Genomic DNA, 144,179 nt, shown 5'->3' on the forward strand with positions numbered 1-144,179 from the left:
GAAATAATATTTCCCTTCCAACGTTTTTGTGAGAATAAAATAAGATCATATTATTAAAGAATTTATCATAATGGTATCTGGTACATAGTAAATATTTAATAAGTCTTTCCTTTCTTCCCTGAAATTACTAAAATTCCTAGATTCAAAGCAACTTCTATACTATCTGAGAACTTTCAGGATCAATGTGAAGGGTTTGCTAGATGTTTTACTATGAATTGTTCATTGCTTTTATTGCAGGCATGCTAAAAATAAGATTTAAAATATCCACAGTAGAATTTTTGTAAGTAATTGACAGTGTCTCTATGACTGTGACATCTGTGGAGGGAAAACTAGTCAGATGTGTTTGCTAGAAGCACCACTCTACTTTCTCTAATCCCATTGACCTCATCTGTTTTTGGAGCTACCCAGGTATGTGAAGGATGAAGAACCCAGGTGAGCCAAGTCTAGAGAGTGACATAGAACCATCATTACTCCCTGAGCTCATTGCTCCAACTGAAGTAGTCTGAAGATAATCTCCCTGGCTGCATCTTAGATTGCCTCTGTACTCAGTTATATCTTGAACTGCCCTCAACAGTAGCTTTTCTTGATCGACCCTTTCCACCCTTGGGTGTCTAATTTTTGGTTTCACAACCTTGTGTGAGTTAAATTGTGACTGTTATAAACAACAGCAACAAACTGTTGGCACTTATCACTTGATGCCAAATCCAGAGCACATTCTTCTTTGCCAAAAGTGTGTAAATAAAGAAAAACAGAATGTTGAGGATTGAACTTTGAATCTGGTCATACATTAGGTTCAAGAAGAGGGAGAGAAACTGTCAGAGGAAAGCTAGAGGGCTAGGGAAAGCAGATTCACTACTATCATGATAGCCAAGAGAAGAGAGACTTTCAAGATGGGGAGAGTGGTCAATAGTATCAAATGTAGCAAACTGGTAAAGGAGATCAGAAGAGAGTTTAAAAGCCCATGAAAATTTTAAAATCAAAAGGTCATTTGTGACTTTCAAATAAGCTTTTCTGATAATGTATCTTTAAGTCAATTGGCTGGTGATTAAAGAGGAAGTTAGTGGTGAAGAAATGAAAGCAGTGAGTGCATCATGGGTTAGTGAGAAGCTTGGCAATGAAAGGAGAGAAATAGAATATTGGATAAGAGGAACAACAGAGGAATTATCTGAAGTAGGGGAGATTTATTAAAGAGTTTTCGTCCTGGTGGCAAAAAGATGGTTCTCTTATAAACTTGGTATGTTCAGAGTTGGTTCATGTGGATTAAGAAATTATTATTTTCTCCCCTTCTCTATCATAAGCCCTGGCATAGAATCCTAGCTCAGGAAGAAAATTCATGAATGGAAAAATGGAAAGAGTCTTGAGAGTCTTTGTTTGGGAATGTGGGCTGATTGTAAACAAATAAGGAGAATTGAACTGATTGTTAATTATATTAGAACTGCATTTGTAAAGTATTATCATAACTAGGGAGGGTTATCATTAGGGCTTGTATACAGATCTTATAAATAAATAGCAAGGATGAAACAGATTATAAAAGACATCTTTAGATGAAAAAATTAAAGATCAATTATGACAACAATGTAGGGAGTTTCTGGTAGTACTTCCTTTTCATTAATCAAGGATAATTATCAATTATAAGGTATAATCATTAGTAGAGTCTTTATACTTTTCATCTTGAAAAATTGATGATAATTGGTCTCCATATTTAACTCCAAGTGTTCACTACACTGAAGGAGGAGTGATTAATTTTTTTAAAGAGTTTCCTCCTTGTCTATGACCTTGGAGGACTCACTAAACATTTGTTAATCTCAGTCTCAGACACTCAGACACAAAAGTGCATTTTGTTTACTTTCTCTGATTAAAAAAAAGGAAGAGTAATTAAGGTGTTTTAAATTTCATAAAACCATAAAAAATTTTAGACTGGAAAGGACCAAAGAGGTCATTTTTCCCCTCACTAAGAAACACACATTTACAAATAAGAAAAATGATATTTATGAAACAGGGGCAGTTCTCATCTGTTCTCATGAAATATTATTGCCTTTTTTTCTTGAGTAAATTATTTTTAATTTTTATTATTTTTATAATAGCTTTTTATTTTTCAAAATACATGATGCAAAGATAGATACTTTTCAACATCCACCCTTGAAAAACCTTGTGCTCCATATTTTTCTTTTTATTCCCACCTCTCCCTCTCTTAGATAGAAAGTAATTCAATACAGGTTAAACATATGCCATTCTTCTAAACATATTTCCACATTTATCATGATGCACAATAAAGATCAGGTGAAAAGGAAAAAAAATGAGAGGAAAAAAAACAAGCAAACAAACAACAAAAATGAAAATAATATGTTGTGATCTACACTCAATTCCAATAATCCTTTCTCTGGATGCAAATGGCTGTCTCCATTACAAATCTATTGGAAATGGCCTGTATGACCTCATTGTTTAGAGGAGCCAAGAACACCACAATTGATCATCATATAATCTTGATGCTGTGTACAATGTTCTCTTGGTTCTACTCATTTCACTTAGCATCAGTTCATGTAACTTTCTCTAGACCTTTCTGAATCATATTATTGATCATTTTGTAATGCTGGAGAAATGAGGCAGGAGAGAGATTAGAGAGTTTTTTTATATTTTATTAATGGGAGAGTATAATTGACTGGACAGGACTCTCGTCTCAAATTATCCAATCAGACAGAAAAAAAGATATACTGGGACCAAGGAATCCATGTTGGTCCCAGGGCTGGAGGAGACTGTCATCTCAAAGAATCCAGTGGACAGTATCCAGCATACAGCCTCCAGCAATGAATGGGAGAACCCCAACTTCTTAAATACCTTTTCTCTAAACAAAGGAAGGGGTAAGAAGCGCAGGAAAACTTCTGTCAGGATGGGGGAGGCCATAAGTTCTAAAAACCCAGAGACAGGATGTCTGAATACACAGAGATAAATGTTAATGAGATATCCTGGAATATTTTAGAGGGATATTGTAAATTCTTGAGGATAGAAAAGAATCAAGAGGTCTACTCTCTTGTTTGTCTTGCTAATTTATAATCTTAGAGCAAATAGTCCTCAGTCTTAATGGCCCAAAGCGGGCTTTACAACTAAGGAGACTGAGACAGAACAATTAAAGAAACTGAGACAAGGGAAACTAGTGCAGGGAAACCGAGTCAGGACAGTTAAAGAGAACTGTGGCATAACAATTTTTTATAGAACAATAATATTCCATTATATTCATTTACCATAACTTTTTCAGCCATTCCCCAACTGATGAGCATCAGGAAACTCAGTTTCCAGTTCCTTGTCACTACAAAAATGGTTGTTATAAACATTTTTGCACATGTGGCTTCTTTTCCCTTTTTTATGATGTCTTTGAGATATAGACCCAGTAGAGAGTTCTGGATCAAGGGGTATGCAGAGTTTGATAGTCCTTTGGGCATAATTTCAAATGTTCTCCAGAGTGGTTGGATCATTTCACAACTCCAGCAGCAATGAATAAATGTCCCAGTTTTCCCACATCCCATCCAATATTTATCATTATCTTTTCCTGTCATCTTAGCCAATCTGAAGTGTTACCTCAGAGTTGTCTTAATTTGCATTTCTCTAATCAATAGAGATTTAGAAGGTTTTTTCATATGATTAGAAATGGCTTTAAAATCTTCATCGGAAAATTGTTTGTTCATATTCTTTGACCATTCATCAATTGAAGAATGGCTTATATTCTTATAAATATGAATAAATTCTCTAAATATTTTAAAAATGAAGCCTTTATTAGAACCCTTGGATGTAAAATTCCCATCAACCCCTGGTTTTCTGCTTCTCTTCTAATCTTGGCTGCATTGGTTTTGTTTCAATAAGACCTTTTAAATTTAATATAATCAAAATTATTCATTCTGCATTTTGTAGTGTTCTCTGGTTCTTCTTTGGCTATAAATTCCTTCCTTTTCCACAAGTCTGAGAGGTAAACTATCCCTTATTCTCCTAATTTGCTTCTAGCATCACCCTTTATGTTTAAATCATGAACCCATTTTGACCTTATTTTGGTATAGGGGATTAGGTTTTGCTCAATGCCTAGTTTCTGCCATACTATTTTACAATTTTCTCAGAAATTTTTGTCAAATAGTTAATTCTTATTCCAGAAGCTGGAATTTTGGGGGTCATCATAGATTACAATAGTCATTGACTACTGTGTCTTATGAATCTGACCTAATCCACTGATCCACTATTCTGTTTCTTATCCAACACCCAAATGGTTTTGATGATGGATGCTTTGTAATATAGTTTTAGTTCTGGTACAGATCGACCACCTTTGTTTGCATTTTTTTTATTGATTCCTTTGAAATTCTTGAACTTTTGCTTTTCCAGATAAACTTTATTATTTTTTCTAGTTCTATAAAGTAATTTCTTAGCAGTTTGATTGGAATGGCACTGAATAAGTAGATTAATTTAGGTACAATTGTCATTTTTGTTATGTTAGCTTGGCCTACCCATGAGAACTTGACATGCTTCCATTTATTTAGTTCTAACTTTATTTGTATGCAAAGTATTTGTAATTGTGTTCATATAGTTCCTGACTTTGTCTTGACAAGTATACTCCCAAATATTTTATGTTATTTGAAATGGAATTTGTCTTTGTATCTCTTGCTGCTGGATTTTGTTCTAACATACAGAGATGCTGATGATTTATGTGGATTTATTTTGTATCCTGAAAAGTTGCTAAAGTTGTTAATTGTTTCTAGTAGCTTTTTTGTTGATTCTCTAAATAAGCCATAGTATCATCTGCAAAAAGTGATAATTTTGTTTCTTCATTATCTATTCTAATTCTTTCTATTTCTTTTTCTTTTCTGTTGCTAAAGCTAACGTTTCTGATACAATATTGAATAGTAATAGTGACTGAGTTCAAATCTGGCCTCAGACATTTAACACTTCCTAGCAGTGTGACCCTGGACAAGTCATTTGACCCCAATTGCCTCAGAAAAACAAGAATAGTATTGGTGATAGTGGGCAATCTTGTTTCATCCCTGGTCTTATTGGGAATGCTTCTAGTTTATCCCCATTACATTTGATGCTTGCTGATGGTTTTAAATATATATTAAATATCATTTTAAGGAAAACTCCATTTATTTATATGTTCTCTAGTGGTTTTTTAATAGGAATGGGTGCTATATTTTATCAAATGTTTTTTCTCCATCTATTAATATAATCATGATTTCTGTTAGTTTGATTATTGATATAATCCATTATATTAATAGTTTTCTAGAAATTGAATCAGTCCTGCATTCCTGGTATAAATTCTGTTTGTTCATAATATGTTATCCTAGCGATAAGTTGTAATTTCTATGCTGATATTCTATTTAAAATTTTTGCATCAATATTCATTGGAGAAATTGATCCGTAATTTTCTTTCTCTGTTTTGACCCTATCTGGTTTAGGTATCAGCATTATATCTGTGTCATAAAAGGAATTCATTAGAACTCCACTATTTTTCTCTTGAATAAATTCTTAATACCAAATTGATTTGTCATCATTTATCTTTTAAAATCGAGAATATGAAGCTAAAATCAGTATAACTGGCTTTTTTTTTAATAGTTAGCTGTTGAGTCAATGGTAAAAGAAACCGTTCCCAAAGTTATCTTCTTGTTCTCAATAAAATTATTACTCTTCTTGAATATACCAATATCTTTTGAATTTTATATCTATAGTTAAAGGATTATTATAATAATTATTATTACTTATATTGAAAGGAAAATGATTTAACTCTTAATAAGAAATTTAAAAACCTGAACCAGCCCTCTTTATCTTACTTGCTATAATATAATGAGGAAATATCATACAAGATTAATGAATCTTACCATTTTACTGCCAAAGAACATAATAATATAATGTATGTGTATGTTGAAACTACAAAAATGGAACTTTATACTTTTAACTCTTTGTTGATTTCTTGATTCAACATGATATGTGATGTTTGAAGATGTTGAACTTTTAAATACTAGATAATCAATTTTTGGCTGCTCCTCCTTTTTTCAAGTTAAAAATCAAAATAATTGCTTCATGCTTATTAAATGAACAAAAATGGTCAAAAGTGACAAAATACAGTATTAACTGGATTTTGCATTGTTAATGGAATTGTAATTACTTTTGTTGAATTATAAGTATATCCCTTTCAAAAATAGGAATTTTGGTAAGTATAAAGCAATTGCTATAAATAAAAATATTTTAAATAAATTTTGATAAATATGGGTGATAAATTATATTCATAAAACTTTTTCCCCTTTAAATAATGGCTCTAAATTTCACTGAAGAGACTTTGTTGTTTTCCTAGGTTCCATGCAATTAGTATAATGCCAAACTCAAATTGTATCATCTTTAGAAAAGACATTTTTGGAACCTTATACAGGATACTTTTTTGAACAACAGGAGATATTTTTGGGAGCTTATATCTTTTTGTTTAAACCTAATTTAATGTGGATACTCAGGGGACTTGAAAAAAGTAATCATTGTAGTGGTAATAGTATTTCTCTTGCATAATTCTAAGTATCTGTGAGAGATGATTTATCTGAAAATCTTCATTGCTAAATTTTGCTCTAAGTGAAATACTTTTAAAAATGAATAATAGGGGCAGCTAGGTGGAGCAGTGGATAGAGCACTAGCCCTGGAATCAGGAGAACTTGAGTTCAAACCCAAGCCCCACTTAATACTTACTAGCTGTGGGACCCTGGACAAGTGACTTAACCTCAATTGCCTAAATCTCCCTCCAAAAGAACAATAATCACAGCAGAATCTTATACTTGTGTGTGCCCTCAAGGAGTTTACAATCTAATGGAAGAAGCAACAAAGAAAAGAAAACTGAAAGGGCTGGGGTTGGGGAGGGGTAGGGATGGGAAGGTGGACTGGAGGACAGAAAAGAAGATACATGAAAGAAAAGTCGAGAGGAGTATAGCAGTATAGGAAATGATGAGATAGCTAGCCTGGGTGCTTTTTACAAGCTCCATCTTCTCCAGTCAGAATGAGTGACCCCTGGGTAAGAGATTGGGCATCTGCTACATCAAATTGCCTGTAGAAAGCTTGTGTTTTTTTCAAAGGATATCCTTTTTGCCTGAGTGTACTGTTCTCATAAGGGCCTCATTGAAATCCATAATAATCAGAAAACGATTCGATTCCTCTAAGCCTCCTCAATATTCAAAGTGTACATGTTAATTGCCATTAAATTATTCCATGAACATTTGTATATATGATATAAATATAAATATATATTATATATAATGTAGTTTTGACAAGCTCTGTAGATTTTAGTACTAGAATTGGATAGTGGAAGACCAGGCTGTAATTGTGCCTAGAAATTTTCTCAGAAATACCAATTTGCTCACTGATTATAAAAGAGAATCTCTTTTTAATTATCACTTAATCAAACATTTGTTCAGGGTTTATTATGTGCCAAACACTGGACTAGGCATTGGAGACATAAACACAAAGGTAACACTGACCCTAACACAATGGAGCTTTTATTCTACCAGGAAAGAAAATACAGGATATATACAGAATGAATAATAAATAATAAGTTAGGAAGCACTAAAAAAAAAAGAATTATTCAGAAAAGACCTTTTGAAGGAGATGGCACTTCACATGGTTCTTGAAGACAAGAGTCTTTAAGAGGCAGAAAGTAGGTAGAAGAGTATTCCAAGCATGGGAGTATTCCTAAGAAAAAGGAGATGGAAGATAGAATGCTACTTATAGAGAAAAGCCAGTAGGACAGTTTGCATACATATGTCCTACATGATGGGAACAATATGTAATCAATCTAGAAAGATAGGTTAGAATCAATTGCAAAGGACTTCATATACTAAAAATAAAGGAGCTTACATTTTGAGATAATGGGAACCCAATGAAACTTCTTGAATGTATGTGGGATCATAGGACTATAAATCTAGAGTTGCAAGGGATTTTAGAAACTATTTTATCCAACCCTCTTATTTTACAAATCAGGAAATTGAGGTAAAGAGGTCAAGAGTCTTGCCCAAGAACACATAAGGAGAGGCAAAATTAGAATTTGAACCTAGAATCCATTTGAACTCAGCCCCATAACTCCAAATTCAACTTTTGTGAGATTTTTCTATTACCAGTATCTTTCTCATGATTCCTAATGGCTGTCAATCTTGAAATCCCATGATCTCAGAAGAATTAAAGTTATGAGTAATTCAAAGGATCATATTGTGAATATGAGTAATGTTTTTTAAGCTAGGTATCCCTTATAAGGTTTTAGTTGAGGATTTGTGTAACTAGAAAAGTAGATGAGTAGATCATGTTCTTGTTGTTCAATCATGTCCAGATCTTTGCGATCTAATTTGAGGTTTTTCTCGGCAAAGATACTGGAGTGATTCATCATTTCCTTCTCCAGCTCATTATATAAGTGATAAGACTGAAGCAAATAGGATCAAGTGAGTGTTTATGCAACTATAGCAAATAAGTGTTTATGAGTTGATTCCAAGCCTAGTATTTTATCCACTGTACCACTAAGCTGTCCTCAGATCATATTGTGAGAATGAAATAACCTAAGAGGTAAATCATTAGCCTGAATATACTAAGATAAAGATATTATAGAGTAGTTAGGTGGTAAATAGAGTTCCAGGCCTAGAGTCAGGAAGACATTTTCTTGAGATCAAATCTGCCCCCAGATACTTACTAGCCGTATGATTCTGGGCAAGTCATCTAACCCTGTGTACATCAGTTTCTTCATCTGTAAAATTAGCTAGAAAAGGAAATACAAAGTCACTCCAGTATTTTTGCCAAGAAAATCCCAAATGGGGGTCATGAAAAGCAAGAAATGATTGAAAAATGATTGAACAACATCAAATGTATTAGATCCAAAAACAAAAAACAACAGGGGAAGAATTCTAACATGTTGGATATATTCTTTGTGGAGGATTTATGGAAAACCAGCGGCAAGAGTGGAGAAGTAGAGGGGGTTTTATGATTTTTATTAGCCACAGAAATAAAATAATCCATTTTTTAAAAGTATAAAAGGAAAAGTAATGACTAGCTTTATTTGAACTCTGACAAACATAATTTAATGAAAGAAGAAAAAACAATTACTTAAACCATACCTGTAGCTCTTAAATTAATTGGCAATGCAAATGTATGTGAATAGAAATATATTTCCTAAAGTATTGACATATATAATTAAGCAATTTTCTTTGCTAGGAAATTATTTTCATCATTTAAGCATGCTTTGTGTGATATTGAAAATAAATCTTGTAGGGTTAATTGGTGCCAGAAATTATAGTTACAATTTAAAGTGAGAAATGTTTGTGATATATTTCATTGTACTATATTATACTGACACTTTATTAAATCACAACTTTAGTAATTTAAATAATTTTTTTATTGTTTAGTCATTTCAGTTATCTGACTCTTTTTAGCTCCAATTAAGGATTTTCTTGGCAAAGATATTGAAACGATATTTTCTTCTTCAGCTCATTTTACACATTTAACTAGTTTTACTTATAGCAGTTGGGAAGTACCCTCTCATTCAAGAATTCCTCTCTAGATTTCCAATGTATTTGTGCTTATATTAATAGCTCACTTTATCCTGCAATTTAAGAAAACTATGCTATTTCTGATGCAATTTCAAAGGCAACTTTCCTTGGAAGTTTCCCCATTCCCTTTCCTCCACAAGAAATATCCATTTATTAATAGATAAAATACACTTGTAAACCTTTTATTTTGCATGGCACAATCCTTTATAAGTTTATTTGGCTAAAGACCAAAGAAGCATCCCACAAGCAAGGTCATGACCAATCAAAGGAAAGAAAAAATTTCAAAGTGGAGATCTAGAAGTGGGGAATACCTGTTTCTTCTCACCAATTAAAATTCTGAGTAAATCCTCCAAAGGAAAGATTGAAAAGCTTGGGAGGAGAGATAGCACCACAGAAGAAAGCCTACAAGGATCGAGATAGTTCAATTAAGTCTTGTTGTTTCCATTCATGTATATTCCATCTGCTTTAGCATGTGACTAGACAAGCCTTGAGGAGTCTTAATATTATGCAACAAGAGGCAAAAGCTTGGTTTCTTCGCTAGTTTTTCTACCAGTTGTGGAAATTGTATCCTCATATGTACCCCTAAAGAAAAATGGATATGAGGATACTAAACTGATTAGTGCTCATTGTAAAGGGCTGAAACTCTGAGTAGGTGCACTTGGACAACCAAGCACTTAAAGCTAATTACTTATTGGACAATACTCTATTAGCATATGCTTGGAAAATGGGCTGCCCCACTATTCTGTGCTGGCTCCATCTGTTGGTATATACAGAGAATTTTAGGGGGGATTAGAGGGTGGAGTAAGACAAACCAGAGTTACTTTTGGGTGGGAGACAGGTGTGGAGATTCCTGTGTCCATTCCCTTAACTTCTACCCCTAAAGACCAAGGACTTTTGCTTACCCTGACTCCAGCTGATTCTAAGGTATCTAGAGTGCTAACTAACTCTGTCTTCACAGCTTACCTGTTGCCCAGGTGCTATGTCATGTAGTTACTAGATTCCTGTTTCCCCAGAACAACATTGCATTACTGTTTCCTTAGCATTTACAAGTAGAGAAAGAGAGCATGAATTAAAGTCAGAGGACCTAGGTTTCAGTCTTTATTATTCAATTAGTGTCTTTGGGACAAGCATGACTTCTTTGCACCTGTTCATTCATCTCTAAAATGAAGGTGCTGGTTTAGATGATCTTTCATCTTGAAACTAAGGTCTTAGTCTTCAGTTCAATATTATCAAAGAAGCTAAAGAGGTAAACTTTAAAATTCTGGTAGTATCTATGAGCCTCATTTTGAGAAAAGTGTATTAAAAAACTACTCTAAATATATGTTAAAGGCATGATTATTTTCACCACAGAAGAATTAGTGTTCATTCTTCCATTTGGTTTTTGATTTTATTTCTGAGTTCATATCTACATAATTTATTTATAAATGTTTATAAGTTGTTTGATTCTTCAATGACTTTTAAAAATAGTAGAATTCCCCCACCCATACACACACACTTTTTTTTTTTTATATACTGAAGCAAATGGCATTAAATGACTTGCCCAGGGTCACACAGCTAGGAAGTATTAAGTGTCTGAGACCAGATTTGAATTCAGATCTTCCTGACTTCAAGCTAATTCTCTATCCATTTAGCTGCCCCAATTCCTTTGTTTTTTATAACCCAGTCAGTCAGTCAATAAATATTTATTAAGATTTTACTATATGCCACTTTACTGTGCTAAATAATGGAAATACACAGGAAGACAAAAGAAAGTCCCTGACTTTAAGGAACTTATATTTTAATGGAGTTAATACTGAATTTAGCTTCCCTGTTCTCACATGTTTTTTTTATTGTAAAATAAATTTGATACTGGGTCTATGACTGTATAATCATTTTGCAACATTAAAAACAACTTTTTATATTTGAAATTTTCAATTAATATCTTGCTTTGTTCATCATATTATTGATTCCCTGAGATTAGGATCCACAGAATTCTTTTTGCCCCCAATACAGTGCCTAGTCAATGCTCAAGAAAGTGTCTTTAGTTTGATTTATTCATTTTTTTGGAGCTGGCACATTTAACATTATTCTGCCAACAGCCAAGGTAGTGTAGTGGCTAGAGTATTGGATCCAGAATTAGGAGTCTTAAGTTTGGATCTTATCTCAGATATCCCTAGCAATGTGGTCATAGGCATTCCATGTAACCCTTCAGCATCCTCAGTTTCTTCATCTCTAAAATGGGAATGTAATAATACTTGTATGATCTATTTCAAAGAATCATTGCAAATAAAATGTTTTGTAAATGTTAAAGTGCTGTATAAATTTGAATTTTTGTTATCATTAATAACTTCTCCATTTTTTCTTGTAGATTTTTCCATAACAAAATTATTTTGAGGATTTGACTGATCAATTCTCCCATATAAAGAAGGGAGAGGAAATTAGTATTATATTAATTTTGAAATAATAATAGTTATATTAATTTTAAAATAATATAGTAAGTAAAATTATTTGGATTAAAACTTTTAAGTATAATTTAAAAGTAATAATAAAAATATGTTTGTTCATTAAATTGATGTAACTTTGTTTTTTGTTCATTTTTTCTTATGCTCAGATTTCTGGTTCTTTCATTGGTTGGTGTGTATATAAAGTAGATGGGAAGTCAGAGTGTTTGGTAAGGAAGGGTATTTCTGGTAGATGATATAAGGCCAGGAATTTGATTTTACATTGGTGTTTCTACTTCTTCCATTTCAAACTGGGCTGATGGGAAAAAAAAAAGAGCATTCAAGTGATCAGGTCAACAAATTGATGTCAACAGAATAAGCATTATTATTCTCTCTGGAAATGTATATTTTAACCAAAGCCCTGCAATGGCTTATAAACATATACTACCACTGAAGCTAAAAGTGCTGTCTTTGATATTGAATGAAAAACCAATATCCCTTCCACCTGTGGCCATTAAAAGTCCCATGGCACTTTAGTAAGAGTTAAAGATATTAATCTATGTTCCTGGCAAGTTTCCGAACTTGAACTAGAGGCCTTCTGAAACTCAAATTCCCTTTAAGTGGTATGCATTTTTTACATCTTACATTGTGCTTTTAAACAGTTATATTTCATTCCATTACTATTAGCTTCAGATGGTATTGAATGAAGAGAAACTTATTATGTGCGTTTTTATACATAAATATATATGCATAAACACACACATACATATGAAATTAATAACATAAATGTTTGGATATTTGGTCTGATCTATAGAAGTATTTTTTTTGAGGAGTTTAGACTGTGAAAATGGCTTCTACACCTCCAATTTATGATCTTAGAAAACTGCTTGCTTCAGTGACTTGCTCATGGATATACAGCTAGCATATGTGAGAGGCAGTACTTGAATTCATGTGTTCCCTGACTCAGCGTTACATCATACTATCAAAAAAAACCCTTTTATACCTATACATATCTATTTATCTATACACACATATAAATATATTGAATATACCTATATACATGCATATAATATATTTAGTAAATAAACTTTTTATCTCTTTTTACCTCAATTATATTCTCTTTTGAAAAGGGGGAACTTCTGTTAAGAACAAATGAGTCATAAATTGAAATAATCTAGCCAGATTTCAAAGTAAAATATGATAATTAAGGATTATTAGAAGTATGACAATTCAATTCAAGAAGTTTTTATTAAGTACTTATTAGTACCAGGCATATTGCTCAATGGTGCGATAAAAAGACAAAAAAATGAAATAGGTCATTTGACCCAAACAGCTTTCATTCTACTGGAATATACAATATGAATTAAGATGAATAAACACAGTCTATACAAAGACAACTTCCACACAATGAGTTGACAAATCATTGGATTTCTGTAAACTTTTGATTCCTCATATGTAAAATGACTTCTAAGACTCCTTCCAACTCAAAATTTGCTTCTAGAGTGTAATCTCTTCTGTTGGCTAAGTTTAAATGTCAATTTTGCCATAAACTTCTTCCCTTTCTTCCCCCCACAGATCTTAATCTGATCTCAAATTATTTTATAGTCATACATGTGATTCCATTCCATTGTCTTCTCCAGCAGTTTGTCACTTCTATCATTCCTACTTTCTTATCATTAATCTTTATCTAATGGTTGTTTTCTTACTGCCTGTAGACATGTCTATGTCTCCTCATATTCTCAAAAAAATCAACCCCAAATTCTTACTTGATTTGATTATCTCTTCTTCCCAGAGTAAACAGATCAATGAGTCAGTTGTATAGGACTTTTTCTTCCTAGGTAGAGATTGATAATTCAGTGTCTTGTCCCTGCATGAGGTGGTATTGGCAAGAGTTGGAGAAGAGAAATTATCTTCTGTCTCTTCAGGTTCTTCTATCCTTTGATGTCAAGAAAGAAAATAGTATGGTTTCCAACCTCTCTTCAGGCAAGAAAGGAGAAAGAACTCGGAAAAGAAATTGAAATGTATAACTTTAATTATATTTTTATTCTCAGCTTGCTGTAATAGAGTCTTCTGGGAATTTCTGTCTGAGAGAAATCTGAGACTTTTGGCAGAGAAGAGTTACTCTGCTCCCAATGGGAGAATTCCTTATATCTGTATTGTTTGGTAAAAATAATCTTCTATATAGACTTTCTCTTAAGATAAATAACTTTCTTTTTTATTTGCTGTATGTGTTCAATGTGGAATTGTTATTTTATGGAAAGCTAGTTAAGCTTGGGGCATCCCTTTTCCTTTAAGAAGTAAAGATTAGGAGTTTATCTTGAACCCTAAAGTTACATTCCCTAGACCAATAATATTTAAGCTACAGACAGATATAATTCTAGTTCTGCATTTCTTCCCTCTGAGAAAAGAAGAATGGTTAGCTTCTGGCCCAACCTCCTATTTCCTTTCATAACAAAAACTAAAGTCTCTATTGGGGGTGGGGTGTGGGAAGGAGATGCAAGGGAATAGACACATTTTTATCTACCAACAAATCATACACTCTTGGACATTCCACATTACACTATCAATCTATATTTTTTCCTCTTTGGGCTAAAATCTTTGAGAAGGCACCAATTAGTATCTCCACTTCATTTCTTCTCCCTCTCTTCTTAATGCTCTCCAGTCTAACTTCCGAACTCATCACTTAACTGAAACAGTTTTTAAGTTACAATTATCTATTGCTAATCTAATTTTTTGAATCTTTATCCTTCTTCACTTCTCTGCATATTCTCACTTTCCTTTCCTTAATATTCTTTTCTTCAGATCTTTGTGACAGTGTTCTCTCCTTTTACCTATCTTCTTTCTCAGTCTCCTTTGTTGGATATTTATACAGGTCATATCTGTTAATTATGGGTATCCTCTAAGACTCTATCCTGAGTCCTTTTATTTTCTCTATTATTTCTCTTGGTGTTCTCAGTAGCTTCTATGGATTCAATGATCATCTCTTTGCAAATGCTTCTCAGATCTAATTATCCAGCACTAACCTCTCTTTTGAGAGAGTCTTGCATTTTTAGTTTAAGCTGGATGCCTTATAGACATCTTAAACTCAGCATGTCCAAAGTGGAATTTATTATATTTTCTCAAATACTCTTTCTTCTTCCTAGCTTCCCTATTAGTACTATCAAGACCACCATCCTTGTAGTCACCTATATTCACAACTGATATCCACAACTGCTTATTCTTTCTCACTCATTCTCTAACATTCAATCTATTGTCAAATCCTGTCAATTCAACCTTTCCAACAAATCACCATTACACTATCATCATCTTGGTACAAGCCTTCATTAATTCACATCTGAATTATTGCTATAGCTTCTGGTTGGACTTCTTACCTCAAGTCTCTTATCCCATTCTAATTCAGTCTCCACTCAGTTGTCAAGGTGATCATTCTGAATCATGTTTGACTATGTCACCCTTCTGTGACAAAGAACTTCAGTGATTTCCTATTACTTCCAGGATTAAAAATAAAAATTCTACATTTGGCTTTTAAAGTCCTTCATAACTTACCTTTTCAGTTTTCTTATACCTTACTCTCTACTCCATGTAGTCATCCTCCTTGATGTTTTTGTTGAAAATACCTATACTGTACTTTTTCATAGGCTACTTCCAGTGCCAATTTCCTTCCTCATATCTGCCTTCTGGCTTTCTTCAAATCAAAAAAAAAATTTCACCTCCAAGAAATCTTTCCTGTTTCCACTGAATGTTAATTATACCTCTGAGATCACCTCAATATTTATACATAATTGTTTGCATGTAGGTCTCCCTCATTAGATTGTAAACTCCTTGAGGGCAGTTACTGTTTTTGCTTTTCTTTTTATCTTTGGTATGTTTTAAAAGGTCTAACACATAAGAGACTTGATAAACAAAGACATCTTGACAATTCTTATTCCACTTAAGTGTTCTTTTTTTTGGGGGGGGAGGGGGGAGTAAGGGATGGTATAAACCTGTGGTTTCATAGATGCAGGGAGTATCCAATTATTAAATTCCTTTAACCATTACAGCTCAGCAATTATTTTGCAAGTTTTAGTTTTTAATTTTAGTTGCCTGGGAGCCTAAGAGATGAAGAATGGTCACACAGATAGTAATTGTCAGAGGCTCTTGAACTCAAATCTTATCTATCGTGAAGCTAGCTTTCTTTCTTTTAAATTAGTATTATATTTACTATATTTGTGTTCATCCCATCACTCATATTGAATTGCAAGTATTTTTTAAATCAGTTTTAATTTCTTTTTTAAATTTTTAAAGAACTTTTTATTTACAAGTTATATGTATGGGTAATTTTACAGCATTAACAATTGCCAAACCTTTTGTTCCAATTTTTCCCCTCCTTTCCCCCACACCCTCCCCTAGATGATAGGCTGACCAGTAGATGTTAAATATATTAAAGTATAAATTAGATACACAATAAGTATATATGACCAAACCGTTATTTTGTTGTACAAAAGGAATCAGACTCTGAAATATTGTACAATTAGCCTATGAAGGAAATCCAAAATGCAGGCAGGCAAAAATATAGGGATTGGGAATTCAATGTAATGATTCTTAGTCATCTCCCAGAGTTCTTTTGTTGGGCGTAACTGGTTCAGTTCATTACTGCTCCATTGGAATTGATTTGGTTCATCTCAATGCTGAAGATAGCCAGGTCCATCAGAATTGATCATCATATAGTATTGTTGTTGAAATATATAATGACCTCCTGGTCCTGCTCGTTTCACTCAGCATCAGTTCATGTAAGTCTCTCCAGGACTTTCTGAAATCATCCTGTTGGTCATTTCTTACCGAACAATAATATTCCATAATATTCATATACCACAATTTATTCAGCCATTCTCCAATTGATGGGCATCTACTCAGTTTCCACTTTCTGGACACTACAAAGAGGGCTGCCACAAACACTCATGCACATACAGATCCCTTTCCCTTCTTTATGATCTCTTTGAGATATAAGCCCAGTAGTAACACTGCTGGATCAAAGGGTATGCACAGTGTGATAACTTTTTGAGTATAGTTCCAAATTGCTCTCCAGAATGGTTGGATGTATTCACAATTCCACCAACAATGTATTAGTGTCCCTGTTTTCCTACATCCCCTCCAATATTCCGCACCATCTTTCCCTGTCCTTCTAGCCAGTCTGACAGATGTGTAGTGGTATCTGAGTTGTCTTAATTTGGAATTTCAAGTATTTTGAGGACACACAGAGTTTTATTAGTTTTATGTTCCCTATAGGCACTTAAGAGACTTGTTGACTTGAGAATTCTTATTCCAGCATTATAGTCTACTTAGTGGTCTTTTTTTTCCCCATGGGGGAAGGAAATAAGGAAATATGAACTTGTGGTTTCATAGATGTGGGGAGTATTAAATTATTAAATTCCTTTAATCATTGCAACTCAGCAACTAGGTTGGTTGAAAAAATAGTTAATTATTGCCACTTTAGAAGTCTTTCAGAATACTATAACTTTTTTTTTTTAATACTGGAATTGTAGACAGTTATCTAATCCAATTTCATTATTTTACAGTTGAGGAAACTGAGCCTTAAAGGGATGGATAATATGCTCAAGGTCATACAGTGAATGTGTCTAATCCCAGCACTGGGATTAGAATCCTGGTCTTCTCATTCCAAATTCAGTGCTTTTTTGTTACATCTTCATTGAAATAGTATTCACTTCAAAGAAAAAAAAATTCCTATTATAATAGCAGTGAGTACTTTTTAAAAGTGTATTCTCATCCACCCAAACATAAAAATTATAATATATGTGATTTTAAAAATCACTAGCAAGGTACGACTATTAAGTATAAACTACTGCAGACTGTTTTCTTGGGGACAGATCCCATCACAGTAAACTTGAACTGAATTCCAATGGAACGAAAATCTTTATAAATGAAGAAAAAATCTCTTCGCTCTGGGAGCCGTGTTTGATATCTCTTTAGGAGTCTCTCTTTTGCAGATCTTTTCAATAAAATGCTTTTTTGTTCATTTGTTTCCACTGTGAGGATCCTTTTTGAGGTTTTCCCCTTGCTGGGTGGGGGGTGGGAGGTGGAGAAAGGGGCAGCTCTGACCAGACATATTATGATGTCACAGACAGGGGTGGGCTTAGATACTAAACAATATGTTGGGGTTGGGGAAGCTGGACTGGGTTGGGGGTGGGTGTTGGGTGAGTGAGAGTGAAAGGGGCGGGGTTTCTCTACCCGAAATAGGCGGGCCCGGGTTTCAGGTTTGCAGCTGGAAGCTGAGCCAGTGGCTTTAAGAGAGTGGAGGTGCAGAAGCTACGGCTGTTGCAGCTGCCGCAGCAGCGGTGACCACAGATACTCTCCCAGCCCCCAAGCAAATAAATGCAAACTCGTTTCCGCTGTGTGGTAGAGAACAGATAAAGTCCTAGCTGGCTGCTTCGGCCTCGGCAGCCATCCCAAGCAGGCAAAAGACTCTCAGGTGAAATCATTGAATGAATCTCCTTCCACCCTTCTCACGAGTTTCCTTAAAGATTCTCGGATTCCTCTTTTTCCCTATCCTAGACGTATTTTTCAGGGGCTGCACTAGGTGGGTAAAGCAGGTGAGCCCGAAAGGGTAGTGGCGGATAGTGTTCTTTTCCTGGGAAAAGCCGGGGCGCCTGCGATCTTGCTCCTGTTGCTGGAATCGCGATGGAAAGAGGACCTGTCTTGCGTCTGGACTTTCTCCTGCTCATCCTTTTGGTCCTTTCTCCCGGTGCGAGAGGCGACGATTTGCAAAGCTGCGAAGAAGTTCGGAAACTTTTCCAGTTGCGGCATCTGGGACTTGTCAAAGGATTGCCGGAAACCCCTCGGGCAGGTAAGGAGCGAGATTGGGGATGACGGTGAGTAGCCTCAAGATGCGGGAGCAGTTAGGATTGCGGGTGCAATTGGGAGCTGGCCGTGTAGGAAGATTTCGTTTGCCTGTCAAGAGGCGTCCCGGGACTGCCTCAGTAGCTGCTCAAACCCCCATCCCACTCCCTCCTCTTATAACAAGTCCTTCTTAGGAAGAGGGCTGATGCAGGTGCCCGAAATTGGAGACCCTCGTGAAACTCTGCCTAGGTTTATGTGCAAGAATCCGGAGCCAGGCTCCGATGTGCCAGGTGCTTATGCAGCTTCTTCGGACGGAATATGTATCCTTTTGCTCCCTGAACCTTGGCGACAACTACACTTGTGCCTGCTAGGTGATTATTTGGGGCTCTGTCTCCGAGTACACGGGAACTATGCCTTGGATGCTCTAACGCAGCGGATCGCAAATCGATAGGCAGGCAGCTGGCGGGAGGAAAGCACTGGATCCAGAGCGCCTGTATATTGTGCGCCCTGTTGGAGAGGCTTACTGCTTGGAATTGAGATGAAATTTCGCCTGCGTCTCCCTCCCTGCATCCTTTCTGTGTCTAAGAGGCAGGGCCAGTCTCTTCGGTGCTTTCTGTTTTAGATAGAGAAAATGAGATTCATTCTCTTTCAAACTTAAATATTTAAATCACGCCGACCCCTGCCCTGTTCTGAAGAGTCTTGTAAGAGAAAGGGTTAAGGATAACTGGCATAAACCGAAATCTGGATTCAGATTCAAGTCAGTGGAACACACTGGTCCTGGACTGTTAGTTGCCCCACTTAAGGTTGTATTGCTAGTTTAAATTCACAGTGATTGTCTGCTAGCATTACTCTGGAAGCTACCGAGTAGTTTCTAAAGGCGCGATTTTTTTTTTTTTAATGTAGTACATTATTCCATATTGAATAAGTAGTTGGGGGCGGGGGAAGTGAGAGGAGTAAACCTGAGACTATTATCAATTTCTAACATACTTGGTGTGAAGTTCCTCTGTCTTCAGGTTTATGTTTTGTGGGGGTCATTCACAGGTGGCCTAGAAACACCAGTGCAATAAGTCTTATTGGTGGTGTGAAGAACAAGCTCCTGGCATTTACATGGATCATGCATTCCTTTGGCTATGTCCAAAAGGCTAAGATAAAAAGAGTGTAAAATAATATTGAGTAAAGGACTTTTAGAAAGATGCTTCAAATCTAAAAACCCCTGTTGGAATTTTCAGATGTTTATAAATGATATCTGTGACCTTGAGTTTTACTTTGCTTATGTAGAATGGTTGATGCTTGGTTACTCTCATCTTGGGTTTGTGACACATTGTAGCCCTGAAAGCAAACTAGGTCATTTGGGGCTATATAGAGACCTAGTCAAGGTAATTTAGTTGGCTTTTTCTGGACCACCTGTCAAGTGCAAGAATCCCTACTACTTCTCTTCTCTTCTAGATCCAGCACTCAACACCATTCTTTACTGCTCCTTTGCTTTTTCAGTTTTAATATCCTCAAATTAGTCCTCAAAATAGGAAATTCTTCCAGTAACTATTTTTCTTTTGTCTTTTAGTTATTGATAAACACAGAGGTGTCATAGCTAAAGTAAACTTGTCACATCAATAGGTTTTGGGGAAAAACAAAACAAAACACCCCCAAACAAAAACAAAAACAAAAAACCCAAAACAAGACTCAAACCAGGGTGGTTCCAAGTCCTTGAGGAGGAGTGACCATTGTATACCAGCCTTTTCAAACCTCTATTCCTCCACACACTTTGGACCTCTTGTGAATCACAAGAAATTTGAAAATTAAGTTCTGGAAATAGTCTGAGAGTTCTTCTGATAAATGCACAAGAGTGTAGCTATTATCTAAAACATCTATGGTCCATTATGTGTGATACTAGGCAAGTTACTTAATCCTACTTGCTTTAGCTTCCTCATCTGTAAAATGAGCTGGAGAAGTAAATGGCAAACTACTCCAGCATCATTGTCAAGAAAACCCCAAATGGGGTCAGAAAGAATTAGACTTGACCTAACAACAGAGAACTGATACTTTACAGTAGAAGGAATGTTATCCAGTTGTGAGTACCTATGCAAATCAACTTATGAAATAAATACAAGTGAAATACTAAAATTGTGGTGTTATCACTTGAATAATCATCATTCCTTAATTTCTAAAGTTCTTGAAAATTGCCAAGAGGTCTTGCTAGTAGTATAGCAACTTTCTTTTTCACATATTGCTATGTTCCATTTCTGTATAACTGACTCATTTAGCTTTGAGTTAAGGTGAAAAAGAAGCATAGCACTCACTTAGCTAGCTGGGCAAAGTGCCACTTCACTCTTCTCAGGACTAATGGATGTTAAAGAGCAATATGGTTATGATTAAAAGAAATGCTAAACTCCTTTTGGCATTTGCCTTACAGATGAATTCTCATGAGAGTACTGTGCTGAATTAAAATCATGTAACACAAAGCCATAGATGTATGAAGATATTTCAGACATAATTCTGATGGATGATATGGCAAAAAAGCAAAAGAAACATAATTTGTTATTCATCTCAAAAGCAAATGATCAATTTTAATTACTACTATACAAAAAATCTTTTTCTTCATCATTATCTTCATATACGACCCATTTTACTGCAATATATCATTTAGCTCAGTTTGAAAATATTTACTCCTATTTTCTTCAAGAAAACTCTATTCATATTTATTTACAATAAATATATTTTCAAATCAGTTATCCCCCTGTCCACCTAGCAGCAGCTATCATTTTCTTTGCAAATCTGAATTTGCCTGGTTTAAATTAGCTCTGTGTGGTAAGCATTAGGGGTTTATTTTTCTTATTTTAAAAACAGTATAAATAACATAATTCTTAGATTTATCCTCTTGTAAATAAGAACATCTTCAATGCTTCTTAATTCTTAAATTTCTTCTTACAAATAGTTAATTTTTGAGCTATCCTGACTCAAAAAGCCCATCCAATAATCAGACAGCAGGGGGTGCGGAAGAGTTACAAAGTTAAGACTGATTTATAATTGATATGTACAGGTAGTATAAAGCATTTCTCTTATAAAATCTTCCTGAATTTCCAGAATGCTATTAAATAAATTAGGTATGCTTTAAGGGTTGTTTTATTTATTCAATAAAAACCATTGACTGCCTACTGTGTGCAAGGCAATGCATATCAATAGTAATCTATTAGAAAGTCTTTGAAATCATTAGACTGACATGGGCCTATTAGTAGTATTCCTTTCCATTTCCTGGCTCTGATTTTTAAGGCATGCAGTGTTGCTAAAGATTCTCTGTAGAAAGAAGCAATGTGTGAACGTGATTAGAACAGCAGATCTAAGTGCCTCATTTTGATTTCAGGCCTTGAAGAAGAAGTAGTCAAGGTGCCCTTTGCTATTCTATTTACTATTTCAAGAAAAAAAATGCTTATCAAAAGTTTCTTAAAGGTACTGTGGCTTTCTCCATTTTGGGGGGGGATAGAGGAGAAGTGAGATAATTTCACAATAAAATTGTTTACATATATCTATTAATGCTTTGAAAAAAATAAAAGAGGAGGAGATTGCACAGGGAAAAGGAAATTTGTAGAAACTTAAAGGTACATTTGAAGTACATAGAAAAACATATTATGACATTCTTATGTATATTAGCTATAATAGAAAAGATATATAGATACCACTATATGAGTAAAGGGAGCACTAGGTGGAGAAGTGGACAGAATGTGGAGCCTAGAATCAGAAAGAGCCCCCTTTCTGATTCAAATCTGGCCAAAGATACCTTCTAATTCTGTGACTTTGGCCAAGTCACTTAGTCCTGTTTGTTTCAGTTTCTTTATCTGTAAAATGAGCTGGAGATCTTGGAAATGACAAACCTAATCTTTTCCAAGAAAACCCCAAATGAAGTCACAGTAAGACAAGGAGTCACAGAAGTGACAACAAATGAGTGGAGTTTATTGCAGTTATTCATTCTTTAAAAGTGTGTGTGTGTGTGTGTGTGTGTGTGTGTGTGTGTGTGTGTGTGTGTCTGTATGTTCAATTCAGGCCTCTGATTCACTAGTGTGCATCTATAACTTATTGTCTTAGAGTACTGATTGGGATGTTAAGAAGTTGTGACTTGTTCGTGCTCCCAGAGCTAGTGTATATCACGATCCAGATTTGCATCTGTCTTCCTATTTCCAAGTTTGACTCAATTTTCTCTTCCAAGATGTCTTTCAGCCATTTGCCACATATAGGAAAAATACAAAATTTTCTAACTTAACTATTGTAATACCCAAAACACAAAATACTTTCAGGCATGTACAAAAACCTTTCATTCAAGAATGTCAGTCTTTTAATATGGATATGATCTCATGTAAAAAAAATGCTATAAAATGTTTAAAAAATAAACATGAATATATATATATATATATATATATATTTAAATTGGTTTTCTTTATATTTTTAAAATTTATACTGTGATTTTGCTTCTTTATCTATTGAAAAATGTCACTTAGGGATAAGGGTAAAGATTTTCTTTTCATCTTTTACTCTACAATGCCTAGTCAAAAACCTTCCTTATACTGAGTGATCAATACAACCTTGATTCAATTCACTTATGAACTGAATTTGTATTTTATTAATAAAACACTAGAGGAGAAGAGCAGGTCTCTTATGTCCTTTGACAATTAAAAAAGTACTAATTTCCCTGATTATTGACATCCTTTTCCTGGAGACAGTCCTGTTAGGCAAAGGATAATTTAAGATAGTTATAATTAAAAGTAGTTTTCTCCTTACCTTTATGATACAATGTTTACTTGATTTCTCTACTACTTTCTGCTCCTTTATTTTGAATGCCTTCTAATACTATCATAGACCCTCTTCTCTTTATTTTTTTCCCTCTCATCAGTTCCCAGGGGCTCAAGCACTATTTCTATGCAAATAATTCTCAAATCTAAATAATTTGAACTCTCCAGAATTCTAGTTCCCTGTAAAAACAAAGAATCTGCTGGACAGGAGGTTGGGGCTTCATATTTTAATGACAGAACTCCAGCTCTGTGTTCTGGAGAGTACTTTTGAGTCCTCAGGGACATTGTAGGTAATAAAAACACTTTGTGAATTGAATTTGTTGAATTTATAGTATCTTATGCTTGTATAATTAATGACACCTGTTGTTTAATTCTGAGGAAGAACAAGGTGGTATGGAAATGGTATGAGTAATGATAATCCCATATTGCCTTACTTATCATTTTTTTTTCCTGGTACCAGGTACTTAATAATACCTCTTAGAGGGAGCGAAGAAGCAGGGAATGAATGGATAGCAAATCCAAACTGTCCATGGTTTTACAAATTATAACCATTAATTACATTAATGGATAAGGTTATAAAATTAATTCTGTGCAATGATACCTAAAACTGGATAATGTCCAACGACTTGTATAAGAATATATACCTTATGACATTATCAATGGTTCTGAACATTATCCAATTGCAAATGTTAGTGCTAGCCACATAGTTATATAGAGCTATTCTGATCACAGTACCTTCTCTGACATTGTTGCCAGGATCTCTCTACTTTATGTGACAATTTTAGTCTAGGGTAAAAGCAGACGTTGGCCTTTTGATTTTTTTTTTACGTAGTTTTACAAAAACCCTCATGTCAGAATCTTTAATTTGATGAGTATCAAATATGTCTTAAATCTTTGGGAATTTCCTGTTTGACATTCTTCAGTGTGTCATTACCATCTCCACTTAAAAGCACACGATGCATAAAGTTTAGAGAATAATCAGAATTAATCATAAGTCAAAGAATAAAAATAGTTCATATTACTCATATCGGAGGGTACACAAAGTAATTGTTAAGGGAATAAGCATTTATATAGTACCTACTGTGCTCCAGATACCGTGCCAAATACCTTTATACATATTACCTCATTTAATCTTCACAGTAATTCTGTGAGGTTGTTGTTCAGCTGTTTTATTCCTATCTTGACTCTTCGTGATCCCATTTGGAGCCTTTTGGGCAAAGATGTTAGAGTGGTTTGCCATTTCTTCCTCTAGTTCATTATATAGATAAGTTAATTGAGGCAAACAAGGTTAAATGACTTGACCTGAGTCACACAGCTAGTAAATATCTGAGGTTAGATTTTACCTCAGATCTTCCTGACTCCATGCCTGGTGCTCTAACCATCAGTTATCTCTCAAATAATAACTCCTAGTGAGGAATCCTTCTGAGAGGCCTATATATAGCTCAGTCACCTATAGTGTTGCCACTTGTAGAATTCTAACTGGAATAGCTGACATCACTCTTCCACATTGATACTGACCTTCATGGTTTCTGCTCAGTCTATTTAATAATGCATTTTCTGATTTGGTCTGGCAAAAAAGAAAAAAAAAACAAACAAAAAACCTTCAAAATAGTTGAGTATTTTAGGATCATGGCATTATTTAAACCTGAAAGAGTTGGTTTAGAGATCACTTAGACTAATTTTCTCACTTTACAAATGTAGACGTCTAAAGAAGTGAGAAGGTTAGTCCTGGTTGTCAAAGAGGGTGAAAAATGTTATTTCTATTTATACTGGATAAAATTTGTATATTTTGACTCTTATGCTCCCTTTCTCATTCCTGTACCATCACTCTTCCTGACCTCATACTTCAGACTTTGATTATTTTGCTGCACCTTATTTTTCTAAAAGTTACTGAACATAACAGTAATATAACAGTAAAGAAAAGGTAATGTGGTGAATATTTGTTGAGTTTGAAATGGTAAAGGCAGAAACTTGTGGCTGAAGTTTCAGAGAAGCTCATTTTCACCCATGTTTACTATCATTTCAGCTTAACCAGTCTTTCTGTGGTTTGCATTGATTAATATAGCAATTTCTAAAACATTTTTAAGAGGTAAAACTATTAGCAAAATCAGTCATTAGCAAAAGTTTTTTTTTTCCTTAGCAGATGTCTGAGTTGAAGTCTCCCGTCACTATTATGTCCTGCTCCTATGTTAGTTTTTGATTGGAAGAATCATCTAAATTTTCCATCAGACTGAGAGTTTTGTCGTAGCCTTCTCCAGTAATACTTATGTTTCTCTCCCCTTTCTTCTTAACTCAAATTCTCTATTTCATATTTCTCCTCTCGAGTTTATAGATTATATCACACACATACACACACACACACACACACACACACACACACACACTTTTTGACACTACAGTGTGGTGCATTTATCTTTAGAATAAGATATATCCTTAAACATTATGGCAATGATAAGGACTAATTTCATTCCAAAAATATGTGATAAGACTAAGCAATATAAATATCATCTCCTCATTTTAAAATACTGACTCTTTAAAAAAATTACTCTTCCTTTATGCATTGTTATATGGCTATGTGAAGCTCTAAGTGATATTTATGATTGTCTTCCCTTTGACAAACTTTAACAATTGTACTTTTATTTCCTATAAATATAAAGACAAAGCAAAAATAGTTCCTTCCTCGAGGAGCTTATAATCCCCCTTTTTTATTGTCGTCTTTGGAGGATTATTGGACATTTCCAATATTGGTCTTTCTATGTTGTAACTGTCAACCTTCCCACTATTTAATTTTATCATTTTTAATTTTGAAATTTTCTCAGTTCTTTCAAATTTATATTCTGTCTTACAGTAAGTCTTCAGTTTGATATATTTCATTGATTTGTAATTTTATGATGTGGCAATCTCCTCTCCCAACACATTCCATTTCTTCAGTGATACAAAAGAAAGTTACATTATATCCTCCACTGTTTAAGGCTAGCTATTTGGTCAGGAATTTTTTGGACAGGGATAGCCATACAACAAAGAAACATAAAATGTTTCACAGCTTCATGTGGTCCCTTTTTCCATCTACAATGATAGTGATTGATTGGTAGAAAAGGAGACAAAGGATGCTAAGAATCACACAGTGTTTAGATTGAGAATGCCAACAACTTATTTTTTTTAGACAATGTGAAATCTTTGTCTTGTGACTAAAAAGTAGGCATGCTAATGAAGTCACTGTGATACATCCATCTTGATACTTATGCTATAAATGAAAAGAGAAGTCAAAAAGAAGTTGCAACTAATTAGAAGAATAGTTCACAGACATTTTTCCAGAGAGGCAAATCCAGGAATTCATTTTATAGAGCACTGGAAAGTAACAAGGAATATCATTTCATAGGACATTTGATCATCCAATATTTTAGCACTCATTAAGTACTGGCAAAAAAAATGGTACCATGAAAATAATTGCATTTTATGTGCCAACATATATTGCAAAGGATGGTAGATGAATTCTCTAAAGAACTTAATGTAACACTCTGAAGTAAATTAATATATGCTTTAATATTCAGTCTTCAACATAAAGGTAAACATAGGGAAAGGCTGATGAAAAATATGTTGGAAAGCATATAAGGAATAAGACAGAAATAAAAAGCTTGTATCCTATTCTGAAGCCTTACATTCCCATTAATATTGTGTTTTTAAGGAAAAAAATGAGTATATGCACTTGGAAAGTATGAAAAAAAATCTCCCAAGTTAAAATAATTATATTTGAATAATAAATAGCTGGTTACTGACAGATAAGTAATTTTTCAATTGCCAATAGATCAAAATTAATATCAATTAGAAGGAAAATAAAAAACTAAAAATATTTAGCACAACTCAATTAACTCCACTTAACTTATTTAAGAAAGTTGTTGATGTTGAAAAATGAGAATTGGATAAAAGAACTGACATTAGTGTAGACTATTACGATTTCCTAAGGAATTTTAACTTATGTAAATCAACTATCTCAATGAAGAGAATTTTTAAAAACCCTGCCTCATTGAGCCAATATTTTACTTCTTTGACAAGTGGAGCGGATGTCATAGCCAAAAATAACCCTGGATTAGAATGTAAACTTAATTTAAAAAATTTTATAGTGAAGACTGGGGGATTATGAATAAAGTCACTTCAAAATAATAACCTTAGCATTTATATATTTAAGGTTTGAAAAGCACATTACATATTTCATATTTCGTTTGATCCTCACGACCACAATATGATTAAGTGTTATTGTTGTCATCCTCATTTTACATATGAGGAAGTTGAGGGCAGAGATAGATTTAGATAACCTTTCTTTGCCATCAATGATAGTGTAGTTACACAGGCATACAGTTTAGCATTGGGAAATACCTTAGAAGATAATTTAGTCCAATCTCCTTTATTTTGAGTCGGAAAAATGAAGTTACTTGCCTAACATCACACTCTAGGAAGCAGATATTGCTGGGAGATGAACTTAGCTCTTTTGATGCCAAATCTAGTATTATTTAGTCTACAGCACATAGTATGAATCATCCAATTTTAGGAAATGAGTAGTTTCAATGAAGTTAAATGCAAAGTTTGCCCCCCCCTTTTTTTTTTACATAATTGTGCCTAAGAGCTACAATAAAAGTGCCTCAAATCTTTTAAGCTCTGTCTTTGGAAAGTTGTTTATATTACTCAGGGTTTGTGAAGTAGAGTAAATGAATCAGAGGATAAGTGAATGCCAGAGGATTTGGAGAAAAAACTATTAGGAAAGAAAGATGTCTCCATGGGATAAAAAAGCGATAAGGAATTTATAAACAAGGATTTTCCTATTTAATTTGTGAAGAACTTCAATGAATGGATTGTGGATCATGTAACTGGTCTTTATGTAAAGGGTTCCTGTTAGAACTATAATCAACTAAGAAGGAAGGAAACATGCATTTATTAAGTACCTACTATATGCCAGGCAGTGTGTTAAGGGATTTACAAAGATTGTTTCATTTAATCTTCATAATAAACCTGATAAGTAAATGCTATTATTATCATCCCATTTTATGATTGAGGCAATTTAAACCAACAGAACTTGTTGCCTCTAACTAAATACTGGTGGAGGGAAGGAGACTAGAATTGTAGCTAAAGCAATGGACCAGAAATGATTTATTTGGCTTTAAAAGGTATGTCTGTGTTTGTTTGAATGGCATGCCATAATCTCTAGATTTATGTCAAATAAAATTTGGTCTGGATCTATGATTTCACCATGGTAGAAAACTCTTTGTGGAAATTCTTTGGGTCACTGCAAGTCAAATAGTTTGTGAATGATAGTATTAGAGCATTTGTTGTCTAGGTGTCTTGTTGGATAGTGTTGGACCTGGACCCAGTGATTTCAGTCAGACCCTGCCTCAGACATTTGCTAGCTGTGTAGCTGAATAAATCAGCTAAATTCTCTGCCTCATTTCCCTCAATTGTAAGACAGGAACAATAATAGCAAATATCTTTCAGATTTAAAAATGAAATAATATTTGCAGACAGGTTAACATTGTATCTGGTACACAATGTGACTTGATAAATGCTTATTTTTTTATTATTGTTTTTGTTGTTTATTTATTTAGTCAGGTCTGCCTCTTTGTGACTCTAAGGATCATAACACATCAGGCACTTCTATCTTCTCCTATATCTTCTGAAGAATATCTAAGCTTATGTTCATTGCTTCCATGACACTATCTGGCTCAACTTCTGTTATCCTCTTCTTCTTTTGCTGCCTTCAACCTCTACCAACAAAGGACTTTTCTAAGGAGTCCTATTTTCTCATTATGTGGCAAAAGTCCTTTTCCCCTAATCTCCTGTCTTCTCTTTGTCTGTTGAATGTTTGCATATTTTTTGAATGCTGCTGCTTCTATGAAATTTATTTCCTTCTGATCGTCTCTCCTTTTACCTTCTGCCTTTTTCCCACCTCTCCTTTCCTCTGCTTCCCTTTCATCCCTTCCTCTCTCTTATTTCCTCCCTTGTATTTTTTCCTCCCTCTCTCCATCCCTCTTCTTTCCTTCTTCCATCTCTCTCTCCCTTCCTTTCCAAGGAAGTTTAAATCTGAGCATAAACTATGGAAGAGCAGTAATCTAGGTAGCTACAATTCAAAGTATTTTGGGAGAATACAGTTAGAGGTGAAATGTCAATAGACTTTTCTACTTACATAAAAACTGTATGCAAAGTAAAGATAGAGGGAAGCTGGATCAAAGTAAATCATTAGAATGGTGTTTCACATTGGAAAACAACTTTCTTCAGTTATATCTGCCACAGAGAGTCGATTTAGAGTTTGGTACAATTTTGCAGTTTTGTTATTTGTTTTCATTTGTGGCAATCTTTTTCATGATTACAATCCAAGTTTGATGACAGATCTGGAAGTTGTCATGTACATGAGTAAGTCTGTTGTCTCAAGTTGCTTTCTGAGAGGAGCCTGATTTTTAAGTGGACTGTACATTTCTAAAAAATGGACATTGGTGGTATATAGGAGACTGGGAACTGAGTGAACCCTGAGATTGATGCTGATAGATGAAGCCACAGTTTTTTGTTAAGGAAAGGAAAACAAATGCATTTTCTTTAGCCCAAGAGTCTTTTTCATCCCTGAAGATAGTATAATTCCATAAACATCTAGTAGAATATCTTTAATGTGTCCTTCCTGCTTCTTAGATGAATCCCTCACCCACTTAGATTCACTGCTTAGCTTGTCTGTGGTTTCAATTTGTTCCAGATTTTTCTTGCTCTTTTGTCTCTCTGTTCCATGCCTATTTGCTAAGAATATCTAATGTCTTCTAGTATATGCTTACATTAGGATGACTCAGTATCTCTTAGTTTAAAAATATTGAGTCTAAGTTTATACTAGCTTAGGTTTTCTCTTCAGGATGAAGTCAGGGGCTCTGAATCTGGATCTACACTAACATGTCTGTGCTTCCTAATAATCTCAAGAATTTAATTAACGTCAGTCAGGCAGATGGAATAAAAAATACCCTAAACTATAGGTTCTTAACTTGGGATCTGGGAACCTTAAACAATTTTTTTTTTGATAATTATATTTCAGTATATTTGATTTCCATGGATATCCCATACATTTTATTTTTTTAGTATTTGTAAACATCCTTCTGTGTAATTTTGATCTGGAGTTGTATATCTACATTAGATCTCTCCCTTCATTGTTATGAGAACTTTCTGATAAGGAAACTCTCTCTACCCATTGGCCACTTCTCTGCAATTTATTGCCTTAGAGAGAGATCTAGAGCACTAAGAATTTAAGTGACTTGTGTAGGGTCACATAGTGAGTATTTTTCAGATATAAGACAAAATCTAGTCTTTTTAAATTTTAGAGCAATTCTCTTTCCTTTATGATTTGCCTTTTGATCCATTAAGCAGATATTATTAAACTCCCTGGAAATTGATTTAACCAGCAACAATGTCATCTAGGAGCATCTGAAAAACTTCACTATGCATAATAAATTTTTTCAGTTTGTACTTTATATACTCTGTCATAATTAGTGGTATTGTTGGATCAAAGGATATGCATAATTTTATAACCATTATTCTCTAAGTTGTTCTCTAAAATGGTTGGCCCAATTCACAACTCCACTAACAGTTCATCACCGTACCTAGTTTTCCACATCCCCTCCAGCATTTGCCTTTTTCTTTTTTCTTTTTTTTTTGTCATATTAGACAATCTGATATGTAATAAGATAGTCCCTCAGAGTTATTTTAATGTGCATTTCTCTAATCAGTAGTGATTTAGAAAAGCTAATTATATATAGTTTGTTGTCTTTTTTGGAAAACTGCTTCTTCATATTCCCTGACAATTAATCTCCTATAGAACAGCTCTTATTTTTATAAATTTGACTCAGTTCCCTATATAATTGAGAAAATAGGATTTTAATCAGAAACTTGCTATAAAATTTTATACTACTTCATTGTCTATGATAGCTTTTATTAAAATGTAGTTTCCCTGATATTCTATTTTAATTAGATTTAGTTTTGCTTTAGTTTTGTCTGAGATCATGGTTTTGCTATCTTTATCTTTTTTTTTTAAACCATTTGAAACACAACAGATTTTACTCTTTTTATTTTTAATTCTATTCGTCTTCTTCTTTCAAGTATATCTCTTGTAAGCAGTATGTTGTGTTGGACTCTGGTTTCCAATCCATTGTGCATGCACTTGCATTTTATGACTAAATCTATCTCATTCACATTCATAATTATGATTACTATGTATGTTCTTCCATATTTTCTTCTATTTATCCTTCTTTTGCTCTCTTTATCCTGTTGCTCCTCTTAAAGTTTGTTTTGCTTTTGAGCACTGCCTCCCTTAATTTGTCTTTCCTTTTATCATCCTCTCTTTTTCTTAACCTCTCTACTTAATTTCTCTACTAAACTGAGTGTGTGTCTGTGTGTGTGTGTTCTCTGTGAACCAATTCTAATGAAAATAAGGTTCAAACACTGTCACCTTAACCTCATTTTCCTCTCCACTGTAGAAATTTTTCTTTGTATTTTTATTTTATGTGAAATAATTTCCCCCATTTTGTCTTTTCCATCTCCCTTATCCCAGTGCTTGCTTCTTCCTTACCTTCATTTTTTTTTTTGGTGGGGGGAGATTATCTTAATCTCTCCGTGCCCTCTGTCTATATAGATGGCTTCTAACTGCCCTCCTGATTATAAAGTTATTAGGAATGACTTTTTTTTATTTACCCAAATAGGAATGTAAAAAGTTTAAGTGTTATTTGGTGAATTAGGATTTTTCTTTCATGTTCATTATTTTTAAATGCTTCTTTTGAGGTTTTGTTTGAATGTCAAATTTTCTGTTCAGGTGATTTTTTTTTTTTATCAGGAATGCTTAAAAGTTTTCTATTTCATTAAATATCTACCCCGTATTCAGTTTTGCCGAGCAGGTTATTCTTCTTTGTGAGCCCTAGCTCTTTTATCGTGGGAAATATCATTTCCAAGCCTTCTAGTCCTTTAATGTGGAAGCTGACAAATCCTGTATGATTCTAAATGTGGCTTCATAATGTTTGAATTTTTTCTGACTACTTAACAATATTTTCTCCTTAACATGAGGATTTTGGAATTTGGCCACAATATTCCTGAGAATTTTTATTTTGGGATTTCTTTTAAAAATTATTTTAATAGTATTTTATTTTTCTAGTTACATGTAAAGATGTTTTTCATCTTTGTAAGATTTTGAGTTCCAAATTTTTTCCCTCGCTCTCTCCCTTACCTCCCCTTTCCCTAAGACAGCAAGCAATCTGATGTAAGTGAATACATGAACAATCATTTTTAACATATTTTCTTATGAGTCATAGTGGGAAAGAAAAATCAGAACAAAAGAGAAAAACCATGAGAGAAAAAAAAGAACAAAATAAAAAAGTGAAAATAGCATTCTTTGATCTACATTTAGTTGCCATAGTTTCCATTATAAGTCTATTGGAATTGCCATGAATGTCCTCATTGTTGTCCATCACAGTTGATCATTATGTAAACTTGTTACTGTGTATGATGTTCTATTGACTCTGCTCACTTCACTTAACATGAATTCATGTAAGTCTTTTCAAGCTTTTCTGAACTCAACCTGCTTCTTCATTTCTTGAAGAATAATATTTCATTATAGTCATATACAAAACTCATTTAGCCATTCCCCAACTGATGAGCATCCACTCAATTTTCAGTTTCTGGAAATCCTTTTCTCTTTTTTATGATATCCTTGAGATATAGATCCAGTAGAGATATTGCTAGATCAAAGGGTATTCACATTTTAGCCTGTTGGGTATAGTTCCACATTGTTTTCTAGAATAGTTAGATCATTTCACAACTCCAGAAGTTATGCATAAGTGTCCCAGTTTTCCTATATCCCCTCTAACATTTATCATTATCTGTTTCCTATCATCTTAGTCAATCTGAGAGGTACCAAGTGGGACATCAGAATTCACTTAATTAGCATTTCTCTAATCAGTAGTAATTTGGAACATTTTTTTCATATGACTAGAAATGGCTTTAATTTCTTCATCTGAAAATTGTTCATATCCTTTGAACATTTATCAATTGTGGAATGGCTTATATTCTGATAAATCATGTATATATATGAAAAACTTTTTGGCAGTTTAATATGGTACTGAATAAGTAGATTAATGTAGATAGAATTGTCATTTTTATTATATTAGCTCTGCCTATCCATGAACAATTGATATTTTTCCAGTGATTTAGATCTGATTTCATTTGTGTAATAAGTGTTTTATAATTGTAAAAAGTGGTTCATGTGGTTCTTCATATGGTTTTGCCTGGTGAACCCCCAAATATTTTATATTGCCTCCATTTATTTTAAGTAGAATTTCTCTTGCTACTGAACTTTGTTGGCTATAGAGATATGGATGATGTATGTGGGTTTATTTTATATCCTGCAACTTTTCTAAAGTTAATTGTTTCAAGTAATTGTTAGTTAATTCTATAGAATTCTCTAAATATATCATCATATCTATAAAGGTGATAGTTTTGTTTTTTCATTTCCTACTCTCATTTCTTCAATTTCCTTTTTATCCCTTATTGCTAAAGCTAACAATTCTAATACAATCTTGAATAATAGTGGCGAAAATTTCCTTGTTTTGGCCCCGATTTTATTGGGAATACTTCTAGCTTCTCCCTATTACATATAATGCTTGCTGATGTTTTTAGATAGATGCTTTTTATCATTTAAAGGAAAACTTCATTTATTCCTATGTTCTCTAGTATTTTTAATAAGAATGGGTGCTGTATTTTGTCAAAAGCTTTTTCTCCATCTATTGAGAAAAAGATATTCACATGATTTGTTTTGTTATTGATAAAGTCAATTATGCTATTGGTTTTCCTGATATTGAATGAGCCATACATTCTGGGTATAAATCCCACTTGGCCATATTATATTATCCTGGAGTGTGATACATTGCTATAATGGTTTTGATAATATTTTGTTTAAAATTTTGCATCAATTATTTATTAGAGAGATTGGTCTATAATTTTCTTACTGTGGTTTAGGTATCAACACCATATTAGTATTATAAAAGAATTTGGCAGGATTCCTCCTTTGTCTATTTTTCCAAATAATTTAGCTAGTATTGAAATTAATTATTTTTTAAATGTTTGCTAGAATCCACTTGCAAATTCAGGTGACCTAGGTGATTTTTTTTTTTCTTAGGGATTGAGGACTTGTTCAATTTCTTTTTCTAAAAATGGGGGTTTTAATGTATTTTATTTCCTTTTCTATTAATCTGGGCATTTCATATTTTTGTAAATATTCATCCACTTCAATTAAATTGTCAAGCATGTTAGCATATTGTTAGGCAAAATAGCTCCTAATTATTGATTTTATTTTTTCTTCATTAAAGATAAGTTTTCCCTCTTCATTTTTTGATACTGGTAATTTGTTTTTCTTCTTTTTCTAATCAAATTAGCCAAAGCTTTATATCTTTTTCATTGGTTACTTTATAAAACCAATTCTTATTTTATTTATTAGTTCAAGAGCTTTCTTATTATTATAAATCTCTCCTTTGGTTTTCAGAATTTATGACTACTTGCAATATTTTCTCCTTGACATGGGAGTTTTGGATTTTGGCTATAATATTTCTGAGAGTTTTCATTTTGGATCTCTTTTAGGAAATAATTGATGTTTTTCAGTTTCTATTTTGCCATCTGGTTATAAGATTTTAGGGCAATTTTCCTTCATAGTTTCTTGAGATATTGATGTCTAGACTATTTTTGATTATAGTTTTTAAGCAATTCAATAATTCTTTATCTCTCCTTGATCTCTTTCCTAGTCAGTTGTTTTTTCTAATGAGATATTTTATCTTTTCTTCTATTTTTCATTCATTTGACTCTGTTTTATTGTTTCTCAATGTCTCATGGAATTATTAACTTTCAGTTGCCTAATATTAATTTTAAGGACTTTTTTCTTCACTAGGCCTGTGTACCTGTTTTCCCAATTGGTCAATTTTGCCTTTTTATATGGAATTCTTTTCTTCAATGAATTTTTGTATTTCTCTTTTCATTTGGCCAATTTTGCTTTTAAAGCATTTCCTTTCTTTAATGATTTTTTTGGTGTGTCTCTTTTATCATTAGGCCAAATCTGTTGTTTAAATATTATTTTCTTCAATTTTTTTATACTTTTATCAAGTTACTAATTCTCTTTTCAGATTTTTCCTGTATTGCTCCCATTTCTTTTCCTAATTTTTCCTCTATCACTCTTGCTACTTTCTTTCTTTAAAAATTTTTCTTAGATTTATGTCAAAGGATTTTTCTCTTTGAAGCTTTGGTTATAGCTATTTTCTCATTGTGGTGTCCTGAGTTTGTGGCTTGATCTTTCCTTTGTATGATCAAGTTTTCTCTCTTTTTTTTTTTTTTTGCTCATTTTTTCAATTTGTTTTTGATTTTGAACTTTATGTTAATGTTAAGCTTTGGGTGGGGAGTGACTGTGCCAAACTTCAGACTTTTTCACGTTACTGTTTTCAAAGCTCTTGCGTCTCTGCAAGTTTTTAGTGTTTCTAAGGTGGTATGATCTGGGGAGAAGTATGGTTACTTTGCTCTTGGTTTGTACTCTGGTCTATACCCAGGAAGGGCCCCTGTTCTCTTGCAGCACGAATAGCAGTCTTCTTGGCCCTAGCACTGTGATCAGGTCTCCTGCTCTTCTGAAACACCAAAGGCTAGTGCTCTTCTGCCCTGGAACTGTAATTAGGGCCCTGTTCATTTGTAACTGACCACAAGATGTTTCTGTCCTGCAATTGCTACCTAAAACTGCTTATGGGCAAAAGGGTTTCCACTAAGAACCAGCTGCATCCAGTGCAAACAAAATTGTCTTACCTTACTTATGGTCATGGGCTGAGGAATCCCAAAGTTGCTGTTGTTGCAGTGTGGACTCTGAGACAGTCCCCACTCTAATGTACAGATCTTTCTTGCTGACCTTCTAAATTGTCTTGGGCTAGGGGAAAAAAAAGCATATCACCTTGCCCTTTTCTTAGTTTTGCTGCTTCAAAATTTGACTTTAGTTATTAAAGTTGTTTGAAAGAGAATATTGGAGATCTTGGCTGATTTGCTGTCTTTAAAAAATCATTTTGGTGCCACAACAGAAGGAAATTATTCTTGCTTGTATTCTAAGGAATTTGACAAGAAGCATATATAAAACATAGACAGCATAAATATCAAGTTAATAAATACAAATATTTATAAAATAGTTTAAAGGAGGCTATTTGAGACTATTTGGGAGAAAGGGAACCAGTAGTTGAGGGAGAGGGTCCTCTAAGACACATAAGGGTTGTTGTAAATCCACACACTAATGGAGAAGCAATGATCAGTACAAGCATTATTGTTCAGAACTGAGGTGCAGCTATGGAAAATATCCTAAAAGAAAAAGAAAGTAACTCTGAAACTCTTCTGCAAGGAGTGATCTGAAGACAAAGAAAACAATAGTTTTTTTAATGATATTTAAGCTCATGAAAAATGAAATGAGATTAAAAACTTCACAAAATAATCTGAAGTTGAATAAACAGCTTAGAAGAAAAGTGGTAAACCTTCCATCTAATAGATCTCTGAAAATTAGAAGAGATCAAATAAAAGTTTACAATTCTACAAGACTTCAAGAGCTACTGAAAAAAACAAATTTAAGATTAAGAAAAAGAATGTGAACAATCTGTTATTTAAAAAAATGACCTTGAAAATATATCAGGAAATTATATTTCAGAATCACTGGATTTCTTGAAAATCATGATTTGGAAAAATAAAAAGCCTAGGGACCACATTTAAGAAATAACAAATGAAAATAGCCCAGCTATTTTAGAAAAAGAATGAAAAAGAGAAGACAAAAAGAATTCACCCATCACTTCTTGAAAACAAACCCAAAAGGAAAAGTCCCAGGAAAGTAAGTTAGAGCAAAATCTAGCATCCTCATATTAATGAAAAATACAAGTTCCAAGGCACTACAGTCAGAATCACATAATATCTAGCACTCTATAGTGCAAGGTATTGGGAGTCAGTTAATCAATTATTATATAGTAGATGGAGAGGGAGACGGCAAAGGAATAACTATGCACATATCAGGGCATGTATTGATATATTGTAAATAATCTCCAAGGAAAAGTTAAAGTTCCTAAAAGTTAGGAACTGGCAAAGATTTCATATAAGGTGCGATTGATCAGGGACTTGAAGGAAGCCTAGAAGCTAAAAGGTAGAGATAAGAAATGAGAGAGTTGTAGATATTTGTGCAGCTTGGTGTGAAAATGCCCAGAACCAGAAGATGACATTTTGTGTTTCAGAAACAAAAGCAAAGGAGGTCAATGTTATTAAATTGTGGAATATGTGGAGAAAGTAATGTGTAAGAATATTAAAAAGGTAGCAAAGACAAGATCATGAAGGTCTTTTAAAGCCAAATAAAAGTTTTTTTAAAAATTTGATTCTGGAGTAAGAGGATCATTTTGATAGTTGAATATAGAGGATGCTAGAATGGATTGCTCTAGTGAAGTTATGGGAAGACATGGATAAGAATACACAAGATGGACAGGCATGAAGGCGTTGCATTCTGTATCAATGGAGGGAATAATCAAATTAATGAGATCATTAATTCTACAATTCTACATTTGACTATTAATTTTTCAATTTAATTTATCTTATGCCTCAACCTACTCTCTGGAATTTTTGGAATTTACTTTGTAACCCAAGTAGTGCTCCAGTTATTCAGATGATAGTTGAGAGCTCCAATATGAATTCCTTGGTAATTAGTTCCAATACTATTGTGTAAGATTAAGTAATAGTTCCCAGATATATAATAAGGAAAGTTTTCTTTAAATATGGTTAATATGAATTTGCAAATATTATGAAAAACAATTGTATTAAATATTTTAAAATTTATTTGATTCAGGATAGGAGAAAAATTGAAAAGTCTGGTTCAGGCAAATTTATTTATCCATACACAGAAAAAGAGAGGGGAACATTTATTTATTAAGTGCCTACTCTGTGACAGACACTATGTTCTAAGAACTTTACAAATATCTCATTAGAACCTTACAATGACCCTGGTAGTTTATCAGCATTTTTTAACTTGAAGAAATTGAGACAGGTAGAGGGTTATTAACTTGGCCAGAGTTATACAGATAGTAATTAATTGTTTAAAGCCAGATTTGAACTCTCATTTAAAAAAATAATAGCTTTTTATTTTCAAAATATATGCAAAGATAGTTTTCAACATTTACCCTTGCAAAACCTTGTATTCCAAAATTTTCTCTCTCCCTTCCCTCCACTTCATCCCCTAGACAGAAAGTAATCCAATATATTGAACTCTCATTTTCTTGACTCCAGATATTAGCTGATTTTGATTTAAGGTTTACAAAAGTTTGCTCATTTTTTTTACATTTTCTCACTTGATTCATATGATAAAACTAATGAGGTACACTCTACAAGTATTATAATTACTTTTTACAAATGAGAAAACTATAGTTCAGAGAGGTTAATTAACTTGCCTAGGGTCATATAGCTAATAAGTGTCACAAGCAGAATTTATATTCAAGCTTCTTCTGACTCTTAAAGTCCACTACTTATTTTACTCATTTCAGTATGGTCTATGAGTAGGTTAAATGACTATGTTTTTTAGTTAGTCTTGTTATTTGACATATTGCATTTTCTTCCATTTCTTTGAATTTCTATAATTAGTAATGTGGAATACCGCTGACAATAATGAAGACTAAGTATATATACCCTGTACCTCCAGCATCTTCCTCAGAATTCTCAAGAGAAATCAATATAGAACTAGAAGATAATTGCTTTTTTAACCTTAAAAGTCAAAAACTATCAAAATATGAATTTAGCTATTAGAAGTGTATGATATGAAGGAGATATCTGGCATCAGGCCTCCTCTGCAGAGACAGCAATGAATGCCAAAGTAGACCTGTTGTGGCCATGGCTAAGTGTTCATCCTTTCACTTTTCTATCTACCAAAAGTATTGGGCTAGAATTATATCTATCTATTTACACATCAACCATTTGTGTCCTAGGAATATGATGTTCTTTTGGGAGTTTAATATGAAAGTTACTTTCTTTAGCTCCTTCAAAGGGGAGGGAAGCCTCTTGACCGTATTAGCTTCTTTCCCATTAGACTCATTATACAAAGACCTATCACATACATATTTATCAAAGCAAGTAGTAAAACAATAATTTGGGTAGTTTTGGAGATGAGTAGATGGAAGAACTCACTATCAAGAAGAGAATTATCTCACTTGAGAAGAATACTCTTAGGTCTCTCAAGGTGAGCAGTGGGAGGGAGCTGGAAGTGGGGTGGGAAAGAGGTGGTGGGGATTCTAATAATTGTGGTTGTAGTGGTGCAGGTTCTGGGAATAAAGGGATCCATTGACAATGATACTTTCCTCACATCATTGCAGCTCTGGGAGCTTCTATTAGCTATTCAGAGCTCACACTTTGCCTGTTCTCGACCCATCAAACTTCACTTCTCTGCTTATTTTTCTTAAGTTTTTCTCCTTATTAGGAAAGTGTGACCCTTTAGGGAACTTCTGGCACATTTGCTGCAGGAGTGCAATATTTCTGTCTGCTAGGTTATATCTTTTTTCCTATACCTCTTCCTGAATTTTCAAAAAGTAGAGCATCCTATCCATATTCACCATAATTCTGGATGATAACACTTCATGGCCAAAGAGCTTAAAATTCAAAACAATTACTATGTATTCTTATGTATTCTTATGCTCACTTTGCCATCCTGCTCTCCTGACTCCACTTAAAAAAAAAAAAAAACCCAAACATTGACATGATTGACTGTAAGATCTTTTGTTTTAATCCTAGGATTAAAAAGATTTAAAATAGAAAGAAATTCTGAACTGTGTTAGTGATCAAAAGCTTTAAGAATTGTAGATTCTTAAAGCTGGAAGGGGCCCTAGAGATTACCTCGTCTTATTTCTATGCACAGAAAAACTGAGAAACAGAGGGGTGGACTGAGTTTTCCAGAACTATCCAGCAAGTTCATAAAAGGCTTAAGAATAGTCACACTCCAGTGTTTTCCATATGCCCTGCTGCATTTTTTTACTTGTGTGCTCTGACTTCCCCATCACTTGTCCCTTCTTCCTTTATGCTATTAACTCTCCAAACTTAAAAGAAAAAGAAAAAAAACTGATCTCCAAAGTTTAGAAAGGATTTCTCTTACTTAGAGGGCAGTATATACTGTTTTCTGGAGGTAATAGCTTCAGTTTAAGAAATATTTATATAAGATATTTCAAAAAATTTAGCGTAATTTCAAGTTGTGAAAGCTTGAAAGTTTTCAGGGTACCCTATATAGTTGATTTTCATAATAATTTTAGCATAACCTACATAATCTACATAAATTTTAGCATAATCTATAACCTACAAAATTGATCTCTTATTTTTAATATTTGATGTTTTATTTCAAATAGGTTTAGTATTGGTTGGAGACAGCTAGAGACAGGCTTGGAATCAGGAAAAGACCTAAGTTCAAATGTGATCTCAGATATTTACTGTTTGACCCTGGGCAAGTTACTAAGTCTGTTTGCCTCAATTTCCTCATCTGGAAAATGATCGGAGAAGGAAATAGCAAACTATAATCCAATATTTTTGCCAAGAAAATCCCAAAAGGGGTCATGATGTATTAGACACAATTGATAAAAGAAAACAAACACGTAAACACCAATAACAAAAGATTTTAGGTATGAAAAATCAGGTAAGTAGAATAGCTTTAAAATTCATGTCAGGAGAAATGGTATATTGGAATGATTGGATTTGTACTTAAGGAAACTTTCCTTCTCTTCCTCCCTCCCTCCCTCCCTTCCTTCCTTCCTTCTTTCCTTCATTTCCCTCCCTTCCTCCCCTCCCTCCTAACCTCCTTCCCTCCCTACCTCTTTCCCTCCCTCATAACCTTTTTTCCTCCTTCCCTCCTTCCTTCCCTCCTTCCCTCCCTTCCTTTCCTCCTTCCCTCCCTTTCTTTCTTCCTTTCTTCCCTCCAAACTTAAAAGAAAGATTTGTATTTAAGGAGACTTTCTTCCCTCCCTCCCCTCCTTCCTCCTTCCCTCCCTTCCTTTCTTCCCTCCTTCCCTACCTTCCTTTCTTCCTTCCCTCCAAATTTAAAAGAAAGATTTGTACTTAAGGAGACTTTCTTCTCTTTTTTCCTTCCCTCCCTCTCTTCCTCCCTCCCTTCCTTCTTATCTTCCTTCTTCTCTCGCCTTTCTTCCCCTCTTTCCTTCCTTTCTCTCCTCCTTCTTCCCTCCCCTCTTTCCTCTACTCTTTCTCCCCTCCTCTCTTTCCTCCCTCCTTCTTCCCTCCCCTCTTTCCTCTACTCTTTCTCCCCTCTTCCCTTCCTTCCCTTCCTTCCTTCCTTCCTTCCCTTTTTCCTCTTCCTTCCCTCCCCTCTTTCCTCCACTCTTTCTCCTTTCTTTCCTCCACTCTTTCTTCTCTCTTTCCTCCACTCTTTCTTCTCTCTTTCCTCCTTCCCTTCTTTCCCTCCTTCCTTCTCTTCTTTCCCTCCTTCCTTCCTTCCTTCCTACTTTCCTTCTTTCTCTCCTTCCTTCCTCCCTGCCTTCCTTATTTCCCTCCTTGCCTTCCTCCTTGCCTTCCTTATTTCCCTCCTTGCCTTCCTTCCTTCCCTTCCTTCTTTCCCTTCTTTCTTTCCCTTCTTTCCTTTCCTCACTTCCCTCACTTCTTTCCTTTTCTCACTTCCCTCCCTTCTTTCCCTCCCTTCATTCCCTTCTTATGATGCTTTGTTTTGGTATTATCTTGTCCTGTATAGTTCTTCCTATTTGATTATTAGGTACAGTCCAGAGATAGCAACCAACAGTAGATTACTGAGGAGTTGCTGGACTAAGGTGGAAGCTTCAGGAACTCAAGCCAGCATTAGTGGAATGTCAGTGATAGAGCAGAGGGCCAAGTCTTCTATGCCAATAGATGACTTTAGCTGACAAGGCAAGGAAAGAACTGTTATATGAAAAAGGAAACTTGAATAACTGCCATTCACTGGTATTGTGAGTAATAGGGATTATACCTATCTGGGAGAAAGGACTCTGACTTTCTAGTCACTGAAGTGCTTTATTTAGGTTATTGGAGGGTTGTCACACAGAGTAGCATTAGAAATCTGGAGGAATATTTGTTCCTGGGGAAACAGATTTATTAAAAGGGAGAATTGCTCTTGTAGTATGAGGTATGGTACCAGTCCTCACTTGGTTGGTTCCCCAAAGAGGTAGCCACATTTCTATCTCTCACTTTCAGAGTGTGGAGCTCTATGCTTACTGAGTTCTTTCTATCATACTTTGCATCTAAGTAGGTTCAAGACAACACTGTTAATTCTTACTTTACTAAATTTACTAAACAAGGAGGCAAAAAAGAATAATTGTAACATGACAATGCATTTATAAACCTGGATGATATTTTCAGGGTAATATACACCGTCCACTTGGAAAGAATGGACAAAATTTGCAGAAATCCAATAGGGAGATACATGAATAAGAAAATCCATGTGCTTGAGGTAGCTTATAACTCTAGACTCCAGCTTCTGAAACTGTATTTTGCAACTCCCTATGGAGTCTTATAACTAAATGTGGGGGTTATGCAATAGTGATTTATTAGTAGTAATATTTTTTGGGGGGTGGATCATGAGTGGAAGAAGTTTAAGAAGTCTGGTTTTAGACTGTAGACCTCAATGCCTTTGTCTCCTTTTGAAAGGTCTTCACAAGATGCTATACCTTTTCTTATTCTTTCTGCTATCCCATTAGTTGGAGCTACTTCTCAGACAGTTGCTTCTCTGGGAGAAGAGACACTAAACCTAGGGTTTTCAGAGCTGTACAAGTAATGCTTCCTTGACTGATCTCAAGGAAATTTAGCTCTATCAGCAAAATAGTTCCTCTAAATTTGAAATCTTCAGGGCTGTTTAGATGGGTTTGCTTGACTTTGAGTATTACCTTTCTCAAGCCATAAGAGGCAGTAAAAAGCAATGCAAACCTTTCCTTTCCCTAGCTAACTTCCCAAACATCATAGGATACTTTTTCTTTTAGTGAGTTCTTTAAGACAGCATTGCTTGCCTCTAGCAGCTTCAAAGCCTATGGGTTCTACTCATCAGGTCTTTGCTGTGCTTGGATTGAAGCTGCTGATCTCTTTTTATTTGTTCCTTCTTCTCTGCTCTATTTTTGTCTTTAGCCACTGATTCCAATTACTAATTCCTCCCCGAAAGTAAGGATTCCATTATCTCACTTATACTTTGTGATGTGAAATCAAAATTCATGTTTCTAATAGGCCTGCCACAGAGATGACATTATCTCAATTACCCCAAAGTTCTAATTATCTGGTTTTATTCAGCTATCCATCCATCTTGAAGTCTGCACAATGGTTATATATAAATGAAGTGCATCTTTTCATTATATTATTTTTCTCTTAGATCCTCTTATAGTAAGCTGTCCTTCTAGAAGTCCAATTACTGCCTTTCTCAATGTTTCTCACACAGTCATCCTTTTTTCCTGTCCTCTTCCAAAAATGTTCAAATAAGAAAGGGGATATATTTTAACATGTCTTTCTAATCATCCCAAGTTTTTTCTCCTTTTTGAGGGAGGTTAACCAAAATTGTGGTGCTAGAGAAGGCTTTTGAGAGTCTCCTGTACATCGAGGAGATCAATTAATACTTACAGAAATTAATTCTTACATATATTTAACATTTATTGGATTACCTGTTCTCTAGGAGAGAAGGTGGAGGGAAGGGGAGGGAAACAATTTGAAATACAAGATTTTGCAAGGATGAAAATTACACATGCATATGTTTTGAAAATAAAAAAGTTTTAATAAAAAGAAATTAATTCAGACTACTCATTGGAAAGATGAATATTGAAGTCAGAGTCAATATTTAAATACTTATGTATAGCTTAGATAGCATCATGGAAGCAATTGAACATGAGGATATACAGAATTCATGAAACAATAGAGGATAAAAGGCATGTTATAGTCCATGGAGTCAGAAGTCATGAGATACTGAATGAATAAACAACAAAATCCAAGGTAATTCAGTCTAGTGAGAACCCTATGTGTTTCTGGGGAAAGTGGATACCCACTATAAGGGTAGGAGAGTTTTCTTGACTTGCAATACACTTAAGTGTAAGTTGTTTTAATTTTAAAATTGGGTGAAAGAAAATCTGTTTTATTTAGTATTATGTTAGCCTGAGAGCTTGCCTGAGAGTTCAGAGCTCATAGCTCATTAATTTTTTTGGTATAGCCAAATTTGGTTCTTTCTGGGGAAACTCTGGGTGGGAACAAACTGAACCAACTGCTGAAATTTCCAGGGGAAAGAATCAGAGAAACAACAAGCTAAAGAAAAAATTGAGAAACCCTCGAGATTAAGCATGAAAAAACTCCGAGATTAATTCCTGGACCATGGCTTACAAATTTAAAAAAAAAACTGCTTTCAATACAACTACTTTTTTTCTATTTTAAAAATGGAAATTTTGTAATACTGAGGAGAGATTAAAAGAGGAGGTAGCTTAGGTTTGAACTGGTTGGATCTTTCTGTTGGTAGACAAGAAATTTTCTAAAATCCATTCAAATCTACTCATGGGAAAAATTTCATAATTTTTATATAAGAATGAGATGTATTTCTTATTTGGAGTTAGTTCCAAAATCTTTTTGCCTGTGGTTTAGAAACAAGGGATCTCAGTTTAACATGATCTGTTTAGGGGGCATTAAGAATAGAGAAGGGAGATCATAAAAACTGCTGGAATAGACACAAACTTATTACACCATGTGGACTCAACATAATTTCTGTTTTCCCAAGTTCACTGTGTGTGTGTGTGTGTGTGTGTATGTGTATTTCTATGGATATATATATATATATATATATATATATATATATATAACCAAAATATACAAAATTGTTGATATAGTTAGCTTGCTCATTTATAAAGATCCATTTGGTGAGCTTCAAACAATAACTTTTCTTGTATTCAATAAGGTTATCCTGTATATTACAGTTAGCTCATTTTCTTTTGATCATTGAAAGCTTCTATGTTTAATGAGCTGAAACTGAAGTAGGTCAATAAAATGTAAGGGATTAACAGTCTAAAAGTTAAAGTTGTTCTCTTGGGGTTTGGAATAAATTTCAGTCTGAAAGATGCCATTTATATTTTAAAAGATTTTTGATAAACTTTAAAAGGTTAGAGAATTCAGAATAGCACTAAAAAGTCAAAAAAAAAAAAGGAATTAGTGCTGACTTTATGGGTACTATTTTGTATCCAAGACCAAAGAATATCACACAATTTCTATAGTCAAAAGTTAAATAGTTAAAAAGAATTAATTACCATAAAAATCTTTATAATTTAAATAATTAAAAAAGTTTTCATCTATGTTTTGAAAGTATAAAAATTTCAAAATATTTGTACATAGAGGGAACTTTTCAATGCTGAAAGTTTCTTACTTGAATGTATTAAAGACAACTGTATAGAAATTATGGCATTTAGAGTGATATCAGAGAATAAAGAAATATAAGAACCTGAAATAAAATTTTCGTGCTATGGTTTACAATTTGTTAATATTATGTCATATTTTATGTTAATCGAGGACTTTCAGGTTTTAGAGGGGGAAAATCTCCTTTCTTCTTTGCCTTTATCCATTATATAGCAAGTGTGAAGTGAAACTTGTAGTCATTTGACCTAATAAAGTAATGACCCTAGGGGAAGAAGGAGAGGGAAATATGATCTATTATTAAGGTAAACATTTCATGCCACCAATTTTCCAAACGCTAATATACTTGTTACTTAATTTTATAGGACTAAAATATAGAGGCTAAGCATCGCTGCCAAAGTTTAATATTCAAATGAGCATAGAAAGAGGAAGAAAAGATGATTTTTTAGTGCTGCCTCTAGTTTTATTTCAATGAGAGTTGAGACTGAAAAGTAACAGTAAATGTTATAATGTAAATTAGCTTTTTTTTATGACCAATAACCCTTTCTATTCTCAGTTTTGATCTTGTACCAGCTATCTGTTTGAAAAGGATTAGCAATGATAGTGTATATTTGTAAATGGCTTGAGTCTCTATGAGAAAAATAAACAGATATAAAAACAACCTCAAACTCACCTTTGGGGATAGAATGATTGCTACCCTCTTAATGCTGTAATTTTAGCCTGAATGCATGTGCTAAAATATGAGATTGATGGTGCTCCTTTGTTGGCAGGTGAATGGTTTTCATCTATGAATGACTTGACTCTGAATATCATATTAGCTTTGGTAATGTGAAAAAGAAGAGAGGAAAATAAGAAAAGCATTTAGGTTGAAAGTTTATTTGTTCAACCTTCCAGCTCTAAACTGATGAAACTTGCTAGTACTATGAAGTCACAGCTTATTTTTATGATCATTGCATTCTTTTGATTTTTATTAGTATTATATAAAGTTAACAAAATAACTTGGGGCTGAAATACAATTATATTCTAATGCAAATTTACCTAATTTTAAATAAAACCCTTTCTATATTTTAGTTTTTAAAACATCTATAAACTTACAATAATGGAATTTAATAATTTGCATTGCATTCATGCAATGTAATTAAGTTGACCACTCTAATTGTGTTGGGTAGTAAGTAGGGATTAGTGTAAGTATTTTAAATCTCAGTAGTGGCCACCCATGGGGGAAAAAATAAAACTCAAAATTAGGGGTTTTGTTGTTAGTAGTTATAGCATTAAAATGATGTGAACAACAATTGGAGGCTTTCACAGCAAGGGCTGGATGATCACATGTTGAGGATGGTATGAAGGGAATTCATGACTCAAGAGAGTTCAGTCAGATACTTTCTTTGACATTTTGATGAATGTATAATTTTATACATGTACTTCATTCAGTGAGATATATATTGAAAACTAATGATGTGTTCATCTTAGGTAACATTTATCCATGGGCAACTACAATTATTCTAAAGTGAGGTTGAAAGTGTCTCTAGAACTCTTGAGGTTGGTTGGATAACAATGGAAGCATATGGGTTATCCAGGTATTTCTTATTCTGGCTCAATATCTACCCACCTTTTCTAAGTCACATATTTTTGACATCTTTTATATATCCTTTTCTCTGCAATTCCTTTTTATTAATATATAAATATTTTTCAAGCTTTTCCTATTTTTCAGACGATTTGAGAATTGATTTTTCAAGACCTTTAAAACTAACATCAGCATGGACCCTCCTCTCTGTATACTTTTATAGAGTCCAGCTGCATTTTGCCATTTGTGTTTTCTTTAGTTCCATATCTATTTCCTCCTTTGGCACATGGGAAACTATGAGTGTCCAAATGTAGTGATTATGCAGGTAGTAGTGAGGGAAAAACTATTTATAGAAATTTTGTCATATCCTTTCAATTTAAAAATGTTGTTCATTGCTCACTGTTGAGTTTTATCTTTAAATACTTTAAATCTCACTTAGTTGAATCTCTGGTTTTCTTTCAAACTTGTTTTCCCTCCACCGCTACTCAGCATTTTTATGAGGTGATACTGATCATAATGTTTTATCATTCTCCCCTGTAAGATTTTGTGAAAACATTTATATTCTAAACTGATGTTGTTGAGACGGCAAGGAGTGATAGAGCATCTTTCTCCACTTAGTAAGGTCAAGTGAATGTTGGCTGAAGCTAAGCTTTTTTGTTCCTTACATTATGGTGATTACTTTATTTTAGTTAAACTTTTTTTCAGAAAAAGGTAAGTTTATATTGACGTCTCTACTTTTATGTGTCTGAGTTTTAGTCATCAAGTACCTTTTGCTTCAATTGAATGATATATATTTTTTTTTCTTTTTTTTTTTTCTAATTTCCTATTGGTAATGATTTTTGGTCAGAGTCTCCTCTGACAGTTGATTTTTGGAATGACTTCCTGATTACTAGCTCTGTGTTTTTTTTTTTTTTTTAATGCTATAGTAACTACTTGTTAAGATATAATCATTTTCATTTTTTTGGTGAGATGTTATGTTATTTGGTACTTAGTATGCCTAATTTTTTGAAAAAAGTTTTTGTTATCTAGGGAGATAGGTTTGGTATTATTTGTAAGCATTTGGCCTCATTTATTTTTCTTAAACTTTATTTTTCAACTTGTCTCTCCTTATCATCATTTATTACAATCTTTGCACTGAAATATTTAAATATAAGTTAATTTATTTTGTAACTTTTAAGGAAATTCTTCATAGAATTTTTCACCTACTTGTGCTCTTCAACAATTATTAGCACAAAGGCTGCATTTTTTTAAACAAATGATAGCTTGAGATGTGTGCAATGTAAGACGAAGAAGTGTCCCATAAACTAATATTTCTTTCCTCTGTTTGACATATGAAAAAAATCAGTTCTCCAAATCTTTTTTTTTGTCTCTCCAAACAGAACTTGAGAGCCATTCTTCTATTTAGCTACAACTTCCTTTGGTCATCCTGTTTTATTTATAGTGAGAATATCAAGATTAATATGATTAAAATATTCCATTAGTCACCAGCCAAGCTTCTTTGATTTGGAGCACCAGCATCTAGCAAACATTTTATAGGCAATATGAAAGATGTTTGATTCTTCCAAGCTTCTGTTTTTTTTTCCACTAGGAATTACATAAGACTGAGGATTATTTTACCTTACTTTTCTTTTTTTAATAGGTTGCCATGCTACTTCTAATGGACTTTACTGTATTTAGCTCTGCTGATCCCTGAAAACATAGGTCATTTGGTTTCTAGGATGGTATTTAAATTCATTAGGGGATGGTAGAATCTTTTTTTAAATTTTATTAAAACTTTTTATTTATAAAACATATGCATGGGTAATTTTTCAACACTAACCTTGAAAAATTTTCTGTTCCAAATTTTTCTCTCCTTCCCCTATCCCCTTCCCTAGATGTAGATAATCTAATACATATTAAGTATGTTAAAATACATGTTAAATCTAATAACTGTATACATATTTATACAGTTATCTTGAAGCACAAGAAAAATCTGATCAAGAAGGGAAAAAAAGCCTGAGAAAGAAACAAAATGCAAGCAAAACACCAGAGAGTGAAAATGCTATGTTGTGATCCACACTCAATTCCCACCGTCCTCTCTCTGGATGTAGATGGCTTTCTTCATCACTGAACAATTAGAACTGGTTTGAATTATCTCATTGTTGAAGAGAGCCATATTGGAGGGTAGAATCTTAAAGATCTTTTGCTTTGATGCTAAAGCCTTAAATCTCTAATCTCAAAGATCAGACCAAATCTCCAGGACAAAATACAGCATCAGAATGAGTATTTATGAAGATGATTCTGTTGGATGTTGGTTGGGAAGTTTTTTTGAGTAAAAAATGTCATTTAAAATGATTTACTGAATTGATAAATGGTCAAAAGATATGAGCATGTTTTCAGATGAAGAAATCAAAGCTATCTACAATCATATGAAGAAATCCTCTAAATTACTTTTTGTTAGATAAATGCAAATTAAGACAACTCTGAGGTACCACTTCACACCTTTCAGATAAATTAATATGACAAAAAGAGAAATGATAAATGTGAAACGGATGTGGGGAAAATTGGGATACTAATGTTCTACTGGTAGAGTTGTGAACTGATCCAACCATTCTGGAGAGCAACTTGGAACTATGACCAAAAGGTTATAAAACTGTACACACCCTTTGATCCAGCAGTGTTTCTACTGAGTCTGTGTCCCAAAGATATCGTAGAAGAGGGGAAAGGACCTATATGTGCAAAAATGTTTGTGGCAACCATTTTTGTAGTGGCAAGAACTGGAAACTGAGTGGCTGTCCATCAGTTGGGGAATAGCTGAACAAGTTATGGTACATGAATGTAATGGAATATTATTGTTCCATAAGAAATGATCAACAAGCTGATTTCAGAAACACCCAGAAAGATTTGTATGAGTTGACAGAAAGTGAAATGAACAGAACAAGGAAAACATTATACACATCAGCAACATTGTATGTTTATCAACTATAAATGATTTAGCTCTTCTCAGCAATACAATGTTCCCAAGACAGGTACAAAGGATCCATGAAAGAAAATGCTATCTGAATATAGATAAAGAATTGATGGACTGTGAATGCATGTCAAAACTTATTTTCTTGATTTTATTTTTCTATTTTTCTTTTTTGCTCTGTTTCTTCTTTCATACCTGTGACTAATATGGAAATGTTGAATGTAATGCATATGTGCACATATGTAATTTGTATTAAATTGCCTGCTATTTTAAGAAGAAGGGAAGGAGAGAAAATATCTGGAACCCTAAATCTTGTAAAAATGAATGATAAAAATTATCTTGACATACAATTGAGAAAAAATAAAATACTATTAAGAAAAGATCCTTGGTGTGCAGTATCATTCAGAATATGCTTGTAATGACAAACTAGCACATTTGAAAAGGTGAGTTGTAGCTTTTTTCCCTTTTGTTCCCAAAAGTTATAGTTTTCTGTGAAAGTACAGCAACAGTTCTTTCCAAAGTGTATCATGTATATTACTTATAGGGCATATTGCTGCTTTGAGAGTTCTAAACCATGTAGAAAATTAATTCCTTTATTTGAGAGAGGGGCCAGTTTTAAGTACATTTGATTAGTGGCATAACTATAAATTGCCTCAATGACCTTCACAGTAATATTGTTAATATTAAATTTTTTTCTTAATAGCTGGCACTTCACTTGCCTCATTTGTCCCTAGATAATCTCTCCTTACTATGACTTATTGTAGTATACTATGAGCTGCACTATGTGGTTGGGAACTGGAAATTCAGTGACTGGATCTTAAAGGAGACCACTCTATTGCAGTATCAGTGGTAGAATTTTGCTGGTGCAAAATCCTTGTGTACTTAGTGCTTGCTTGCTGAATAAACATTCTTTTAGATAAAGGGAGTAGAATTATGGACATATTCCTCCCTTATGATTCCCACCTTTATATTTTCTAATTAAGGGGCCTCCTTTACATCTGGTATCAAGTAGAATGGTCTAAATGCCCTAATATCATCAAATGTGGAGTAAGCATCTCGCAAATCAATTATTGCTGGTTTACTTAGAGAGAGAAAAAGACACAGTGAGAGAGAGAGTGTAGAGGGAGACAGAGCGGGGGAGGGAGAGAGAGAGAGAGAGGAAGAGGAGGAGAGAGAAAGAGAGAGGGGGGGGAGAGAGTGTAGAAAGAGAGAGTGTGAGTGAGTAGTATGTGTGTATGTTGGGAGTGTTAGTCCTTTAATTCAGCACTTTTAAATTACTGGTTATTGAGGAGAAGGGGGAAGATGTTGATGGGTGAAAGTACATTGATGCTTACTAGTCACAGTTCTTTAGGAAGATAGTTTTGTACCTAGGCTGGAATCCTTGGAGATTGTTAGACTGATATTAAAAACAATGAATGCATATCCATTACTCTTGAGAGAAATGTCATTTTGCTTCATTCTTACTTTTACCTTTCCCCTTATATGGTCTGAGTAAATAATCTCCCTGAAAGCCAAGGAAGGCTTGGCTGTGGAAGGATAACTAGAGAAATTTGACGGTATGGGAGTAGTATAAGTTCAATAGGGATAAAGGAGAGGTTTTTGGGGAGATAGGAAGGGGACCCAGTTAATATTTTTTGCTCAGTTCATGGAAAAAAGAATGACTAATAGTTATTGAAGAGAAACTTTAAGATGATTATGTTCTGGTTGAAAAAGGGTGGTTTCATTCACCTAAGAGTATTAGGACTCCAAAGGGAAAGATAGTGGCCAATGGAGTGGAAATATGAAATAAGTAGGTGAATGAGAAAAGGAGGTAATGTATTTCAGGCATAGGGACATACTGTAAGCAAGAGAATTTTAAACCCTTAGCTTTTAGTACTAGATAGTTTTGTAAATATTTTGGGGCAAACACTTACTTTTGGTTCTGGGGTCTGGATTTCTATTTCTAGTTGCTGTCTTCCTGATGATTTGGAAATGCAAAGAGGAATGAGGCTGAGCTATTGTGCTTTGGCTGTGATTATTTTTGGTCTTTGTTTAGAGGGGTATATTTATTATCCCCTTTGAGTATTTTATTTATGAATACCTACCTGACTTCTACGTCCTTTAGCACACTAGGTATAAAATATTGTCTCACTCTTGTGTGACCATAAGAGGACTGAACAGGGAATGGAATGTCTTAGGCATTATTCATATATCCAGATTTCAAGCCCAGGCTGAGTTGGCCAAATGATATTAATTTTTAAAAGCATAAGCATGACCTTTAGTTATAAATACTTAGTGTGGGGGGATATGCTTAGGGTACTGAGTACTGCTTTTTGGTAAATCTGATAGAAAGCAATTTTAAGATCCATAGATCTTTGGGTCAAATAGAATCTCTTCTGTTGAGTGCTGTTATTGTCATTGACCTGAATATGTTCTTATGGGCAAGAACCTGAAGATCTCTACCTATCAATATATATCCTTGCTGAGAGTTTGTATATAGTAAAAAAAATTAAATAGTTCATTGATTCAGTCTCTCCAGGTCTTGAACTTACTTTTATACCTGATTTCAACAGGCTATTTTCCATTAAGAATCACAGTTTTTAGAATGTTTGTAAAACTTTTAGTTAGCTAATAATATTCTAAATGTCCTTGTTCAAAGATAATTTTACCAGAAGAACTGAATCATACTAATTTTGATACTCTCTCTTTACAACAAAACCAAAATTCAATTAGGAAGTTGTTGTTGTCCAATGGCAGTAAGAAACACAATTTCATGGGACATTTGGTCATTTCATATTGTTATGCTCATGATATATTTTTGGAAAAGGAACATAATGAAAATATTTTTAGTTTATGTACTTCTATATGTTGCAGAGAAGAAATATGTAGAGGAATTCCTACAAAGAATTTCATAAAATCCTCCAGATCAAATCAATCAATCAATATGCATTTATTAAGTACCTATAATCTAGGAGGCACTATGGTTGTTGCTAGGTATATAAAGGCAAAATTTCAAGGAACTAATATTCTATTGGAAGAGACTATATATATATATATATATATATATATGTATATATATATATATATTTATATTTATAAATGTTAATATGAAATAGATATATACATATCTGTATATAAAAACATTTCCAAAATAAATTTAAGGTAAAATTTTGGGGGGTTTAGCATTATCAGCGTATGGGTATCAAGAAAGGCTTTATGTAGAAGTTGTTAGCACATAATTATTGGATAGATAGTTATTAGGAAGGATAGTAAAATTTACTTGGAAAATATTAAGGATAAGGAATACCTATGTGTCATGAATACTTTATAAGAAAAGAATCATTAGGCATTAGACATAAAAAGTATTGAGTAATACTACAAAAAGAGGAAATGTATCATATTTCAAAGAATAGGAAACTACTTTTTACTTATGTTGTGGGAATAATTCCTGAATCATCTGTCTGTATATTTATAATCAGATTATCAACTTATTAGAAAAAAGTCCAAGATTAATACAAAGTTAAAAGAATAAAAATGAGCAAAAAGAAAATTATTTGTAACCAAAACTATAACCTGACATGTTTAAGCAAATTATTAATGTTGAGAAATGGATGGAAGAAAGGACACTGATTATTACAATTTTACAAAAATCTGTTATAAATCAATTGCTTTAATTAAGAGAACAAAATATCCTTAAAAACTGCCTTTGTTATAAAACCCTTGTTTCACTTCTTGGGTAGAGAGTTGTGTAGTCAAAAGGCCTCATTCGGTGAGAATATAAATTTGCAAAATTTTCAGAAGATTTTAACTTGTATAACTTAAATTTTAAGAAGGAAAAGCCAGTTCAGAAATTAAGAGAAACAAATAAGCAAAGTCATCCCAAGGGCATTTAAAGTCAGAATTCAATGGAAAGCAACAAATGGAAGAATGAATGGACCTGTAAAAGTTCTATTTTGTTTTATTGTTTTTTTTAATTACAATCTTTTTTCATCATAAAAAGTAGAGCCATAACATTTGCCCTTTGATATTACAAGAAAGGAATGAACGTGGCTTTTAAAACAAGCAAAGATGAGAAAAGTAACTGGAGGGCCATGCTGGAGAATCCACTGTTTTGAGGTACTAAGGGATTGGTTCTCAAGGTATTTGAAACTAGAGAACTAAGAGACCTTTATTTATTCCCCAAAATTGAGCCTGAGAGAATATTAGTAACTGTCAATCTATAAACCTACTTTCTCAATTGTATACAAATTTTATAAGAAATCTATTCATTATTAATATTAATGATATCCATGATAAAGATATTAGAAAAAAGTAGGTATGCTTTTGTAAATGATATTTCACATGAGACCAAATCTTTCTTTACTTCACATAATTGACTGAAAGATGGAGAGGATATAATGTGTTTCTTAATATAATATTTCTTAAATATGTTAAAATGATTCAAAAAAGCAAAACACAACCTTAAATGTTCTCCTTCAAGAAGGATTTCATGGACTTGTCAAAATTATATGAAATTTCCTTGAGTGATATAAGAGCAATAATATTTGACCTTCTGCTCATTAATATCAAGTGAACCAAAAATAGATGGGTATATGCTCACCAAAACTGTTCTTCATTATAAATAGAAGATATCCAGTACAGAGTCTGAGTCAAGGAGAGATTGACTACAAATTATATGTCTTCATGATATTTCTACTTACAAATGTAAAGGAGAAAGGATTTGATTCACTCCCCTCCCCAACTCAGGTGATAGTTACAGGATGTAATCACAGGTGATGGAGTGTTAATATGTTAACAAGGTTAATGATTAAGACATCCTCATCTGTGATTACATCCTGTGAGTTGGGAAAGACACAAATCCTTCCTCCTGCACACAGATAAATTGTGCTGATTGCAGCAAGTCCCTGAAACCTTTCAATCTTACAGACAAAATAGATAATTACTCATCCAAACTATATAGGAAGAACTAAGTAGATAAAAAATATATGTTATTCACATTATGGTATACTGAATGGGCAACTTATAGAACTCATCCATCAATATTAATACATTTGTTGGATAGACTCTGAAAATGTTGTAGGAGTTGGGTTCAGAATTGAATAGGTGAGGAAGGAAGCTGAATTCCCTTTGGGAAATTGTAAAATTATTTCAACGATGTCAAACTTTTTTTTAAATTAAGATTCACCTTTTTAATAGCAATGCTCTTCTGGTATTATTATATGAAGAAGAATCATAGAATGGTATAATCTTTGGAGAATTGAAAGTGAGAATTACTCTCTCTTGTTATCAAAAAGCATCTCATTCTATACGTGAACTCAGGGGAAAAAATGAATAAAAGGAGTCATAAATCGGCAGAATAAGGACAAGTTCCATGATGAGAGTGAATCATAATTGATAGACAACCCATTGATCTGTTGCTATTTTGGTTCTATGAGGCACTCAAGGAAAGTATTCAAAACATTGTGGCTAGCATAAAAGGAGAACTTAACATATGCTTGTATATCTGGAAACTTATAAGATGATGTGGAAAAGGTTTGCAGAGGATAGACAGATATAGATGGATTGTGATTTGCATCACTGGAAGCAGCAACTGGTGAGCATACTGACTCATTTGAATGTTTGGAGAAAATGTCATTTTGTTCATTAATTTGGATTGGTTTTGGTAGAATTTTGAGCATTGTTTCAAAAACATTACACACTCTGTGGAATTCATCTTATTAGTGAGATATAGAAGTAGTTCATTTTTTATTTCAAAAAAGTCTATGCATAAAGTAGGGATAGAGACTAGAACTATGGTCTCACTGATATAGGGAACTTTCTATAGGAAAACTATAGAAAGTTTCTTTTGGGAACTTGCTATAAGGAAACTCTCTAAGTTACTTTGCATTTTCTTCCTTATTCTACTGTTTGAGAATTGCCTAGAACATAGGAGTCAAACATATGGGTTGCACAGGCAATATTTCAGAGTTCTGGAGGGAACCAGATTAAAATGTGATTGGGAAACATTTAAGAAAATAAATAAAAATACAAGAGAATATCATGTTGATATGTAGTTTTCTAAGTCAGTATGTGGCCACAAGGATCCTTATGCATGATCTGGTGTCTACTCTCTTCTCCCTTTATAGTTGAGTTTGATCCTAGATTTTTGGCCTAGAGCACTAACCTACCCTAGGCTCACATAGTAAATGTAAGAGGTAGGATTTGAATGCAGGTCTTTCTGCTTTTAAGGCTAGCTCTTTATCCATTACAACACATTTCTTTCACTGAGTAATCATTTTGTTGAAATGTTTATCAGTAATGGATTTGTTTGTGAAAATTTGATTAGGAATTGAATGAAGTAGAAAATTTGCTGATTTTCAAAAAGGGCAAGAAAGTTGCATTAAAGGGTACAGATTAGGGTGCTTTATTATTAAACAGATGGTTTATGAGAATTTTAAAAAATGATCTCTCAGAGAATAGCAAGTGTTTACCAAAACAGGTTATCTTCCTTCTACTAATATGTTCTTTTTCATCATATTGGAAAGCTAAAAGACTGGGGGATTTTTATACATACAGTATACCTGGAGATGAAAAAGATATTTGTTATCCTTTGATTAAGAAATTGAAATATAGACTAGTTGATAGTACAGTTTGAGATAGATTTAAACAGCTGGTTGAATAGCCATACCAAGGATGGTTAATTAACATGTTGCTGACTTTTTTGATAGCGCTCTCCAGTACTTTGCAAATGACTATCCTTGGTCTCATTATACTAAGCAATTTTGTCAATCTCTTAGATAAAAAGCATACTTATCCAATCTGAGAATGACACAAATTTGCACAGAATTTGTTAGAGGAGAGAAACAAGATTAAAAAAAAAACTTAACAGGAGTAAATGTAATGTTCTCTGCCCAGTTATTAATCAGTTATTAAAAAAATAGTTCTCTGAATGTTTCCAGAAGTTTTTGTCAAATAGTGAGTTTTTATCCCCAAAACTGGAGTCTTTAGGTTTACCAAACACTAGATTGCTATAGTTGTTGACTATTTTGTTTTGTGACCTTATAGGATAAGGCATGATAAGATATACAGGGCTTAAACTTATAATTTAACTATGGCAAAGTTATGTAATGGTTGTTACTAATATCTTTTTTTGAGAAAGTCAAAATAGTTATGGGGTTGACTTGAAATCAACTTTTTGGGGGTTCAATTCCTTCCATTCATTTCCACTGATCAACTGATCAGATTTCTTAGCCAGCACCAAATGGTTTTGAATGAACGCTGCTTTATAATATAGTTTTAGGTCTGGTAAAGCTAGGCTTCCTTCATTTGTATTTTTTTCATTAATTCCCTTGAAATTCTTGATCTTTTATTCTTCTAGATGAACTTTGTAATTATTTCTTGGGAGTTTGATTGGTGTGGCACTGAATAAATAGATTAATTTAGGTAGCATTTTTAAATATAATTTTTATTATATTTGCTCAGCCTACCCATGAGTGCTTGATATTTTTCCAGTTGATTATATCTGACTCTATTTGTGTGGAAAGTGTTTTGTAATTGGGTTCATATAGTTCCTGATTTTACCATGGCAGGTAGAATTCCCAAATATTTTATATTATTTACAGTTATTTTAAATATGATTTTTCATTGTATCTCTTGCTATTGGACTTTATTGGTAATTTATAAAAATTATGGTGGTATTTTGTAGCATGCAACTTTGCTAAGTTGTGAATTGTTTCTAGTAGGTTTTAGTTGATTCTCTAGGGTTCTTTAAGTATACCATCATATCATCTGCAAAGAGTGATAATTTGGTTTCTTCATTACCTATTCTAATGTGAACTGGATTTAAATGAGGCAAAATTCTGCAAAGTCATCAGTCTTACTCTTCTAGAATCATCAGAGTCCAGTCAAAGTGTTTGGGGATTTCCTCAGATACAGTGGAAGACCTTGACCTTTTTAAGCCAAGGTATTTCTCAGGTCTCAGATTGACTGAGGAAATATTCATTCAGTAATTAAAGGCTAGATATGAATTGGAAAAATATTTTGTAACTGGAACTTTTAGGCATACTCTTAAATCATCAGAAATTAAAAACTTGATATATTATCTAGCAATCAGGAAAACAATTGCTAGTCTGAAGAAATTTACTCAGTAATTTTGCAGTGAAATTATTGTTTTGAATGCAAGAAGATACTCTGATCCTTGCCAAACAATATTTATCTTATATACACGTTCCAGTCATATTTGATTTCTTACATTTACTAATTAGTTTTTATTTGAGTATCTTCATTTGATATAGTAAAAACAAACTTTACTATCTTTGTTCATTTAAATATTTGAGCATTTTATACATAAGAAATCTCAAATCCAGACAGTTTAAGTGTCTTGGACAAGGTTGCACATTCTCATTCATTGGTAAAGTTGATATACTAATTCAGGTTCCCTGACGTCAAATGCAACACTTGTTTCATTGTACCAGGTTACCAACATTCAGTATAAAGAAGGTGATATCCCCATTGTATTCCATGGTGATGGCATGTGATGGAGTATTGAGTTTGGTTCTGAACATAAAACTTTAGGAACATAGCCAGGGGAAGGAGACTCAGAACCCGAGCCTATGCAGAATGATTGGAGTTGCTTGGGATATTTTGTCTGAAAGATTCCCATTGTATTTAAATATTTGAAGGATTCTCCTCCACAAGAGAGTTAGACTTGTTCTCCTATGCTGTAGAAGATAGAACAAAGATCAGTGGGTAGAAGCTAGAAACATTTTTTTATCTTGGAGTTGCCAAGTTTTTCTGTACAATTAAAGTTGTTCAAGAATACAATGTCCTGATTTGAAAGGTAGTGAGCTTCTTCTTGATAGATGCTAGGATAATAACTTGTCTTGGATTTTGTAGATGAAAGAGATTAATGTTATGTTATATATTATACATATTTTATAAGGATTGGATTGAATGACCTCAATAATGGATACTTCCAACTCTGATGTATCACGTTGACAGGAGAGGTAAAAATATAAATTTAGAGTCAGTAACAATTAGGAGTGTTGGCAGGAGGTAAACTTTAAGACACTATAGAAGTGGGGAAAGAGATCATGGAAGTAGCATCTATTTATGTTCTTTCTTGCTAAAGAAGCCCAGGGAAAAGGAGTACATGAATGGAGCTGCTGCCATATATTATGATGATTGAATTAGGGTTGGAAATCCATAGAATGTATTATATTTAAAGGTACCAAATCACCTATGTTTCATTTTTCTCTTTCTGAATCATTTTGGGCTCACACTGTGATCTTACAGTACCTAATGTTTTATATGATAACTTCTTAACTTTAAAAAAGAGCAATATGTAACATTGTGTGTGCTTTCATTTATTTTATGGAACAGGATCACAAGATATATTAGAGTTCTAATAAGCCTTGTTTCATATTGAGTCTTGTTTTACTCCAGTGATCCTAATGTATCTGGCTAATTTTTATATGGTGATGGTCCAGGTGAATTTGTTACTAGCACAAATTGGCACCCTACCATTTTGTTGTAAGAATTGAATTAACTTTTTTTAGAAATAGAAAAATCTGTGAAAATTATCCACTTCAGCTTTCAAATTTTTAAAATAAAGATAGTGATTCCTAAGAAAGGCTAAATAATAACTTGTCCAAGGTCATATAATAATAATTGGTGGGAGGGAAATTTCAACCAAGGCTCCTCCTTATTCCAAAACCTAGCATTCTTCCTTTTATACTATGCTACATATCCAAAGTAGAATTGGTTGTACAGGGTTGTTGTTGTTTTTTTATCTTTGTATCCCTAGCTGCTAATGTGGTACCATTTGTTTAGGATGTGCTTAATAACTAATTTGCATCTGTTGTGTCTGAATCAGTACCTTGCACATACTAGATACTTAGAAATGTTTGGATCGATCTGAACATTACACTTCTATTAATGTACATTAAGATGGCTATTCTTGCTTTTTAAAAGTAGTCACATCATATTGTTGATGCACATTTATTTTGCAATCAATTAAAACCCTCTAATATTTTTTATTTGAATGACTGTCAAGACTGTTCTCTCTATTCTGTACTTATATGATTGATTTTTAAAACTATAAATGCAGGATAATATATTTACTATCCCTGTTAAATTTTATTTTCTTGGTTCCAGATTATTGTTTCTATCTGCCAATATAATTTTGGATCTTGATTCTATCATCCCTCATATTATTATTTTTTGGTTTTGTGTCAACCAAGACTTTTATTAATGTCTTTATCCACTACATTGTCACTATCTTATTAATTTTATTTAATCAAAGTCCTTAAAATACCTCAGATACCTCTCTTGAAGTTGTCATTGATTCCTTAATCATCATTTCGGTTATAGTCATTCAAAGAATTGTGAATATATCTAACCATATTATTGTCTAGTCCACATCTTGTCCATAAGAATGTCATGTAGTGCTCTATCAAAAGCCATGCTCAAACCAAGACATATTGTTTGTGGTATTTCTCTGATACCAATATAATAACTATTTTAAAAAATGAAATAAATTTGGAAAGACTTGTTTTTGTTGAATCCTACTTCCTCATGATTACTACATTTTTTCCCCTACATGCTCCCATTTCATCTGTGTAGTATATTTAATGATTCCAAATTTTACTATGAAACAAAAGCCCTGTAAAGTATAGGGCTGTGACTTCATTTTCCAAAGACTCACTGACAGCAACCTTGATACAACTTGATTAGCAGATAGAACAACAGGACTAAATATAGTTTGTAAACATATACATGTGTGATGATTTGAGGGGGGAGAGAGAGAGATTGGAGAGAGGAGAAAGAAAGAGGAGAAGAAGGAGGGAGGAGGAGGAGGAAGAGAGAGAATGTGTGTGTGTGTGTGTGTGTGTGTGTGTGTGTGAGAGAGAGAGAGAGAGAGAGAGAGAGAGAGAGAGAATGAATGAGAATTCACAATTAGGGGAATCAGAAGAGGTTTATCATGGGAAATGGCACATGAGATGAAATTGGAAGAGTGTTTTCTAGGCATGCCTTTTGCAAAGACATGAAGGTGGATGATAGAATGCTGAGGTTGGAGAACAGCAGAAACGACAGTTTGGCTGCAATATTAAGGGAGTAGTGGGAAATAAATTTGGAAAGTTATGCTAGAGTAAGATTATGAGGGCTTTAAATGCCAAGCTGAATAGTTTATATTTTATCCTAGAGGCAATAGAAAGCCACTGAAGATTCTCAAATGAGGAAATGACATAGTTGATTCTGTGCTTTAGAAAGAATATTTTGTCAGCTCTTTGGAGCAAGGATTAGAAAAGGAAACTGAAAACAGAGATACTAATTTGTAGGCTAGTTTAAAAATCTTAGATAAAAACAAAAGCTTTTTAGCTACAATGATGGTCATAAATGAAAGAAAATGGAATGAATATGAAAAATGTTAAGGAAACAGAACTGGCAAGTTGTGGAAACTAATTTGATATTGGGGGGGGTGCTAGTGAGATGGGAGTAGAGAAGAGTGAGGATATAGTTCAGGATAATTCCAAGGTTAAGAACCTTTTTATTAGAAGAATACTGGTACTCTTGATAGAAATAAAGAAATTTGGCAAGGGGCGGGGTAAGATTTAGAGAAGATTAATTCTATTTTAGATATGTTAGCCATTGGCAGGCTTCCTAATCCTCCTAGCTTTCATCTCCTCCTGACACAATCATTTTATATATCAGGGACAGTCTCAAAGGAAGTGGAATACTGGGAACATCTCCAAATGTCTAATTGTACTCGTGTTTTAGTCATTTGGGGAAAAGTAGTCAGTATTTGGATGTACTTGGGACACATACAGAAAAGTTAGCTGAGTTGAATTATTCTGAATTATAATCTTGCTAACCCTACTGTTAACAGATTTATATTCGTTTATATTTATCCTTGGGTTATATGCTCCTCATTTTTAATATGTAATTTTAAGATGTGCTCTCATCAGAGAGCTCCCTATGTAACCATTTTGGTTTGGTAGATCCCTCTTGCTTTTCTTTTTAATTATCACTTTTTCAAGATTAGACATTTCTGTTTGGTAAATGTTTATTTCTAACTGTGTGCCATCATGTGACATGATTTTTCTACTTGTTCTTGTACTGGCAGAATTAAAGATTCTGTAATAAGAAACTGTAATAAGAGTTAAAGGTGAAGATATTGTGGGATTTCAAAGGAATGGGAGATTATTGATACTAGGGCAACCTCAATAACAGGGTTTAATCAAAGGTTAACGATTATGTCCTCCTTTCTGAATAAAATTGTTTTTTTCAGCCTTCTTTTTTCTTGACCTTTCTCTGGCATATCATAGTTCATCACCATTTTCTTGATATGTCCCCTTCCCTGGATTTGGTATTACTGATCAACACTTATCCTCATATATGTGTTTCCTTTTTTATAATTTCCTTTGCTTAATTTTAAGAAATTCAATAACCACCTGTTAAGTGGCTATTATTTGCAACTGAGAATACGTAGGAAGAAAAAGAAAAGTAACAATTCCTGTTTTAAGGGTTTACTGGGATGTTGACTCTTTTTTTTCCCCTCCTCATAGCTCTCATTGATAAGTGAACTTTGATTTTAGCCCTGGTTCATCCATTGATGTTATTATAATTATCTTCTCTCTGTGTTCTCAGGCTTGTAATCTTGTAGTTATCTTTCTGTTTCTGCAGTGAACAAATCCAACTTATCTTTTTCTTTTGAAATATAACTCTAATTCACCCCTTAGAGTCCATGGATGAAGGGCTAGAACTGAAGTTAGGAATACCTGGATTCACATCCTGCCATTGATCCCCCAGGTGTATGGCTAACATCTCTGAGTCTCAGATTCCTTATGTTTTCTTCTCCTCCTGTACAGTCAAATCAGATAAATCATTTTAAAAGGCTGCACTTATTGCAGCATTGCTCTTATTTGTGTGGTATAGTGGAAAGAACATTGGATTTGGAATCAGAGGACTGAGGTTCAAATCTTGACTTTTCTATTTAATCCTTGAATGACTTAAAAAAAGAATTTCATCTATTTGAGGCTTAATTTTGAAAATAGGACATTTAAAACAGATAGCCCTTAAGTTTCTTTTCATCTAAAAATCTATTTTCTTATGCTTTATTACTTTGTTTCCTGCTTTTCCTGGATCTCTAAAATATTTTCTTATTTTAGCTCTCTCTAGCCTCTTCCAACATCCTACATAAACAAAACAAAACAAAAAGCCAACGATGTTCCAGATAAAAATCATACTAAAGCCATATGTGCATTCCCAAATGACTTGTCTTTTTGTTATTGTTGTTATTGTTCAGTCCTGTCCAATTCTCTATGACCCCTTTTCGGATTTTCTTGGCAAAGATACTGGAGTGGATTGCTGTTTCCTTCTCCAGCTCATTTTACTGATAAGGAACTGAAGTAAACAGGATCAAGGGACTTGACAAGGGGACACATAACTGGTAAATCTCTGAGACCAGATTTAAACTCAGGAAGAAAGATATTTTCCCTCTTTTAGGCCTGGTACTTATATTCACTACCATCTTTGCTGTCTTATAAGCCATGTTCATTTCTAAATCTTTTACTTATGCTTTTCATTCAAATTTTCCTTCCATTCCTGAAATGTTTTTCTTTCTCCTGGAAAAATCTGGTGGCACAATGGCTAGAGAGTTTGACCTGTGTTAGAAAGATCTGAATTTAAAACTAGTCTCAGATACTTATTATTTCTGTGACCCTGGGCAAGTTATAAAATGGGGATAATAGTAGAATTTATCTCACAGGATTGTTGTAAAGATCAAATGAGATATTTGTAAAACAACTTCTTAGTATATATTAGAAATTGTAAATGCTTATTCCCTTCTCTATACTATTTACTTGCCTCAATTCTACCTGTTCTTTACGTTAATCTCTCCTTATAACTTTCTCTGACTACTCTGATTCATCTTCCAGATCTTCCTTTCTTAAGTTATATATAACTTATATACAACAGCATGTTCAGGGGTTCTTAATCTAGAGTCCACAAACTTTTAAAAATTTAATTGATTTCCTTTTTAACTTTATTCATTTTATTTTATGTATGCAAAAGCTCAGTTGCAAAGAAGTTGCCAATCTCAGTAGAATGGTAGAATTGGCCACTAGTTTTCCCCACTTCCCTAGCAAAATTACAGCGAATTTTAGCTCTGGCAGCTTGAATATAAGTATATCTTGGGAAATGAGAATAGAAATAGTGGGACCTAGGTCTGAATTTGAGGGAGTTTGACATTTGATTTATAATGGCAAAATGTCATTTCTCTATGGGACCATACTCCATCTGAATAATTCATCAGATATCCTGATAAAAAATTTTCTGTGATGCTTCTTCATTTAGCATAGAAAATTAAAAACTGGATGACTGGCCAATTTGGAAGGATCAAAAGATCATGAATTCCCAACTGGAAGAGATATTAAAGATCACATAGTACCAAGCCTTGTTTTTCTAAATGGGGAGACTGAGGGCCATGAAAGTGAAGTTACTTGCCCCAGGTTATTTTATTAGATCTCTAATTGAAATAGCAAGAATTTCTACTTATTTCAGTGTAGCCAATCATTGAAGCATCATTACTCTAGTTTTTCCTTTTTAAGATCCAATATGTAGCTTCTCATGATTTAGCTTTATTACTGAAGAAGAAAGTAGAGCTTTTTCATAACTGACTTGTTATTTGGTTGAAATAAATTGTTCTACTTCTGCTATAGTGCTTAATCATTAGGTGAGAAGTTCTATCTCTTCTTTTTTATTTTGTTTTCCTACCTTCAAATGTAAGAGAGAGAGAGAGAGAGAGAGAGAGAGAGAGAGAGAGAGAGAGAGTGAGTGTGTGTGTGTGTGTGTGTGTGTGTGTGTGTGTGTGTGTATTTTTTTAAATTAGCTCTTGGAGAGGATTATAGGAAGATGTAGATTAGGAAAATTCCAAGCTCTTTAGATTTCCCCCACAAACAAGACCAAAGAGTGCCTTAGGATGAATGTAGAACTGGTAAAAATAAGCAAGAGTTGGAGACCATTATTTAGAATAATGGTCCTTCTGGGACAACTGGAGAAAAGCAGAAAAAAAAAATGGGAGGTTTAGGGTCCTATGAGGTGTATCTGAAGGCTAGTTCCACTGAAACAGCATGCAGCAAGCCCTGGGGCTAACTCACTTGGGAAGTAGCCCTAGCCACAGGAATTTTCACTTCTCAGTCAGCCTCGGGAGTTGAGTGTCTATGTGGGAGAAGACTGAGGGAACTTCTGCTGGTCCAGTGAGTGAAGCAGGGACTGTGCTGGCTGTGAGTGCTTACAGGAGAAAAGTTCCTGGTTTTTGTTCCACAGGGGAGAACTGAAGGAGGACCCGAGACCAAACATGCCATTCCCACACTACAGGACTAGAGGTGATGGCTGTAACTAACCACTATTGAAAAAAAAAAAAAAAGAAATGAGCAGGCAAAGGAAGAATAATCCAACTACAGAAAGTTACTGTGGGAATAGAGAAGACCAGAGTTTATCTTCAGAGGAGGATACTGAAACTCTCCCGTCCCAAAGAGTAATATAGAGTGGTTACTTGCCCCAAAAGAATTAGTAGAACTTTAAAAAAGGTGTATAATATATTTTGTATATTTATTTATATATGTATGTATGTCTATAACAAGTTAGCATGGATTTATATATGTCTACACATAAACACATACATCTATGCTCAGTAGCCTTTTGGGAGGAAGTAGAGGAAGGGAGGAGAATGGAATAAAGAATGTACATTAGAGAATAGAACAAAACCTACCAGGAAACAAAGAAAAGATGGACAACTCTGAACATAATAGATAGTATTTAATATATAGGTTTTCTTAAAGTGAAAATTTATTGCTTTATATTTTAAATCTCTTAAGTTATGTTGTGCATATGAAAATGCTTTTTTCTTTTCCTATTTTGTATTTGTTTTAAATTTAAAAATCAGCTCTTAAGTAAGACTAAAGAACAAATAGATGTTGTATAAAAAAAATCTTAGAGAGTTTTTTTAAATTTTTGTTAATCTTTTTGTTGGAATGTTGTCATATTTTGTAGACACAATATTGATACTTTTTTCCTTTGGTGAGTACCTTGCTCATGTCAAGAAACAAAAATACAAATACATGTATGTAATTAGTTTTTAACATTTAAAGCATGAGCCTGTGTCACACCATATTATTTTGGACAGTCTTGACAACAGGAATAAACCAGAGCAATGAACAAAATAAAGAGCCAAATAGTTGGTTTGTTTTCCAAACTTTTTTTCACTATTTTGTTAAAAGAGTGAATGCCAAGGGAAGTCTAAATCGTCTGAGGAGAAACACACATATATGGAAATATATAGACAAGTTGTGTATGTGTGTGTGTGTGTGTATGTGTGTGTGTGTGTATGTGTGTGTATATATATACATACACATATATATATATGTATGTATGTATTCATCTATTTCGAGTTCAACAAAACTGAAAACAAAACCATTTTAATGTCTGTAATTGAAGAACCATTTAAAAGTCTTCAATTCTTCAATATGCAGTTCTAAATTGTCACAGGTTAACAATCAGATGAATTTTCAGAATGGATTTACTCCCAACTACACATTAAAGACAAACCAATTTTTTCACATGGAATTCCAAAAATGACCAGATTAAGAGTTAATGAAAACAGAAACTGTTATGTACCTTCTTATAGGAAGCCCAGACTATACAAAACATACACAATAAAACATAAGGTATTTAGATTAATGGCAGCAGTAAACCTATTTAAATAGAATGGGTAAACTCTTGGTATTGTCAATTCATCTGGAAAAATAGACAACCTGAAACTCCCATTTATAGATTCACCTGGCCATGCAGATGTTAAACTGATATGTGTCAGATGGGACTCAAACCCAGGTTTTCCTCATTATGACTGACCTGTCCACTAGGTCAGGTAGTAAATAGATTACTATATTTTTACTGTATAATACAAATTGTGATGCATTTTTTTTAACTCTTAGGTTTTTTTTGTTGTTGTTTTGTTTTTTTAGGAATCCTGACAGTTGCAACTGCAAAGATCATTTTGTTCAATGATCCTCTGAATAATATCAAAGCATAAAAAAGAAGAATTTATGTTTGCTGAAAGTGTCAATTACTGTTGTGAAGTCCTTGAGGACAAATTCCTTGAAGATGCTCCTGTTTTCAAATGACCTGGTGCTGATTGAAATCAGCAATAAACACAGCAGGCCCCTGTGTTTGCATGCTGGCTTTTTCATTAAATTATGATCTCCTTAAAGGCAGGGATGCTTTTTGTTTGTTTTTGCACAATGCTTGGTACATAGTAGACACTTAATAAATGCTTGTTGACTTGTCTAGAAGTTTTGCTCACATACTAAGATCCACTGAAGTTTACACTCAATAGGCATAGATTTTATAAACTAAAACTTATTTCCATAAACCTAGGGGTATCTCCATGAAGGGATAAAACACATAAGTTGGACCAAGAAGGACATTTTAGGCAATTTATAAATGAAAAGAGGTTGTCCACAATGGGAAATTGTGAAAGCCTAACCGATTTCATATATTTTCAAGGCAGTCTCAGCTAAGTAGACTGTTTTAATAAAGATTTTAGGGGGATAAGAAAAGAAGCATATGATTGTTTTCTAACTTTAAAAGAAGAAAGTTGTATTTCTTTTATTTTTATAGCTATTTTCTGATAACACTTCCTGCCATTGATCTTTCCCTTTAAAAAATAGTTAATTGAACAAATGGCAGCAATTGTATCTGATAAGTTTTTAACATTTAAAGCATGAGCCTGTGTCACACCATATTATTTTGGACAGTCTTGACAACAGGAATAAACCAGAGCAATGAACAAAATAAAGAGCCAAATAGTTGGTTTGTTTTCCAAACTTTTTTTCACTATTTTGTTAAAAGAGTGAATGCCAAGGGAAGTCTAAATCGTCTGAGGAGAAACACACATATATGGAAATATATAGACAAGTTGTGTATGTGTGTGTGTGTATGAGTGTGTGTGTGTATGTGTGTGTATATATATACATACACATATATATATATATATATGTATGTATGTATTCATCTATTTCGAGTTCAACAAAACTGAAAACAAAACCATTTTAATGTCTGTAATTGAAGAACCATTTAAAAGTCTTCAATTCTTCAATATGCAGTTCTAAATTGTCACAGGTTAACAATCAGATGAATTTTCAGAATGGATTTACTCCCAACTACACATTAAAGACAAACCAATTTTTTCACATGGAATTCCAAAAATGACCAGATTAAGAGTTAATGAAAACAGAAACTGTTATGTACCTTCTTATAGGAAGCCCAGACTATACAAAACATACACAATAAAACATAAGGTATTTAGATTAATGGCAGCAGTAAACCTATTTAAATAGAATGGGTAAACTCTTGGTATTGTCAATTCATCTGGAAAAATAGACAACCTGAAACTCCCATTTATAGATTCACCTGGCCATGCAGATGTTAAACTGATATGTGTCAGATGGGACTCAAACCCAGGTTTTCCTTATTATGACTGACCTGTCCACTAGGTCAGGTAGTAAATAGATTACTATATTTTTACTGTATAATACAAATTGTGATGCATTTTTTTTAACTCTTAGGTTTTTTTTTTGTTGTTGTTTTGTTTTTTTAGGAATCCTGACAGTTGCAACTGCAAAGATCATTTTGTTCAATGATCCTTTGAATAATATCAAAGCATAAAAAAGAAGAATTTATGTTTGCTGAAAGTGTCAATTACTGTTGTGAAGTCCTTGAGGACAAATTCCTTGAAGATGCTCCTGTTTTCAAATGACCTGGTGCTGATTGAAATCAGCAATAAACACAGCAGGCCCCTGTGTTTGCATGCTGGCTTTTTCATTAAATTATGATCTCCTTAAAGGCAGGGATGCTTTTTGTTTGTTTTTGCACAATGCTTGGTACATAGTAGACACTTAATAAATGCTTGTTGACTTGTCTAGAAGTTTTGCTCACATACTAAGATCCACTGAAGTTTACACTCAATAGGCATAGATTTTATAAACTAAAACTTATTTCCATAAACCTAGGGGTATCTCCATGAAGGGATAAAACACATAAGTTGGACCAAGAAGGACATTTTAGGCAATTTATAAATGAAAAGAGGTTGTCCACAATGGGAAATTGTGAAAGCCTAACCGATTTCATATATTTTCAAGGCAGTCTCAGCTAAGTAGACTGTTTTAATAAAGATTTTAGGGGGATAAGAAAAGAAGCATATGATTGTTTTCTAACTTTAAAAGAAGAAAGTTGTATTTCTTTTATTTTTATAGCTATTTTCTGATAACACTTCCTGCCATTGATCTTTCCCTTTAAAAAATAGTTAATTGAACAAATGGCAGCAATTGTATCTGATAAGTTATTTAGATTTTAGCCCTTTTAGCCACCCACCACCCCCTATTCTAAAAGGAATGTTTCTTTTGTTACTTGTACTACCTCAGGATTCAGATTGTCTATTGAAATTAATTTGGGTTTTCCTCCCTTTTTAATATTACTTTCATTTATTATTATAGTCATTGTTATAATGTATTCCTGATTTTCTTTAATCTGTCTGTCAATAAATATCTTCCTGTGTTTACCTGAATTCCTCATCATTCCATTTCTTGCTGTGCAGCAATATTCATCTATGTTTGAATACAATAATTTGTTTTGTTATTCCTCAGTCAATGGACATTCACTTTATTTCTGTTATTTTCCCCTCTCAACAAAAGTACAATGAATATTTTGTTATATATGGGAATATTCTCTCCCTCCTCTTTCCCTTCTTCCCTCCCCCTTTCTTTACAAGTCACCTCTTGTAAAGTGCTTTGCAAACTTTGAAATGCACCATATGACACTTCAGGTTTTCAATTTTAAATTCTTTTTTGATATGACCTTATTTTTAGGTTGTGACTTGATTTCGAGCTTATTTTATAATATAGTGTGGTATATATTCCTTTGGCCAAACTCTTCTCAGTTTTTCCAAAAGTTCTTGTACCAGTAATTTGTGTTCTTGCATTTATTAAAAATTCTTAGCTTGTCATGGTCGCTCACTTTTGTATCTTGCTCACCTTGTCTATTCCACTGATCTTTTTTACTTTATAATCAGCACCACATAGATTTTATGCTTAGTTGACCTCTATTTTGCTAGATACTCTTCAGTTCCCCAATTTTCATCATTTTCCATGAAAGTCGAAAACTTTGTTTCTCCACATGAATTTTAAAATTCCTTTGTATCATTTTTTATTATCTCCTTGCTTGCTCCCTTTTTTCAAAGTAGGCATTTGTGATGTTTTCCTAATTGTTTGATATTGTGCTCCCTTTGAGTTGATTTGAACATGAATCTCTCAGTATTTTACAAATTATGCTATGTTCAGTGTGAATTTCCTGTATGTGTATTTAGTGTAGTTCACACCTATTACTCCAGTCCCCCAGTCTCAAAATGGAAAATATAGCCAAACAAATATACAAGTACAATTTTTATAATTTAATCACTCAGAAATTATAACATGTTGTTTTATTATTTTGCCTGACTCCTGTTTTTCTCTAAACAAAAATAGTACTAATATACTTTGAAACTTTCTTTGAGTTATATATTCTTTGATGTACCACTAAAGAAGTCATCTTCTTTTTCTTGTATTTAAAAAGTCCCTTTAGTTTTTTTTTCCCTGAAAGCTAGTTCATTTATTAATCAGTGATCAATAAATATTTAGTTAACTTATTAATTCTTTTATCTAAAACTCTGTCTTGTTTAAACACTGGAAGTCAAGAAGTTTATGCCTCTTGTTTCTTAAGACATCTTCTCCCACTCCCTTCCTTAACTTGTCAGAAATTAAAAACCAGTATTTTATACCTATTTTTAATTTTTCCTCCTGTAGGGAAATTGTTTCCTCCTTTCCTGTGAAAGGGAGCAACTTCAACTATCTTAGCTTTTTGCCCTTTGAAGCTGCTTTAAAATTTTTTTTCTACTTTGTATAATGCTTACTTGACTTAACTTCACTAACAGTTAAGTAGTTAAGTAGCCACTTACAATGTCATTTTTTAATTGAAGCATAGAACATAACTATATTAACAGTATATAAATGCATCTTCCCTTAATCAACTCATTTTGACAAATGAGCCCCTTCTCTTATTCTAAAATTTACTCTTCATACATAAAATAACTTCTTCAAAATCTATCTATTCCTCTTATGAATTTTCTTCTCTAAAATCTTCCCCAAATTTTTTCTACATTCTTCTTGTGATTTAAAAAAAAATTATTGAAGCTATTGCTTCTGAAAATATTCTCTCTTCTCCCAATTGCAGTACAATTCTTCCTTGTAAGAAAACTATATCATTAAGCAGTATAAACATTGACTATGATTAGAAATGTATATCTGTCATTGCGTAGTTATATTAGTCCATGACCTTTCTTGGAAGGAGTGGGAGGGAAGAAATGTGATTTACCATCAATTCTCTAAAATCAGATCTCTCAAGATTAGTCACAGACTTGATCAAAATTGATATTTTTTATTATTGTTTTTCTTTATGTTGCTCTATAGAGTCATCTTTTGATATTCTTTTATTCTATATCCTGTTTTACAAGTCTTTCTATGTTTATCTTCATTCATATCCCATTATTTCTAATTTTGCAACAATATTACATTCATATAATACGATTTGTTCATCCATTCACCAGTTGCTGGGCTTGATTCCTAGGTTTTTTACTTTCATAAAAAGTACTGCTCCTGTTCTGGATTCATCTTCCACACAGTTGCCAATATTATTGTCCTAAAGTATAATAATACAAAGTTTTCTTACATTTCTTCACAGCCTGGTCCTTATCTTTCTTTGTGAGCTTTTTATACATTGGTCTTCTGTGTTACAGACCTATTATGGTATTTGCTTTCTGCACATCTGTTACTTCATCTCCTGGGTCTGGAACATTGCACTCGTTGCCTCTTCCTGCCATGCTTGGAATATACCCCCTTTTCACTTTGATCTCTTGGAAACTTTGGATTCCTTTGATTCTTACCTCCAGTGCCACTTTCTCCTTGAAGTCTTGCCTAGTTATTAACACACATACGTGTGTATATGCATGCATGCATGATGATATTCATTTGTCTCTTCCATTTGAATATAAACTCTTTGAAGAGGGACTGTTTTATTTTTAATCTGGGTATTCCCTGGTACTTAGCACAGAGCATGTTTCCGTAGAATTTGACAAATGCTGGTTGAGTGAATGTAGGTCTAATTTCAAAGTTTTGTTCATTAGAACTTTGCATTTGCAAAAGGAGTGATTTTGCAAATGCAGATTTGAGAGGATAATTTTTATTGAACCAAACATGTCATGTTATGATGGAAAGAGAAAGATTCAGAATTTGACGATTTGAGTTCAGATCCTAGTTTGGTGACATAGTGTCACATTGGATCTCAGTTTCTCTTGACCTGTAAAATAATGAGTTAAGAGTAGTTAGATGAGCTTTAAGGTTCCTTTATACTCTATATTCTATGATTCTTTGTACAGAATAAAAGTAGAAAAAATGGATCTGTAATATTACTAGAAATGCTAGTATATGGTTATGCACAGCCCCCATTTTAAATAAGTAGTTTATTGAGCTCTTTAAAAATGACCTCAGAATATTTTTACTCTATGCTCAAAACTCTGGGTCTATATTATTTATAGCTATCTCATTAATTTCAAAGCTAAGGAAATGAATACTTGAGGTTCTTGTTAAGTGTTATACATACAAATGAACATAGTAGATGGTAAAAAGTTGATAAGCAATGAAACTGTGAGAGTCTGAAAAAATGTAAAAAAATATTCTAAGGCATTTATTTATATCATTATTGAGAAGTAAAGTAGTGTGAGATAGTAGAAACCCTTGCATACTCCAGCATTTATTAGCTATGCAGCTATGAGCAACTCTAAGCTAACCCTGCCTAAGCTCCAGTTTCCATATCTGTAAAATCAAAATGATGTGAATTTTAACTTAACTTATTTTTGGAAAGTTATGGTCAGATCAGTCTTCTATACTGTCTAGTTTGCATCTTTAAAGACAGCAAGTTAGTTTAGGAATCACATCAAAGATAAGCTACCAGTCTTGTTTCACAATGTTGTGAGGAAGATCCTTTTTAGATCTCAAAGCAATGTGTGCATTTGAGATACTATTAATATACTTTGGAGTGTGTAAGTTATACTGGGAATTTATTGAACAAAGAATTTCAAATATACTTTAATTGTATGTTATATAGTGGATATTAAAGAGAAAAAAGGTCATTATCTATTAACAATACTTATATTTTTGTCACAACCTTTTTTTTTAAACTTTGCCATTGGCTGCTTTTGGCAAATAAACTAAAGAGTTCAAACATTGCTATTGGTTCTAACCTTTCCAATTTAAACTTTCAGTGAAGATGTAAATATCTTATTCAGCTTCTCTACTTTTTCCAAGTTAATCTCTAAAATGTACATCCCTTGAAGCAGAGGATAATTTTGTGGTTTTGTTTTTAGTTTGTATTCCAAATACCTAGCAATTGTAAGTAGTAAGCACTTAATAAATACTCGTTGAATTAAACAGAATTGAAATGTAAAAGAATGTTTTTTTTAAAAATAGTCCTGATTGCATATCTGGTATGTTTCAGTGATTAACTTTTTATTTCTCAATCTATATTAAATAGTTTTGTGTTTTAGTGTTTTGTAGTACAGTTTGAGATCTGATGCTGTTGGACTTTTTTCTTTCCCACCTTTTAAAAATTATTCCTATATTTTCAAGTATGTGTATTTGTGACTTTTTGTAGTCAGTATATGGATTATGCTAATTTAATTGTTCAGTAGTTTGTGATCTCAAGTGAGGTTTTCTTAACAAATATATTAGAATGGTTTTCCATTTTCTTCTATAGCTCATTTTAGAGATAAGGAAACTGATGCAACAAGATTAAGTGACCAGCTCAGGGTCACACATATAGTAAGTTTCTGAAGCCAGGTTTTAATTCAAGCAGAAGCGTCTTCTTGAAGAAGTCCTGGCATTCTACGATGTCAGCTAATTTCCCACAGTAATAATGGCATTTAGCAATGATATATGAATTTATATGCGTCATAAAACTTTTTTTAAACATAAAACAATTAGAATTTTATTATTTTCAAATAAACTTCTGCCTTTTTTCATCTTTTTCACCTTTCCCACTTCTGCTCAAGAAAGCAAGAAAAACAAATACTCTTTAACAAATAGTATAGTTAAAAAAAACTATGTTGAAAAAAAAATGTACCTAATCTATACTATCAGTCACTTGTCTCCAAGAGATAGATGGATTCTCTCATCATGAGTCCTCTGAAATTGTGTTTGGTCATTATGAGGAATCTTAAATCTTTCAAAATTAATTGTCTTTTTTCTATTGCTGTTATTGCATAATTTGTTCTTTTGTTTTTGCTCACTCTACTGTGCTACTGTTTGTCAGTTCACACTAGTTTTCACTGCTTTCTCTGAAATTTCTTTTATCATGTCTTTTAACACAATAATGTAATCCATCACAATTCATTTACTATATCTTTTTTAAATTGTACCTATGTTGATAGATATCCCTTCAGTTTCCAGTTCTTTGCTACTGTAAATAGAATTGCTATCAATATTTTTGTATACATGGGCCATTTTCCTGTTTTGTTTAGTTCTTTTGAGTATAAACCTGGTAATAATATTGCTGAGTTAAAGGGAATACACACGCCTTTGGGGAATAATTCCAAATTGATTTCCGAAATGATTGGATCAGTTTACAGCTTCCTCAACAGTGTGTTAATATTCTTATTTTTCCACAGTTCCCCCAAAATTTGTGATTTATTTATGGCTTTTTTGGGCTTAACTTTGACAACGAGAGGTATGAGGTGGAACCTCAGAATTTTTTTTTATTTGAGTTTTAATTGAGAATTCTCCATTTATTAGCAATTTAGAGCACTTTTTCACATGTCTATTGATAATTGTATTTTTTCCTCAGAAAACTGCTTATTCATATCATTTGATCATCTATCAATTGGGGAATGATTGTTAGTTTTATAAATTGGAGTCAATCCCTATATATTTTAGAAATGAGAACTTAATTGGAAAAAAACTTGCTGCAAAGAACTCCTCCAATTTACCTACTTTTCATTTAATTTTAGCTGCATTATGTTTTTATGCAAAAAATAATTTTGTATAATTAATATTTTCTTTTATCCCTTCTATGACCCTTTCTAACTCTTGCTTGATCATGAACTCTCATTTTAGCCATGTATTTGAGAGAAATTTTTCCTTACTCCTCTAACTTGTTTATGATGTCTGTCATGTAGCCATTCAGAATTTATCGTGGTATGTAGTAAGAGATATTGATCTAAACCTACTTTCTACTAGATTGTTTTCCAGTTTTCCCAACAGGTTTTGTTGAAGAGTAAGCTCTTGCTCCAGTGACAGGGGTTTTTGGATTTAATCAAACACTGTTATTATATTTTTTTCTGTAGATAGCATATCTGATACATTCCAGTGATCAACCTCTTTATTTCTTGACTCACATTAAATATCTTTGTGTTTTAATACTTTATAGTACATTTTGAGATCTGATATTGTTAGGCTTTTTCCCTTCCTGCCTTTAAAAATATTATTCCTAAATTTTCAAATATGTGTGTTTGCAAATAGGAATGTGTATTGTATCTTGTTTTTTCTCCCATATATTGGAATAATCACATACCTTTTATAGTTCTTGTTGGTCAATTAAAACTATTGACTATTAAGATGATCAATTATGTTTATAATTTTCCTTATATTGAAGAAGCAGTTTTGCATTCCTATTAGAAACCTAACCTGGTTGTAGTATATAATTTTGATGATATTTTTCTGTAATCTCCTTGCTAATATTTAAGATTTTTGCATCAGTATTCATTAGAAATATTGATGTAGTTTGATTTCTGCATTTCAACTCTCCCTCGTTTAGGTATTAAGACCATGTTTGTAGCTGAAGAAATTTAAAAGAATGCTTTGTTTTGTTTTCCACTATTTGTAATACTGGAATTATTTGTTCTCTAAATTTTTTTTTATAGAATTCCTTTCTTTATTGGCTGTGAAATGACCATTTTCATTTTTGATGTTGGTAATTTAATTTTCTCCTTTAATCAAATTAGCTAATAAGTTATCCTCCCCAAACCCTAACTTCGAATTTTATTTAAGTCATTGTGTGTATGTATGTATGTGTATCCACTTTAACTTCTTTGATTTTCAGGACTTCTATTTTTGGGTTTGAGAATTTTAACTTGGTTTTCTAATTTTAAAAAGCATTAATAAGCAGGTTTAGAGTTATAAATTTCCCCATATGAACTGCTTTGACTGCATCCCTAAACTTTAACATACTGTTTCTTTTTTATCATTATTTTAAAATAAAATTACTGTTTCTCTGATTTATCCTACATGGTTAGAATGAATTTATTTAGTTTCCATTTTTTTTTACCATTTTATCAGTGATCCTTAATTTAAAATATTTTTATCACATTGTAACCTGTAAATGATTCATTCAATATTTCTGCTATTCTGCATTTTTGCGAGGTTTTTGTAAGCCTTAATATATGATCTACTTTTTTTTTTAAGAAAAGAAGGTGCTACATACATCTAAGAAATGAAATCTTCAGAGGTTGATCATATTTAACTTTTCTAAAATTTTATTCAGGTTATTTGCTTCTTTTTTGTTTATTTTAAATTTATCTAAATCTTTAAATCTTTAAACAATTTGATAGTCAAACCAATCTTGGACCAATGCAGATGTTATATCTATTTTACAAAAAAGTATGCCATAGAAATAAAATGATGTCTTAAGGTTAATTATTAGCTATATGGATAGCAATTTCTTGTTACTACAAATGTTTTGAACCATATAACTTGATACAGCTAGTAAGTGATGACAAAAGCTAGAATTTGAATGTACATCTTTCCCTCCAAATCTTAACATCCTGGCATCATTTAATGCCAATGATACTAAAAAAAGTTATTAATTTGATTTAATGAATTTTTTTTCCAAATGTGTTATTTAATTTAAAATATCTGTGTTTTAACTTTTTTTTACTTAGCTATTAATTGAATAATTTTAAATAAATAAATCAAATTGATTTCTTGTTCTGTGCTTTTAAACATTTGGATAAGTTGTTTAAAGACAATTCTAATTTTAGAAACTGATGTTATTCAGTCATTTTCCTCATGAGTGTATACTTGTATGTGTATATATAGAAACTTTCAGACAAGAAACTTAAATTTTAGATATATACTACTAAAACTAGTAGTTGATTGATAGTTAAAATAAGAATTTTACTTCATCAAAAGGATGAAATTGAAGATTTTTGTATTTAGAATTACTTTTTCTCATTTGTAGTCATACTTTATTCCACTTGGAATAATGGACTTATTCTCTCTACTATATTAAACTTAACATTCTCATTTTTGCTGCTATGTTTTGTTGTTCAATTTCCTTTTTTCAAGATTTTTTATTAGGGTTTCTTTTATTCTTTGGAAATTCATATTTTAATCTTACTATTAACTGTATTTTAATTAGAATGTTACTGAAAATGAGGTAGGCAATTTAACTTACTGTGGACAAATATTAGTTCAAATGCCCTCCCACTCCTCTACCTTCTCTCCCCCATTTGATTAATACATAGTTTACAGTTAGTGCAGTGGACAAGAGAGCTGGATGTGGAAAATCAGAAAGACCTGAATGTATGACTGAGATTTGTCTTATCTGTAAAATGAGGGTAATAATAGTACCTACCTCTTAGGGTTGTTGTGAGGATAAAATGAGATATTAGTGAAATACTTTTGCAAGTGTTAAAGTATTATATAAACACTAGTTATTATTACTACTATTACTATTACTATCACTAACTGTTACTACTACACATGAGGCAGAATTCTTCTTAAGGTATATTCCAATATTTAAATGATGTTGATGACTTATCAGACTAAGCATAGGAGATAAATTCTGAGGAAATGGGGAAATTATCAGCAAAAATAAAAGGGCTACTCTATCATTTGAGAGTCAGAATATGGAAACTTTTACGATTAAAATTCTCTATTAAGAAATACATTATACGGCAATACTTCAAGGCATTTATGTCTTCAATACGAATATTTCCTTCAGTGGTACCAATTGAATTCTGTCCAGAACTTTCATTTTTGTCTTATCTTCCAATAAATCCTCTCTGGATCAACTTCCTACCATTTTATACAACTTTCTCTAGTTCTTTTAAACATTCTTTTAGTACCAATGCAATATTTTTGTTCTGGATCTTATCTAGATTGTATGATTGGTCTACTTAGATTTTCAGTATTTGTTACTTGGATAATATATTTTATTATTTCATTTCTTGCCAATGACTAATTGTTGGTAATACCATGTAGCCTATTTGTGGTCTTTTGGGGTCAATTTCAATGTTGATTTTTACCAGATTTCCTAATTTGTAGGTATGTAGCCTTACTAGATGAATATTGGTGTTAAAAATGAGTTTCATGTCAGGGAGCAGTTTGAGATTATTGAAAATATTGGGCAAACTTTTAAATGTATGATAGTTCATTATTTCCCTCATTTAATTTTGAATATATTTGTATTGATTCAAGATATGTATTTCAATAGCCTAACAACATCTATACCTATTTTACAAAAAAAGTATGCCATAGAAATAAAATGATGTCTTAAGGTTAATTATTAGCTATATGGATAGCAATTTCTTGTTACTACAAATGTTTCGAACCATACAACTTGATACAGCTAGTAAGTGATGACAAAAGCTAGAATTTGAATGTACATTTTTCCCTCCAAATCTTAACATCCTGACATCATAGCATAGACTAGATAATAGGCATCCTTCGCCCAATATACTTTTCCCGTTGGACTATTGGCTGGATTATTTTGAAGGATTGTGGAACTCATTGAAGAAGCTTTGTAGAATAATGAGATATTGTGCAATTATAACATATCTATATATCTATATCTATCTATCTTTTATTCTAAGTGTTCTAGGGAGTGGGACATAAAGACTTATATCTAGGTACTTGATATCAATGATTTCACCCAAATAATATTTTAGTGGTCTTGTATGTTTTATTTTTAGAAGTGGTCCAGAATATGGTAGGAATATATATCAAAAATTTTAAATGATTTAGTTAATTTTTAGAAGTCTTCCTGGGTAATTTAAACTGTTAAAATCAAGAATTTTGTGAGTTTTGTCTTAACATCTTTGGACTAGAAGGTAAAGTCAAGAACAGTGGGGAAAACCTATTCAGTAAAAATGCTTAAGTTGTGATAATGGCATATAAAGTATATGACCAGGCATTTTTTTTTTGAGAAGGAAAAGACTCAGGATGATGGAAGGAATGGCCAGCTATTCTATTACCCTTAATGTGTGTCAAGACCATCCTGTCACTGTGGGAACTGTACAGATCATTATCTCCTAAAAAGCCACTATCTTAAAAACTTAGGGAGGCTCCATGGGTACAGTAATGTTCCATCTTTAGCTGTATTGGAATGTGTGTTTATAATTTTCCTTATATTGCTATTATTGCATAATTTGTTCTGGACATCTTACATGCTAATTTATTTCATCATGTTATAGTTATTTGGAACATGGAAAATATTTAAAATAAAAAATAAATATTTAAAGCAAGAGAGAGAAAGAGGGCATAAGTGTGGCAGGTTGTTCTGATGTTGGATGGCAGAAATTAATTTATAATCTTGTATGAAAGAAGGAAAAAAATCTAAAAATATTTAAAAGATTCATCTTGGTTAATCTTTTGGCTAATCTTCCACATAAGTTACTGTAGCAAATTACCACATTGCTTACCAGAATGGTCAAGTGTGAATAAGGAAAGAGTGCTTCAACATTTCTGTTCTCATTTTTTTTCCTGAGGCAATTGGGGTTAAGTGACTTAACTAGGATCACAAAGCTAGGAAGTACGAAGTACTAAGTGTCTGAGACCAGGTTTGAACTCAGATTCTCTTGACTTCAGGGATGGTGCTCTATCCACTGTACCATCTAGCTGCCCTAGATGTAAGAACCCCAGATTATCTAGCAGGCAAGCATTCTCTGAAAGAGCCAGTTCTATTACTATTTTTTTTCCTATTCTTTTCAAAATGTTCCTTCTGTGATTTTGTTGTGATTAATGGTGAATGTGATTGCTTTTGATGATTGACCTTTGTCAAATATTTCTATTGTGATTGACATAGGACTATGTCCTTTATAGACTGTGATGAAATAGCACTTAAACTGAAAATAACTAGTTTTGGCTTCTGAATTCCCCAATTTAAGTTGACTGACTACTTGAAATTCAAACAGATAACTTCAGTGTTATATGTTTGACAACATTAGATAATGTCAGAATACAAATGGAAATTTATTTATTGTTTAAATATAAAAATTACAAAAATGGCTATTACTCAGAATTTCTTTCAACACAGGGAAGAACATTAGGAATAAATTTTGTATCTGAATATTGTTCAATTTTTTTTTCTTGAAAAGATCCAAGCACAATTTATGACATGCTTAATTGTTACATTTTTTCTTTTTAGTTTCTCTATGATTTAGACTTTTTAGTTCATATTTTCAAAAGCATGAGAGCATCAATTTGCATTAACAGCAGTATGTACCCAATCTTTTTCTGGGTTTATGACCATTTTTTGGGAAGAGATGGAATAAGGTCCTGAGAGAACAATTTTAATATAATGGGGAGGTCAATAGCTAGAGAGGGAATGAATAGGGAATGGGATGGATAAGGAAATAAAAGGAAAAAATTTGGGAAAAAGATAGATATAATCATGTGGATTATGTGATCATATGATTACACATAATCATATGGAGGGGATGAAAGCACCAAAGGTTGATTTTTTTTTAAGACTAGAGGAAGAATATACATTCTTTGCAGGCCGTGGAGAAGGGAGAAATTTAATGAGAGTGAGAATGATTGATGGGTCGATTCAGCAGACCAGGAAAATTATTCAAGAGCATGAAGAAAAGGGTTAGCCTTGGCAAAGAAGAAGCTTATCTTATTTTCTGAGATCAGAGCATTTCAGAGTTCAGTAGATAAATACTGAGGGGGAGGTCTAACGTATAAAGGAAAGAAGGTGAAGGTACTTACTACATATGGTTTAAACTGCATAATAAAGTTGGACATAAGGTCATTTGCTTAGCAGAAGAGCTGGAGTCTTCAGAAGAGAGGATAAGATTTGAAACAATACCTGGAGAATATATGGTAAATCATCAATCAGATATTTTAAGGATTTCTTTACATTTAGGAGGGATCAGTCAAGGTTACATAATATAAATTTGTGGTGGTCCCCACTTGTATCATATGATTTATTCCAGCAATATTCAGTGGTGACAGGGGTAGGAATGGGGGAGATGGATGGTAAGAGAGTAGGAAGAAGATAATAAACTGGGTGCAAGAACTAGAAGAATAAATAAAAGACAAAGGGGAAATTGATCAAGGGGTAAAGGACAGTACCTTGTCTAACTGTTTAACCATGGGATCCAGATTATGAAGAAAGGAGAGACTAAAACAATGGTAAGGAACATAGAGAACAGAATAGAGGACAAGGACCAGATATAGTGAGAACACAAGTAAAAGGTTTAGGAGAGAGGAGAATTTTAGAGTTGTATTTTGTAAGTGAAGGCATTTGTTTGATATTAAGGCCTAAAGTTTGGCCTTCCATATATATGACAAGTAGTGCTTGTAGTGGGACTGATTTCTGGGAGATCAGGAAATTGGAAGGATTATGTAAGAATTAGTGTGAGTTAGTATGAATATGGAAGTCATCAAAGGTGTTCTGAATCTTAGGTTATATGTATTTGGGTAAATAAGTATATGTATAGTGATTATATTGATAGAAATAGAGGTCTTTAATCTTTAAATATTTCATGTAGCATGTCAAGATGTCCAAAAGTAACAATTGCCTTTGTAGAATTCCCAAATATCACTTCCTAACACACGAGAATCTCTATTTGAACTAATATTTAACTTTTTTCTTGATAAATATTACTTTACTCATCAAGAAAATAAAACAAATTTTGGAATAACACAAAATAGTAGGATGAAATAATTTTCCCATCCAAGACAACTTAGAAGATCACCAGTGAAGGTCTGTCATACTTGGGTGAGAGCCCAGGAGTATAATCCAGTGTAGACAGATCCCAGCAAACAGGAGCAGACTTTGGGACTCATTAAATCAGCAATGGCATTGAATGCTATTGAAGTTCTCAGCCCACAGACAGTAGGGAGATCGAACAACTGGAGATTACAAGTAGATATTTGCTGCTACTAAGGGCTGAAACTAGGGTACTCCATGCCTTGCCTCTGCTCAGATTCACATAATAATCTTGGATGACTCCTAGGGCAAGGAGAAATAGTAACCTTACAGAACTTGTGAGTACAGGGAAGCTTGAATCCCCGTCACAATTACAGGGGAGAAAGTAGAGCTTATGGTCAGTCTCTGACTAGAACACAGGCTCTGAGATTAGTAAATACATTTCTCCTTATATCATTCTGCCTTGGAAAATTAAAAAAAAAAAACTTACAGGTCTCTAGAAGTATCTCTGAAAACCTTTTTTACAAAAAAAACCTTGAAGCCTGGGTAGATGTGCCCTCCACCCTGGAAGCAGATCCTTACTTTAGCAAAGAGTTAAAAGTCAAGAAATAGTCCAGAAAAATGAGCAACCAACAGAAGAATAATTCTGACCAAGAAAGTTACTGTGATTACAAGAAAGTTACTGTGAGTGTCAAAGCACTCACTCAGAAGAAAACAAAAATCAAAACTTTTACATTTAAAGCCTTTAAGAAAAAAACAAACATTTGAATTGGCGTCAGGCCATGGAGAGCTCAAAAAGTATTTGGAAATCGATTAGAGAGGTAGAGGAAAAATTTGGAAAAATGAGAGACAAGAAAATCTTTTTTTTAAAATAACTTTTTATTGATAGAACTCATGCCAGGGTAATTTTTTACAACATTATCCCTTGCATTCACTTCTGTTCCGATTTTTCCCCTCCCTCCCTCTACCCCCTCCCCCAGATGGCAAGCAATCCTTTACATGTTGAATAGGTTACAGTATATCCTGGATACAATATACGTGTGCAGAACCAAACAGTTTTCTTGTTGCACAGGGAGAATTGAATTCAGAAGGTATAAATAATCCGGGAAGAAAAACAAAAATGCAAGCAGTTTATATTCATCTTCCAGTGTTCTTTCTTTGGGTGTAGCTGCTTCTGCCCATCTTTGATCAATTGAAACTGAATTAGATCTCTTTATCGAAGAGATCCACTTCCATCAGAATACATCCTCAAACAGTATTGTTGTTGAGGTATATAATGATCTCCTGGTTCTGCTCATTTCACTTAGCATCAGTTCATGTAAGTCTCTCCAAGCCTTTCTGTATTCATCCTGCTGGTCATTCCTTACAGAACAATAATATTCCATAACATTCATATACCACAATTTACTCAACCATTTTCCAATTGATGGGCATCCATTCATTTTCCAGCTTCTAGCCACTACAAACAGGGTTGCCACAAACATTTTGGCATATACAAGTCCCTTTCCCTTCTTTAGTATCTCTTTGGGGTATAAGCCCAGTAGAAACACTGCTGGATCAAAGGGTATGCACAGTTTGATAACTTTTTGAGCATAGTTCCAAATTGCTCTCCAGAATGGCTGGATGTGTTCACAATTCCACCAACAATGTATCAGTGTCCCTGTTTTCCCACATCCCCTTCAACATTCCACATTATCTTTCCCTGTCACTCTAGCCAATCTGACAGGTATGTAGTGGTATCTCAAAGTTGTCTTAATTTGCATTTCTCTGATTAATAATGATTTGGAGCATATTTTCATATGTCTATAAATAGTTTCAATTTCTTCATCTGAGAATTGTCTGTTCATATCCTTTGACCATTTATCAATTGGAGAATATAAGAAATCAATATAAATTAGAATCAATTCTTGATATATTTTGGAAATGAGGCCTTTATCAGAATCTTTGATTGTAAAAATGTTTTCCCAGTTTATTGTTTCTCTTCTAATCTTGTCTGCATTTGTTTTGTTTGTACAAAAACTTTTCAATTTGATATAATCAAAATTTTCTATTTTGTGGTCAATAGTGATCTCTAGTTCTTCTTTGGTCATAAATTCCTTCCTCTTCCACAGGTCTGAGAGGTAAACTATCCTATGCTCTTCCAATTTATTTATAATCTCATTCTTTATGCCTAGGTCATGAACCCATTTTGACCTTATCTTGGTGTACGGTGTTAAGTGTGGGGAGACAAGAAAATCTTAAAAAAAGAGTCAACAGCTTGGTAAATGAGGCACAAAAAACACTGAAGAAAATACTTTAAAAACAGACTTGCCAAATGGTAAAAGAAGCATAAAAATCTAATGAGAATAACTTCTTAAAAAGTAGTATTGGTGAAAAGAAAAAAGAGCCACAAAAATACATTGAAGAAAAGAACTCCTTAACAAGTAGAATCAACCAAATGGAAAAGGAGATACAAAAAGTTCGCTGAAAAAAAAAAAATTAACATAAAACAACAGGAAAGGGAAGTCATACTGGACTTAATGAGGTTAAACTATATTCCTACATGAGAAAAGGAGATTCTTGTAATTCATAAAACCTTTTTCATTATTAAGGCATTAGAGGTAATATACATAGAAAGTGGGTACAAGTGTCAGGTGAATATTAAGGGATGATATCTAAAAAAAAAATGAAAGGGGTAAAAAAAGGAATGCTTGGGAAAGAGGTAAAGAGAAAGGTAGAATAGGGTAAATAATCTCACATAAAAGAGGCAAGAAAAAGTTTTTATAATGGAGGGGAAGTTAGAGGAAGTAATAGGAAATACTTGGATTATATTCTCATTGGAATTGGCTCAAAGAGGAAATAACATGCACACTTGGTTTTAAATCTATTTTATAGTAAAGGAAAACAGGAAGGGAAAGAGCTAAGTAAAGGAGGAGTGATAGAATGGATGGAAGATTCGGGGAGGTAGTAGTCAGAAGCAAAACACTTTTGAAGAGGAACAGTATGAAAGGAGAGAGAAAATAGAATGAATGGGAGGATAGGATGGAGGGAAACACAGCAATCATAACTGTGAAAACATTTTGGAAGCAAGTTTCTCTGATATATATTTTCAAATATGTAGAAAACTGATTAAAAAAAAGACCTATTTCCCAATTGATAAATGAACAAAATATATTTTCAGATGAAGTTCAGATGAATTCAGATGAATTAAAAAATGCTCCAAGTCCTATTGATTGGAAAAATGCAAATTAAAACAACTTTGTACTACCTAACACCTATTTTTAGGACAGAAAAGGAAAATTACAAATGTTGGAGGAGATGTGGGAACATTGAGACATTAATGCACAATTAGTGAAGCTGTGAACTGATCCACCTATTCTGAAGAGCAATTTGTAGCTATATCCAAAGGGCATGCAAACTTTTTGACCTAGCAATACTATTGTTAGGGCTATATCTCAAAAGAGATGTAAAAAAAAGTAACCTATGGGTAAAAAAATTATTTCAGCTCATTTCTGGTGGCAAAGAATTGGAAATTGAGGAATTGCCCATCAATTGCAGAATGACTAGATAAGTTATAGAATCTTTATGATGGGATATTATTGTGTTGTAAAGAAATGATGAGCCAGGATATCCACTCTCAGAAAAACCTGAAAAATTTATATGAACTGATGCAAAGGTGAAATGGGTGGAACCAGGAAAACATTATACATGGTAGCAGCAATGTTTTCCACAATACAGTGGCTGAAAACAACTTTGTAGGATTTATGATGAAAAATCCTATCCTTTACTAGAGAAAGAACTGATGGTTTCTGACTACAGATTGAAGCATATTAAAAAAAAACCCTTTGTTTTCCTTTGTTCTTTTTTTGTCTGTTTTCTTTTGCAACGTGACATATAAAAATATGTTTTGCATGAATATAGCCTATCAAATTTTGTCTTCTCAATAAGAAAGTGGGGAGGGAGGGAGAGAATTTAAAACTCAAAATTTTAAAAATGAATGTTAAAATTTTTTACATGTAATTGGAAAAATAAAATACTAAATAAATAGGGAAAAAATTAAAAATACCTTTTGTTGAAAATGAGGGAAAGTGGTGAAAGCTTTTAACACTGTCCATAGAATGCAAATACAAGTTGGGTATTAATTTGGGAATTTCTTCACCACTGAGAATTAAGTATTCTTAGATTTGAAAAAATTTGACTCTTGACTTGTACTTAATCTTTATAGTTTAATGTAATGTGTATTTCTTTATTTGTGTTAGTGTAGGCCTGAAAATAAAAGCTTTGTCTCAGTCCCATGGGATGCTCAAAATACAATGACATTTCCTTTCCCATTAGTTTTCTATTAATCTCATGAAAACTCTGGGTCTTGGGTTAAGGGGGAAGGAAAAGTCATATAAAATTATCACATCTCCTTCTTTTCATTCCAACCTTCCTTGCCTTTTCAGAACTGACCTTGATTAAAGCATTTGAGATTGGTCTACTCTTCCTGCAGACAGAACTAAGATGATCATTTCTAATGCTTTAAGTTTTGTCAGACAAATAGCAAATGACAGTATTGGAATGCTTTATAAAGGTCAAGAACTATGAAATATTTATAAATGTCACAGCAGGTAGCATTTTAAAAGCTAATATTTTTATTTAAATCACCTGATGCACTATTCAAATGAGTATGCTCTTGTAACAATTAGTTGAATGAAAACAAAGTTTTATTCTGAGCTTCTTGAATGGAAGAATGGAAGACCTAGGTTTTAGAGGACAGTCATCAAGATAATAATTACAGATTGAGAAACACAACAGGTGAATAGAAATTTAAAGATATTTGTCTAAATTGTAGGAAAATTAACTGAGAATTAACAAGCAATTCTTTTAACAAACATTTGTTAGCCATTTACTGTATAATAGAATTCTCTGCTAGGATTAAAGAAGATATGATATTTATAAAATAGAGTTGCCCTCATAGAGCATATAGTTAAGTAAAGAGGTACATAACATGCAAATCACTGCAAGATAATATATATATATATATGTGTGTGTGTGTGTGTGTGTGTACATTTATATGTTAATATAACAAAAATTATACATACAAAATATATAACACATATATATCTATATATACATATATAGATCTCTACATACACAAGCATACATACATTATAAAAATACTGTAGCTCCTTTAGTTCTAGCACAATGTTCTATACAAATTTTTGTTGACAGAATTTCTTGTTAATTCTCAGTTAATTTTCCTGCAAATTAAGCACACACACATATGTATAAATGTTCTACTTAAAGCTTAAATGGGGGTAAAGAAACTCATTATAATGACATTCACATTAGGAAAGACTTCCTGGAGTTGGTATCCGAGTTGTTTTTTCCCATCTTTAATTTTTTAAAAAAATATTTAATTATTTTATAAATTTTTTATGCTAATAGCCTTTTATTTTTCAAAATACATGCAAAGATAGTTTTCAACCTTCACCCTTGAAAAACCTTGTGTTCCAAATTTTTCTCCTTCCCTCTCCACCTTTCCCTATCCCTAGACAGCAAGTAATTAAATATAGGTAAAACATGTGCAATTCTTCTAAACACATTTCCACATTTAACATGCTGCAAAAGAAAAATCAGATCAAAATTGGGGGGTGGGGAAGAAATGAGAGACAAAAACAAGCAAGAAAACAACAAAAAAGTGAAAATACTATGTTGTGATCCTTGTTCCATCCCCATAATCCTCTCTCTGGATGCACATGGATTTTTTCCATCACAAGTCTATTAGAATTGCCTTGAATTACATCACTGTTAAAAAAGAGTGGAGTCTACCACCACTGATCATCATATAATCTTGTCGTTGCTGTGTACGAGGTTTTCTTGATTCTACTCATTTCACTTAGCATTGTTTTGAGTTGGGTTTTGAAAGACTGGATAGGAATATGATTAGGAAGAGGTGGAGGAAAATAATCTAGGCAGCAAATATATGAAGGTAGAAAAAAAAGGGAGCACAGAATATGTAGATGCAGTAATATGACTTGAGAATAAAAAGCTAGGAAGATACTTGATTGTGGAGATTTTTGAGAGTTAGACTAAGAATTGCAAATTTTCCTTGAATAGATATCATAGGGAGCCAATAACAGCATTTTTTTTAACAGAGGACAGAGAAGGTAAGCAATATGGTATTGTGGAAAGAAGTGATGGATTTTGAGTTGGAATACTTGGAATCAGTTTTTGGGTCTGCCATCTGTTACTTGAGGCTTAACTTCTTAAACTTAACTTTTCTGAGCCTCAAATTCCTCATCTGTAAAATGAGAGCTTTTAATTCGGATGACCTTCAGAGTCTTTCCTAGCTTATTTTCCAGCATAATATTATGAAAAGGAGAATTGTTGTACAATGGAAAGGGTATTAAACTTTCCCATTAAACTCGGACTCATGGTACCTGAGTTTAAATCCTTTTTCTACTACATAATTTTGGGCAAATCACATAATTTCTCTGGGTCTCAATCTCCTTAGTTGTATAAAGAGGGGAATGAACAAGGTAATGTTTGAGATTGTTTTCAGCCATAAATCTACATAATTCAGGGAATGTTAAGGGAGTATTTGTCATTAAGGTAAAGCAGGAATGAGACAGAGAGAAAGTGAAAGTTCATGTTAGATTATTGTTAATACTCCAGGACAGTTTTAATGAGAACCTCTATAAAGATGGTGGCAGTGGGAATAAAGCTGATAAAAGAAACACATGACTTGTGAAAAGAGGGAACTGTCAAAGAATCTCAGCACTGGAAACATGTATGATAATGCCATTGTCATAAGTGGTGGATTTCAAGGGGAAGAAAACTCATGGGGGAAGAAAATGACTTCTGTTTTAGATAGAATGCGTTTTAGATGCTGATTGGACCCCTGGCAACATACCATAGCAAGTTGCATATATGGGTCTGAAGCTCAAGAAGGGGGTTCATCGCTAGAAGCAAAAAAAATAGGAAGTCTTTTACATAAAGGTGGTAGTTGAATTTTTAGAAAGTGAAAGAAATTGCCAAGAAAGAATACAGAGAGAAGAAAGACATTGCCAAGAAAAAAAATGCAGATAGAGAAAAGAATTCCAAGGAGTATTTGGGTGTCTGGGCAATTAGGTAGTAGATGGAACAACAATCTTGAAGCCAAGAGGACCTGAGTTCAAATGTGGCCTCAGACACACTTGACATTTACTAGCTGTGTGACTCTGGGTAAGTCACTTAACCCCAGTTACCTTGAGGGAAAATAATAGAATGCATATGCTTTTTTTCAAATAGATTTACACTGAAGAGGAAATAGAGATTAATATCATTACTGGATAGGCTTAAAGGGTCAAAGAGTTAAAGAATGGATATCTAAGCATTTTGGATGAATGGGAAGATGGGAGTGGAGAGAGAAAAATAAAAAATTCATGAAAAAGGATATGGATGATTACTGAAGAAGGCAGCTAGAGATAAATTCAGAGGCACTTAATACCATGAGTTAAGATGTTTCTCTCCCTGAAAAACCAAGGAAGAAAGAATGTGTTGTTATACTAAGAAGCTATGGAATGAGGGGTTTTAGAGAGTTCTATATATTTTAATTTTTTTTCTGCCAAGGCAATTGGGGTTAAGTGACTTGCCCAGGGCCACACAGCTACAAAGTATCTGAAACCAGATTTGAACTCAGGTCCTCCTGACTTCAAGGCCGGTACTCTATTCGCTGTGCCACCTAGCTGTCTTGAATTCGATATATTTTTCAATTCTATTTTGAATATAAGAAAAAGAAATGGGCTTCAACTTTTGGATGATGAATTTTGAGTATTATTATACATTTAAAATTGTTTAATAGTTTTAAATTGCTTTGCAAAAGTCCCTATTTTATATTTTATAAATTTTATCAATTATATATTATATTATTATTATCATATTAATTACATATTAATTATAATTATAAATTATATATTTTATATATTTGATTTACATATTTATTGTTTAAATTGAATATTATGTATTTATATATAATTATATATTATATGTATATTATAAATTATATAAATATAATTATAAACAATTAATCACATATTATTATATTAATAATATATGTATTATATAATATATAAATTATAAATTTTATAAATCCCTAGAAATTTGGTTGTTCAAGTATTAGGAAACTGAGTCATAAATAACAAATGATTTGCCCAGTCACATAGCTACTAGGTAGTGAGGCTATGATTCAAACCAATACTCTGAATCCAAATCTAGTTTTCTTTTTTTACTACTACATATGGTACTGATTTGTTATAGTAAGAATTATTTTAATGAAGGAAAATAGATGATTGAGGTAATCTTTGACATTTCTATATGCTATACTATTTCATTCTTCCTAATGGAAGCAGGTCACAGAAGTAGCTTTTATTGCTACATGAGGATTTGTCACTTTCCTTTTTCAGCAATACTAGGAATTAATGAAAGAAAAATTATTAAGCACTTACTATGTATTGGAATATATGACCAGGGAACAAAGTTTGATTTGCAGAGTCATGAGCAGTAGATCTGTTCTTTCAGGAGTGATGCTTATATTAATTTGATTACTGGTCCCAGAACAAGAGCAAAGGGAGAAAGGTGGGCAGAGCGAGATGACCTGTGCTGCTTCAAGTCTAGTTTTCTAGAGGAAGGCTTGAGTGACTAGTCAGTAAGGATGTGATGCCTGGCCTGCTTTCTGGATAAAGACAATAGGCTAGTGAGATTTCATTCAACCATTAATGAGGACCACTCCATGTCAGTGCAGAGTGCCAAAGCTGAATGGGGAAATTTCCTCATAATTATAGATAGCATTTAAAAAGTACCTTAATGTTTGCGAAACACTTTATATGTTAGTCTCATTTAATCCTTTCAACAGCCCTGGGAGGTAGGTGCTATTTTTGTCATCCCCATTTTGCAGAGAAAATTATGGGAAGGAAAGTGGAAAGGATGGAGAAAAAGAGGGAAGGAAAGAGAGAGAGAGGGAGGAAAAGAAAGAGGAAAAGAGAAGGGAGGAAAGAGAGGAAAGGAAGGAGGGAGGGAAAGAGAATGTAAGAGGGAGGGAAAGAGAGAGAATGAGAGGGGGAGGGAAAAAGAGAGAATGTGAGAGGGAGGGAAAGAGAGAGAATAAGAGGGGGAAGGAAAGAGAAATTATGAGAAAGGGAGGAGAAGAGAGAGAGAAGGATGAGAGAGGGAGGGAAAGAGAGAAGAATGAGAGAGGGAGGGAAGGAGAGAGAAGGATGAGAGAGGGAGGGAAGGAGAGAGAAGGATGAGAGAGGGAGGGAAGGAGAGAGAAGGATGAGAGAGGGAGGGAAGGAGAGAGAAGAATGAGAGAGAGAGGGAGGGAAGGAGAGAGAAGGATGAGAGAAGGAGGGAAGGAGAGAGAAGGATGAGAGAGGGAGGGAAGGAGAGAGAAGGATGAGAGAGGGAGGGAAGGAGAGAGAAGAATGAGAGAGAGAGGGAAGGAGAGTCATATAGAAACAGATAAAGAGACAGAAACGCACACACACACAGAAAGAGACAGAGACAGACACCACTTGCATGGGATAACCCAACTAGTGTCTAACAGTATTTGAACTCAGATCTTCTGACTCCAAATGCAGTGCTTACTTAGATGGCTGGGTCAATTAGCTATCATGGTCTCTGGAGGATGGAGTCTACATGTGTGTTTCTGTGTGGACACAGAGATAAAGGGATAACAAGATGCTGCTATTGTTGTCAAGAAGTTGCAGTTTCATGGCAAAATGCCACCTGCATAGTCTCTGGTTGCCTATAGGATAGTTTACTACAATGTTACAAAGTCATTTCTTTTTTTCCTCACAGTATTTGCGAATGATATCCTTGAATAGTTCTAATGATAAAATGTTTGCTGTATTCCAGGTCCCGATCTTCAGGTTTGCACATCCAAAAATCCTACTTGCTGCACTAAAAAGATGGAAGAGAGATATCAAATTGCAGCCCGGCAGGATATACAGCAAGTCCTTCAGACCTCAAGTTCTACATTAAAATTCCTAATATCTCGCAATGCAGCTGCTTTTCAAGGCAAGTATTTCTTGGATTCTAAACTTAGCACATCATCTTTTGGGCATAGAAAGAGGCTGGAAAATACCTTTGGAAGTATATACTACTAATAATATGTATTTTGAGTAATAAATTGGCCTTTATGTTCATTATAGGATTTTTGTCCATCCTTGGTTTGGAATTTGTGTGCTTTCTGAATTTGATATGGTTTGAATTAAATTGGAGTTGAATGATCTGATCTTATATTGTCTCCCCAACCAGAATCCAGTGATTTAAGCAACCTTGGAAAACATTTCAGCTCTTGGGTTTCCTCAGGTTATTGGATTTTTTCTCTGACTTACAGAAACCTTAAAAGTATCTGCCTAGTGTAATGCAGAAACAAACTCTTCTTCCCAGAGATGCATTTGACCATCCCACAACCATGCTTAGTCTCACAGGACAATATTATATTAGATATAGGTTATAAATCTTCAAAGGTAGGAAACATTGCAGATTCACATTTGTGTTTTCCACAGCATCTTACGCTTGATCTTGTACACAGTAGGTGTTCAGTATGCATATTGCATGAATGAATGATTTAAAGTTTGACTTATTCCAGGCTTGCATCCCCAGGGTGCTGTGCTTGTGCAGCCATTCCTAACAGAACAATAATTTTTCTTTTAGTATTTACTAGAAGGAAAGCTGTCAAACTATGCCTTTACCTCAGGAGGGCTACAATAATATTTTATCATCAGAACCAATATTTTTGGCTTAGTGATTACATATTTAAAAATGCAACTAGACAAAAACATTTGCCTAATGTTTTTGCTTTATTCTGATGTTATTTTCAAATAAGAGTGTTAGAATGTCTGCATAATAATTTGTTGGAATATGTGAATGTTTGATGATTGCCACTGATGGGAAGGGAGATAGATTAAATGCTTTGGGATTAAGCTGAAAGGCAGAACTCCTACCATTGCTGGTTTCTTTATTTGACTCCCTTGGTTCTAATGATATATTAAAATAGAAAAATTAATGTGTTATAAAATTATATGACAGTAAAAGAGATAATGTTTCTTATTTCAGTAATCTCTTCTATAAAATTTCATATTACTGTAATAAAAATAATTGACTAATTTATTTTTGTTTTTACAAAACATTAGTTATTCTATGGACCTCAGGCATGTAAATATAGATTGTATAGCACTTTATATAAAATTATTGTGTGTTATGAGTATCAACAATATTTTTTTGAATGAGCATATTAATGTTAATCAGTTTAAACAATTTGTGGTTTGTTTATATCTATGACTAATTCACAAAACTGATTAAAAATTTAATTTTAAAATAGTCATATTTCATAAGGAATGAGTAGTATAATTTTGGAGTAATGTTGAAGTTGAAAGAAAATGAAGTTAATGATAAATTACTAAACATTAAAGTGGAAATCTTTTGAAATGTCAAATTTTTAAAAATGTTATACATTTAGTGTTTTTATTGAAAGACAAAATGAATAGTGCTATATTTATAATGGACTTTTATTTTAAATTGTTGGGTAAAAGACATTTCTAGATATATCATTAACCAAGAATTGTGATTTGAACCAGAGGTATTATGTATTATGTGATAAAAATAAATTTTAAAGTATTTCAAGAAAATGCTGTTATTGATCATTTTATGATAGGCTAGTGTTCTCTTCACAACATGACAGTATAAATGAAGAATTTCATGTGGGTTGCTTGAAATTTAGTTACTCTGGAGAACACTCATCTTAAGGGCTTTGTAAGAGGAGAACAGACCTGTGAAGGATATATAAATACAATAGGAGAATGTGAATTTAGTAAATGCAGTGAGAAAATATGAAGTTTTAAGGGTCAAAGCATATCAGTAGTGTCTTAAAAGAGGGAGATAAGTATAGATTTAAAGAATGTAGAAAGACCAAGACGGAAAATGAATTAAAAACAAAAAAATCCCCAAAACTCACTAAGTGTTGATCTTTGAGAAAAGTTTCATTAAAATTTTTTGGGGACACAAGCCAAATTGTAGTGAATTACTTACAGCAAGGAAGTGGGAAAATCTACTTTTTTTCAAAAAGTTTGATAGAAGCTTGAAATGGCCATTATATGAGGTAGTAGTGTCAAGAGTTTTGCTCTAGCAGCCTTGTAAAGTATGAATTGGAGGAACCAAGGGAAAGTAATAAAAAGACTATTTATGTGATGTTTTAAGATTTGAAAAACATTTTAAAATAATACTTCAAATCAAATTTTGGAGTGGCAAAGTTAACAAAAGGTCAGAAGGAGTCATTTTTCCATCCAAAGACAACTAAGGAAGACCACAAAAAACATTTAGTGTTGGGGGACTTGGACTTGGAGGTGATAGCAACAACAGCAGCAGCAGCTTTGGGAGTTCTCAGACCAGATATGATAAAGGGGGTCTGACTACCAGTCAAAAAAAGACATTATAAACGACCTTTTGCTGACATTGGCTGGGTTTGTGCCGATTGATGATTATATTCCCCATAAGCAGTTCTGGATCACAGTTCCAGGATAGAGAGGAGTGCTTATGATTGATCACAAAGGAGCAGAGAATCTAATTATAGTTCAAGGGCCAACAAGAACATGAGTATTTAGAGCTGCAGGGAAAAAAGGACCCTTCTTGATTAGAGACTGGAACACAGACCAGAAGAGCAGTGAACATATCTTCTTCTGAATGACACTATTTTGAAAACACCAAAAGCTTGCAGACTTCTAGAACAAGCTTTCAAGAGAGTAGGATAAAAAACCCTGAAGTTTGACACAGTGCCTTACCAACCACATCTGAGTCAGAGCCCAACTTTAACATAAAGTTAAAAAACAAGAAATAGTCTGGGGAAATAAATGGTAACAAAAAAAGAACTTGATCATAAACATCTATTATGGCAGCTGGAAAAGACCAAGACATAAACTTAGAAGAAGCCAACAGTGTGGAAACAACTACAGGCAAAGCCTCAGATAAATACTAATTGGCCAATGCCAGCAAGAATTCCTGGAAGAGATAAATAAATGGATGAGTGGTGGAGGAAAAATCAGGAAAAAAAATGAGAGAGAGAAGGAGAGCGAGAAGTAGGAGAGAAAGACACAAAGCAGAGAGAGAGAGAGAGAGGGGAGAGCAGGAGAAGGGAGGAGGATAGAGGCATACAGAGACAGATACACAGACGTACACAGAAATAATCCCTTAAAATTTTGAATTTAATAAGCATAAGTTAATGACTCCATGAGACTTCAAGAAATTATAAAACAAAGTCAAAAGACTGAAAAAAAAATAGAATGAGAAGTATCTTCTTAGAGAAACAATTCACCTGAAAAATAGAGAAAAGAGAGATAATTTAAGAATTATTGAGCTACCTGAAAGCCACCAACAAAAATAAAATCTAGACACTATCTTTGTGATGACCGCATTAGCACCCTGGATACCTTAGAATCAGCTGGAGTCAGGATAAGCAAAAGTCCTTAGTCTTTATTCTTGATCTTTAGAGGGAGGATTGAATTGGATGGAAGCAGAATCTCCACAACCTTCCTTTTTCTTCTCTCTCCAGCAAGTGACTCTGGCCAGTCTTACTCCACTCCTTAGTCCCTCCTACAATTCTCTGTATACACCAATTATTGAGCCAGCATAGGAGAGTGGGAAATGCCATTCCCCAAGCACATGCCCATAGAGTATTGTCCAATCAGTAATTAGCCCTAAGTGCTTGAACTGACCTCAGTGCAACGAGTTTCAGCCCTCTACATATCTTTAAAGAAATTCTCAAGGAAAACTGCCCTGATATCTTACAACCAGAAAGTAAAATAGAATTTGAAAAAACCCACTGATCACTTCCTGAAAGAGATCCCAAAATGAAAACTCCCAGAAATATTATAGCCACATTTCAGAGCTCCCAGGTTAAGGAGAAAATATTGCAAACATCCAGGAAGAAACAATTCAAATATCAGGGAGCCACAGTTATGATCACACAAGACTTAGCAGTTTCCAGTGTTACTGGAACAAATGACTTGGAATATGATATTCTTAAGGACAAAGGACATAGCATTAATGTTGTGCCACAGTTCCCTTTTATTGTCCTGCCTCAGTTTTCCTAAATTGTTTTGCTTCAGTTTCTATGAACTGTTCTGCCTCAGTTTCCCTGAATTGTTCTGCTTCATTTCCTTGAATTCTTCTGCATCAATCCCCCTGATTGCAACACCACCTCTCTCTCCTAAATCTAAGCCAGATAGGAGAAAGACTATCTATCTTAGACATCAAGACTCCAGAGCTCCCCAATTTATCAGAATGTCTGGTGCCTCCCCCCATTCTGTCATTGTTCTTTTTAATCCCAATTTATTAGAATTTATGATCCTATCCCTGACCCTGTCAGAACTGGATTGAGGGTCCGTCCTCACACTCAGTGCTCAGACCTCAGTGGTAATGTTTGATTCTCATTGTCAAAAAATTTGATACAAAGTGTACAGAATATATGTGTGTGTATATGTTTATACATACACACACACAACTTTGATCTTTGAGGAACTTTGAGAACTTTGAGGAAAGATAAGATAAAAAGAGGAAAATAGGATGGAGGGGAATGCATAGTTAATGAACATAACTGTGAATATGAATGGGATGAATTAACTCATAGAAAAAAGCAGATTGGAGAATAAATCAGAAAAATGCAGTATCCAGCAATATGTTATATACAAGGCACACACACACATACTTTATACAGAAAGATGCTCAAACAAAATTAAAATGAAGAGCTAGAGCAGAGTCTATTAAACTTAAACTTCAAGTGAAATGAAAGAGGGCAGGAATGGCAATCTCAGACAAGGCAAAAGCAAAATGAAACCTAATTGAAAGAGCTAATCAGGGAAACTACATTTTGTTAAAAGTTACCAAAGAAAATGAAATCATATTAAAAATCAGAACCATTTTTTTTGATAAAAGCCCCATTTCATAAGTATATAGGAAACCAAGTCAAATTTATAAAATTAAGAGCCATTCTCCAACTGATAAATGATTAAATGATATGAATAAGCAATTATCAAAAGACAAAATCAAAGTTGTTCATGGTCTTATTTAAAAATGTTACAAATTGCTTAGAAAAAGGCAAATCAAAACAACTCTGAGATGGTACCTCACACCTAACAAAAATGAATTGGAACTGGTAAAATAAAAAAAAATACTTGAATAAAGAATCCAGGATAGGTAGGAACTCAAGTATTCCTGAAACAGGTTACTCTTTGAAATGGAAGGAGGAATAAGTGAAAGTTAAGAGTGGTTTCACTTGTGAAGATTTTTGAGAGACTAAAATTTAAGGCATTTTGGTTTGATCAGATTCAAATTACCAAGAATCATATCTTCTGACTGGAGACTTGAATTTTGCAAAGAAATAACAATGTGATCCAGGTAAGTGCTTTAACTTCTCTGTGCTACAGGTTTTAGGGGATTGAACCAAACATTTTCCAGTTTCCTTCCAGGTTTTAAATTCTATAAAAATTATGTATTAAGGATTTACTTCTTGTTGTTATTACTTTTAGGAATTTGGGGATGTTATTGATGGCAGAGGAAAAAAATGACTTATTTCCTATTAAAATTAAGGGGGGCATTTCAGATCTTCACAGGAGAAAAAGCTGGCTTGTAAAATAGGATACTGAATTTGTAAAAATTACTAGTCTATTTAATAAAAAAGTAACTAGTTGCTAACTACAAATACTCTGAATCCCAAAGTATCATAAAGTTCAAAGAAAAATACCAATTAAATTTCCTCTGGTTAGATTGTTTTAGCCATGTGAGTGCTTGGCTCTGTGTTTTTCCTGGAGTAGGAAGATAAAAAGAGAGATTACCAGAATAAAATGTTCAGATCCTTAACAGATATATAGGAAGTAATACACATACACATGCATGCATACACACACACACACACACACACACACACACACACACACATATATAATGTAGACATGTGTTTGGTTTCCATATAGAAAGCTTTCAACAAAATAGCATCTTTGGTATTCTCTAAAAAACTTCATTTTAAGGATAAATCAACAAGGAAACACTTGATAGTGGGGTCTTTTCTACTATTTGAATTAAGTGGGCTTATATGATAAATTAGTCTTTATTTCTGTCTTTTGTGTTTATTTTGCTTCCTCTCTAGCCAAGGCTTTTGCCCCCTCTCCAGTGCTTTTCTCTTCAGCATTCACTGTGCAGTTAACTGCTTTGGAATGTATTCTTCTTGTATGCCCATCTCATTGATGATGATATTGCATGTAATCTTGCCATTAAATAAACTGTATCTTGCCTGTTTAATGCTTAAGTTAGTATGTTTTCAAGACCTTTATTTGATTTAGTTGCATATTTAGCTTGATGTTTTGTTGATGACAGATTTTACCAGCTTGCCAAGAGACTAGATGGTATTGTTAATGTAGTCGTCTTGTCTGTAACTTTATTTTCCTCGAGTAACTAATCTGCTTTTGTTTCCACTTTGTCCTTTAAATTTAATCACGTTCTTATAAATGTTTGAGTGCAGGATGAGTTCATAAGACTGAACCAGGCACCATTTCCAAAATATTGTCTTGACTTTATATGACTATTTCCTTTGTCTAAAATTTATTAGTTTGAGAGTATCAGGCCCAGAAGGATTTATTCCAATCTCCCAATAGATTAGTTATTTTTTCTTCTTTCAGTAGAAACAAACCAAAACAAAACCCAATGAATACATATAAATTTTCCATGGGCAAAAGTACTCTTTTTTGATATCTTTTGAACTGGCACCTGCTTCTTATTTTTCAGAGGCATAAGGAAAAATGTTATGTTTATTTAGGATTGAATGATACTGAGGATTTCTTCTGACTGTATTAAGTTTTGCAATTTGTGCATCAGTAAGAGACTGGAATAGGTCTTTGAACAGTAATTAACATGGAAAATACAGCTCTATCTGATATCACTCAGTGAAAGATAGTATTTTAATACTACTCTTCTTTTTACTTAAAACTTTCATAAATCTGTTATCAGAAAAGTTATTGTTTTTAAGGAAAAGAATATAGGAACATAACTTTTAATATAATGTAAAATGATATACAGAGAAGGATGTTAAAAATAAGATACTTTCCAAAGTTGAAGTGTTTAATGTAAGAATTTTAAAATAGCCTATGAATTATTTACCTCTTTTTAAAAATAAATAATAAAGGATGGATCCAAACGAAGGTAGCCTATAATGATGGTGTCAGAACTGAAAGAAAAAAGCTCAGCAGCAGACTTGTGAAAAATTCTAAGAAACAATAAAAATACCTTTTCCTGCTGTAAATACATAGACAAAATGTAAAACTTTTTTAAAGAGGTAATTAGAAGGAAGAGTTTTCTTTTTAAACTACAAGGTGATAATAGCAGTTGCACAGGAGAATTAGCATGAGAACTCAGAGGAAGAAGCCGCCATTCACTGAAATTTGTTTCTTTTTGATGAAGGATATTTGAACAGTTTACAGTGATGGAGATATGTCCCTCTTTTCAGAGATCATAGCTAATGACATCAAAAACCTTTATAGAATTCCAACCGGAGAACCATTACCTACTTTTGAGGATTTATCTGTGTATATAGTAGTGACAGAGAAGACATTCTTTCTTTTCTTTTTTTTTTTAATGAATTAAATTTTTTTCACTGAACAAAACATTTACTCTTTCTCTCTTCTATATCCCTACTCTTTGGAAAAAATCCAATCCACTTGTAACAAATATTGATAGCTAAACAAAGAGAATCCTGTATTAGTTACATTCGAAAAAGTTTGTCCCAGTCTTCATCCTGAACTCTTCACCTAACTTTTGGGAGCTGGATATATAGGTGGATAGTATGCTTCATCATTGGTTGATTATTGCACTGATAAGAGTTTTTAAGTCTTTCAAATTGTTTGTTTTTACAGTACTATTATTGTATAACTTGTTCTCCTGTTATCAGAAGGCATTGATAAGAATTACAACCTTGGGAAACCACTAATTAAGTTTTCTATCATTTATAAAAGGAAACTGCTACAAAAGTTTTTCAGTATATAAAACACAAAGTAATTCACTGTACATTGTATATGTCTATCAAGAATGGTATCAGGAATATTGTATTTAATTCTGTGTATCAAATATTATTAAAAGGAAAATGGATAATGTAGAAACTATCTAAAAGAAGACAAGGAAAAAGGGGGAAGGGTATGTCTGAAATTTATATCAGTTTTGAAAGGGTTAGAAGAAATTGGGATAACTGGCTTATGTGTTTTTATATATTTGAGAAGCTATGAAATAGAAGATATATTGGACTATTCTGTGTTCTAGTGTAATGATTCTAAACTTTGTGAAATTAAAAAAAGGACAAGTATTTTTCAATAGAATTATAATAATTTTTTTCAAATTCTATATATTTCATTTTATGCATTTAAATATTTTAAGAAACAATCTATAGATTTTACCAGGTTGTCAAAAGAGTCTATAACACAAAGTGATCTTTCCTTCCTAGTCTCTATTGGTATTTTAGAAATTCTTTTTATTGTATTTGTTTTATATTGCACTTATCTGTTTATCCATCATCTCTCCTATTCAAGTATAAACTCCTTCGGAATAGGAGCCATGTCTTCTTTAATATTTGATTTCTAGGACTTACTTCAGTGCCTAAATATTAAATCTTGGATAAATGGTGAATGAATTGTCTACAAGTTTCTATATGATTTTACAGTATAAATGACTTTTACATTTTTTTAAAAATTCAGTTTTACTTTATAGCAAATGTATTTAGTGTAGGTGTATGTAATGGGTAGGACCTGACTCGGACTCGTTCTGTGATAGTTCAGGTACCAAACTGAAATGACATGACGCAGATGTAGTCCATCTAACAGTAAGCAAAATGTTTATGTGGCCATCAAAGAAGAAAGATCAGAGCAGAGAAGAAATATTTTCATCCAGCATAAAGAAGTGATTCAGTTGGGCACAGCTTCCTATTATTGTTCATGAAGCTAGTCTATATGGTGTGAAATCTTTGGAAAGGGCTCCAGTTTCTTGTGTCCTACCTGATTGTACCAAGATGACTAAGAACCTATGCTTGTGAGCAAAGCTTTAGTCTCCAGAGTCAATCAAATCTCGATGGCAGATTCAAAATCTTTGAAGGAAAAATTAGCCTATTTTGCAAGGGAAGAGGCTTTGGATATTGCTCCCAGCGAAGTACCAAAATAATTTTGTAAACAAAATTCATCATAATCTTTACAATCACTGTTACAGAAGAGATATAATTCAGAACCAAAATCAAAGAGGAATTTCTGGTGGATTTTTTCCCCATTTCACCAATTCAATTTTTAAAAATTTTTATTTAATAACTAGTTTATATTGACAGAATCCATGCCAGGGTAATTTTTTTACAACATTATCCCTTGCACTCGTTTCTGTTCTGATTTTTCCCTTCCCTTCCTCCACCTCCTCCCCTAAATGGCAAGCAGTCTTATATATGTTGGATATGTTGCAGTATATCCTAGATACAATATATGTTTGCAGAACCGAACAGTTCTCTTGTTGCACAGGGAGAATTGGATTCAGAAGGTATAAATAACCCGGGAAGAAAAACAAAAATGCAGATAGTTCACATTCGTTTCCCAGTGTTCTTTCTTTGGGTGTAGCTGCTTCTATTCGTCATTTATCAATTGAAACTCAGGTCTCTTTGTCAAAGAAATCCACTTCCATCAAAATGTGTCCTCCTACAATATCGTTGTCGAAGTGTATAATGATCTCTGGTTCTGCTACCAATTCCCTTTTTTAAAGGAGTTATTTCTTTTTCCATTTCACCAATTCCATTTTTAAGGAATTGTCTTTTCCCATTTTAACATTTATTTTTTAAGGAGTTGTTTTTTTTTTTTTTTTCTATTCAATTTCTGTGCTTTCTTTGCAAGCTGTTGGCTTCCTCCTCCCCAAACTTTCATAGTTTTCCTACATAGTCTCAATTCTTTATCCCATTTTTTTCTCTCTCTTTTAAGATCTTTCTGAAAGCTTTCAAGAGAGCCTTTTGAGCTTGAGACCAGTTCATGTACTCCTTTGAAGCCTCACTTGAAGTCATTTTGCTTTTGCTGTCTTGTTCTGGGTTTGTATTCTGATCTTCCTCTCTCAATAGTAGCTTTCTATAATCAGAGCACTTTTTGCTCATTTAAAAAAAATTGAGCTCTGCTCCTGGGGCACAGGGTAGATTGTTCTAAGATTCTTTTGCTTGGGAACAGGGGCATTTCACTGACTGAGCTGGGGCCAGTGGTGCTGCAGGCGTCTCCATTGTGCTGGGTAGGTCTGGACAAGTGCTACCTGTTATACTGGGATTTGGGGGCTCACAATTTGCCTTCTGTAGTTGTATCGGAGGTCTCACAGCTGGTTTGCTGATCCACTGGCTTTCTGAACCAGGACAGAGTTGCCAACACTGCTATATTTTGGCTAGAAGCTTCCTGCTAGATTCTCCTGCAGTGCTGGCACTGGGCTGTGCTCTCCTCTGCCCAATTGAAACAGACCTTTGCTGAAGTCTTTTTAAGATATCTTAAACTGGACAATTATTACACTTTGAATGTTTGTGTCTTCTATCACTTCAAAAATCCATTCAGAATCTGTTGATTCTGAGGGAAGCTGTCTATTCTCTGCCATTTTGGCTCTGTCCCAGAATTTCCAGAAGATATTAAAGTGATTTTGTTTCTGGATGACATCTAATTCTAAAACACTAAAGACATTCCTAAATAAGACCCATAATTTTTCAAAGGAGATTTATGTATTTATTGCTAGGGAAAAAAAAAACACTATGTGAATAAAGAATGTTGTCTTTGTTCAAAAGGAAGCAATGTAGATCAGGGGAGAGAGCAGTGAGTTAGAACTCACTGGATTTGCATTCAAATTCTGCCACTGATGTTTACTACTTTTATAACTTTAGACAAGTCACTTCACCTTCTGGAATCTTAATTTCCTCATCTGTAAATTAAGGGATTGGTCTCTAACTTCTGTTCTATCTCCAAGCTATGCTTCTTCACATTGCCTTTATCTAGAACATAATATGCAGTTGGATAAGCAGTTAAAGAGCTTGTATCTATTAGGGCATCTATCTATCTATGTAATCTTGTCTGAGCATACCAAATAAATGATGGGCTGGTCTCAGGATTGAAGAGGATAAGAAAAATGGGCTGGATTGCCTTTTAGAAACTCCATGCTTTAAAAATAAAATATCTGAAGCATCTTCCAGAAAGAAAAAAAAAGAATCCTTTTTTTAAAATAACATTTTCCCAGTTATGTTTATGACTGCAAATCATGAAATGCTACAGTCTCCGAAGAATTGAAATCGAGAATTTTGCCAAAAGACAATGGTCGTTGTGAGTAGACTGGAACATATAATAAACAAAGAAAGATTTATGAGGGAAAAAAACCATGCAAATGATAGCTTCAGAAAAATATGTAATAAAAAATAAGAAGTGCCAGCAAAGTGGGTAGAGTGAAGACTAATCAATGCACAGCTGATGCATTCCATTGGTATCCTCCTGTCAAGAGAATATGAGGAAGTCCTCTTAGTCTACTTCCCTGTCTCCATCACATTGGTTAAAGCCCCATTTTACTTTTATAGAAGGAAATGAAAGAGAATTGTACAATATGGAAGGAATTGTTCCATTAATAATAACGTTGATCCTTTGAATAATTGGAGATATTTATTTTTGTGTATTTGTATTACCTGCATTTATATTGTAAATGTATATGTACATTTATAGTAAAAAAAAAAAAAATTGTCGCCTATTCAATTACAACCAGTAGCTACTTCTCTCTTTCCCCGTCCCCTGACCACAGTGGCCTATCTTTCTAATTTTATAATGGAAGACACAGAAAAGTGGAATAATCTGTTTTATAGAGAACTTGGTTGGAACACATTTACTTTATTAACAAAGGAATATTTGTACTTTTAATTTACTCATAGAATAATTTGCTCTCGGTTTATACTAAGAAGTAAAATGAATAAATACAAGATTGTCTTTGGTTTTAATCTCTAGTTTTTATAGTTACTAATTGATAAGTACAGAAGATCTCTAATATATCTAAAAAAATCAAGTTTGTTGTCTTATAAGAATATAGGAATAACAATGCTAATTGTAACACACACACATATCTTTAAAACTCACAAAGTTCTTTCCATAAATAATCATTTTAATTTGGCATCAAATCTGCAAAATAGATACTGTAAAACATAATCTTCATTTTACAGAGGAGCAAATTTGAGATTCTGAGAGATCAGATGATTTGACCATGGCCATATAGATAGTGACTATCCACAAGAAGATTTGAACTCAGGTCTTATTAACTACAAATGTAGCACTCTGGCCATTACACCACACAACATATTGTTTTTGTCAGATTAGTATATGTTGACTTGAGTATCTGGCAGGAGGGAATTGCTGCATTATTCTGTCTCTTCTGATCAGTACTATATGATCTCTTTCTTGACCTACCTTCATTCCTTTGAGTACAAGAAGTTGCTGCTGCTTCCATCTATTTATGGAGATCATCAATCTCTATTGGCTAATTCTAAATGTTCTGATTTTTCTGTTCTTCTATCATATTCTTAAATCCTCCAATTTCTTTTTATTAGTTAGGAATTTTTTTCTTACCTTCTTCAATTTCTTTAAGAAGATTCTCTTTAAAACATGTTGCCTAATCTTTTCCAAGGATCTCTTCATTGTTCCAGATATCTTGAAGAAGAGAAAGATTACCTTCTGCAATGGGGAAATAAACTAATTTTGAGACAGCATATCTACTTTTGGATCTGGAAGAATAATGCACATCCATGTCTATATATGTATATGCATTGATATGTGTGTGTGTGTGTATATATACACATACACCCACAACACACACATATATGTATCTGGACACCTATAGACACACACACACACACACACACACACACATATTTATATCTTCAGTAGGTCACTCTAAAATTCTCTTTGGTTTCTGTAATTACTGGAAGTGAGAACCTTAACTATTGTTCTTATGGAAAGCTCCCATTGCCAAACTACCAATTTGTCTCATTGATGCAGGGAAGCTGGGGGGATATTTGAGGAATAGATACTGAGTGAGGATTTCTTAACAGAAGTGATTTTCTTCCAAAAGTGTTGGATAGCTGCTTTTATTTATAAATAGAAGCTTAAAACCAGACAGAAGCTGTCCTCATTGTTCTGAGAATATTCAATAGAAGTTTTTAGTTACAGCTTTTTCTCATCTCTTATTATCTTCTTTTCTTGACATTCTTTATTCCTTTTCTAATTAATGAGACTTTAAAAATTTTCCTCTAGTTTGCTTTATCTCTATTTTGATGTCACATTCTTATAAAAATAAAATTAGCTATACTTTAAAATTTTCCTTTAGTTCCTTTATCTCTATTTTGATGTCACATTCTTATAAAAATAAAATTAGCTGTATTGTCCAGGATGTTACTAAGGTAAAGGAGACTGAATTGATTTGGTAAAGCTTACATTACAGTATGACTGTATAAGGCCAGGAGCCTGATTATGTAGTTTGGAAAAGAAGGAAATGATGGTGTCAGTTTTTGCTAAAAAAGACTTTGGATTCAAATACCTATAATTAGAATGTCATGATGATAACGGTCATTTTAAAGCTGAGATGGAAAAGGCTTGCTTTTATTTTAAAATTGTATTTATCTTTTTATGTGAAACTATGAATCTGTTATGTAAACCTTGCTTTATATGTTGCTTATATATGATGTATGCAAGTGTATTATATATAAATATAACATATATTACAAATTCAGCATATTAATTTAGAAGTTATTCTGCTTATATGTTTTCTTCTGTAGTTTCTGTTCTTTCACATTCATTTAAAAACAAAGATTCAAATGACCCTTTTATCTTTTTTTCTCTCTTTTTGTTTTTTGGCAAAATTATTGCTAGCTCTTCTTTTTCCTCAACTTCCCCTTTGGGGAAAAACAAAACAATAAAAATCAACACAATTTTTGTTACAAGTATAATTAAGTAAAACATATCAATACATTTGCCATGTCCAAAATATGACTCATCCTGCATTTCGAGTGTATAACTTCTCTATTAAGAGTTAGATAGCATACTTCTGGAATCATTTAATAATTGCACTGATAGATTTCTAAAGTGTTTCCCAATTACTTTTCATTACAGAATCATTGTTCTCTTATATATTATTCCCCTGACTTTGTTTTATAAGATGTTTTATTAATTGATTTTTGCTCCTGCAAATATATCTCTTTATATAAATCAGTAAAATGTATTTTGTGAGTACAAATCTCCTTCCCATTTAATTTTCTCTACACATACTCATACATTTCCAAAACATATGGGAATAAATAGTCTTCTGATTTCAAAAATCCCTGGCTATAATAGTGTGTAAGTTGTATTAACTCTAAGACTGAGTGCTGAGTAATGTCAATAGTAGGAAAGAATTATTTAAAAAGTTAATGAATTATGTTTCTACTTATACTTTAGGAATTAAAGTACTAATTATTAATGTATAGTGCCTTGATAAGAAGTGTAGGAAATTTTTATTTTACTGAACTTGACTCTTTGTGGTGAAATATAAGCCTTGAAAATCTACATATTTTTACTGATTAATGGATTGTAAAAAAAAAAAATCCTCGCCTTAAATAATCAATTAATTTGAAAATGGAAGATGCAAACATAATTAAAGAATTATATTGTTTTTCTCTGGTATATTTATATGTAATCAAGTGATAAACCTTTATGCATTTTTTTTTTTGGATCAAAGAACAGCAAGAGTATGTGCATGTTTGTATAATATAATCTGAATTCTTCATCTATTCACATGCCTAATTTTATTATTATCTGGAACACATCCCTGTATCTTGTCCACAAAAATTTCTTAAGATCATAGAATTACAAGATGGAAGGAGTTATATGATCCATCTCTCTTATTTTACCATTCCCGTGCCTCCAGATTTTGTGTTCTTTCCACTACTCCATGGGAGACTTGGGTAGATGTCTTTCTAAAATATAGGTACATTATATATTTGACAGTCTCCTGATTTCCCAGGCTAGTTCCCCTGTCAAAACAGTAAAAAGTTATTCTGGCATGACTAGTTAGTTGTGAATGAATCTATCTTGTCTAATTTGTATATGGAGGAAGGTGAAATGATTTATTTTAAGATTATAAGTATACTTGGTTTGGTGTTGTGTAATTTTTTTTTTCCTCCTGAAACCAGAAAAAAATTTACATGAGTATAGATAGGTTTAAATTGAGCTTTAAAGAATTAAAGGGCCACTGTGTGTCTAAATGGAGCAGTGGGGCCATTTTTTGAAGAGAGAATAAATTTGATCACAAATGTGAGTTGGAGAGTATCACAGATGGTGTGAGTTGAAGAAATATTCCTTATTGAAGAAATGATAAAAACTGAGCAGAAAAAAACAGGTGAGAGCCTCAGAAAGAATGGGGGCGGGGAAGACACAGAATGGTAAATAGTGAACATAAATTTGGACTTAATTTGAATTCCCAGGAAATTCATCATCCTTGACTCTTGTATCTTTACCTAATTTTGTCAACTCCCATCATCTTTAGTTTTATGTCACATAAAGCTTTCCTTGTGCTACCAGATGGAGAAATAATTTGATTTAAACTAAATCTTCTATTACTATCACTTGTAGATCTTTTGCTAATGCTGCTTGAAAAGGCATGTATGTAGTCAGATATTAAAACTGGTGAAAAATGGATTTTTTTTGGTAAATTAATAAAACATAATTTTTAGGAATATAAATACATTTCCAGACAGAAATGCAACATCATTGACAAAGAATATTTTAATATTAATAAAGAAAATTGATGCCCAATAGATCTGAAAAAAATCCAGATTTTTTTTCTTTATAATATTTTTATTTTTCAACTTTTGAGGAGGAGGTAAGTATAATAATATTTAATTTTAAATAATATTAATAAGATGTGGTAGCACAGGCCTATAATTCCATCTGTTGGGCAGACTCAGATGGGCAGGTCTTTTGAGTGTGAGACTTCTGAGTTATAGTGGGCAATGCTGATCAGTGTCTAAATTTGGCATTAAATCTTTATTCTTTCCTAAGGTAAGTGAACTTACTTAAGTCAGAAACATAAGTCAAAACTTGCTTGGTGGTCAGTACTGAGTTTTGACCTGTGGGTAACCCTGATATTTTCAGAATGAGTGAGAGACAAACCATCCAGGCTCTAAAAATAAAACTATAAACAAATTATGTTGGTTGTTAAAAATCTTTTTTTTATTAAATGTTCAGTCTTTAATGTAAAGAGCACTTTAGTAGAATTAGCCTCAAGATGTAGTCTAGATAGATTTAACAAAATATTTTATGTCTTATTTTCCTTTCCTTCTTTGAGTTGTATATTTGCATAGTTGTCAGTTAGTGATGTTTATTGAATGTCACAGGTAGGCAGAGCATACTTTGAGAAGTTTGAAATTCAGGAGCCATGATCTGATTCTGAAAGAGCTTGCCACTGAATATTTTTGTTGTTCAGTCATTTCAGTTGTGTCCAACTTTGTGATCCCATTTGGGGTTTTTCTTGGCAGTGATGCTGGAGTGATTTGCTATATCCTTTTCCAACTTATTTTAAATAGGAGGAACTGAAGCAAACAATTCTTTCTAGGGTCACACAGATAGTAAGTGCCTGAATCTGGGTTTGAACTCAGATCTTGCTGACTCCAGACTTGATGCTCTATCTACTGCACCACTTGATTGCCTTGTTATTGAATTTAATTATATATATGTGTGTGTGTGTGTGTGTGTGTGTGTGTGTGTGTCTACACATACATACGTATATATAAATATTATTTTTTGCAGAGGCAATTGAGGTAAAGTGACTTGCCCAGGGTCATACAGCCAGAAAGTGTTAAATGTCTGAGGTCAGATTTGAACTCAGGGCTGACTTCAGGGCTAGTGCACTATCCACTGCACTAACTAGCCGCCCCTGTTTATATATATTTTAAAACTGCTATTTTTAGTAACAGGTTTTCTACTCTAGCATTGTTTCCCATGCTGAATTTTATGCTTTTTCATGGTTTTCTACAAATAGTTTTCCTCTCCCTGCTTCATCTTCCTCCATAAATCAATGATTCCTCCTGACTTAAACTTTTGGTCCTATTTAGTATCTTTTTTTTATAACCGATAAGAATTTTGTAAGATTTCTGACCTCTCCTTAATTTATCCTTTATGTGTGTGATTATGTGCAGATATTTTAGAGAATAGCAATTATGCTGGATAATTGCTGGACCTGAAGTTAGGCTGATCTGAATTCAAGACAGTGATTAGCTGTGTTATCCTTTCCAAGTCACTTAACTTTTGTATTTTGTAGGCTTCAGTTTCCTTACTGAAAATGCATATAACATCTACTTCTCAGTGTTGTTGCAAGAATCAAATGAGATACTTGTAAAGTACTTTGAAAATTTGAAAGTGGCTGTATAAATGTTAACTATTAGTATTTTTAATTACTAGAGGATAGGGAAATTGTTGTACATGTTTCTCTGTCTTTTGTATATTACACACTTTATGAACATTTAAGTATTAAACAGCTATTACTGTAAGATTATAAACTCAATCCATTATCTCATCAATTAAATATTCTTGGAACTTTGACTTCAAGACATAGATATTATGACTAAGTCCCTATGAATTTATAGATATTTGCATGCACTTCTCCTGTTTCTAGATAGAGATATCATAGTAAAGTGGGCAGAGCTGACCTAAACAGAAAGACTTGAATTTAAATGCAAATAAATACTGAGTGACTATGTGACCCCAGGCAAATCATATAATTTTAAGTGCACTAGGTAATTCTCTAAAATTCTGAAATACCTAGAAACAGGTACTGGAAAACACTGATAGAAGGAATCTCTTCCCTAGACATGCCCTATACCAGCACCTCAAACTCAAAGATTAGAAGCTGTGTGAAGTTTGTATGTTGACTTATAAAACTATGTATTATCAGCATCATCTACATTTCATTGATTATCTATTTATTTTGTTAAGTTTTCCAATTATATTTTAATCTAGTTTTCAGCCACTGCAGTGGGGGTGAGGGAAATGTTTTTAGCTCTGTGTTAGATACTTCTATTTTACTCCAAGAAAATCACAGGTTAGGCTTTAAAAAAACACACAACAAAAACCAAAAAATGAGAATGATACACACTAGAGTATCACACTAACACTCTTATACTAGGTATTAAGAAGCCCACATTCTAGTTCATGTTATACCTGTAACTTGCTTGGTAGCTTTAGGTAATTAACCTTAATTTTCTGGATCTCACTTTCCTTATTTCTAAGAAGGTAATGTTAGACTAGATGATCTCTGCCATGACTTCTAGCTCTAATACATTTGATTTGATATTTCAAAATCCCATAGCCTGCTTTAATGCTTAGCAATGAGCCATTTGCATTTTTTGCCATTTGCATTCTCACTGTATTGCTGAGAGCTGATTAAAGAAATGAGAGAAACAATTATATTCTGCTTGCAAAGAAATAATTTCTCTCAAGTACCTCACATAGAAACCTCAAATTTTAAAGAAAATATTTGGCCAATACAATGTGTCTTTGGGAAACACATTAAACTGGAAGATTTTTATTATTAACTTTGCAGTATAACTTGTTCATAGCTTCTTGTTTATAGCTAAGGATGGGAAATTGGGAAAACAAATAAATGAAATAGATTGCTTTTAAGAATAGTTTTCTGAGTTGAAAAGAAATATATACACCATGAAACAAACAAAGAAAAATTTTTGAATATTATATTGTGAATGTTGAGGGGAATGATGTTGGGGTTTGGTAATTCAATATTTATAGTTTTTAAGAGGATTTTTTTAAAATGAAGGGGCAAGAAACTATTCTTTATTAAAAGAGTTGCCAAAGCAAAATAACTGTATGGACATGTATACATATATTGTATTTAACATATACTTTAACATATTTAAGACGTATTGGTCTACCTGCCATCTGTGGGAGGAAGGAAGGGAAAAATTGGAATAAAAGATTTTGCAACTGCCAATGCTGAAAAATTACCCATGCATATATCTTGTAAATAAAAAGATATAAAAAAATAATTGCCCAAAACATTTAAGGTCCTACTAAGTGCAAGGCCTTGATACTAGGCTATACAGAAGGTATAAATTTAGAGACAACATAGACTTTACTCTATGGTATATATAATCTAAAATGAGGAATATCTGTGATTACAAGAGAGAGTGAGATTAATACAGAGAATAGATACTTATATATTATAGTTTATCCATTTAATATAAAATTTATGTTTCTTGTTATAACTTTAATATATTATATGTCACATGTATTTTTAGAATAAACATATTACATATTTATATGTAATATATATTATTTTAATAAAATATTGTCTTAACATTCAATTGAATACATAATTTTAAAATCTAGTATTTAGATATACGTAGGTGAAGCGCTGTGTAAAATCTGGAAAAAGTCCTAGTTTCATTAGCTACTTTTTACATAAATCAGTATAGTGCAGGTATTTGTAGTCGGGGGATTTGGGATTGAAATCTGGCTCTGCCTCTTATGATCTATTGTGATCTTGGACAGGTCCCTTCTTTTATTATATAGTATAGCTATAATAAGGGGGTTGAACTTTTAAATTTTCTATCTCTGATCCTATGAAGTCTTTCTTGATTCTCCAGCTGCTAGTGCTGCCCCATAAATTATGCTGTACTTTTAAACATATACTTATATATGGATATGTCTCTTTCTATCAGCTTAAAGCTTTGTAAGGACAGAGGCAATTTAATTTTTTTTTGTCTTTGGGTCCCATAGTGCCTGGAACATAATATATTTATAATAAATACCTGATTATTGAGGGAAAGATCAGTTTCATTTGGGGATAAAGGTTAGTGTAGGAGACAAGATCAGAAAAATTACTTCATAAAGGAGGAGACACTCAAGTTAGTCCTTAGCAAATGGAGATGGAGAGGCTGTCCATTCTAGACATGAAGTAAAGGGAAGAGAACAGCATTAGACTGAGAAATCTCAGAGTAGTACACTTTGATGGAAATTTGCAGTATAGTAAAGCAAGTTAATTTTATAAGGATGAAACCAGATTGTGGGGGACATTGATTTGGAAGGGAGTAGGGCTACAGGATATTTTCTGTATGGAAGAATGACAAGATTGTGGTGGTGCATTTAGAAAGTTATTTGGGCAGTGGTATGAATAATGAATTGAAATGCAGATAGCTTTAGTCAGGGAGGTCAGTAAGAAGACTATTTTAATTATTTAGATGAGAATAGATGAAAATCTGAGCTGGATCTATTGGAGTAGAAAGAAAGGAAAAGAGATCGCAGTTGTTCATCCTTCCTTCTACAATTACATCAGGATGGTAATATCTTGGCTTGTAAGCAAATTGAATTTAAGTGAGTTTGGGCTGTGCAAAGTTATCAGCCATATCCTTTCCTTCAGAGTCATCTTAGTTCAGTTTTATGACATAGGTCAGAATGACTGGAGATGACCCCAGATGCAGTGGGAGACCTTGTCGAGAAAGATAAAAAAGGAGATTTTAAAAACTTGTTATAGTAAGAGAAAAGGAGGCTGTTGTGATTGTGGAAGTAATTGTTTCAGTAAAAGAAGAGACAACTGTAGTGAGGAGATGCTAGAATAAAAAGAAGGTCTTTTTCTTAAGGACTTAAAGAACTAAGTAAAAGATATATTTGAACAAATTTGTAAGATAAAGGATGAAGAAGAAAGAGAGACAGAGAGACACACACAAACACAGACAGGCAGACAGATACATGTACACAGAGACTGAGAGACAGAGACAGAGAAGAGGGGACAGGAGTTGGGGAGGTGTATGATTGATGGAGCAGTGTCTTTGTGGAGATAGGAGGAGATGGGATTGAAGGTATTGGTGGAATGTTTAGTTTTGTCAAGAAGCCTTTCTCTGAGCCTGAAAGACTAAATCGATGAAGCTATTGGAAGGTTTAGAGGAAGGAAAATGATGAGTTCATGACAGATGGCCTTATCTGTGAAATAGATCAGGTTATTTGTCAAGAGTGGGAGAGGACAGGGACGATATGGAGTATATTTTGGAGCTTGAGAACAGAAAGTTTGGAATAGGATTTGTAGGATATGTGTTGGGGAAGAAAAATAAGGATAAAAGAACCATTGTGCAGAATTGGGGGCCTATTTGAGATAGGCAGAATGATTTTGTAGTGGATTCAATTAGTATAATTTTGCAAATCACTCCAAGAGCTCCAGCAGTTTCAATCTAGATAAGAGTTGTTGACATCAGGAATAACTCAGAATTGAGGGTTACAGGGTGGGAATAACTGTAGATCAACAGATCAAATGTTATCAAATGCAAGGAGAAACTATGATTGAAATAGCTGCCTGTAGTGTCAAGACTTAGGTAGGCAAAAGTAAATTAAAACAGGGTTGATAGACTAGTTAAATAGGGGAAAATAGAAGAGATCTAGGTTAAAATAGAGAAAAACAGATAAGAATGACAAAGAAGTAGAGGAAGATAGTGGCTCAGAGATTGAGCATTTTCAATTTTGGATGGGGAGTAGTAATGAAGTCTACAGAAGACTACTGGCTGAAATAAAATTGAAGTAGAAATCATAGACATTAAAGAATTAAAAAAACAATCAAACACAAACACTATAGCTTAAAAAAAATAAAAATATTAATCTTCGTTGGCAGTGGAAGAGGTGCAAAAAACCCTCAGTGATTTGGGTTTTCTCAAAGATAAAGTGAAAATAGGAATGTATCAAAGAAGTCTGGAGGTTTAAAAGGGTTAATTTAGCACTTAGACTTTTCTAAGGGCTTTACTTTAAAAAATCTCATTTTACTCTGTGAGATGTTAACTACAACTGTTAACCCCATTTTACAGATGTGGAAACTGAGGCTCATAGAGACTCACAGAGCTGACAAGAATTAGAAGCAAATTTTGAGCTCAGGATTTTCCGAGCTTCAGCAATTCATCCAAGACATATCAGAACATGCCTTTGTAGGTGGCAACAAAGATTGGGAGATAGGATATTTTAGGATGGGATTTGTTTTCAAGAAGAAATTGTTTAGTGAATTAAGTATGTGTAAGTGGAAATTGGAAGCAAGAAATGTGCTTACTTTCCCTTTAGGCTCTGAGAGATAGAGAGAAGGAGGAAAGAAGGAGATTTTTAAAGAGGACAGATAAAAAGTTGGAGTCCCCAGAGAAAATTAAAGGTTTAATTAGGGAATTAATGAAGTTTTATCTAATGAGAATCTTGAAGTAAAAGAAATAGATGCTTTAACTTATATAAAAATTAGTATTTATGAAGGAAGCACTTTGTAGATCTTATTTATTTTGTTTCTTACAACAACCATGTGTGGTAAGTACTATTTTTACTATTTTACTTAAAAGTATTTTTACTTTACTTTTACTTATTTTACAGAAGAAATTAAGATAGAGAGTACAGGGTCACACAACTAATAAGTGTCTCAGGCAGGATTCAAATCCAGGGCTTTCTCCAATTCCACTTCAATATACTATCTAGTTTCCTATTTTATTGAAATCTTTTGGTTTTATATTATTTGCATTTTATAACACATCTGTTTCATCTTTCGTTCTTAGGGAAATATTATTTGACAAAAAATAAGAGAGAAAATAAAGAAGTTCAGCAAAATTAATCTTTTCAGCCAATTTTGATATTATATTTAGTGTTCCATGTCCACAGAATGATGTGCATTATCATATCTTCTTTAGGATCAAATTTAGGATCAAATACATTAGATAATCTGATTTCTAATTGGATGAAAGATAGATTAAGGACTTTTCAAATTGGGAGGGAGAGAACAAATAGATGCAATTCCCTGAACTCGGAAAAGAATCGTCTCACTCCCCAAAGTATCTGTAAAGTACCAAAGGATCATAGAAATGAGTGATTAATCACTATTGGGGCCAGTTTTCAAATAAAACATGGATTGCTTGAGATGTACCCCATTGTGAGAAAGTCTTTTGCATCAATTTTAGGATTTGATTGGGTTTCTAGTAAGCATAATCTAAATTCTTAGTTAAAGGTCTCTAAACAACAGATGTTCAGATTTCTCAGCCACATAAGCCTAGTTTCAATAAGATTTTTTCATAATTCCTACAATTGAATACCATTTTTCTAACAAGACAGAAATTGGACAAGAGTAATAAATGAATGGGAAAGGTACTGAGTTAACTACAAGATTGAGTCACAATATGGTTCACTCATTTCCCACAATTAACCACTTGTTCTAATACTCTCAATTTTTTCAGTACCTGTCTTTCTCTTCAAATTGTTGCAGTCACTGAATATTCCTGGTTCTGCTTATTTCATTTTGTATTAATTGATATATTCTTATGGTTCTCTATATTAATCTCATTAATGATTTTTTACAATATATAGTACAATACACTGTACTATGATATAATATAAATCACATTTTTGATCCCTTCCCTATTCATTGTTCATGCATCTTTTTTCCTAATTCTCTCTTACTCCAAAAATGCTGCAATAAATATTTTTGCTGTGTGGGACTTTCTTTTTTATTATTAAGTTCTTTTTAACCTTTTTAACATTTTAACCTTTAGTTTAGGAGGAGTGAAAGGGAAAAGAAGCATGAAAGGATCCAGGATTGGACTCATTTAAACTGTACAATTTAACTGGACTTCATGGCTGCCAGCAATGCCATACTTCCACCCCCATCCACATAAATCTACATATTACATGTTTCAGAGAGGGCAGAAAACATTTCTCTTTCTATGCCTACTGATTGGTCAACTTCCTGCTCAGTGATCAATAATGAGATTGTATCATCATACACAGTCTTTCAGCATTGAACCAGATAGCTCACATTGCCCAGTAGAAGTGACCCAAATCTTGTAGATCAAAGGGTTCACCCGTTTGTTATTATCTTTTATGATCTCAAAACAACTCTGTGTGGAAGATGCAGCTAGATGGTGTAGGGTATAGAATGATGGGCCTGAAGAGAGGAAATACTCATGTTCCTGAATTCAAATCTAGCCTTAGACACTAGCTATGTGATCCTGGGGCAAGTCACTTAATCCCAGTTGCTTCAGTTCCTCATTTGTAAAATGAGTTGAAGAAGGAAATGGCAAACCATTGTGGTATTTTTTTTTACTTAAAAAAACTCCAAATGGGGTCATGAAGAGTTGGATATGAATGAAAAATGACTGAACAACAGATGATAACTCCTCTTATTTTATAAAAGAGGAAATGGACTTACAGAGGTAAAGAAACTTGAGGAGGATTGAGGAAGATTAAGTGCTATTGTCTTAAATACAGAAAAAGCCACTTGAGAAAATGAATTGTCAGTAGAAAATGTCTAAAAGCTTAAAAGAAACCAGAAGGAAGAAAAATAGATAGAATAGACCACAACAGCCCATGATTTTACAGTGAACTCTTCACATCCAAAACAATAGCAGAACCGCAATAGAATTCTTTTACCTTTGTGAGAGATGTACTACATGGAAAGGTGGAAAAGGCACTAAAGAAGATGAAGTCAGAGAGCAAGAGGTCAAAGATGATCAGATCTATACACAGGATATCCATGCTGGAGGTGATACAATTTTCAAAGCACTTAAGGATTGATTTTTAAGACTCTAAGGAGAAAGATTGTAAGAGAAGGTAGATATGGTATTTTTGCCCCTTTTATCTATTTCTCTTCCCCTTAAAAGCCAAATAAATACATCTCAATAAATACTGACTTGCATAATACTTTCTTTTTCAGCTTTAGAAAAAAACGTTTTTAAAGACTCATTCTCCCTATTTTGACAGGCTGGAAATATAGTAGATACTCATGAATGAAAGAATGACTAAATGAAGCATTTACCACATGAAAAGCACAGGTATGAAAAACAGAAAAGTTAGGCAGTCCCTGTTCTCGAGGAGTTCACAAATTTTAATTGAGGAACCAACATTTATGGAAAGTTTTAGTTAAAATTTAGGAATGTTCTTGGGGAAAATTTCAGTATCCAATCCTCAGAGTATAGCAGCAAAGTTTATTAGTTAATGTTTATTCCTAAATGTTATTTTCATTGATACAATTATATTGCTTCATTAATTTGACAATACTCAGGATTTTGGTGGCAAGAGCATTGTTCCTTTAGCAGAGATAGTTAGCAGGTTTTATTTCCATGGAAGTTACCTTGCAGGATAATGGCTGCAGGTACTGGGCTAGAAGTATTGCTATCTCCAAGTCTCTTGATCCAGGATATTAGGATATGTCCATTAGGGTCAGAGAGGAGATGGTGGATAAGATGGCACATGCTGCCTCCCATCACTCTCAGGGAACATTGCTGTTTTGGCTTGATTGACTTGTTTACTTTATGAGTAGAAGTTGATTGACCATTGGTGATAATGGCTAGACCTTTCTCCATAGAAGTTGTTTTATGTGGATGATGGCTGTGAGAATGAGGAAGGTCTGATGATTGAGGGAATACTGCTATGTTCAGTCCTTTTGGTTTCAGAGACTTGAGCAGTCTCCATCAGAGTCTGAGTGGAAATATTTCAAGGTAGTAATGGTGGGTTTGTCTTATCTCACATATGTTGCCTCCTAGACTTTCCTCCAAGATGTTTTGTCTCTTAATCTAGGATGTCTTTGTTTGGTAGTTGTTGGGGATGACTATCCACTTGTAAAATTTTTATGAGCATTATCTCTGTACCTATGGATAATGTCTGTGATGAAAGAAGGGTATACAAGTAGGGTTCTTTTGTCAAATGATTTTTCTAGAGTAGGGAATCTCTATTTTAAGATATTAAGAAAGGACATATTAAAAAGGATAGATAGCGTGAGATTCTATTGTCTCTTGTTAATTGCCTTTAAGAAATCAATTAATTTGGTATACCTTTAAGGACAATAAAATCAAGTCTCCACAGAGCTTTGAGTCACAACACCTTCCTCAGTGAAATCCATAAGCATATGAAAGAGAATAGTCTAAATATTTACACAGGTGGGAAAAAGCATGAGTCCACAAATGTGCAAATCATCAAAAAAAAAAAGTGCTGCAGATGGATAATGAATTGTACCTGGGTTGAGTAGGAAGAGGAAATTGGGCTAGATTGCATAAGAGAAACTGCAGTGTTTTCAATCATTTTAAACTAGATGTAACTGATAAAGCTGTAATGAGTAATACTACTGTCAATCATTGCAATTTAGAAGTTAAGAAAAATACCCAAAGATTGTAACTAATGGATTGTGTGAAACAGTGTAACAATCATGACTAAGGACATAAAACTGACCTTATATTAAAAATGAGAAAAAGCAGATGGACAACCTGGTCATATATGAATCTTCCAGAGAGACTAAATGAGTAAGAGTTAGATCTCTGGTACTATGTATTGGTGCTTTTTAGATAACATGGTAAAACACGGTCAAGAATTGCACAGAATGAAATATGGAAAACTTGGAATTTATATCAGTGAAGAGAGGGTCCCTACTTGTCAATTTACAGGTTGATCAATTGATACTGTTACTTAAGGAGTGCTAAGAAAGAAGCAAGACTTACAAAATCATTGCAAATGAATCACCTTAAAAAATCAATTGTGTTAAAGCAAAAATTATTCTCAAAGTAAGGTCCCCTTGGGGATTTCCAAGACACTCTCTTGGGATACATGAGGTCAAAACTCTTTTCATAATAATACTAAGATATTTTAATTTCTGCTAGAGTAAATATTACTATATATAAGTCATACAAACAAAAGTTCTCTGCGGAGTCCTCAATAATTTTTAAGAGAGTATAGGGATCCTGAGACCAAAAAGTTTGAAAAACTGCTGTTCTAAAGAATTGAACATTGAGGAGACTATGCAAGATAAAGAATATTTTATTCATGCTTAATATTATGCATGCTCATATTTATACATGTATATGAGTAAATGCATGCTTGATAATGGTGTTTCTCATACTGTACCTGTACTTGTTATAAACTGTTGGCTATCATTTCAAGGTATCAATAACATAAGCTTACATATATTCATATAGTCCAACATTGAGAAAAGGCTATATGTTAAAAGCTAGCACTTTTATAATGCTTTAAGTTTTATAAAGTGCTTTACTTTTTTCTTCTGTCTTAATCTCACAACCCTGCCTGGTAAGTGGTGTTGTTACTGTAGTTTTAAAGATGAAGAAAAAAGAATCCAAAAGAGGTTGAATGGCTTGCCTAGTGTCACTAGGTGAGATTAAATTTAAGTCTTTCTTACTAACTCTAATATTCTATGCATTGTGCCACTAGTTACCAGAGTGAACATTTCAATAAATAATCACATCATTAAGGCTTTTGTTTTTATATTTCTATTCTTTGTATTATATATATATGTATATAATTCACAAAATTTGACAGTTTTGCTTCTATTTCCTTATAAATAAAAATCTTAAGAAAGTTTTTAGAAGATTGGTATGATTATTTCTTTAAATTTTTTAAGTTTTAAAATGAAATGTGGAAACAAACTCTGTAGAGCTAAATTTTTCCTTTTGCCTCAGGGGAAGAGAAGATTAAAAATGAAAATATTAAACCATCATCCTTATTACTCCCTAGTAAGAGACTGGGGAATAGTCAACTTTTCTTTTTATAGGGTAAATGAATGACAGGTTTAAGGTGAATAACATTTTCTTAGAATAGCTATTTTAATAGGAAATTCCTCACATATTTCTTCATATTTAATAAATGCAGCATGGTTAGTTATGGTTAGTCAATTATAACTTTGACTTAAGAGGTTGTAGAATTATATTTTAATGTCTAGAGAGTCATAATATAAAATAAAAAGTACTTTTTTAATATACTGCATTCTTTTTTTTCTCCATCTAGGGTTATTCTTCCATATGCTTGTGTATGATAAATATGGAATGCTGAAATTTTGCAGCTTAATTGGGATTGCTTTCTTAAACTAGATCCTGAGTCCAATATTCTTCAACACAAAAATATGCCCTGCAATGTGTAAAAGTAAGAAAATTATTGTTTCTTAGTCCTTTCCATAGAAGATATGTATTAGCCAGGCAAATCTAAGTGATATTACTATCTACAAATATAACACCTTTGGTTCATGTTAATAAATTCTGAAATGTGAGTCAAGTTTTAATACTTCCTAATATTTCTTTATTCAAAATAAAACAGAAAGATATTTTTTAAAAACAAAAAGACACAGATTTATACTTGTTTTAATTTGCTGAATTCAGCAACACCAAATTGGACTTGCAGATATCTTGAAGAATTATGATAATTTTTTCTCTTCCCTAAAAAAAAGTTAACCTTATCATTTTGACTTTGTGTAATAGTAATGGATCCCTACACATCATAGATGATTAATTAAATTTGGGGATAACTGAATTCCTTTGTAAACGTTAATGTACAGTTTTCAATTATTACAATTTTCCCTTATGAGCTATAGGGTAATTTCTAGAGTTGGGTGGAAGCTCTACTAGCTCCAGCCAAATTCTAGAGAGAGAAGAACTTGAGAGATATTCTCTCTTCAAACCCTTTCCCTTCAACCTCGCCAAATCATTTTGTGAACTTCAAAGATTCAGAAGCATTTAGATTCAAAATTGGTATGAATAGCAGTGTTGCCATCAGAGTGGTGGCTGATGGCAATGTCTGTGCATTGAGAATTCATAGGTACAGTGAATACAAACTAGACTCAGTAAGAAAAGACAACAACTTCAGGACTCTTTCTCTGCTAGATTACAAACCTTGGAATCCTAGTGGAGAGGAGGAGTTACATCTAAATAGCAATTTGTGAATACTGCTTGAGGGAAAATAAAAAGAATTCCTTTTAAACTGAGAGCTGAGTTGCCTCTCATTCCTTCCATTTTATGCTACTCAGTCATTTTAGATTTAAGAGAAGGCAAATATCTTTTTCAACTCTGCAGCATGCAATCTACAGTCTTTTCTAAAAGAATGATGCTCCAATTTTAAAATAATATCAGTCTGGATGTGGATACAGTCAAGAAAGATTATGAAGGACAAGTCAAAAAGCTAGAATGAATGGAAAATTCACTTATCCTGTAAACTTGGGCTTACTTTCTCCTAAATTCTGTATGTACTTTCCCCTAACTCTCTATGTACTTGTGATAGAGTATGTCTCAGACATTTTTTGTTGTTGTTGTTGGGGAGGTTGTATTTGTAATAATTGTTTTTGCCATACCACATTATTAAAAACTAATTAGTTCTGCTTTATTAGTAATAATTGAAGAACATCCCAGATAGAGAGCAATAGTATTAGACAACCTTTAACTCTTTAAGCTTACCTCTGAACACTGAAGGGAAAAGTAATCAGTCATCTTTTGGGAATCCAATGTGCCAGTATGCATGTCAATTAAGGGAGAAAACACAGAAGAGGTGTTACATGTGAATATATAATATATGCATTCTTCAGATAAGTCTATTGTATAGCATTGAATAAATAAGATGACTAAACCTTTTAGCTAAATGATGTTTCCTGAACTATTGCTCAGAATCCAGGAAACTTTTTTAAAAATCTAAATTTAAAATAAAATAAAATTTAATTGCTTATGTTATTTTACAACTCACATCAATTTAGAATATGTTAGTTACATTTAAATGGGAATTTTGAAATAACTCTGAATATTTCGAGCAAGATTCAACATTAATAGTCAATTTAAAAGTAGCAGAACTAAGCAAAAAAAAATCACATTTAAAACAACTCAATCATATTATATTTGAAACAAAATCTGGTCTTTTTAAATGGCTATTTCTAAGCATCTGAGAAGTCCATTTATCTTCTAAAAGCCAGAATGGTTCTCAGGCCTGGGTACTCTTTTAATGAAAGGAATTAGAATCCTTGTCTTTAAAAGATTTGGGGTCTGGCCCTAGCTTCTGGGAATGTAGTTAGAAAGGGTACATCATAGAAACCATGAAATTGAGCAATACAGGACTCAATGAGAGGTTTAGTTATGGAAATTGGCACAATCTTTAGTACTCAACAGGATACTCTCTGCTTTATCTCCCAGTCCAGCTCTCTATATGCTATAGAAACAGAAGATTTTTCTGTCTTGTAAGCCTCTGTGTCCTTAAATAAAATGTACTGTTAACCTGCTGCAAGGCAAGCTAAGATACCCACTTTCAGAATTTTACATGCAAGGAATTTTCTCTGTTAACATATAGTAATGATGATAGTGGGATTGCTATAATTTTCAAAATCTTTTATTACCATCTTCTGAATGTTGCTGTTATATTAAAAATTAAATACTAGAATGTTAAAACTGGAACCAACTTTGAAAGGTCAGCCCCCAATTTTATTTCATATTTTTGATATTGGACAAAGTGTTGCATAATTGAAAATCTTGGTGCAATAAGAATTGGGTGCAAGTCCTACAATTGGCACATATTGGGTGTATGACTCGAGACGTTTTTATAGCTGTGTGTATGTATGTGTCTCCCCCCTTCCTTTAGTAAAAGTGAGGCTCCTGAGATGTTTTTCCCATATCCCAACCATGTCCTGTTCCTTGCCTCATATTTATAGATTTTTCTTTTACACCTGAATTATGAGAAATTCTGACTGAGTTCTACTTCTTCATTTCTTCCCCAGTGTATGTTTCTTTCTCCTTGTCTTTTCTTTCCAATTTAAGACTATTAAAACAGAATAAAAATATTCTTGGATGCTGTATTTGTGAAATGTCTGGGATGTTTATAGGGAGATGGTGATAGGATGGTTTCTAATGGAAGCATGCCTTCAGTTCTTCATGTGGATAACTCAGTGCTGTTTTCACCATGGAGCTTTCATCTCTCACTGTAGAGCCCTTTGCCTTCAGCCATGGGACCTGGAATGAGGGCAGAGATGAGTGAAATAGGAACTGAAAAATACAGTTTTTGGCTCTTGTTTTACTTTTTTCTCATGGGCACTGCCCTATGGGAATTTTCCCTTCCTTCTGTTGTTTTACTTGTGCCAAATGAAGCAAAAAAACTGCATTTGTAACCATTCTTGTGGTATTACTAAGGGGAACTGGGATTGGTTAAAATTTTTTCCTCTGTCATCTTGAGGGAATCTCCTAATGCTCCCATTTTACATGTAACTCTTTTGACATGCACAGATTGGAGGAGGATATACTAGGGAGAGAGAACAGCATGAAAGCAGTTAATAAGAAGAAAAATCACATGGTATGTTTCAAGAAGACCAATTCATTCAATTTGAATGGAGTTCATGGAATGCTAAGAGAAGTAATTTTTATTGGAATTACATTATCCTTAAATGCTTCTTTCAGTAACTTCTGGAATACTTTACTTGAATTTGTAAGAATATAGCATTTACAGTTCTTGCTTGAATAGTGAGAATTTTGGGAGGGTGAAGTATTTTTATTTACTTAAAAACATCTATGTGAGTACTTCATCATAAGAAAAAAAATACTAGAATTGCAGTCATAAGATCTGGATTTCAGTCTTTGGTCTGCTGTGACTACGAACAAAATATGAAGGCCTTCTGAGCATCTGAGTATTCTGAGAATAATCAGGAGAAGTAGGCACCACTCCATTTCTATATGAGAAATTGTGTGGTGTAATTTAATTTTAGTTATGGGACCTGAAGCCTAGCTTGTCACTAACTACCTTTGTATTCTTGGGCAAATCTCTTAAACTGTTTCCTTATCTAGAAGATTAAGTGTTGAACTATATGATTCTTACATTCCCTTTTAATTTTAAATCCTAGGAACCCATAAAATTAAAATAAAAGTTGTATATATACAATAATATAACATATCATTATACATATATATTATATACAATAAGGTTGTATAAGGATGTGTTAATATTTATATTTATTTATATATATATAATTTATATATTTATGCATATTTATATATATGCACATACACATATTATATCTATATATTTATATATATGCATATGTATATGCATATACACATATTATATCTATATATTTATTTTTGTAATATGTTTCATATATTACATGCATCTATAATTGGTATTTCTAAGTTCAACAAACATGTTAAATATGTATTTCATGTAGGGTAGTTTATTCTAGGTACTAATAGTTAAGTGAAGTTAAGAAAAAAGATAGAAAGTGAGGTTAAGATAAAAAGAAATAGTCCATATGATTAAGGAGATTTTGTTTAAGAATATACCAGTGAAACACAAATCATGGCATGTCCTTCAGAACCTAGATTTTGACTATGAATTCAACAGTCAGAAGGCCAGTTCTCTGAGAACCAGTCTTTTTCACCTTGAGGACATATATTATTAGAAGGTTGGTCACTAAGTGATGAATTTTTGGACCACAATAATTTAATGGAGGACAGATTTAGATTTGCATTGGTATAGACTCCTATACTGATAAAATCATGTCTCTTTCAAATGTTGATAAAAGCCTAATCAGTAACCAGTTATTTATGAGTATTTGAACCATATAGTAGCAAAACAAAAAATAAAATAGCCATCTAAAGGATAACTAATGGAGTATATACTCAGGAGTAGTTTGAGGCAGTGACAGTCAGATTTAGAGAATATTTTTACAAGAAGTTGTTATTAATCCTGTATATTTTCTTAGGAAGCTTTCAAGAAGAAACAAGAATAGAAAAGTGTACAAAATGCTTAGAAAGAGAAGGGACAGTAGTTATTCATCTCATCCTGAATGGGATTCTAAACTTCCTTAGCATTTTATAAGAATGAAGTCTGCCCAAAATGAAAATTAGAATATCTTTGAAGAGGAAAAGAAGGGAGGGGACGCAAAAAAAGTGTTAGTGAAAAACAGAAATAGTAGGAGAAAGTGGTATGGTGTTAGGTATCTAGTTGTAGAGTTGCCTGGATTGTGTGATTATAGACACGTGAATGTGTGGATGTGTGTGTGTGTGTGTGTGTGTGTGTGTGTGTGTGTGTGTGTGTATCTTTTTATATATACAAGAAAACTTGGGTATCCAAAATAAAATTATAATGTTACAATGACAGTAATTATTTTTTCTTCCTTAGCTTTACTTTATCCTTTCACTTGTGTAGTCCTTTCCTTCCTCAGGAAAACTCATTGTCTCTTGTTCTCAAGAATTAATCTGATACGTACAAGGTTAGCAGATAAATGATTAATCTAAAAGTGTTACTTTGACTAGGGTTGTTTTCAGTATTAATAGAAGATAAGAAATCTCACATCAAAGAAGTTGATCCATATTTGTAGAGTTTCATGCACCAGGGAGAATTAAGTAAGTGATTTTTAAGTGAAAAAGAGGGACTTTTTATTACTTCTAAAATTCTAGTAGGCAAACAGTTGTTATAATATTACTATTAATATATAGTATGCATAATTATGGCACTGAATACCATTATTACTATATTTAGGCTAGTATTCAGATGTGGCACTTATGACAGCACAGATACATTGAACATCAGAATTGAGATTCCCTGTGCCCATATTTGTCCAAATAGCTGAATGATTGGTTATTCCACATTTATAGTAAGAGATAAGGTTGTAATAGATGTAGAGCTGGCTTTGGTCCCAGTTTATACCTGTGACATGTACTGGTCACTCAAATAATCTCTTGATGTTTGAGACAATTTTCTCAGTTCATAGGTCGCAGGGAAGGATGGAAGGAAACAAGCATTTATTAAGCACCGACTACATGCCAGGTATTATTCTAAGAGATTTCTATTATTAGCTTATCTAATCTTCATAACAGCCTTAGGAGATAGATACTTATTTTTATCTTCCAATTGAGGAAACCAAGGCAGAAAACCAATGCAATCCTGACTTGCTCAGTTACTTAATCCTAATTGTGTTTTTTAAAAAAAAGAATCCTAGTTGGTAATTTTCTGTGACCTCCAACCTTTTAGGCAATCTATTAATTGTCTACTATCATATTTTCTGTATGACCTGCATAGAATATTTTTTTTACATGTTAGCTTTTAATACATATGGTTTTCTGTGATGCTCCTATTCGGTCACACACTCTGTGGTCCCATAGACTATAATGTATGAAATCTACACATCATTCTTTCACTGCACACAGGGTGATATAAATTTCAATGTTATCTGTTTTTTCATGAGTCAGCATGATGTGCAAATCATTGTGAGCAGCACTATGGAGTTACAGCATCCTTGCCTTTTTATGTGCTTGGTGGTCACTGAATGTGGTCTAGATGAAACTGAAACAAATCTTAAACTTCTTAGCATCTTCTAGTCCATTCTTTCTCTTTAATGTTATTTTGCTGAAGTTGATGCCTGAGATATATGTGTTCTATACTTACTCAATCTGCAGGGTGTCTATATTATGCCTTGAATTGATACTATGCCTATGTGTTCATTCTGTATCTGTGCTGCCTTATCTAGATCACTCTTTAAGTACTTTATCTTAAATGCTGTCTCTGCAGATGACAAAGATTTATTTTGAAGTTCTGCAAGCACAATATGGTTATCTGTAAAAAGAAACTGCATGGGTTAGTGTTCACACACACACACACACACACACACACACACATATATATGTTGTATATAAATATATATATATATATATATACATACACATATGTATACACATACATCTCTTGGCTATCTGCAAAAATAAATTGCATGGGTTAGTCTCTATATGTGTACATATACATATGTGTATATCTATCTCCTTAATTTTATGAAATCTTTTAATTGTTCTTTTTAAACTTTCTCTTTTATTTTGCTGCAGTATCTGATCTACATGGATTTTTGACCCACTTTTTATCAAAATTACTCAAAATAATTAATTTACATTTGACATTAAAATATATACTGAAGTTAAAACCTGTGTTTTTGATATTTGATTTAAAATGACATAATCATTATGTCTCTCTTGGACTTCACATGGAAATCTGTCTAAAGCTCTCATATGATATTGTATCACTTTGTTGGTTCCTAGACTCAAATACCTAAAGCTAGAAGTCATGTGAGAACCTCACTGAGAGATTCAGTACTTTTCCAAAGATGATATAATTAGCAAGTAATGATTTTTTTTTGTGTATGTATTAAATGCCTCCCTGGATACTAAGCTTTCTGAGGGTAATGATCATCTTATCTAGCTTTTATGTCTTTTACTGTTTACCTCAGTGTCCAGTGATTGCAGACAATAAACATCTATACACAAAGGAAGGAAATAAACATGTATTTTGTACCTACATTTATACATGAAGGAAGGAAACAAGCATATATGCACCTACTATGTATCTGGTACTGTGATAAGTGCTTTGCAAATATCTCATTTAAATCTTAGACTATTTCTGTGGGGTAAGTGCTATTATTATCATCCTAATTTTATGTTTGTTATGTCTCCTAAATAAATCAATAATTGAAATGCATTATTTAGACTTCTTAATGATGTTTGAAGTACTATGCTGTGTATACCATTGGGCTACTAGGTAGAATGAATTAAAAACAAGACAAAACTGACAATTTGAAAAAAAAAATGTTCCCTGACACTAATTTCCTACTTTTTCCACATCTAGCTGTGATTATGTGTATGAGTGAATTCCTACATTTAGAAACTCCCTACTTCATTGCACTTAATTATGTCTAAAATTTATAGATTTAGAGAGTTTCATAGGTTTCCAACAGGTTGGTCCTTGGCTGTGGTCCCAGAAGGGTATAGGAAAGGCTGGTTTTTCTATCTGCTATATCATGTGGTTTCTCTATGATTCAATATTTTTGTATGTGTATCTGTTTTGTTTGTCTTTTGTATATGTGTAGACATTTCATTTCTAAATAGCTCCAGAGGATGATTTTTAAAAACTCCTAGTAGCTACTTTCTTGCTCAGGGTTTAAAATGATAGATTATTGTGTAGGATATCTCTAATGCTAAAAGCTATCTAATAGCTCCCTCAAAGACCATTTTTCTTTCTCTGGTATGAAGTACCAGATAACAAAGGGACAAAATAAGCACAACTAGATAAAAAAAGAAAGTGCATAAGAATATAGATTCATTTGAAGGTTCATTAGGTTAAAATACTTTATTTTCAAGTACTAATTTGAAGTACTAATATTCATATGTAAACAAACATGTATCATGTGTTCTACATATCCAAAAATTTCATTAATTTGCTTTTTTAAATGATTTTTGGAGTCATTTATGAAGATATTATATGTTTATTTAACTCAGCTATGTAAGTGGATTACTTTGATTAATAAAAGCTATAGTACTTATATGTCCCTTTAATGTTCACAAAGCACTTGGCATATATTACATCATTTGATTTTCATAACAATCCTGTGAGCTAAGTACTATTATTATTCCCATTTTACAGATGAAGAAACTGAGCTTGACTGCAGTTAAGTGACTTGCTCAAGGTCACATAACCTTTAAAGTCCAAGGTTCAATTTAAACTTAAGTCTGTCTGACTCTAAGTTCAACCTCTATGTACATCACTTCTTCAATTGCCTGATTAATATGTTTGAAGTTCATACTGTCTTAATGCTTTTTTAGTATAGAATATTATTATATATTGACTTTAAAATAAATGTATGGGATTCCATGATATATGCGTTATTTTCCAATATACTGATATACTAGTAATGAGAGGTCTAATTTCCATTTGTAAAATGTGCCTAACAAAATGGAGTTAGTTAATAGCACTGATGGATTCAGCCCTACGAATTCTAGCATTTATTCATTTAACTAAGTGTAAAAATTAATTAATTAGATTAAAATTCCTGTTCTAGGGTGAACATCATTTCAGTAGAATGTAATCCCCTTCAGGGAAAGGAGTTATTTCATTTTTGTTCAAGCTCTTAGCACTGGATAAGAGTAAAAGTAAGAGCTAGATAAGTCCTTGGTAATTAGATATTATTAGTTGATAAATTATATAATTATAATTTATCTATCCATATAAATTCAATTATTTGATAGTTGATAGATTCAACATAATCATTTGGAAATCTATTAGAGTAATTAAGTTCAAAATGGCATATTGGGAAGGTTACCATATTTGGTATATGGTATAAACCAAGCAGTGAAGCTTGGTTTGAATTCTAGCTGATCCATTCACTCTGTGTGACTTTGGAAAAGTCATTTTTGAATGTTTCTACATCCATAAAATGAGACTTTTGAATTAAGTGATCCTAGAAGTCCTCTTTAACTTCAAATTTTTGATCCTGGGGTGGGGGGGATAATATATTATCTGATAATAAATATGACTTTGTGAAGACAAATTTTACTTTATAAGGATGGTCATCATAGAAACCAATAGATGGTAAGAGATACAGTTGATCTCGATTTTAGCAAGATTCCTGATTCCAAATAAATTGATTATTCTCAGCTATACTTTCTTGATTCTCTTCCTCTCTTTCTACTCCTTCTTTCTCAGTCTTCTTTGCTGATTTTCCATCTAGATCATATATATTAATTGTGTGCATTCCCTAAAACTCTTGTCCTGATACCTTTTTACTTCTTCCTCCATGATATTTCACTAGATTAACGTAATGAGGTTAATGATCATATTTGTCCTTTGCTTTCAAAAAAGACCATGACATTAGGGAGGCGATGTCATGAAATGCTAGTGAATTGGATTGAAGGTAGGACTGTGGAAGGTCACCTACCTCACTTTTACCTCCAGAGACATCTGAGTCCAGTGGCCAAATATAGATCACGATGACTGGAGATAGCTCTAGATACAGTGGGAGACCTAAGATAAGGTTTTCAGCAGATTTCAGTTTGACTGAGGGCCATATCCATTCAGTGAATGGTCTAGATAGAAACTGAGGCAAAGAATGGCTTTTTTCATCTAATCAAAAAAATCTAAATAAAATATTATATATAAATATATATACACACATATAGACATACACACAGATTCATACACGTATATAAAACCAATAGCCTTTTGAATTGAGTGTACTATAGATATTTCAAATGAAACACGACAAAAATAAAACTCATCTTTTTCTAGCTTTTGCTCCTCTATTCTGAATGTTCCTGTTATTGACGAGAGGACCATTGTTCCTCTAGTCATCCAGGTTTCAATCTTGACATGATCTTTAACTTCTCATTCACAGTCATTTCACATATATATAATCTGTTTCTATTTTCACAATTTCTCTCATAAGTTTCTTCCACTTATACAACCATTACACTACTATAGGCCCTCAAAAAAAAAAAAAAAAAAGAAAACATTTCAGTCTGTCTTCTCACTCAACTGCCAAAATAATTCTTATTTGACATTCCCCTCTATCTGTTGAACTCATTGAGGGAAGAGACTATTTTTTGTTTTTTTTCTTGTATCCTTAGATCTTTTCCAAATACCTTACATATTGTATGCACTTAAATGTTTGTTGGCTGGTGATAAGAAGTGTGCAAACATTATGGAGTGTTTGAATATGCCTTTTCATTCTGAGACTCACCTATTTAAAAAGTTACTTAGAGATTTAAGGATATATAGTCAGTATTTTCTACAGAAATTAGTTTCATGATCCCCTTTACTTATAATGTTTTCTTATAATAAGCATGAAATAATTGGCCATTTATTTATCAGTCGTAACATACGATAAAATAAGTGGGATTGTTTATATTATAAATGAAAGGAATAACATTTAAAATGAGGTAGGAATGAGGTAGTCCTTTAATAACAAAATTAATTCTCCCAGGGTAGAGAAGTCAGGTACCCCAATAATATCAAGAGAGTTTGGCAAAGAACTAAGAAGACCTAGATACAGAAAACTCTTTAACCAATAAAGAAGACTAAAATCTCAGGGATCAGAAATGACTACAAACCAGTTATTAGTTGCCATTGGGCTGCTTTTGTGAAATAAACCAATGTAACATTTTTGGGTCAAAGAAACTCTCTTGCTCTGAAGTAAGCAGACAATGATTAAAATATCTTATCAAGTATTGGTCACTAAATTTTAAAAGGATTTGGAAAAATTGGAGAGTATACACAAATCATGAATAACAGGCTAATTAAAAGAATTCAGTAAAAGGAAGCAAATTGGTAACTTTGTTGTCAAATAAATGACTAGTAAAGCTTATTTAATGAGATTAATTCTGATTCATAATTCTTAAATTGGGGAAGTAGATTTAAAGTGGAGAAATTTTGATACATGAAAAATGTATGGAAAGTAAGGATGATGAAATGCTGAAATGGGCTACTGAGAGTTATGTGTTTTTATCCCTGGAAATTTTTAGAAAGAACACACAGCCATGTGCCATATAGTTTGTGAAGATGGGTAATTTCTAGAACAGTTGATCTCTTGAGATTTCTATTAGTTTTGTATTTCTGTGATCCTGAAGACAGAGGCATAAAAGAATCAGCCTCATGAAGGATAATAATAATTCTGATGCAGTAGAAAGATCAAAGGACCTGGAGTCATAAGAATTTTAGGTCCTGGCTTTGCTTCTTGACCTTAAGCAAGTCATTATCTATAAAGGCAACTAGAATGTTTGATTTGTCTACTTCACAAAAAATTATTGAGGTAACAAGAGAAAGGTTAAATTATAGCTTTTAAGTAACAGAGGTGGGATCTTTAGTCTTTCACTCCTAATCTCATAGTTTGTTTTTAGTTTATAATATTAAGGAGTTGTTCTGTTCATCGACAGAATTAAATGATTCGACCATGGCTATATAGCCATTTAGTGTACTAGAGTAAAACTTGAATCAGGTTGCTTCCTGCTCTTTCCTCTAATTCTGAACTTTCCCCCCATTCCCTTCATACACAATGGAATAGCATGATGTCTTTAAATAGTTTTTTTTTTAATAATTAGTTAGGAAATATATGAAAATGCATATATTCATAGCTTATTGGACTATTTAGAGGTCAAAAGAACACAATGTTGGCATGTATTAGACCAATATCACTATTACCATGCAAGAAAATAAATGTCATTATATAAAATGTCATACATCTGATTTAGTATTCTTCCTCTGACAGTGGTATTAAAGGAGACCTGCTTACTTTCTATAATAACATCCTCTCAAAGTTTAGGCTATATTTGGCAAATGTTCCTAATTTAACAGTCAATTAATTACACATCTGTCAATTCAAGAACTTGTGTAAATCTTTCTTCAACATTTCTCCATCTCAATCTATGTCACTTCTCAGAACAAGAAATTCTATAAGCTACTTCCCATTCTATAAAGTAAACTTTTAATTTATTCCCAAGTCCTTCCTCCTCTCCCCAAAATTGTTTCTTTCGAGATTTAAGGAGGGTTTCCTTAATTCTATCAATTCATGTTGTGATGAACAAGTCTGAATTCTTCAGATGGATGAATTTTAGAATTTTTATAAGCTTTGTTCATATTAACTTTAGTTTTTTTCTGATATGGAAATTTTAATCTTAAGATAAATTTAAGTTGATATTTTTTGTTTCTATATCACCTACATTTTATACTATATCTATCCCTCTTTTTCCAGAGAGCCATCCCTTGTAATGATTAGAAAAAGAGGAAGAATATTATGTTTTTCTGGCTGGTGTGAAACATAATATTCTACAGTTGTCATTTTTCATTTCTGTAAAAGTTTTCTAATTTTTCTTCCATGAGAGTCTATATCTCCTTGATCATTTAAATTGATACATGGGCTATCTTGGAGTCTATCAAAACTTTTGTGTGTTGCAATAATTAGAACTGCTCAAAGATGCACCATCATTTTTAATGAAAGAAAAATCATACTTCCTTTTGTTTTAACATTATACTCTCCTTATCCTGCTCAGTATTTTGTAGGTCTTTTGACCCAAAGTTGTACATAGGCAGTGGTCCACAGTGACTCATTGATTAATTTCCTGAGAACTCAGAGATTTTTGAAAAACAACAAATAAATACATTTCCCAGGACTCCACATAAAAGATCTCTCAACCACAGAGAAGTTCCTCTATGTTGAGATGAACTCAGACTAATCCTTCTTCACTTTCTGTCCTAATTTACTTCTTCAGAAGAGTAAGTTGAAAAGAAGAATAGGATTGGTGAATGAAGAGGCAAAGAAAAATAAGGGAAATAAGTGGCAAACTACTTTTGCCACAAAGAAGGATTTTATGTCCTAGAAAAATATATTTTAGTGTTAGTTGTACATGTTTTCTAGTATATGGCTTTTTATAACCTGGCACAATGCATGTGCCTTATTTAAAAATACACACAAACACACACATCTTAACCATCTATGATCATTGTACATTTTAAAAGGAAAGAAAAATGTTAAAACAGTTCTCTGTAATTGTGCATTTTGTTTTTTGTTAGCCTGAGCTGCTGAAACTTTAACATTTTTCTAATCTTTCTGATTGTGTTAAAAAGGCAGAACAATCTGATGTAACTTTGCTTTCCTCAGGATGAGCTGTTTGCAAACAGCAAACATGTTTCCTGTAAGCAACTGGAGCAAGATTTTCCAGTTGGACTATATTAGAATCCTATCTACATTTTAATTTGGTTCCTGCTGTGTGGATATATTAGACTGAATCTATTACCTGGCTCAATGGTCCCCTCAGACAATTTCCCTTTCTCATTCTGATTTTATTGTAAGTGATTGTCAACATACTGGAAAAGTCTGCAAATCCAATTTTGATCACTCCCACGAGGAGCTGCTGTCCCTGACCTTATCCTTGTTGCTTTTAATGTTAACTGAAGTGACACTGATCTTTAAAATGATTCTTTTTGACTGAAAGTATTAGTTATAGGACTTTCTATGGTTTTCCTCATTTCAGTCCATTCCCCTTCCTTGATCTATTAGTTGAATGTTAGGCAGAAGAAAATTCTGCTGCAATTACCCTCTTGGGAAGGGCCTAGTTTTACATTGAGTACTCCTGTTTTATGTTTAATGTGACTTTGAGCTGTTTCTTTTCCTTGTGATCATGAACCACCTGCTGTTTTCTTTTAGAGATAATGTTTCTCTGGGTATTTATTATAATTTCAGCTTTAAATATAGCCCCTTCATGCATTCAGTGCTTTTAATCCTCACTGTGAAACAGATTAATGAACCTCTGGCATAAAGCTGAGGAACATTAATTTAGTTTTCTCTGGTTTATTTAGCTGTCTTTTGCATTCTTACTGTGGTACACTTCCTCTCCCCCCACCCCCCAACCTCCCTAGGGATATATCAAGAAGTCAGCAAGATGATATCAAATGGAAATATCATAGCCTAACTCATTTTTTGATGTGATCAAATAATTTGATGAGAGAGAACTTTTAGGAAAGAATAGACCACAGACCACTATTCATTCATTGGATTGTGATGGGGGTGAAGAGCATTGGATTGGGAATTAGGATGCCTGGATTCTGTCACTATAATATCTTGGACAAATTGGATAAACTCTGATTTCTGAATCTATAAAATTGAGGGTGAGGTTTATGAATAAGATTATTTCTTCTGTTCTTTTCAGCTTGAACATTTAATGATTCTTCTATGATTTCCCTATCTTAGATTATATAATTGGCTTCTTTAGAATTGTCCTTTCTAATTTCTTAAATTTGCAACATAATTGGAGGATCTTTCCCTCTCAGATTGATTCTTTTGGGAAGGCAAACTAGATTTTTGCCTCAGTTCTTATCTAGCTTTTAATTACAAAATGGATGTTACATCAGAAAAACTGAGGCTTGGGAAAGAATGTAGCTTAAAAAGGGTAAATATCCCATTGCATCCAGGGTCATTGCCGGTTGTCTTGATCTTAGCATTGGACTGCTGTGACCCTGGAGGAGAGAATGAGCCTGATGACTTTTGCAAAGGAGGACTTTCTTCCTCCTTTATATTCAATACACTTGCCATCTAAGACATCACCCTCCTGATGTCATGGGGCTTATTCAAGAGCAAAGGATGATCAGCAGCAGTGCATGGCATACAGTAAGTGCATAATAAGAGTCTATTTAATGTATCACTCCTTGATATTTTCTTCTTCCAGTTTTACAGTACCTTACTGCTGAACAGTTTTTAGAAGAGTCCCAGGGATAGAACTGACATATATGTTCTTAATTTCCAGCTACAATTCTGCCTTAGATGCTTGAAACTAAGACTACCCATCTAGGTGTGAAATGGAGCTTTTTTCTTAGTTATTTGGCTCTTATATTGTTTCCTTTAGGTATCTTTTTAGTTAACTTCTTTCTTTCACGGTGAGATTCCTTGACCAATCAATCTATCACCCCTTTATACATTTCATCTCTACTTTCTTCTTAATCCTCACTGGTTTGAATTCTGTTCTGGTTACTTTTCTGACTTTTTTTTCTGGAAAAGATCACCAATAACTTGTTTTCAATTTTATTTGATTTATTTCAATAAACATTAATTATTTCTATATGATAAGCAGCGGGGAGATGAATAAAAAAAGGAAATTACAGTCTAATGAAGGAAGACAATTCATGTAGAAAAGCTGAAAAGGTGGGTAGGAAGAGAGAAGGTACCCATCAAGAAAATATGATGAAGATGGAGTCAAATTCTGGTGACAAGAGGTTGGACTATAGGTCTTCCTTAAATGGTGAGAGATTTTTTTGTTTCTCCATCCAACCCTTTAATCAGTTGAGCAAAGATCACTGATGGTTCTGAATAAGGTATAAGTCCCATACCTAAAAAATCTCTGGGATGTTGAGTTTCCTGGTCATGATTATTGTCAAATTATTTTTCTTCTTTTTTGCCCTAATCACTTTGTCTTCTTTTGTAATTCCTGATAAATATAACTTTGCTGATGATACTGTTATTTTTAAAGTGTTCTGATCCATGGGCAGCTGTGATACTATACTACTTCAACTCTTACCCTTTTGTCCATTTTCTCTTTTTTAATAACTGGTTTCCTTTTTCCTCTAATAAAAATCTTTGAAGAAAAACTACATAAGGTAAAATTTAGAGGACTTCAATCAATGGTCTTCTAGGAGCTACATATTACTCCTTTACCACATGTGATTTCTAAGCTTGAGTCCAATATCCTCTAACCTTTGGATGTACTTACGGGAGAGTGTGTCTTAGATTTTTGGGTTGAGTTTTTGGTACCAATTCTTCTTATTATGCCAGTTACTAAAACATTTTTCTAAAAGGTAATTCAATCTAATAGACTAATTAGAATCCACTGATAATCATGGAGAAACATTCCAGTGGAGACTCCTAATCACTACCATTTGAAATAGAATATTTTCCTTCCAACTGTCCAAGGTCCACTATTAGCCCAAGGAGGAAAAATAAACATTTATTAAGCAATTACTATTAAGTGCTTAGCTCTTTCCAAATGTTATTTTATCCTCACAATAATCCTGAAAGGTAGATGTTGTTAATATTTTCATTTTACAGTTGAGGAAACTGAGGCAGACAGTGACTAAGTAATTTGATTATCACACAGCTAGTTAGAATGTAAGTTTTAATTTGAAATTAGGTCTTTTTTTACTTCAAGCCTAATGCTTTATCCACTGTGCTACCTAGCTGCCTTTAGGTTATTGTAATTTCTGGGGGCACTGATTTGAAAGTATTAAGTAGTAGTTGTGATAGTATCTCCATAGCATGTGCCACAATATTTTCAGAGAATGACAGAATCAAGTGAAAGCTTTTTAAGAATGGAGAATAACTAAACCTATTTGAAGTTAGAAGAGGAGACAGTGAATAGGGGAATTGAATAATAGAGTAGTATATAAAAAAGACAACCTCATGAGGAGATGGAAAGGGATGAGAGTAAAAGTGGAAAAAGAGACTGTTTGCAAGAGTTCTTTTTTTATTTAACACTGAGAGGAAGAGAGAATGGTGAATGATGAGAAGATTTGAAGTAGAAATGGTGGACCACCAGGAATAAATGCCTCCCTGGGGTACTGTGGGATTGGTGGTCTTTTCTGGGGTTATATAGCATGTATCAGAGACATAGGACTTGGGCTTTTTTACTTCAAGAATGACTCTGCTATATCAATCTATCTTGGAATGGATTTAATTTCTAACTTTATGCTTTGTCTAAACAATACTTCTTAAACAATTTTAGAGAATGAGTAAATATTATTTAAATTCTACTTGGATTATCTATCTCCCAGATTTTGTGAGGAACTGTTTTAAAATATGATGTAAATCCTCCCCATTATGTCTTTATATCATATCTGTCATAAGTTTGTTTAAAATAATTCTAAAACACAGTGAACTCTTGTTGGTAGATATCAAAGGCATCATCTCTGATTGCAAAAGAACATGATGACTTCTCTGTAAATGAGTACACTAAAGTCTAACATCTTACATAATTATATTTCATTGGTTTTCAAAAAGTGAAGCATGTTATAATGAAAAAAAGCATTTTGATATCAGGAACATATGGAATAATGAAGCGCTTCATCATTTGGTCATTCATCTATAAGCCAGAGGCAGTCATTACACTTTACAAATTATAAATGACTTTTATTCCTCCTACTATCAGTACTTGGAAATAAATGTTGAGAAGTTTTGGGGCAAAGTTTTACAGTTGTTGATTTTTTTCAAACCTCAAATGTGCAATTACATTTGAAAATAGATTTGAAGTCAATTTTTTAAAACAATTTTTGTTCTAATTAATTAGTGAACACTCTTTATTTTAAACATTCTCAATTTGCTTACTTATACCATAATGCCTTTATAGATGCTATCACAAATATAGATTGGAGGGAAAACATAGTTCTTGCCTTCTTCATGATTAAAGTTTAGTAGGAGAGTTAAGATTTAATGTATGGACAGTTTTTCAGATATATGTCTAAATTTATGTGATCAATTAATGTATAAACCACAAACAACAGTGTCTCCTGTTACAGATGCATGAAAGCATCAACTTTAATAAGGCTGGTTATTTATTCTCCTTCATATGTATAGTTCATGATTCTGGAAAGTTTTTAAAGTGTCCAAAGATATTTATGGTTCCTTCACATTTTGTGATTTAATGTGAGTTTCGAGGTTTAAAGCTATCAAGATGAAGTAAGAAAAAAAGCATTGGGAAAGTAGAAGACCATTTCACTTCAAGAATCATTGAAAAAATACCAGATGCAGCACCTTTGTTATTCAATTGTTGTATTATTGGTTTTTCTTGTAGTTTTCACTGTATTTTGTAAAATTCACTGTCAAGTAAGAAAAAAATATTTTTTGAGCTGTGTTATAAAATTTTATCCCTGACTTTTCTTAGCCACAATGCTATTGAACTTCTTCCAGAAAAAATGAATTTTATTTTCTAAGTTCATAATATTTAAAACTTGGCATCCATCAAGTGTTTGAACCAGCAAGCCTACCAATGGAAGAATTGCAGCTCAAACAGACAGTTTGAAATTTTATTTATACTCCAGAAATGGCAGGGAGCCTTTTTGACAGCTATTTCGCTTTTTAGGCTAAGATTCTTCATCTTGCATCAGGATTAGCTGAGTAAAGACACTATCAAGAAACAGTTTTTTCCCCTCCCCTAGTTCACTCCAGGCTATCAATTTCATAGACTTTGCATAATTCTAGACAAGAATGCAGTTTGAAGCAAGCTGTTATGATTAATTATCACTCGTTAACTGACTCTTCACTCTGCAGGAAAGAATATCTCAGAGTATTTTTTTTGAGTGTGTTTGCTCTAAAAATGCTGTACCTTACATTAAAATTGAATTGCTCTTCAAGGAAGCTCAAAGTCTGGTGTGTGCATGTGGGGAGGGAAATCCTTGTGAATGTACTGCTTATTTTGAACAATGTTAAGTACTTTATCATTGTTAAATAATTGTAAATATGGTTTCTGTAGAGAGAAAATAAATATGTGTCGATCTTGAATAGGCTATGTAGGAAATATTTTGCATATCAATGTCATATTGGCAAAACATAATTTTGGACAATGTGTACATTTATAAAAACTGTTATATGTAAAAGAGCTGAGTAGGATATTGTATAGAAATTGAGCCAAAATTCATTTCATATCTATGCAGGATATTAACTAACCTTTTAAATTGTTTTATGAATATCCATCTGGTGGAAAAAATAGAATGTCAACATAGAAAAATGTCATTCTTTATTGGTTGTCCTTCAGTACAAGGGCAACACAATTTTCAGGAAGAAGCGATTTGTGCATATGAGTGTTGTGTTGCTTTATTAATAGACTAGAACTGCATATATCACTAAAGCATTTTAGTTAATTTTTTTCCTCCCCCCTCCTTTCTAGGAGGGCCTGAAATAGGAAAAAGAAAAACAAAACTGTAAGAAAGGAACTCTTGTTTCTGACCTGCAAGAAGAAATTAGCTTGTGCCTAATTGACATCTTCAGTCATAAAACCTAACTTCCTTCTTTTACAGGGACCAAAAGACAAGTTAAAAAGAGACTATTAATGAGACCATATAATGACAAGACTACATTTTTCCCAGATCACTATAGGTTGTCACGAGGAAAAAAGAATTTGAATTTTTCTAAATAAAAATAAGAAAAACCAGAATAAATTATTAGTTTATTGTTATAGGTGTCTCTCTATGAAGACGTTCCTTTATCTAGACATTTTGGCACTTTCTCTGCAATTTAATTTTAGGGAATTACAGAGAACTATGAAAAGTTACATTAGGTTGTGCATCATTCAGTCAGCATGAATCAGACTTAAAACGTGAACCAAGATTTTCTTATCTCTGCTTCCAGATAAATCTTATGCCATGATGCCTCTCTCAAAGATATTTGGATTGTTATAAATAATAGTAGCAATATTTTACTCTTTTCTATTCAGAAAGATTAATGATAGAATAGGAAAGTTATTTGGCTATAAGCCTACAAGGCAATTTGTTCATTTTTAATTATTATCTAATTATCAAATATTTATCAAGTACCTACTGTGTTCAATGACTATGCTAGCTGTAGTAGTCAAAAATAAATAAATAAAATACAGTTTTACCATAAAGGAACATATAATCACTCCTACCAGCCTTTCCAAATACTTATTCTCTTCTAATCACTTTTTTTTTTACTATCTTGATTAATTTTCCAGTAATACACAAAGACAGTTGAAAATGAATATAGTAATTTAACACATTTTGGAGACTTAAAGATGTGCAAAATTTGAGAAACTTAGATAAGTTGGTAATTTTTTCTATTGCATTTTAGAACTCAGAAAATGCTCATTATGTTTAAAATCTTCTAAAAGGCTATCTAAAATATGTGCCTCCACTTTCCCCTCACTCAATTCTTAACTCCTTATATCTGGTCCCACATCATTCCAACTGATTTATTCTATCCAAAGTTGCCAATGATCTTTTCTTAAACTTGATCTTCCTTGATCTTTTTGTAGCCTTTAACACTATTGATCACCTTCTCCTCCTTGATACTTTTTTCTTTCTGGGTTTTCTGGACATAATTCTCTCCTAGTTTTCCTCCTACATATCTGACTGCTCCTTCTCACACTTCTGGATCCTCTTCCAGACTATGATTGCTTACTATCAGTGTCCCTCAGATCTCTGTCCCAGACTTTCTTCTATTCTGTATATATGAGATCACTTTGTGATTGCATCAACTTCCATGGATTTAGTTATATTTTCTATGCCAGTGGCAGTTAGATTTACTTCTCTGCTGACCTCCCTTTTCATATTTTTAAACTGTCCTTTAGACATCTCAAACTGGATGTCAAGTAAACATCATAAACTCAACATATCCCAAAACAGAACCATCAATTTTCTTCTTAAAACTCTTCCCCCACCTCCTACCTTTCTCATTATTGTGGAGGAGAAAACCATTGTACCAGTCCCTAAAGCTCTGGTCTTAGAAATTATCATTGACTCCTCACTATCTCACTCTCTTTTGGCTCCAATCCAATTGTTGCCAAGGTCTGTTGATTTTTCCCTTTGTAATATCTCTTAAATATGCCTCCTTTTCTTTTCTGCCATAACCACTACTTTAGTGAAGTCTCTTATCAGTTCACACCTGGATTACTACAATAGTCTGCTAGTGAATCGGTCTGCCTCAAGTCTCTTTCCAGTACAATACATTCTTCATTCAGTCTTCAAAATAATTTTCCTAAAGTGTAGGTCCTACTCTGTCTGTCCTGTGACTGCCAGGATCAAACACAAATTGCTTTGTTTGGAATTCAAAAATCTTCATAATCTAGCTTCCTTCTACTTTCTAGGTTTCTTAGACCTTGTTCCCTTGCACAATTCTTTGATATAGTGATATCAATATACTTTCTTTCAAGCTCCGGGAATTTTATTTGGCTGTTCCTTCTTGCCTAGAATAATCTCCTCTTCTTAGTTGTTGATTTCCTTGAAATTCCAGTTAAAACCCCCTCTTTCACAAGAAGCCTTTTTCATCCCCTTTCAGTTCTAAGTGTCTTTGCCTTGTTAACTATTTTTTTTATCCTGTATATAGCTTGTTTTGTATATTTTTGTTTGTGTTGTTTGCCTCATAAGGTTGTAACCCCTCATTAAGTTGAGGACAAGAGATTATTTTTTTCCTTTTTTATATCTCCAGGGCTTAGCACAGTGTTTATTGAATATTTAGAGTATTCTGTACAGTTTTTTAAGGATGTGAAGGCGAAATAATATAGAATCAGTCTCTAAAAATACGTAAAAGGCACATTTTGAAGGACTTTAAATATCAAACAGAAAATTTTATTTTACTCTGAAGACAATAAGGAGCCACTGGAGCTTCTTGAACGGAGTGATTTTATGATCATAATTGTGCTTTAGAATTAATTTGTTAGGTTTGTGGAGAATGGATTGGAATGGAGAGAGAGTGGAAGAAGGGAGACCAATTAAGGTTCAAGTAGGATCATGTCTAATCAAAACCATAGCTCATGAGCCTCCATAAATATCTTTTCTTTTATTAATCAGCCAGAAAATATAATTAATTGAAAGCAAAGACACTTAATTAAATAGTATACTAAACAACAAGCCCCTCAATGCCCCAAAACATAGTAAAGAACATTTACCCCATAAACTTTGGGCATATTCTTTTACAAATTTACACTTACCATTGCAGAAGAAATAGGGCAAGGACATAAATGCAAGGAATGTATGTAACTGAGATTCCATGTGGCCAGACATATTTATAAAAGGGCAACTCATTTCTCTGACAATGTGTGGTCAGAAATGATTTTGATTATGGGGCTTATAAAAAAGTTTCACCATGTTCAGATATGCTATCCTTAATAACCAAAGATCTTAATAGTAGAGATTAGAATGTATCCCATATTAACCAAGTTTGAAATAGAAAAATTAAATCTGAATCATTGTATTATTATTCTTTCCACATCCTACCCATTAATTATACCTCCAAAATATCTCTTTAATTTTCTTTCTCCTTTCTGTTTCAGGTACCATTTTTATATTTCATAACTTTATTATCTCTTACCTTGACTATTAAAGTAGTTTACTTTCTTCAGCCTATTTTATGCACTGCTTAAAGTGACCTAAGTTCAATTTTTGTTTGATCCTTATTTATGATATTACTTCTTTCACATGTAGAGATTTTTGATGAAAGGGGGCAGAGAAAATTCTTGTGTAAGGAAATAATGAAAAAATCAATTTTAGAAGTTATACACCTTCTGATATAAAATGGTGAGTTCTAAGGAATTGAAGAAATACTCCTTAAATATATTGAAGGAATCTGGATGGAAAAAAGAATAATGATTGAAGTAATGATTTTCATAAGACTGTTTTCAGAATTTTGAAAATTATAACTTTAATATTATAAATCAAATAACTGTTTGAAGACTATAAAGATATTATAGAGGGCTTTAGGGAGAGATTAAATACAGACTATATGATTATATATGGGGTTATACTGAAAGAAAGGTGGGTCTTTTGAGTTTCATTTTACAAGTTAGAAATGAGTCATGCCCTATGTGGAGACACTTATTTGAGATATTAAATGTGATAGATATAGAAAGAAGAAGAGCAACAAAAGTGCAGAAGGAAGGCTGAGCATGGGAAGAGTTGGGGACAGATCACACTGGAGGTGATGAGAAAAACTATTTAAAGAAGAAAGAAGGAAAGAAAGACTGACAGGAAGGTTTTGCAACTGCTTTATGGAAGCTGTGCTGATTGGAAGAGAGGTAAATTGCTTTACTGAGAGCCAATTGCTTTCCTAGAATAAAAGAAATGTGAATTCTGATGTTGAGAAGTGAATTTTCTGAGCTCACTGATCAGTGTCTTCTGTAGATTGAGAGGGTTGCCTGTGTTGCCCTCTATTGTTCTCTCTACTGAGAAAGGGAAAGACTGAGGAGGGAAGAAGATAGCTTTTACTTTTTTATTAACGCTTTTTATTTTCAAAACATATACATAGATAATTTTCAACATTGACCTGTGCAAAATCTTGTGTTTCAATTTTTTTCTCTCCCTTCCCTTCACTCCTTCCACTAGACAAGTAATCCAATACATCTCAAATGTACAATTTTCCCATACATATTTCTACAATTATCGTGCTGCATAAAAAAAAAAAAAATCAGATCCAAAAGGAAAAAAAAGAAGAAAGAAAACAAAATACAAGTAAATAACAACAAAAAGGTGAAAATACTACGTTGTGATTCATACTCAGTTTTCCCATAGTGCTTTCTCTGGGTGCAGATAACTCTTCATCAGAAGACATTGGAATTGGCCTGAATCATCTCATTGTTGAAGAGACCCACATCCATTAGAATTGATCATCTTATCATCTTGCTGTTGCCGTGTAGAATGATCTCCTGCTTTTACTTACTTCCTTTAGCATCTGTTCATGTAAGTTTCTCCAGGTCTCTCTGGAATCGTGCTAGATAGCTTTTCCTTTTCCTTTGCAGTGAGAAAATGCTGGCTCTGATGGGAAGTGTTTGGATAAATAGAATCCCCTGTAATTTGA

At 33.1% G+C, this 144,179-nt stretch overlaps 1 protein-coding gene across 3 annotated transcripts; it reads left to right on the top strand.

Annotated features, from left to right (window-relative positions):
* Window positions 1-18,172: 18,172 nt before the first annotated feature.
* LOC127553362 (glypican-5-like) lies at window positions 18,173-94,159 on the top strand. 3 transcript variants are annotated; one of them, XM_051984000.1, is made up of 2 exons: window positions 18,173-18,794; window positions 92,382-94,159. In XM_051984000.1, the coding sequence occupies exons 1-2, from the start codon at window positions 18,629-18,631 to the stop codon at window positions 92,630-92,632; spliced, it is 417 nt and encodes a 138-aa protein (XP_051839960.1). In that variant the 5' UTR covers window positions 18,173-18,628; the 3' UTR covers window positions 92,633-94,159. The 3 variants fall into 3 exon arrangements, with proteins under 3 accessions (XP_051839960.1, XP_051839962.1, XP_051839961.1); XM_051984002.1 differs by lacking the exon at window positions 92,382-94,159 and adding an exon at window positions 69,103-69,344; XM_051984001.1 differs by lacking the exon at window positions 92,382-94,159 and adding an exon at window positions 67,469-67,695.
* The last annotated feature ends 50,020 nt before the right edge of the window (window positions 94,160-144,179 follow it).

The sequence above is a fragment of the Antechinus flavipes genome, chromosome 3 (assembly GCF_016432865.1).
Source record: "Antechinus flavipes isolate AdamAnt ecotype Samford, QLD, Australia chromosome 3, AdamAnt_v2, whole genome shotgun sequence".
Lineage (NCBI taxonomy): Eukaryota > Metazoa > Chordata > Mammalia > Dasyuromorphia > Dasyuridae > Antechinus > Antechinus flavipes.

Coding starts and splice junctions, on each gene's coding strand:
- LOC127553362 (XM_051984000.1), top strand. CDS start 18,629: ATGGAAAGAGGACCTGTCTTGCGTCTGGACTTTCTCCTGCTCATCCTT. Junction 18,795..92,381: donor GCCGGAAACCCCTCGGGCAG/GTAAGGAGCGAG, acceptor GCTGTATTCCAG/GTCCCGATCTTCAGGTTTGC.